General features: G+C 43.6%; 4 protein-coding genes and 1 non-coding gene across 9 annotated transcripts; 1 reads left to right on the top strand and 4 right to left on the bottom strand.

Annotated features, from left to right (window-relative positions):
- Positions 1 to 10317: 10317 nt before the first annotated feature.
- On the bottom strand, positions 10318 to 14055 carry LOC121846689. Its single transcript, XM_042323452.1, has one exon. The coding sequence runs from the start codon at positions 12288 to 12290 to the stop codon at positions 11616 to 11618; it is 675 nt and encodes a 224-aa protein (XP_042179386.1). The 5' UTR covers positions 12291 to 14055; the 3' UTR covers positions 10318 to 11615.
- A 4061-nt stretch (positions 14056 to 18116) lies between these two features.
- On the top strand, positions 18117 to 41020 carry LOC112252770 (suppressor of fused homolog). Of its 2 annotated transcripts, none has more exons than XM_024424345.1 (12): positions 18117 to 18493; positions 18924 to 19058; positions 22391 to 22527; positions 28973 to 29115; positions 29257 to 29342; positions 29455 to 29527; positions 29687 to 29840; positions 33767 to 33869; positions 34385 to 34519; positions 34766 to 34904; positions 34994 to 35062; positions 39063 to 41020. In XM_024424345.1, the coding sequence occupies exons 1-12, from the start codon at positions 18342 to 18344 to the stop codon at positions 39150 to 39152; spliced, it is 1416 nt and encodes a 471-aa protein (XP_024280113.1). In that variant the 5' UTR covers positions 18117 to 18341; the 3' UTR covers positions 39153 to 41020. The 2 variants fall into 2 exon arrangements, with proteins under 2 accessions (XP_024280113.1, XP_024280111.1); XM_024424343.1 differs by having other exon boundaries at positions 29684 to 29840.
- Positions 41021 to 63362: 22342 nt separating this feature from the next.
- LOC112252769 (protein O-GlcNAcase) lies at positions 63363 to 94579 on the bottom strand. Of its 4 annotated transcripts, XM_024424340.2 has the most exons (19): positions 94457 to 94572; positions 93915 to 94111; positions 92427 to 92478; positions 92130 to 92227; positions 89687 to 89817; positions 85746 to 85917; positions 85405 to 85503; positions 84987 to 85271; positions 84059 to 84217; positions 83625 to 83803; positions 83086 to 83340; positions 80752 to 80955; positions 77554 to 77728; positions 71729 to 71814; positions 67246 to 67350; positions 66913 to 67004; positions 66495 to 66687; positions 66004 to 66163; positions 63363 to 65633 (listed from the first exon to the last, which is right to left on the bottom strand). In XM_024424340.2, the coding sequence occupies exons 2-19, from the start codon at positions 94084 to 94086 to the stop codon at positions 65497 to 65499; spliced, it is 2754 nt and encodes a 917-aa protein (XP_024280108.2). In that variant the 5' UTR covers positions 94087 to 94111; positions 94457 to 94572; the 3' UTR covers positions 63363 to 65496. The 4 variants fall into 4 exon arrangements, with proteins under 4 accessions (XP_024280108.2, XP_024280107.2, XP_024280110.2 ...); XM_024424339.2 differs by having other exon boundaries at positions 93915 to 94565; XM_024424342.2 differs by lacking the exons at positions 93915 to 94111; positions 94457 to 94572 and having other exon boundaries at positions 89687 to 89812; positions 92427 to 92445.
- Positions 94580 to 104678: 10099 nt separating this feature from the next.
- LOC112252768 (peroxisome proliferator-activated receptor gamma coactivator-related protein 1) lies at positions 104679 to 141164 on the bottom strand. The gene is made up of 14 exons (XM_024424338.2): positions 141020 to 141164; positions 135246 to 135371; positions 134938 to 135090; positions 132716 to 132796; positions 130351 to 132517; positions 130178 to 130231; positions 123641 to 123701; positions 123278 to 123345; positions 121105 to 121816; positions 120572 to 120772; positions 106776 to 106854; positions 106474 to 106595; positions 105751 to 105902; positions 104679 to 105576 (listed from the first exon to the last, which is right to left on the bottom strand). The coding sequence occupies exons 1-14, from the start codon at positions 141098 to 141100 to the stop codon at positions 105476 to 105478; spliced, it is 4158 nt and encodes a 1385-aa protein (XP_024280106.1). The 5' UTR covers positions 141101 to 141164; the 3' UTR covers positions 104679 to 105475.
- Positions 106101 to 106242, bottom strand: LOC112253601. Its single transcript, XR_002954041.1, has one exon. It is a non-coding gene; the product is annotated as a small nucleolar RNA SNORA50 (small nucleolar RNA).
- Positions 141165 to 141429: the final 265 nt, after the last annotated feature.

The following is a 141429-nucleotide window of genomic DNA, read 5'->3' as shown; positions in this document are numbered from 1 at the left end:
TGTTTGGGAGCAAGACATCCTTGTCCACGACGGGGCTGGTTTTCTTTTTGTAATCCGTGATTGACTGTAGACCCTGCCACGTACCTCTTTTGTCTGAGCCATTGAATTGCGACTCTACTTTGTCTATACTGATGCTTAGCTTGTTTGATTGCCTTGCGGAGGGAATAGCTACACTGTTTGTATTCGGTCATATTTCCGGTCACCTTGCCCTGGTTAAAAGCAGTGGTTCGCGTTTTCAGTTTTGCGCATATGTTTCCATCAATCCACAGTTTCTGATTGGGGAATGTTTTAATAGTTGCTGTGGATACGACATCGCCAATGCACTTGCTAATGAACTCGCTCACCGAATCAGCGTATTCGTCAATGTTGTTGTTTGACGCAATGCGGAACATATCCCAATCCACGTGATCGAAGCAATCTTGAAGCGTGGAATCAGATTGGTCGGACCAGCGTTGAACAGACCTGAGAGCGGGAGCTTCCTGTTTTAGTTTCTGTCTATAGGCTGGAAGCAACAAAATGGAGTCGTGGTCAGCTTTTCCGAAAGGAGGGCGGGTGAGGGCCTTATATGCATCGCGGAAGTTATAATAACAATGATCCAGGGTTTCACCAGCCCTGGTAGCACAATTGATATGCTGATAGAATTTAGGGAGTCTTGTTTTCAGATTAGCCTTGTTAAAATCCCCAGCTGCAATGAATGCAGCCTCAGGATATGTGGTTTCCAGTTTACATAGAGTCAAATAAAGTTTGTTCAGGGCCATCGATGTGTCTGGATGTGATTATAATCGAAGAGAATTCTCTTGGTAGATAATGCGGTCGACATTTGATTGTGAGGAATTCTAAGTCAGGTGAACAGAAGGACTTGAGTTCCTGTATGTTGTTATGATCACACCATGTCTCGTTAATCCTAAGGCATATCCCCCCGCCCCTCTTCTTACCAGAAAGATGCTTGTTTCTGTCGGCGCGATGCGTGAAGAAACCTGCTGGCTGTACCGACTTGTCTCGAGTGAGCCATGTTTCCGTGAAGCAAAGAAAGTTACAGTCTCTTATGTCTCGCTGGTTTGCTACCCTTGCTCGGACTTCATCAACCATGTTGTCAAGAGACTGGACATTGGCAAGTCTCTGTCGGCGCCGGAAGTAGAATCATAGTGAAGACATAAAAACGATGAAATAACACATATGGAATCAAGTAGTGACAAAAAAAGTGTTAAACAAATCAAAATATACTTTATATTTGAGATTCTTCAAAGTAACCACCCTTTGCCTTGATGACAGCTTTGCACACTCTTGGCATTCTCTCAACCAGCTTTACCTGGAATGCTTTTCCAACAGTGTTGGAGTGCCCACATATGCTGAGCACTTGTTGGCTGCTTTTCCGGGGGGTTATTTATTCTTTAAACAAGTTATTTTATCCATTTCAGTTTCACTAAGTTGGACTATTTTGTGTATGTCCATTACATGAAATCCAAATAAAAATATATTTAAATTACAGGTTGTAATGCAACAAAATCAAAAAAACCACCAAGTGGGATGAAATCCACTTTTGCAAGGCACTGCATTCTATTTATTGTGGTGTTGAAGTCGGTATGTTTTGTTTATTGGTTGTGTGGTGCCAAAACCTGTTGGTGAAAAATGATTTTTATTATTATTTTAATTTTACACCACACAACCAATAAACAAAACATGACGACTTCAACACCACATCGTATTTACAATGACGGCCTACCCCAGACAAACCCAGATGACGCTGGGCCAATTGTGCGCCACCCAATCACGGCCGGATGTGATTCAGCTTAGATTTAAACCAAGGACTGTAGGGACACCTCTTGCACTGAAATACAGTGCCTTAGAACGCTGTGCCACTCGGAGCCCTAAGAGCAGTTCCCTGACAAGGAATCAAACCCGGGCCGCGGCAGTGGGAGTGCCAAATCCTAACCACTAGACTAGTGTTGCATATACAGTATTTTAATATAATTATAAATAAGTCATCAAAATGTTGAAAATATGATTTCCCCTAGCTGATCATGAAGTAATGAAACAGGCAGTGAGAGTGAGCTCGTCTGTGGCGGTTGGTGAACCCTCAATCTTCTTGCTACAGGCATCGACTGTGCCACAAACGCATGCTGAAGTCGATATCCAATTTTATAAACACAGGGTCGGCAGTAAATTTAGATGTGTTTGAGTTTATTATATTTTTACAGGGACAGTGCACATTAATCAACGTTTCAGTCAAATTGCCGGTTTTAGCCAGCCGGCTAATTTTCAACCGCAGTCCCTGGGCAGGTTATTAAAAACAATTACAATATAGACAATAGCAACATAGGACAAGCAAGAGGTAGCATACAGACAGAGCAACATAGGACAAGCAAGAGGTAGCATACAGACAGAGCAACATAGGACAAGCAAGAGGTAGCATACAGACAGAGCAACATAGGACAAGCAAGATGTAGCATACAGACAGAGCAACATAGGACAAGCAAGAGGTAGCATACAGACAGAGCAACATAGGACAAGCAAGAGGTAGCATACAGACAGAGCAACATAGGACAAGCAAGAGGTAGCATACAGACAGAGCAACATAGGACAAGCAAGATGTAGCATACAGACAGAGCAACATAGGACAAGCAAGAGGTAGCATACAGACAGAGCAACATAGGACAAGCAAGAGGTAGCATACAGACAGAGCAACATAGGACAAGCAAGATGTAGCATACAGACAGAGCAACATAGAACAAAAAGCAGCAAGACAAAATTGATTAAAGCAACAAAGTGTTTCCACACCTCACAAGTTACAGACAACAGACATAGAAAGCGGCAACACACAGCTAGTGACCATGTTCACAAATCTGATTGACCTTTAGCCATGTCTTCAAGCATTTTGTGAAAGTGTGATATGTGGTGCAGTTATGTGTGTCTGATGGTAGTGTATTCCAGACATGGGAAGCTCTCACAGAGAAAACTGATTTACTAAAGGTGCTTTTCCTTAAGGGAACTATACAGTCACCTCTCATGGCAGACCTTGTGGATCTGCTGCCATATGTTTGGGTTTTCTGTTTAACAAAAATACTGAGTGGAGGGGGAGACAGGCCATTTAGGATCTTGAATACAAGACATGCATTGGTGTATTGCACAAGATTTTCACAACTCAGGAGCTCATGCTTTCTGAGGATGTAACAGTGATGATGGCTATTGGGCTTCCTATCAAGCACTTTGAGAGCCTGTTTGTAAGACAGACTGAATAGGTCTTAATGTTGTACAGCAAGCTTGAGCCCAACTAGTCAAGCAGTATGTTAAGTGGGGGAGTATCATAGATTTGAAGTAAAGTTTTGCTACCTCTGTAGTCAAACAATTTTGTATACATTTGGTTGAATTTGGTTATTTGAATTACCTTTTTCACATGCTTTTTAAAAGAGAGGTTGGAATCAAGTATGATGCCATGGTACTTAAAATCAGATACCACCTGGAGCTTCTCCCCTGACACATAGACATCTGGCTCAGTAGCATCTGTTGCCCTCTTTGTGAAGAACACGAGTCACTGAGCCACATTGTAACCTGGACCATTACAGTAGTGAGTTCTTGTGCAGCTTGATGTTTGCTCTTTCCATGCACATATATCACTGTATCATCTGTATACATTTGAACTCCAGACCCAGCACAGACAGAAGGCAGATCATTAATGTACAGGCTGAACAGGAGGGGCCCCAGTATTGACCCTTGGGGCACGCCCACATCATAGCTAAGTGTGGGCGACAGATCATTGCTCACTCTGACACACTGAGTACTGCCTTCAAGGTATGATTTCATCCATCTCAAGGCATCAGGGGAAAAGTTGAACTTGGACAATTTTGTGATGAGAATCTCATGGTTAACAGTATCAAAAGCCTTCCTTAGGTCCAGAAACACAGCCCCAACAACGCCCCCTTTGTCCATCTTGGACTTCACATTTTCCAGAAGAACGCAGTTGGCCGTTTCTGTGGAGTGTTTCGCTCTGAAGCAAAACTGCATGGAGTGTAATGTGAAGGGGCTGTTGTTGAGGTGGGCAATCAGTTGTCCCTAAGGAAGTTGTTCAAAAACCTCCACATAACTTAGAATTTCCATTAATAAATCCTTCCAGGATAACTTTCTGTGAACCATAGTAAAATGTTCAGAGAACATCCGACAACCAAAACAGTTACATTCCCAGAACAGGTGGAATTTCACTTCCATTCTCAGAATGTTTAAAAAACGTTCCGTTTTACCATTCAGGAAACATCTGGCTTCGTTCCCAGAACTAATGGGAAACCAAAAAATGTACATTCCCACAACCAAGGAACCAAATGTGCTAACTGGGTTATTACAGTAACCCTATGAGTGGGGACCAACCAGGGTAGATTATGTAGAGTAAGAGAAGTCAAGCATGCTGACATACCGGTATAGCTAGAGTGGAATCCCCTTTTCAGCTTCATCACGGAAATACTGTATAAGAGACGTAGAGAAGGGAGAGAAATACAGTAAAACCAGTGGGAGAGAAAGGGGGATTTCCTAGGAAGAATAACAAACAAGGCAGAACCACCTAGCTGCTTACACCTGAGTATCTGTCAATATAACATGATGAGGAAGAAGGATTAATGTGGGTGTTCCGGTTATCATACGTGTCATGTTTCACTTACCGATTGTTTGTGTACACATTCATCTATATACTGTCTGTCACATTCATCTCTATATGACTGATCTGTTCCACTCGTTGACACTTGTACACACTACCCCTCGAGTGCCCTGTTTCATCCATGACATCATGGGTTTCGACATGCACATAGTGGAGACAATGTTCTTTTATAGGCTTCTGGCTCCTGATCACTGGTTCTCAAACCTGGTCCTGGGGACCCAAAGGGCTGCACATTTTTGTTTTTGCCCTAGCACTACACAGCTGATTCAAATGATCAACTCATCATGAGGCTTTGATGATTTGAATCAGGTTTGTAGTGCTAGAGCAATAATTAAAATGTGCACTCCCGTAGAATACCTTTTCGGTCTAATGGGAACCTTGTTGTATGCCACCTACTTTTGAAGCATGACTGTTGAAGGTTTTTAAAAAAGTGCACTTCAAAACATCACCTAATTTTCACTCAAATGCACCCACACACAGATACCAGAGCAAGAAGTGTTTCCCTGTGCCTAATCACCTACTCTCAGCAGCTGTTCTGGGGCTGAGGGGGAATTCCTGTTCTCTTCACCATTCCAAGGCTGATCATCAATACTCTAACACTGGTTCCTCCTCTCCTATCCTTGTCTCCCCTCCTTTATTACGACAGAAGAGTTGACTACACAGTCCCTCATAGGCATGCAGCATGCATTTCTTAACCTGGTCAAAGATCAGTAAAGGGAAAGAAGTGAGAGATAAAGGTGAGAGAAAAGAGGAGACAAACAGAGGAAACCACTGTCGACTATTAAACCAAACCCTTGCCTCTCCCCAGTCTTTCTGAAGAGAAGTGTGTTGGGGGAGGGGGGCTGGTCTAATGGAGTTCCTCAGAAGCAGCTCTGTTTAATCACTGTGTGTGGGTGAGAGCCTCACTCCCACTATTTCCTCCTTACTGGAAGTGACTGCCTGGCTTATCATTCAGAGAAAGAGAGAAAAGCAGAAGGAGGGGAGAGAGAGCGGGCGGCTTGTGTGGAGGGGAGTGTATTTAAGCGAGTCTCAACTCTGAATGTCAGGCAGTGAGTGGTGTGCCTGGGATAGGGAAGACAGTGAGGATCTGTCTGGACAGTACAGGTAGATGTCGGTGGAGGCTGGTGGAGAGAGAAATGCGGATGATGGGCTCAGCTCCAGTATGATTTCAGACCGAAACAGAATATCCTCAATGGTGTTTTAACTGGACATATCAGATGCCAAAATGGGAGCTATACCACTATTTGTTGGGTGAGGGCCATATCACTATTGTGAGTTTAATTTCACTATTAGCAAGAACATTACTTCTAGGAAAGCCACAACGCAGAATTTCTGAGATGTACCTAATCAATGGGACAGTGTTTAGTCTGATGTAAGTATTTGAGTTACAAATGTCTTCATCTGTGTGAGTATAATTTCTGTATTGGAATAAGAGATTACGTGGTGCTGTTTCAACGCAATATTAGGAAGGTGCCCTTAATGTTTTTGCTGAAGTACTGAAATTTCCACAGAAGAATGTTGTTGGTTGTGAGGTAGCCTAGCAGTTAGAGTGTTGGGTCACTAAACAAAAGGTTTCTGGTTTTAAGGTGAAAAATCGGTCAATGTGCCCTTGAGCAAGACCCTTAACCCTAATTTGCTCCAGGGGTGCCGTACTACTATGGTTGACCCTGTAAAACTGCACCTATCCGGTGTATGTGACAATAGAACTTCTGTTTTTTTGTTATCATTCTCTGAACATTCTGAGAACATGACTTTAAATAGAACCAGGAAGAAACCTGCAGAAAATGTTATGCTGAAGTACTGACATTCCCACGGAAGAACGATGTTTCATAACGTTCTTGGAACAATTCGATAACATTACTTTAAATAGAACCATGAGGAAACTGAAATTCCCACCCAAGAAACATATGGTTCTCAGAACGTTATGTGCTAACTGGATATTCTGCACCCTTCCCAGAAAGTTGTGGGAATGTTGTACACAAAATTACCCTAGGACAACCACGCTCTCACCAAGCTTTAACAAACATAAGGTTCTCAGAACATTAGCTAGTCTGTCTGGGTTACAGATGCTAGAGGTTGATCAGAGATTAGAGACTGTGTTGGACTTTGCCTGGTAGCCAAATCTGTCTCTGCTTTAGTCTACCCCATCTGTGTGTGATTCCTATCTTTACATTTACTTTTTTAATAACAAAAGTCCCTAGTACGTGACCGAATGTGTTTAACTGTGTTAGCCCAATGAGCTAAAGCCTAGGCATTAGCTTTGGGAGCTAACACAAGTGTCAAGGCCTTAGACAAGGTTAATCATAATGTGAGCATGGTTCACTGAACCATCTCCACTACACTGGGACTCTCTAGCCAGTTCCTCTGTATTTCAACTATTTCTTTATTCCAGTAAATACCAGGCAGTTCAACCGGTTGTTGCTCAGTTCAACTGACTGGCAGGAAGACTGGAGTTTCCTGAGCATATATTACCCAGCTAGCACATAACATTCTGAGAACCATATCATTCTTAGAGCTTGGGGAGAGCATGGTTGTCCAGAGGTTATTTTGTATACTACCTTTCTGAGAATGGTGCAGGATAGTTGCTCGGTTTTGGAACATTCTAGGCACAAAAATGTTTTTTCTTGGTATTTTATTAATTTAACAGAAAGTTTCCTAAAAGTTCAAAGATGGTTACATTTAATTTCAATTTTGGTAATGTTCTAAGAATGTTCTCCCAACTTGTTTGACATTGGGAATGTTATAAAATAGTTTAGAGAACATTAAAAAAAAGTTTTACTGTGGGTACTTTAGCGTAATGGTATTTTAGCATAACAATTCCTACAGGTTTTTTGTAATGGTTGTATTTAGCTCATTTTCCCCCACCATAGGACACTCACTAGCGATTGGAGGATTAAATCACCTCGAGCTCAACATTTAAATGGCCTGGAAAATAACAGTATGTTTTGCGACTAAAGACACACTTCTAGCTAGCTGACCACCAATTTTCATTGCAGTTTATGTAAGTGAGGTTTTGAGAGTTTCAAAAAAGTTATACATATACACATATTTAAAAATGTGAATGCGCGACAGACATAATTTAATATCCAACTTTTGACCTAAATTATTCATACTCATTTAAATGTTAGTATTAAACGTATCTACTTTCTCAAAACATAAGTTTAATCAGTAAAACAAATAATGAGACATTATTTGGTAACAACACTGAATTTTTAGGAGCCTACAGGAGGGTGCACTGAGCTACGCTAGGAAAAGTTGACAGGCAAGTTCTTTTTTTACCGGAAGGCTAGCCAACTAGTCAACCAGTAAACAGTTCGGATACGAGGTTGGTGTCTCTTTTTTTTAACAAAATTAAACAGATTTATGTTGTAATTGAACAAAATAGTAAGGTGTCAACAACTGGGGACCATATGCCGATAATACAGGACGTATTTTATTTGCTAAACTGCTTATCAAAAAGCTGATAGTAGTAGCATTTCCACTGAAATGTCAAACATGCTAATTGCTAAACCATTAGCTAACATTTCTCCAACACCAATAATCACAAAACATTGATGGCTTGATCACAAGATTACACTGTTGAAGGTAATATATTTCTTAAACACTGTTGAATATGCCGGAAATACGGGGTGCTACGCGAAAGTAATGTTCTCAAATTGTCCCGAGAAAGTTAAGAAAACCACTATAAAACTTTAGTAACATTCAGAGAACATTCTAAGAATGTTATTTAAAAACGTATACATTTCGTTCTCAGCATTAACAAAACTCTCTCTCTCTCCATCTTGTTAAGTGTGTTCAGTTGTGGTAGCCACACCTGTTTTTAATGAGTGCTTGTTTCCTTTGAAATAGGGTCTGTTTAAATAGACTAAAATGAACAGCTTTGTATGCGTAGCAAAAAACATGGTATGATCGCGCCATCCTGGTGGCCAAGTGAACTCATTCCATGGATAGAGGACAGATGATCACAGATTTTAATCTCACTGCTGCTGTGTCATAATGAAAAAATAAATGTGTTTTCTCGATTTAATACCTAAGGAAATGAATTTCTATGTGTCCTATCTGTGCGTGGAGATCCAAAACGAGCTGGCAGTGTTATTAAACGTCTTATTGAAACACACACAAGTTTTAAGGAAGTTATTCAAAAACCTCAACTTAAGCTTTTTTTCCCACAGCCAATGTGATACCAAAAACATATGTTCCCACAACTTCCAAGGAACCAAATGTGCTAGCTGGTTGAGTTGTGTTCTTCCTCACAATGTTCTGTGTGTGTGTGTGTGTGTGTGTGTGTGTGTCCACTCAGGAATACACTGTAAACCACCAGGAGAGAACGCTGAAGGCACCTCCAACCGTACTCACACTATCAATATTGACTCTAGTTATTTGAATATAATTATAATTCCTGCAATTTGTGATTGCTCAGATTTACAATCAGTGGCTAACCATGTATTTCTATTATTGAGGATTTAAAGAAATACTTAGCAACAGATATGATTGCCTTTCATTATCTGAACGTTTCACCTTCCTGAATACTCCCCTGGTTTGTGTGAAACTGTTGTATGTGACGAGTCATCTCTCGGCTTGACCAGTGCCGTGTGTGTGTGTGTGTGTGTGACTGACCAGTGCTGTACAGTATCTCTCAGTGCGATCTGAATCAGGCCCTGCATCACCCCACCACAAAATATTTCCTTTCCTCCCTGCCAACTGCCATCAGAGAAGTTGTGAAACACTTCCAGGAATCTTGTGTGCTGCAGATGGATCCTTTAAACATTCTTTAGCAAGGTTAAGCGTAGGCATAACCCTTGGGCACAGATCTCGAATCATGAACTTCATACCCCTCTAATCAACAGGCCCATGGTTCAGTCTTGAATGAAGATGGAACATGCTCAACCATATAGCGTTGTACTCTTAGGAGGAAGAGGTGCTCGTATCTACTATCACCATCTTCTCGTCGTCATCTTAGTGACTTTTTCTAGAAATAGGGAAGGTCACCACAGGGCAAAGCTGGGGGTGATAAGAGGTTGAGCAATGTCTCTACTGGTCTACTGCTTGTCGTTCCCCTGGCATTTATCAGACTCTGTGTCAATCTGAATAGGAGCCTTGGCAGTTCTGTTTACTTAGGTTTTAAAAGACGTGTCAACATGGTAGAGAGGTAGACACAGAAGTGTCTATGCTACTGAGACTAGGAAACTATGGTATTGATACAATTTTCACTACACTATTGTTCAATACCTGGGTCAAAATATTTTTTGATAGTGTTAGCAGTCTTTAAAATACTTATGGTATGCTTGATTGAAATTGCCTGATGGAACCAATTGAACAAGAGCACCTAATTTCTTTGAAAGAAAACAAATACTTTTTTGAGCCAGGTGTTACATAAGCAATTTGAATGGATTGGAACGGTGCTAAAGCCTAAATGGAGAGAGAAGAGACGGGAGTATGGGAGGAGAATGAGAGGTGTGAGAGGTGTTGTGCCCTGAGAACTGAATTCCATAGATGGTGGCTACTGGAGATGTCATCTATGGGCTCAGTTCTTCTGGCAAGGCACTGCTTATCAGCATAATAAGACATCACCTATACTTTCATATGAGGAATACGGGTTATCTGGATTTCAACGGCAAACTTGCGGTTTCAAATAAAAATCATTGTGTCCTTCAGCAGATTACATTTACTCAGCATGTTTACAATTCAGCATTGTGTGTTGTAATAAACTGTTAAAGTCAGTAATTGGGGTATGTGTTTTGTATGTATACATATCATGTAAATGAATAAACTTTTCCTATTCAGAAAATACACTTTATATCTCGTTAATATTTACAATCGCATCATCATTCATGTTTATTTACAAAGTGGTGAGGATTATAAATAACAGTCAGACATCCATGTTTTGTAAAATCATATGTGACACTTATTTATAGAGAAACGGGATGTGTGCTCAAGCACATATATATTACTGGAAATTGTGCAGTACAAGGAACATTCTAAAGTGAAGCAATCGAGTGCAGCATACCCAACCCACACACCCTGGCCACAGCTATGTCTTATCACTCTATACTGCGAGAGGTGACTCAGACCCAAACGCCTGTTCCATAGAACCTGGAGTCATGGAGACGACAGAGAGAAGAGCAGGGTCCATAAACGTGAATGACTGGTTGGACAGACAGAAACAGAATGACTAGTCATACTCGTCAGAGTTACCAGTTGACTTGAATGAGAATGTCCATTCTAGTAATTATATTTCTATGCTGATGGACAAAGTCTACTGTGACAATAGTGATGAGATACAAGAGATTGGACCGGGTTTAATACAATACGACACAGGCTTATAGTATAAGAGGTGAGACATGACTAATATGATAGACAATGGATAGAACATCAGCATGTTATGAGAGAAGTTTTAACTGCTTAACATGGGTTTTTCAGTAAGAGATGAGAGGCAAATGACAGGAGTTTATAACAAGAGTGGGAAAGCACTTTCCTGAAGCAAACTTGTTAATGCTAATGTTACAGGAACCTTGATACTGAAAATCATAGTAGTACATGATAGCACACCACCTAATGAAAACACTAGACCAGAATGACTCCAGCATTGTAGTTGCCTGAGGTAGCACCATATAATGAGATGGAGAATATTAACAAATACGTTTAATACAAAAGCAGTCAAATGCTACTTATCTGGAGTTTGCGCTTTAACTATTTGTTTCTTATCTCTTACTTTTTGCTGTTGTTGTATTTTCTTAAAACTGCATTGTTGGTTAAGGGCTTGTAAGTAAGCATTTTATAGTAAGGTCTACTAAACCTGTTGTAATTCAGCATGTGACAAATAACATTTTATGTAGAATATTTATCAATAGCATTTCTACTATATAACAGTTATACTTTTGTTCAATGCTTATGGGAAAAATCACCACATTTATGTAAATACATTTTCATATGTCAACAAAGTTGGCATTTATTAGCCATACCTCCATTACAATCATCTCATCTTTCTCCTCTTCTCTACTACCTCACTCATGCTTTCCCCCTCAGGACTCTCCTGCTGCCTCACTATCCTCCTCTCCACTCTGTACTCCTGTTCCCCGACATGGGTGTCCCCTCGCACCACGTACTCCCCTCCCTGGTAGGTGATACTAACATCCGTCCGGGGATAGGTACCGTACACTCTCCGCAGGTCCTCCCTCACAATCTCAAGCAGCTCCCTGCGGGGGCCATACACCCTCTTCAGCCTGCCCCAGCGAAGCTCTCCTCTCAGGGTGAAGCCCTCGGGCCAGGTCCCTCCCTGGTTCTGGAACCTCTGGAGCCTGGTTGGAGTAGGGGCCACAGGAGCCACTGGAGCAGAAAGATTGGCATACAGGCGCTGGTGGTAATGCCAGTAAGGGTTAGACATAAGTCTATAGTTACACCAGGGCAGGGGAGAAGTTTGATGATAGTGGTGGAACGCGCTGGGATCAGATCCCTGGAATCCCCTAGTGCTCCTGGAGACCAAGTTTAAGGGGAATTGATACTTGGTGGGGATACATGGAGGGTAGAGACTGTAGTTGTTGGGCCACTGCATAGGTGGGGTGATGACGGTGGGACACATCGATCTGTAAAAGTGGTGTGTAGATGCAGGTCGAGGTGATGTGTATGTGTAAAAGTAGTGAGAGTTCATGTTCTAAGAGACAGGTGGGTGTGGAGAGAATGGTAGAAGGTCCCCTGACCTCAGAGGCAGGTTGGGGTTGTCTTTGTCCATACAGGGATCTCACTCTGCTGAAATTAACAGCAAATACAAAACAAAGAGGTGAAAAGTACTCACATTAAAAGGCATATGAAAAGAACTTTCACAAGTCAACACTGTAGCTAGCTCCCATTTCCAATAAACACTTAACTAAACTCTGAAAAAAGAAACAGATAGGCTGACTGTCATTAAATCTAAAAAGTTGTGAAAAGACTCTGCAACTTGCACAAGATCATAAGGAAATCAACAACGTGTTGCTCACCTGAAGGAATATGAAGTGAAACTCGCAAAGCCAGTGTTGTTTGGTGTTCTCTTGTCAGAAAATTAAATGCACTTCAATTAAGTATAGAAAGGGTCTGCCATACCTCCCCTACATTCATACATAACTTGTGGCACAGAAGCCAGTCACCTGACTCTTTGTTACAGTATCTAGGCTGCAGGTAACAACAGTTATGTACATAGATCCTGATAAGATGGTGACTATATCTTCTCAATGAACTACGCTATGCTCAATGGGTAAGTAATACGGTGTCGTCGTCAGGTCATAAAAATCTAAACACCAAATTGCATTTTAGGACAGCCTACCATTGACAGTGGCACCTTTGAGTTCCCTTGCTGTTCCTCCTATACTACTTGGAGCTCAAACAGTAGTGAGTCCCATAGGCCTTGTAAAATGTGTGTTTGCATAGAGCCCCACGGTGGACGTGTCATAATACCCATAAAATCTAGCGGTCAAACTCAGAAACGGTTCCAATCGTCTTTCCACCATTCATTTTTTCACATTGTTAACTTTACAAACACTTCAAATGAAGTATATGTCTCGTGTAGGCTTACCTTGGCGTGATATTTTGTCAACCGTGTGATTATCTCTCGGACAAGGTGAGTTTTATAAAAGGGCACAAGGCGAGACCCAAATGCGGGGACACAGGAGGCAGATGGTTGAGCACCGATATTTATTGTACCAAAAGTGATAGGCAGAAAGCAGGTCGGGTACAGGCGAGTTCATAAACCAGGTCAGAGTCCAAACAGTACCAGGGGATAGTCAGGTTCGAGGTCAGGACAGGCAGGGGTTCAGTGAACAGGTCCGACTACAAACAGTACAAGGGGACAGGCAGGCTCTAGGTCAGAACAGGCAGAGTGGTCAGGCAGGCGGATTCGGCGTCAGGACAGGCAAGGGTCAAAACCAGTAGGGCTAGGAAAACCAGCAACTGGGGAAAAATAGGAGCTAGGCAAAACATTGGTCAACTTGACAAACTGGGACAGAGAGACAGGAAACACAGGAATAAATACACCAGGGACTAATGAGGAAAACAGGAGACACCTGGAGGTGGGTGGATACAATCACAAAGACATGTGAAACAGATCAGGGCGTGGCAAGTTTAATCGGTCTGTTCACCTCAATGTACTCTTGTTGTGGAAATTCTTACACAGGGACACTCGAAGAAAATCTTAAAAGAATCATTGTTCATTTTCAGCTCGCTGGAGAGGTTCCAACAAACTTTATGCACCATAGTGAACGTCTGTCAGGAGCGCTAACCAGGAAGTCCCATTTAGTCCCCTTATATACTGTTTACAGACACATTACATAGGCATAGTTCATAGCGTTGTTTCCGGCATGTGTCTGGCACTGTCTCCTATCTTAATGTAAAGAACATATTCTGGGCATTCTGCCAAATAGTCTAAAGGAGGAGGTCATGATGCCCCCTGTTTTTGCCAGACACAGGCAGGAACCAAGGATTGTTTATGACACAAAAGACGAGATGCACAAAGTAAAATGTCCTTTACATTCCATCCTTTTATCACTTGAGTGATAATAATGGTGAAATTGTAAGGTAAGCATTGTTTAACTTCTATATCAAATTGAAGTAAGGGAAATCAACACATACAACCAGACACTTCATCATTTCAAACCCATTCTGGGTTGTACAATCCAATTAGTATGGTAATACTATCATCATAGGTTATACTTCTATTAATGGGAGTGAATTTATCAAAGACTGGAGACATGTTATCCTCTACCTGTAGATCCATCAGCGGTGTTGAACAGAACCCTAGACAACGTTACAGACAAAAAAAACTCAGCTCACAGAACTGGTTGGGGCATTCATTCACCTCTATCACACGTGAGCTAGTCCCCTGACAGCTCTCGTTCACTCAATACTTTATACCTCAATTTCAATCCTCTTATTATCCATATTTCAATCTTGTTTTCCACATTTCAATCAGCTTAATATCCACATTTCACTCAATCGTATTATCCAATCAGCCTACTATTCAAATTTTGATCTTATCTTCCAAATTCCAATCTCAATAGTAATAATTTCAATCCATTTATGATCCAAATTTCAATCAGCTTAATATGTCATATCTCACAATCACACATCTTTCACATCCACATGCACTTAGTACTATTCCCAAACACACTCAGTAATCTCCCTCATTACCCCATGTGCATCTTCAAAGATTCTTGTCATTATTTGCTATGCACCATATGTATCTTGCTGTAAATATAAATAACACAAGGTATTCAAAAACACCTTGTGTTATTTGTAGTGGCTGCAGGCCACGATTATGTTTTTTTAAATAAATGCCTACAGACAGCTGTCAGCGGGGCTTCCCATGGTAGCGTTACGTCCTCGCTCAAGTCTTCATAAAACTAGTGAATAACCTTCTCTCTATAATAGTATGATTACCTTTGTGTACGTTTACTCACCTTGATTTGAGTTATCTTATTTAAAAAAAAATTTTTAAACCGATTAATTTAAATTGACTTACTGAAATCAGTTGCCATCCCTCAATTGTTCGCAGATGATGTGTCTCCTGGGCAGATAACAGAAAGGGTCTGGTCTGGGCGAGTCTCGTCGTCTTTTAGTCAGACGGGAATTTCCCTCATGCTTAATAAAATGTACCACCGGTTTTCCTTGCAGACGCTCATTTGAAAGCTCCGCAGGCAGAATCAATGATCCTGTTCATTGACGCCAAATTGTTGTGGAAATTCTTACACAGGGACACTACAAGTCAATCTTAGATTAATCATTGTTTATTGTCAGCGCGCTGGAGAGGTTCCAACAAACTTGATGCACCATAGTGAATGTCTGTCAGAAGCTGGTTACAGACACGTTACATAGGCATAGTTCATAGCGTTAGCAGAGCAGTAGATCAACAAATTGGCCTAGATAATTGTTTGTACAGTTTGCCGACTTTGGTGTCTATTTCCAGGGGCGCAACTTTGGTTGTAACTTTTTTCATCATTATTATTTTTTTTATCCGGTCGGATAAACATTCCAAACAGCCTAGCCATCCGCTCTGAGGCATCCGCATGGTCCTAAAGCACACCGTTGCCTCGTTTTGAATCACATTCCAATGCTAAAACTGGTATCGGCCATACCTAAAACTAAAACTAAAACTGGTATTGGTATCGGCCATACCAATGTGGAATGCGAATGGAGGAAGCCAGCCGGGGCCAACCACGTGCAGTCTGTGGAGGACCTGAACCTGGGAGAAGACAACAACCCTCGGTCCCAAGAGCCCACAGAGGAACATTTTCAGTGGCTAAGGAACCGTCTCCAGGGCAGATTCAGTGGAATGGCATGTCTCTTTGAGCTTGAGCCAGAACAGTCGCTACCCTCCCTGTCATCCCTGTCTGTACTGGACATTATTTAAAAAACAAGGGCACCTGGGGCTTGCAGGGATCCTGGCTGGCATGGAGCTGTCAGTGGAGCAGCAGGAAGCGATATGGCAGGCAACAGTTGAACAGTGCTCCAACCCCAACTAGCACCCAATGAGTAGAGGGAGGTTGACGGGCAGCAATTATGAAGCAGTGGTCAGGGCCAAGTGCGTTACTCTGTCGCTGCTAAAAGAGGGTCCTCAGATCACAGTCGTTAGATGGGGTGTTGTCTGTAAAGCGGGGCACATATAACAAAGAGGATGGCATGAAGGTATCCTGCGCCTTGAGCGATGACTTCAAAGCTTGCGACAGGATGTGTAGTTCTGTATGATAGCCACTTTGTGGCTAATTAGCATTTCATATTGGGGGGGGGATTACAGGCGAATATATTGATAAAAGTGACCTTGTCCGAGAGAGATTTACGCGATTATCGAAACGTCACACCAGGGTAAGCCTACACGAAACAATGATCTTACATGAAGTAGTTCTAAAATCCCCTGTGGAAAACAAATTATGCTGGAAAACTATTGGAAACATTTTTGGGTTTTACCGCCAGATTTTCTGAGTATTATGACTCATACTGTGGTACTCAATTGCACACTAGGCAGACTTTTGCAACCCTGCCCAAACATACTACTGTGACAAATTTGATATTTCATTTTGCTTGTGACAAGCATTGATTGCAGTGAGAGGTCAGATGTGTTGCTTGCAAGTTGCCGGCATCATACCACACTGCATCCCACTGCTGCCATGCCTGTGAAGCTGCAGGGTCAGTCCTGGTCAGTCCTTGGCTGGGAGACCAAATGCTGTTGGAAGTGGTGTTGGAGAGCAAGTACGGGCCACGCTTCCCTCTGGTCTATAAGGAAATCATAATGCCACAGGGCAGTAAAGGCATAATGGGCATAATGCCACAGGGCAGTATATTGGCCAGCGTAGGGTGGTGTCTTTTAGATGGGATGTTAAAACAGGTGTCCTGACTCTCTGTAGTCCCAAAAGGAAATCCCAGATGGCATCCCTAGCTGCGTCCTCAGACAAGCTAGCTATGTTTACAGACATATTCAACCTCTCCCTATCCCCGTCTGCTGTCCCCATATGCTTCAAGATGGCCACCATTGTTCCTGTACCCAAGAAAGCAAAGGAAACTGAACAAAATGACTATCATTAGTCACGATAGACTATCGTAGCACTCACTTCTATCACCTCTACCCTAGACCCACTTAAATTTGCCTACCGCCCCAATAGATCCATAGATAATGCAATCGCCATTACACTGCACACTGCCCTATCCCATTTGGACAAGAATACCTATGTCAGAATGCTGAACCCCGCCCTGTGCAACTGGGTCCTGCACTTTCCTGATGGACCGCTCCCAGGTGGTGAAGGTAGGAAACAACACCTCCAATTCACCGATCCTCAACACTGGGGCCCCACAAGGGTGTGTGCTCAGCCCCATCCAGTACTCCCTGTTCACCCATGACTGCGTGGCCAAGCACGCCTCCAACTCAATCATCAAGTTTGCAGACGACACAACAGTACTAGGCTTGATTACCAATAATGATGAGTCAGCATACAGGGAGGAGATGAGGGCTCTGGGAGTGTGGTGCCAGGGAAATAAACTCTCACTCAATGTCAACAAAACAAAGGAGATGATTGTGGACTTCAGAAAATAGCAAAGGGAGCAACCCCCTATCCACATCGATGGGACCACAGTGGAGAAGGTGGAAAGCTTCAAGTTCCTCAGCGTACACATCACTGACAAACTGAAATGGTCCACCCACACAGAAAGTGTGGTGAAGAAGGCGCAACTCTGTATTGGAAACAAATATAATATGTGGCATAGGTGAGAAAATAACTGCAACTTAATACACACACAATATGATACATTTCAATACGATCAAAAACTGGGGATAGTTTTAAATCCATCAATCTTGCTCTTAAACAGGTTCTAACATATTGATTGACAATTCTTTTGCCAAACACAACTCTGTATTTGGATCCGCCTATCAAAAACTGGCACTTTGATTGGATTGAGCAAATGGCACTCAAGCCGTTCCTCCCTTCCTTTCCACAGCTCCAACCAATGAGGAAAAGTTTTCATAGGTGGAGCGAGCAACAAGTCACGCAGTTGAGTAGGGCAAGGAATAGGGGGCCGATAGAAAAAAATATATATATTGGAAGCAATATCAACAAAAACAAAAAATACAGGGACTGTTTCATCAACCAACATTAAACCAAGGGATCCTTCCTTATCTTCGCGAAGAAAGTAATTTCTGTCGCCCTTTCAGGTATTACCACATTTAAAAAAAAAAGAAGCTGTGATGGACGAGGTGCGGCCTATCAACGGACCAGCAGCAGCCCCTGGGCTGGCGTCAATCTTCCCCCCGGGTCTGCAGGCAATCTACGGGGAATGCAGGCGCCTCTACCCCGACCAGGCCAACCCCTTACAAGTTACAGCCATTGTCAAATACTGGTGAGGAGATGGCTAACGACGTCTTATTGTGGAGACCTTTCTTTGCAACAACGTCGGATTCCTCGAAAGCTAGCTAGGCTAACTTGGATTGCAATGTTGTTAGTTACGTTAGCTAACATAATATATGTTGAAAACGCTACGGTTAGTTACCTAGCTTGCTAGCCAGAGAGAACGTATGATTTGATGTGATTGCTCTTTATTGTTGCCGAAATTACCAGTGAGGAATGGGGCTGGAGAAATGTAACGTTAACCACTAAACGCCTACAGAGTTTGTAAACAAACAATGGTGTGTAAATCGCCTCATATTTTGGGTTGTGTGATAGTTGTCCTAAGCTTATCAGACATTAAATTAAATAATCAATGGTTATATAATTATTTTAAATGGGAGTAAATATTGCAGATCGCACTTATCAGTAGTGTGTCTCTACAGGTTAGGGGGTCCTGATCCATTGGACTACATCAGTATGTACCGTAACGTGGGCTGTGCAGCGCAGGATGTACAGGAGCACTGGCACTACATCAGCTTCGGACTCAGTGACCTGTATGGAGACAACAGAGTACATGAGTAAGTATAGTACTTCAGGTTAAAGCTCCATCAGACCAGGTTACTAAGAACACACACACACATGGTTTGTGCAGCTGCTGTTAACTCATTTTCACTCCTTTGTATCATCCTGCAGAATCAACATTGAGACACTAACACACTCTCCACTTGTATTTTTCTTGTTCCTCTGAAGCAGTTATGTCATGCCAACAGCTTCCACCCCCGTTTGTAGTGTTCTTGATTAGACTTGCCAGCGCTGAACATATTCATTTACACAACTTTCCCCAGGTCTAGAATGACCTCAGGAAAGTGGTGTAATTTAAATAAAACCAGAGAGGACGAGGCGAACTTTAGGCTACTTTGGTGAATTTGCGAGGCATACAAGATGAGATACATATTACCAAGACATATGCGTACCACGGTTCTTTCTGCCTGCCCCCTCTTTCTCTCTTGTGCTGGCAGCATCACATTAGTGGAAACCAAGACTGTTCTCTGGGGCCTGGTTTTCGGGGACAATTTAGTTAACCTTCACCTAATTCTCCTGACCTAGCACGTTAATTATCCTACCCTGCTGCGTAAGTTCTCCTAACCTGCTACAAAAAGGCAACTCAAAACTGGGAGACCTGTCCTCAGAATAGTCTTGGTCTCCAGTAATGCAATACAGCCTCACGCTGGCCCACCTGCTTTCTCTCGCTAAGGATGCAGAGTGTGTGTTCAGTCTTCGGTCTATTGCGTTTAGAATTTCCTAGCCTATTCATTGATGATAGGCCCTGCTTTACTGAAGTTGCAAGACATTAAAAGCCAAGAAATTCCGATCAAATCAAATTTGCATAATTACATAAAGAAAAAATCTAAGATAGAGATGTCTGTTTTTTTGCATGGGCTGTGTCTCAATCCAAAAAAATTCAGCATAAAAAAGACATGTCCCCTTTTCAGGACCCTGTCTTTCAAAGATAATTTGTAAAAATCCAAATAACTTCACAGATCTTCATTATAAAGGGTTTAAACACTGTTTCCCATGCTTGTTCAATGAACCATAAACAATTAATGAACATGCACCTGTGGAACGGTCGTTAAGACACTAGCAGCTTATAGATGGTAGGCAATTAAGGTTATAGTTATGAAAACGTAGGACACTAGAGAGGCCTTTCTACTGACTCTGAAAAACACCAAAAGAAAGATTCCCAGGGTCCCTGCTCATCTGCTTGAACATGCCTTTGGCATGCTGCAATGAGGCATGAGGACTGCAGATGTGACCAGGGCAATAAATTGCAATGTCCGTACTGTGAGACGCCTAAGACTGCGCTACAGGGAGACAGGACATCGTCTGATCGTCCTTGCAGTGGCAGACCACATGTAGCAACACCTGCACAGGATCGGTACATCTAAACATCACACATGTGGGACAGGTACAGGATGGCAACAACAACTTCCCGAGTTACACCAGGAACGCACAATCCCTCCATCAGTGCTCAGACTGTCCACAATAGGCTAAGAGAGGCTGGACTGAGGGCTTGTAGGCGTTTTGTAATGCAGGTCCTCACCGGAAACAATGTTGCCTATGGGCACAAGCCTACCGTCGCTGGACCAGACAGGACTGGCAAAAAGTGCTCTTCGCTGATGAGTTGCGGTTTTGTCTCACCAGGGGTGATGGTCGGATTTATGTTTACCATCGATGGAATGAGCGTTTACACCGAGGCCTGTACTCTGGAGCGGGATCGATTTGGAGGTGGAGGGTCCGTCATGGTCTGGGACGGTGTGTCACAGCATCATCGGACTGAGCTTGTTGTCATTGCAGGCAATCTCAACGCTGTGCGTTACGGGGAAGACCTCCTCCCTCATGTGGTACCCTTCCTGCAGGCTCATCCTAACATGACCCTCCAGCATGACAATGCCACCAGCCATACTGCTCATTCTGTGTGTGATTTCCTGCAAGACAGGAATGTCAGTGTTCTTCCATGGCCATCGAAGAGCCCGGATCTCGGAGGGTGAGGGCTATGGCCATTCCCCCCAGAAATGTACGGGAACTTGCAGGTGCCTTTGTGGAAGAGGGGGGGTAACATCTCACAGCAAGAACTGGCAAATCGGGTGCAGTCCATGAGGAGGAGATGCACTGCATTACTTATTGCAGCTGCTGGCTACACCAGATACTGACTGTTACTTTTGATTTGGTCCCCTTTGTTCAGGGACACATTATTCCATTTCTGTAAGGCACATGTCTGTGGAACTTGTTCAGTTTATGTCTCAATTGTTGAATCTTGTTATGTTCATACAAATAGTTACACAATTGTTAAGTTTGCTAAAAATAAACGCAGTTGACAGTGAGAGGACGGCTCTTTTTTTGCCGCATTTCTAAGTTCTCATAACAAATTACCTTACAGAGAGTAGTGAGACAGACAGTTGTGAGTCAGGCTGCAATAAAGGAGGCAAAGGACATGCACAGAGAAGCATTGAAGCAGGCAGAGAGACGAGGTTAGTGGTACCCAAACTTGAGGCCCCGGAGAGACTCTTTCATCTTATCAAACACATTAGTAACTTGTTTCTCTTCAAATGGTTATAGAATGCGATATTTTAAAGTCAACTAAGGGCCTGTTACACTTCCATGTCATTGTGTTGGGACAGCCTGTGGGACCTAACATTTTGTGAAATATGAAGCCAATTTATATATAAAGACAATTTAATATTATTATAATGTACATTGAACAAAAATATAAACGCAACATGCAACAATTTCAAAGATTTTACTGAGTTACAGTTCATATAACTGATATCACTCATGTATGTAGTAAATAAGTAGTGAAACAAAACACGTATGATTGAGTAGATGAATCGCCTTCTGATGGCGACTAGAAACAATTGCATAATAGGAACTATACATATTGATGGTCCTTGAAAATAAATACTAGTGCTTGAAAAAGTCCTACGAACCCTGTAAAATGCACATGACTAGAGTTGATGTGCAAGGAATCAATTATTTTGGAGTAGACTCTGGGAAAAATGACAGAGGAAGGCAAATACTTTGAGGAGTTAAATGACAAGGAAATGCAAACTTTGTGCGGTGGAATTGATGTACAGTAATGGTAGTACAGGTGCAATGCTTAACTATTTGGAAGAGACCCAAACCATTGCTGGCAGCAGCACAGCTGCATTGTGAATTCATGTGTAATGTTATGAATATTCTTATAGTTTAAACGCTAAGAACTTTTTTTCATTTGTCATATCCCTAGTGGAGTAATGGAGTTAAGCTAAAGGGAAGGCTAATCCTTATTGGGTTTGTGTTGTCATGGGTTGTGTGGACTCATGGTCAAATAACACTTGAATTAAGTGTGTGTATTCCATATGTGTATTGTCAGGTTTACAGGTCAGGAAGGCCCCAGTGGCTTTGGCTTTGAGCTGACGTTCAGGCTGAAGAGAGAGGTGGGAGAGACCGCACCCCCTACCTGGCCGGCTGAACTCATGCAGGGCCTGGCCCGCTACGTCTTCCAATCAGGTAAGAACCCAGGCTCTGTGTGTGTGTGTGTGTGTGTGTGTGTGTGTGTGTGTGTGTGTGTGTGTGTGTGTGTGTGTGTGTAGTCTAGTGAGGAAGGGATTTAGTAATTGGAGTAAGGTTAGGAGATGGTAGTTATCTACCAATTATAAGCCAGGCGCTCGGACCGTTGTGTTACTCTCCACCACACACGGCACAGAGGGCTCCGCTACCTCCATATTGAGATTGTGCATGTCAATATTTGTAACCTTACGTCAGTGACGTTTCGGCAAAGGAGAGAATTCCAGCTTCAAATTGGTTCTTTCAACCCCTTGCTTCTCCACCGCAACTTCTTCATGTAGCCTATAAAAGAGAATGTGTTCTCAGTCAGCTTATCTGGTAGAATAACGGCTAAATAGAAGTAATTGCCGGGGACAAGTGGCCGGGTGACCTTTAATGCAGGCAAACTTAAATCAGTTTTACCTCATTTCTATCAGCATGTCACGTGCAACCAGAGGGGGAAAAAAACTCTAGACCACCTTTACTCCACACCCAGAGATGCATATAAAGCTCTCCCCCGCCCTCCATTTGGCAAATCTGACCATAATTCTATCCTGATTCCTGCTTACAAGCAAAACTAAAGCAGGAAGTACCAGTGACTCGCTCTACAGAAGTGGTCAGATGACATGGATGCTCCGCTACAGGACTGTTTTGCTAGCACAGACTGTGTTCCGTTATTCATCCAACGGCATTGGAGTATACCACCTCAGTCATCGGCTTCATCAATAAGTGCATTGACGATGTCGTCCCCTCAGTACATACCCCAACTCAGACGAACCATCAAACAGGCAAAACGTCAATACAGGATTAAGATTGAATCCTACTACAACGGCTCTGATGCTCGTCGGATATGGCAGAGCTTGAAAACTATTACGGTCTAGAAAGGGAAACCCAGCCGCGAGCTGCCCAGTGACGTGAGCCTACCAGACGAGCTAAACGCCTTTTATGCTCGCTTCGAGGCAAGCAACACTGAAGCATGCATGAGAGTGCCAGCTGTTCCGGATGACTGATAACGCTCTCGGGAGCCGATATGAGCAAGACCTTAAAACAGGTCAACATTCACAAAGCTGCGGGGCCAGACGGAATACCAGAATGTGTACTCAAAGCATGGACGGACCAACTGGCAACTGTCTTCACTGACATTTTCAACCTCTCCCTGACCGAGTCGGTAATACCTACATGTTTCAAGCAGACCACTATAGTCCCGGTGCCCAAGAAAGTCGGTAGCCATGAAGTGCTTTGAAAGGCTGGTCATGGCTCACATCAACAGCATCATCCCGGATACCCTAGACGCACTCTAATTCGCATACTGCCCCAACAGATTCACAGCTGACGCAATCCAAATCGCACTCCACACTGCTCTTTCCCACCTCGACAAACGGAACACCTATGTGAGAATGCTGTTCATAAACTACAGCTCAGCTTTCAACACCATAGCGGCCATAAAGCTCATCACTAAGTTAAGGTCCCTGGGACTAAACACCTCCCTCTGCAACTGGATCCTGGACTTCCTGGCAGGCTGCCCCAGGTGGTAAGGGTAGGAAACAACACGTCTGCCACGCTGATCCTTAACACTGGGGCCCCTTCAGGGGTGTGTGCTTAGTCCCCTCCTGTACTCCTTGTTCACCCACGACTGCGTTGCCAAACACGACTCCAACACCATCATTAAATTTGCTGACGACGAAAAAATGGTGGGCCTGATCACCGGCAACAATGAGACAGCCTATAGGGAGGAGGTCAGAGACCTAGTAGTGTGGTGCTAAGACAACAACTTCTACCTCAATGTGAGCAAGGCAAAGGAGCTGATCGTGGACTACACCAAAAGGTGGGCCACACAGGCCCCCATTAACATCGACGGGGCTGTAGTGGAGCAAGATTTTCAAGTTCCTTGGTGTCCACATCACCAACAAACTATCATGGTCCAAACACACCAAGACAGTCGTGAAGAGGGCACGACAATACCTTTTCCCCCTCAGGAGACTGAAAAGATATGGCATGAGTCCCCAGATCCTCAAAACGTTTCACTATCGAGAGCATCCTGACCGGTTGCATCACCACCTGGTATGGCAACTGCTCGGCATCTGACCATAAGGTGCTACAGTGGGTAGTGCGTAGGGACCAGTACATCACTGGGGCCAAGCTTCCTGTCATCTACTACTACATGTGGCTGAGGCCGCATCGCATTGAAACAACTAGCTCCTGCAAAGATGTTGGCAAATGGAAGATGTCTGGTGGCTAAAATGGTGAATATTCTGTTTCTTGGAATACCACCTGCAACTACACACATGTTTTTTAGAGTTTCTTTCTTACGAATCGTGAGCGAAGAAAGTATCACCAAGTAAAGTTTAGTTGAAAAATTGCTTCCAGTGCATTGTACTAGATAAAGTGTAACGGTGTATGTTAGCATTCACATATCACCGTTAAGTTCCTCTGGGCTCTGGGGAAACTGAGGAAGTCTAATTTCCATTTCTCTCTCTGATGGGAGAAGTGTGTTTAAATGTTGTAATACTTGAGAAACTTCCTCTCATCTTAATAGTATTTTCTTTACAGCTGTGAAATATGTTTCCCTCTTTTCTCTCAGACCTTTCTTGGTGTTTGTGTGTGCGTGTGCCACTTCGCTAAGTCTTTCAAATCACTTAACCATGCACAATGATTACTTTGTGGGGATTCCTCTGGCAGGATCTCTTGCTTACTCTCACTTTCTTGCTGGAAGGTGAACCTTCGCCCCAGTCTGAGGTCCTGAGCACTCTGGAGCAGGTTTTCGTCAAGGGATCTCTCTGTGTACTTTGCTCCGTTCATCTTTGCCTCGATCCCAACTGATCTCCCTGTCACTGAAAAACATCCCCACAGCATGATGCTGGCACCAACATGCTTCACCGTAGGGATGGTGTCAGGTTTCCTCTATATGTGACGCTTGGCATTCAGGCCAACGATTTCAATCTTGGTTTCCTCAGAGCAGCGAATCTTATTTCTCATGGTCTGAGTCGTTTAGGTGCCTTTTGGCAAACTCCAAGTGGGCTGTCATGTGCCTTTTACTGAGGAGTTGCTTCCATCTGGCCACTCTACCATAAAGGCCTGATTGGTGGAGTGCCACAGAAATGGTTCTCTCATCTCCACAGATGAACTCTAGAGCTCTGTAAGAGTGACCATCAGGTTCTTGATCACCTCCCTGACCAAGGCCCTTCTCCACCGATTGCTCAGTTTGGCCGGGCGGCCAGCTCTAGGAAGAGTCTTGGTGGTTCATTCTTAAATGGAAGAAGTTTGGGAGGCCACTGTGTTCTTGGGGACCTTGAATGCTGCAGAGATTTTTTAAAATACATTTTCCAGTTGTAGAAACATCTCAAGGATGATCAATGGAAACAGGATGCACCGGAGCTCAATTTCGAGTCTCATAGAAAATGGTCTGAATACTTATGTAAATAAGGTATTTCTATTTTTTTGTAAACATTTCTAAAAACCTGTTTTTGTGTCTGTGAGTATAACATAACTGATTTAGCAGGTGAAAACCTGAGAAAAATCCCTTCAGGAAGTTTTTTTTTTGTTTGTTTTTTTGAAGTTTTCTATTCAATGCCATTACAGTATCCATTGACTTAGGACTCCATTTGCAATTCCTATGCCTTCCACTAGATGTGAACAGTCTTCGTTTCAGGCTTGTATTCTTATAAATGAGGGAGTAAGACCAGTCTGAACGAGTGGATCCTAACGTGACGTAGAGTTTTTTTCAGGCGCATGTGCATTTCTTGTTTACCTTTTATATTGATGACGTTGTTGTCCGGTTGAAATATTATAGACAATTTAGGCTAAAAAACAACCTGAGGATTGAATATAAACATCGTTTGACATGTTTCTATGAATTTTATGGATATAATTTGGATTTTTTTGTCAGATTGTTTTGACTGAGTTTGAACCTGTTGATTACTGAAGACGCTAACAAAACAGAGGTTTTTGGATATAAAGAGACTTCATCAAACAAAAGGAACATTTATTGAGTAAATTAATGTCTTCTGATTGCCACCATATGAAGATCATCAAAGGTAAGGGGTTAATTTTATCTCTTTTTGAGTTTTGTAACGCTTCTGCTTGGCTGGTTACTGTTTGTAATAATTTGTCAACTGGGCTATGTTCTGGGCTAGGTATGCTTTTGCCGAAAAGCATTTTATAAATATGACACTGGTTGGTTTAATTAACAAGAAGTTAATCTTTTTTTAACCTATGTAAAATATGTTTTGTTTTCAGAATTTTTATAATGAGCATTTCTGTAATTGAATTTGGCGCTCTGCAACCTCACTGGATGTTGGCCAGATGGATGGCTACCCTAGAGAGGTTAATACATTTGAGAATACGGCTGTAATGTAACAATGTGACTTGTTTTAGGAAACTACGCATATGTCACGCGTCTACTTCACAGGAGAGCCATTTGAACGACAACTTTTTTTATTTGATCAAAATAAGTTTTTTGGCAGATGCCTTCTGGAACGTGAAGTCCCATGTGTCTTAACTTCTTATGGCTGCCACCCCGTTAATAACAAATGTATGTGTATGATCTGTGTAGTAATATTATTCGTATCAGAGCCATTTGCACTGCTAGTTATAGCCTAATGTTAGCTAGCTAACATTGAACCTTGTTGGTTAGCTACCTGCAGATTCATGCAGGGTAGTAACGTTATGAGTTGGGATTATCACATTTATTTATTTAGCCTTTCTTACATCAGCTGATATCTCAAAGTGCTGTACAGAAACCCAGCCTAAAACCCCAAACCGCAAGCAATGCAGGTGTAGAAGCACGGTGGCTAGGAAAAACTCCCTAAAAAGGCCAAAACCTAGGAAGAAACCTAGAGAGGAACCAGGCTATGAGGGGTGGCCAGTCCTCTTCTGGCTGTGCCGGGTGGAGATTATAACAGAACATGGCCAAGATGTTCAAATGTTCATAAATGACCAGCATGGTCAAATAATAATAATCAAAGTAGTTGTCGAGGGTGCAACAGGTCAGCACCTCAGGAGAAATGTCAGTTGGCTTTTCATAGCCTATCTCTACCGCTCCTGCTGTTTCTAGAGAGTTGAAAACAGCAGGTCTGGGACAGGTAGCACGTCTGGTGAACAGGTCAGGGTTCCATAGCCGCAGGCAGAACAGTTGAAACTGGAGCAACAGCACCGCCAGGTGGACTGGGGACAGCAAGGAGTCATCATGCCAGGTAGTCCTGAGGCATGGTCCTAGGGCTCAGGTCCTCTGAGAGAGAGAGAATTAGAGAGAGCATACTTAAATTCACACAGGACACTGGATAAGACAGGAGAAATACTCCAGATATAACAGACTGATCCTAGCCCCCCGACACACAAATTACTGCAGCTTAAATACTGTGCTGCTGGCATGGTTCATTAGTTAGCGAGCTAGCTAAATATCTAAACAAAGGACTCCTCTATGCAAGTAACCATTTCAATAGAATGTTCATGATGTCACTGCAACAACTGTCGATAGACGTAGCCTGAGTGAATTTACCAGCTATCTACTCCGATTTCAGAGCACTGAGCGTAGCAGAGTGCAGAATAACTTTAGAATTTATGAAAGTTCAACACCCATTGAATATGGCCAGTGTCAGTAAAAGTTGGCAAACAAAGTATAATTCAATTGTTGCCAGCAGCACAGTTGCAGTCACCAACACTCTGGATAACATGAAAACAGCCTAACCAGCTCTGCTAGTGCGAGTAAAATGGTCAGAGTGAGCTGGTCTGGCAGCAGCTAGCAAGCTAGCCAACTTTAGCAAGTTAGCTTGGGTGCTTGACTACTGCTGTTAAGTCTGAACGCGCCGAGAGTGAAGCGCTCTGAATTTACGTACGGACAATCTGACAACGCTCTTAGTTTTCGAACGCCCAGAGCACACTCTGGCGCTCCAAATTAAATTTACGAACACACCCGTAGTATAAACCAGCCTTTAGTCTTGAAACCTTTGGTTGTTTAGTAAATGGCCTCACATGTAAATACTTAGATGGGTGGGGCTAAAGCTTAAGAGGGTGTGAATGATACTCAATGGGTGTAGACAAAGAAGAGCTCTCCAGTAAGTGTACCAAAATATTCAAGGGCCATTTTCTGGAAAGTGTTCTAGCTCTGAGTCTCTACTTTTATCCAATGTAAAATAAAAACACAATTTTAAAATGTTGTACATAAGACCGAATCGAGCCAGTCAGTCACAAATCTGGAAAAAGTAAAGGGGTATGAATACTTTCCGAATGCACTGTATACATACACTCCCTTTTTCCTCGCTTTTTCTCCTATCATTCTTACCATCACTCTCTTCTTTCAGTCTGGTGGTCTTTTCTCATTTGCTGTTTGACTGGTGATGAGAACTGTAACGTATTTTCCAATATATTACAGAGTGGTCTTTCACATCCATTTCTCTCCTCTTTCCTGTAGAAAACACATTTTGCAGTGGAGACCACATATCATGGCACAGTCCCCTGGACAACAGTGAGTCTCGTATCCAACACATGCTGCTCACTGAGGACCCCCAGATATCGCCGGTCCACACACCCTTCGGCCTGGTCAACTTCTTGCAGGTGAGCTAATCTAGCCCCAGGCTCTCTGGCCTACCCCTTCAACTCCCTCTGTTGAGTCTATAATAGCCTTCTGTGTGTGTTCTTTTACCCTCTGTCTTTTTTCTTTTTTTTCGGTGTGTTAACTCTCTCTCCTTTCTGTAGATTGTGGGTGTGTGTACAGAAGAGTTGCAGGCGGCCCAACAGTGGAACGGCCAGGGAATACTGGAGCTTCTCCGAGGGGTCCATGTGTGAGTTTGAAATATGAGATACCTCACTGCCAGCCGACCAGTCTTATTTCACATTAACCCAGTGTGACCGAGTCGATGATTCTCTTTTCTCCTCTATGCTGTCTGTGTTCAGTGCCGGAGGACCCTGGTTGATAACTGACATGAGGAGAGGAGAGACCATGTTTGACATCGACCCGCATTTACAAGTAAGGCTTTGATTAGTTACTTAGCGTATTAATTCAAATTGTATTTTCATTCTAACAGTGCCACCTGCTGGTTCAGTCCACACAATGTGCTTGAGTGTGCGTTAATGTGTGTGTGGGCTAGTGTTAATGTTTGCGTGTGCGTTTGCTCATCCTAAGCAGGAGCGTGTGGACCAGGGTATAGAGACAGAGGGATCCAACCTGAGTGGCGTGAGTGCAAAGTGTGTGTGGGACGACCTCAGCCGGCCGTCCGAAGATGAAGAGGACAGCCGCTCCATCTGTATAGGATCTCAGCCACGAAGACTGTCGGAGAAAGGTAACACACACACCTCTAACTTATATACCTAGACAATTCTAATGGGCCCTCATAGATCTGACCTGTGCTGTGTTCAATAGGCACCAACATTTTTTTTATTTTTTGAAACAGGGAGGGACTATCTGGACTTGTCCAACAAGAACGGCTCATATTTGTTTTCTGTTGCAGAACTATATACATGCTTACATGCATACATACATACATACGAAGTCTGAAGTTTACATACACCTTAGCTAAATACGTTTAAACTCGGTTTTTCACAATTCCTGACATTTAGTCCTAGTAGAAATTCCCTTTCTTAGGTCAGTTAGGATCACCACTTTATTTAAAGAATGTGAAATGTCAGAATTATTTATTTAAGCTTTTATTTCTTTCATCACATTCCCAGTGGGTCAGATGTTTGCATACACTCAATTAGTGTTTGGTAGCATTGCCTTTAAATTGTTTAACTTGGGTCAAACGTTTTGGGGAGCCTTTCACAAGTGTCCCACAATAAGTTGGGTGAATTTTGGCCCATTCCTCCTGACAGAGCTGGTGTAACTGAGTCAGGTTTGTAGGCCTCCTTGCTCGCACACGCTTTTTCAGTTCTGCCCACAAATTTTCTATGGGATTGAGGTCTGGGCTTGGTGATGGCCACTCTAATACCTTGACTTTGTTGTCCTTAAGCTCTCTAGGGTATGTGGAACGCTAGCGTCCCATCTGGCCAACATCCAGTGAGATTGCAGAGCGCAAATTCAAATACAGAAATACTAATTTTAAAAATTCAGAAAAGATACAACTATTTTACATAGGTTTAAAGATTAGCTTCTTGTGAATCCAACCACGGTGTCAGATTTAAAAAATGCTTTATGGCAAAAGCATACCTTACAATTATTTGAGAACATAGCCCAGCAGACAAATCATTACAAACAGTAACCAGCCAAGTAGAAGAGTTACACAAGTCAGAAATAGAGATAAAATGAATCACTTACCTTTGATGATCTTTCATATGGTTGCACTCAGAAGACATTGTTTTATTCAATAAATGTTCCTTTTGTTCGATAAAGTCTCTTTATATCTGACAACCTCAGTTTTGTTTGCCGTTTTTCTTCAGTAATCCACAGGCTCAAACGCAGTCACAACAGGCAGACAAACAATCCAAATTGTATCCGTAAAGTTTGTAGAAACATTTCAAACGATGTTTATATTCAATCCTCAGGTTGTTTTTAGCCTAAATAATCGATAGTATTTCAACCGGACAATAACGTTGTCAATATAAAAGGTAAACAAGAAAGGCATTCTCTCGGTCGCACGCATGAAAAAGCTCTGTGACACGGCAGGGTCCACTCATTCAGACTGCTCTTACTCCCTCATTTTTCAGAATACAAGCCTGAAACCATTTCTAAAGACTGTTGACATCTAGTGGAAGGCATAGGAACTGCAATTTGAGTCCTAAGTCCATGGATACTGTAATGGCATTGAATAGAAAACTACAACAACAAAAAATCCTACTTCCTGAATGGATTTTTCTCAGGTTTTTGCCTGCCAAATCAGTTCTGTTATACTAAACTTTAGAGTGTTTTCTATCCAAATATATCAATTATATGCATATCCTATCTTCTGGGCCTGAGTAGAAGGCAGTTTAATTTGGGCACACTTTTCATCCAAAATTCCAAGTGCTGCCCCCTACCCTAGAGTAGTTATGCCATTTTGCCAGAACTTTGGAAGTATGCTTTAGGGGTCATTGTCCATTTGGAAGACCCATTTGCGACCAAGCTTTAACTTCCTGACTGATGTCTTGAGATGTTGCTTCAATATATCCACATAATTGTCCTTCCTCATGAAGCCATCTATTTTGTGAAGTGCACCAGTCCCTCCTGCAGCAAAGCACCCCCACAACATGATGCTGCCACCCCCGTGCTTCACGGTTGGGATGGTGTTCTTCGGCTTGCAAGCCTCCCCCTTTTCCTCCAAACATAACGATGGTCATTATGGCCAAACAGTTCTATTTTTGTTTCATCAGACCAGAGGACATTTCTCCAAAAGTACGATCTTTGTCACCATGTGCAATTGCAAACTGTAGTCTGGCTTTTTTATGGCGGTTTTGGAGCAGTGGCTTCTTCCTTGCTGAGCGGCCTTTCAGGTTATGTCGATATAGGACTCGTTTTACGGTGGATATAGATACTTTTCTACCTGTTTCCTCCAGCATCTTCACAAGGTCCTTTGCTGTTGTTCAGGAATTGATCTGCACTTTTCGCACTAAAGTACGTTCATCACTAGGAGATAGAACGTGTCTCCTTCCTGAGCGGTATGAAGGCTGCGTGGTCCCATGGTGTTTATACTTGCGTACTATTGTTTGTACAGATGAATGTGGTATCTTCAGGCGTTTGGAAATTGCTCCCAAGGATGAACCAGATGTGTGGAGGTCTACAATTGTTTTTCTGAGGTCTTGGCTGGTTTCTTTTGATTTTCCCATGATGTCATGCAAAGAGACACTGAGTTTGAAGGTAGGCCTTGAAATACAGGTACACCTCCAATTGACTCAAATGATGTCAATTAGCCTATCAGAAGTTTCTAAAGCCATGACACAATTTTCTGGAATTTTCCAAGCTGTTTAAAGGCACAGTTAAGTTAGTGTATGTAGACTTCTGACCCACTGGAATTGTGACACAGTGAATTATAAGTGAAATAATCTGTCTGTTAACAAGACATTTGTGGAGTGGTTGAAAAACGAGTTTTATCGACTCCAACCTAAGTGTATGTAAACATCCGACTTCAACTCAACATACATACATACAGTGCCAGTCAAACGTTTGGACACTCCTACTCAATCAATGGTTTTTCTTCAGTTTTACTATTTTCTACATTGTAGAATAATAGTGAGAAATCAAAACTATGAAATGATACATATGGAAACATGTAGTAACCAAAAAAGTATTAAACATGTCAAAATATATTTGAAGTAGCCACCCTTTTCCATGATGACAGCTTTGCACACACCTATTCAGACCATTTGCTATTAGACTCAATTGAACTCGGGTGCATCCTGTTTCTATTGATAATCCTTGAGGTTTTACTATTTTCTACATTGTAGAATAAAAGTGAAGACATCAAAACTATGAAATAACACATATGTAATCATGTAACCAAAAAAGTGTTAAACAAATCAAAATATATTTTATATTTTTGATTCTTCAAAGTGGCCACCCTTTGCCTTGATGACAGCTTTGCACACTCTTGGCAATCTCTCAACCAGCTTCACCTGGAATGCTTTTCCAACAGTCTTGAAGGATTTCCAACATATGCTGAGCACTTGTTGGCTGCTTTTCCTTCACTCTGGAGTCCAACTCATCCCAAACCATCTCAATTGGGTTGAGGTCAGGTGATTGTAGAGGCCAGGTCATCTGATGCAGCACTCCATCGCTCTCCTTGGTCAAATAGCCCTTACACAGCCTGGAGGTGTGATAGTCCCATTAAGCGCAAACCATATAGGATGTCATATCACTGCAGAATGCTGCGGTAGCTATGCTGGTTAAGTGTGCCTTAAATTCTAAATAAATCACTGACAGTGTCACCAGCAAAGAACCCCCACACCATCACTCCTCCATGCTTCACGGTGGGAACCACACATGCAAAGATCCACCGTTCACCTACTCTGCGTCTCACAAAGACACGGCATTGGAACCAAAAATCTCAAATTTGCACTCATCAGACCAAAGGACAGATTTCCACCAGTCTAATGTCCATTGCTTGTGTTTCCTGGCCCAAGCAAGTCTCGTCTTCTTTTTATTGGTGTCCTTTAGTAGTGATGGTTTCTTTGCAGCAAATCTATTGGTCACTACCCCGATAAGTGTAAGCAATATTGTGATTTAAGTCCTTGCGGTGTGATTTTGTGTCCTAATGTTACTGTATGTCCAAAAACTAACCCAATGGGTTGTCCACTGCAGATACAGAGCAGATCAGAGAAGCCCTGAGGAAAGGACTGGAGTTCAACACCAAAGCAGCACTACCCCCTATCAACTCACAGAAACAAGGACATGACAGGCCTCAGTGAGTACATACCCACACAGTGCAGCTGCTGTTCACTCTCTTTCCCACTCTAAATGTTCATTCTCAGTCAGCATTGAGGCACACACACCCCACTCTTGTTTTTCTCTTTCCTCTCAAGCGGTGATGTCACATCAACAGCTTTCGCCCCCTCCTTTGTCGTTTTCTCTAGAGTAGACTATACACATGCATGCACCTCCCCATAACCCAGCCAGAGACCACGCCATGAGACCCAAGTGTGTACACAGTATTGGGACATTGAACAACACGTGATAGGTGTGTGAAATTGTATGTGGTAGAATTCTCCCCCTGGTTTCTCCGTAGACAAACAATGGCCATTTGCAGCGCCAGCAGTATCACAGGTAAGAGAAAGACGAGATAAGTGCTTATGCACATGTCCAGTTCCATAGCAAACTCATTCACACACTTTATAGGGAGCTACACGCCACCATCGGACTTGTTTCCCCTGAACGTAAGGGGTCTTTTAAATCTCTTTCTGACTCCCCTTCTTTCTCTAGAAGTCGTAAGGACAGTCTGGAGAGTGAGAGTTCGGCGGCCATCATTCCTCACGAGCTAGTTCGTACCAGACAACTGGAAAGCGTTCATCTGAAATTCAACCAGGAGTCAGGAACACTGCTGCCTCTCTGTCTCAGGTACACACACACACACTGGAGTTGGGGGTGAGCCTGGGTCTTCCCACATACATACAGATTACATTAAAACGATACCCGGGTCATCTGAGCCCTTTGTGTGTGAAAGCGGGAGAGATGGGGAGTGGCGTGTGAGAGTGAGAGAGGGAGACGGAGGGTGAGAAGAAGCAGGCTCTCCAATCCAGCAGACTTCTTACATACAGTATGTATTCAGTGATGTTTAATGTGCTGGTCATCTTCTCTGCTTAGGGGTCGTTTGCTCCATGGTAGACACTTCACCTATAAGAGTATTAATGGAGACACGGCCATCACCTTTGTATCCACTGGAGTAGAGGGGGCCTTTGCTACTGAGGAACACCCGTACGCCGCACATGGACCCTGGCTACAGGTAAACACACACACTGGCTCCTGGTACACACACACTGCTTCAAGTGCATACTTGCTGCATGTACTTATGTTACCACATCTCCTCCTCAGATATTGCTGACTGAAGAGTTTGTTGAACAGATGCTTGGAGACCTATCGGAGCTCAACACTCGAGAGGAGGTGAGGGAAACACCTTTTACCATTCTTTACAGGGGTAATATAAAGAATGGAGTGGCTGCGGATCAGAGTTCTCTGGAACCCTCTTACCGACAGCTGACGGTACAAAGCTTCTGCGCATGTGTGGGATTCTCTACTTTACGCACACTCTGCTCTACTTGTTCGGCTGCTCAGAGAACAGGCTGTGTGATGAGTTGAGAATGGTGTTCGTTTAATAAAGTTAGATCAAAGCTGAATCAATGTCGCCGAGATCAATGATAGTATTCCACACGAGAATATAATACCATATAACATTACTGTAAGAAAAAAACACCACATTTTCTTAGGAGATTTATGGATTGTGCGAGTGGTTGCATTTTTCTTTAATGTGGCCAAAATTCAACTGTGCACGACTGTAGGCAAAATACAGTGCCTTCAGAAAGTATTCATACCCCTTGACTTATTCCACATTTTGTTGTTACAGCCTGGATTCAAAATGTATTACATTGATTTGATTTTTCCACCTATCTGCACACAATACCCTACAATGACACAGTGAAAACGTGTTTTTAGAAACTATAGCAAATGTATTGAAAATTAAATGTCAGTCAATACTTTGTAGAAGCACCTTTTGCAGTGATTACAGCTGTGAGTCTTTCTAGTAAGTCTCTAAGAGTTTTCCACATCTGGATTCTGCAACATTTGCCCATTTTATTATTTTCAAAATTCTTGAAGCTCTGTCAAATTGGTTGTTGATCATAGCTAGAAAGACATTTTCAGGTCTTGCCATAGATTTTCAAACAGTTTTAGTCAAAACTGTAAGTGGCCACTCAGGAATATTCACTGTCTTCTTGGTAAGCAACTCGAGTGTAGATTTGACCTTGTGTGTTAGGTTATTGTCCTGCTGAAAGGTAAATTGATCTCCTGGTGACTTGTGGAAAGCAGATTGAACAATGTTTTCCTCTAGGATTTTGTCTGTGCTTAGCTCCATTTTGTTTATTTTTTTATCCTGAAAAACTCCCCAGTCCTTAACATGACACAGCCACCACTATGCTTGAAAATATGGAATGTGCTACTCAGTAATGTATTGGATTTGCGCCAAACATAACACTTATTGTTCAGGACGAAAGTCCATTTCTTTGCCACATTTTTTTGCAATATTACTTTAGTGCCTTGTTGCAAACAGGATGCCTGTTTTGGAATATTTGTATTCTGTACAAGCTTCCTTCTTTTCACACTGTCAATTAGGTTAGTGTTGTGGAGTATAACTACAATGTAGTTGATCCATCCTCAATTTTCTCCTATCGCAGCCAATAAAATGTTTTAAAGTCCCCATTGGCCTGATGGTGAAATCCCTGGGCGGTTTCCTTCCTCTCAGGCAACTGAATTAGGAAGTACGCCTTTACATTTGTAGTGACTGGGTGTAATGATATACCATCCAAAGTGTAATTAACACCATTAATTACACTTTGGCGTAATTAACACCAGCACCAAGGGATATTCATTTTTTTTACCCATCTACCAATAGGTGCCCTTTGCAAGGCATTGGAAAATGTCCCTGGTCTTTGCGGTTGAATCTGTTTGAAATTCACTGCTGGACTGAGGGACGGTAACAGTTATCTGTATGTGTGGGGTACAGAGATGAGGTAGTCATTCTAAGATCATATTAAACACTATTATTGCACACAGAGTGAGTCTATGCAACGTATTATGTGACATGTTAAGCACATTTTTACTCCTGAACTTACTTAGGCTTGCCATAACAAATGAGTTGAATAATTATTGACTCAAGACATTTACGTTTTTAATTTTTAAAATTAATTTGTGAACATTTCTGAAAACATAATTCCACTTTGACATTATGGGATATTGTGTGTAGACCAGTGACGACGACAAAATCTATTTAATCAATTTTAAATTTAGGCTGTAACACAACAAAATATTGAAACTCCAGGGTTGTGAATACTTTCTGAAGGCACTGTATGTGCTTTGATTGAAACAACACAGGTATTCTACAGTTTAACACCATCACTGTACATGCATACAGTGCATTCGGAAAGTATTCAGACCCCTTGACTTTTTCCACATTTTGTTACGTTACCGCCTTCGAAAATGGCTTAAATTATACATTTTTCCTCATCAATCTACACACAATACCCCATAATGACAAAGCGAAAACAGGTTTTCAGAAATTTTAGCACATGTATTACAATTAAAAAACGACCTAATTTTACATAAGTATTCAGACCATTTGCTATTAGACTCAATTGAGCTCAGGTGCATCCTGTTTCTATTGATAATCCTTGACGTTTTACTATTTTCTACATTGTAGAATAAAAGTGAAGACATCAAAACTATGAAATAGCACATATGGAATTATGTAGTTACCAAAAAAAAATTAAATATAAAATGTATTTTGATTTGTTTTTGATTCTTCAAAGTAGCCACCCTTTGCCTTGATGACAGCTTTGCACACTCTTGGCATTCTCTCAACAAGCTTCACCTGGAATGCTTATCCAACAGTCTTGAAGGAGTTTCTACATATGCTGAGCACTTGTTGGCTGCTTTTCCATCACTCTGTGGTCCAACTCAAACCAAACCATCTCAATTGGGTTGAGGTCAGGTGATTGTGGAGGCCAGGTCATCTGATATAGCACTCCATCAATCTCCTTGGTCAAATAGCCCTTACAAAGACATGGCGGTTGGAACCAAAAATCTAAAATTTGGACTCATCAGACCAAAGGACAGATTTCCACCTGTCTAATGTCCATTGCTTGTGTTTCTTGGCCCAAGCAAGTCTCTTCTTCTTGGTGTCCTTTTAGTAGTGGTTTCTTTGCAGCAAATTGACCATGAAGGCCTGATCCACTCAGTCTCCTCTGAACAGTTGATGTTGAGATGTGTCTGTTACTTGAACTCTGAAGCATTTATTTGGGCTGCAATTTCTGAGGCTGGTAACTCTAATGAACTAATCCACTGCAGCAGAGGTAACTCAGTGTCTTCCTTTCCTGTGGCGGTCCTCATGAGAGCCAGTTTCATCATAGCGCTTGATAGTTTTTGCACTTGACTGCACTTGAAGAAACTTTCAAAGTTCTTGAAATTTCCCAGATTGACTTAAGGAAATAAATTCCCCAAATGTAACTTTTAACAAAGCACACCTGTTAATTGAAATGCATTCCAGGTGACTACCTCATGAAGCTGTTTGAGAGAATGCCAAGTGTGCAAAGCTGTCATCAAGGCAAAGGGTGGCTACTTTGAAGAATCTCAAATATGAAATATATTTTGATTTGTTTGACACTTTTTGTGTTATTTCATAGTTTTAATGTCTTCACTATAATTCTACAGTGTACAAAATAGTAAAAATAAAGAAAAACCCTGGAATGAGTAGGTGTGTCCAAACTTTTGACTGGTACTGTATATACATTTGAAAACATGTCTAGGAACCTGTTTTTGCTATGTCATTATGGGATATTGTGATTAGATTGATGAGGGAAAATAACCTATTTAATATATTTTTGAATAAGGCTGTAACATAACTAAATGTTGAAAAGGTCAAGGTCCTGAATTCTTACCGAATGCACTATAATTCAAATCAACACTCATAAATGCATATTTCCATGAAACTGATTGAGGTCAAAAGGTTTGTATGCAGATGCTGCATGGACGTTTCACCGGTAAAACTTGAAAAATTATCACTCACGGGTGACTGTGAGAAATGTGAAGGGAGGGTGACCATGAAAATGTGTGCATAAAGTATAGGTTAAGAAATGCATGCGCCGAATGTGATTAGGATCTCTGGCTCTGGGGACGGCTTCCAGGGGGGACTACCTATGGATCTGCATCCTCGGCCTATAAAGTATTACGGTTGGGAAATGACAGAAAAGTTCCTAGATTTTTCAGAAATCCTGGTTTGAGGATTACAGTAATAAGCAGGAAAGGGGGAAAAACCCTGCAAAGTTTCCAGAATTGTAACTTTGTTTTGCGTCTGTCATTAAATGTTTTTCTCCTGTTTGATTCCTCCTTCCAGACCAAGTTACCGAAGGAATATAGCTGGCCAGAGAAGAAACTGAAGATCTCGGTCCTGCCTGACTCTGTGTTTGACAACCCTCTGCAGTGAGACTGGGATCCACTCCTCTCTTCAGAGTACTCTGGACCTCCTTACACAGTCAGTTCCCATGGATGGACCTATTCACCCAGCCTTTAAATGGGTCATGTTCATTAGGACAAATTGTAGCAAAGTGTTTTGCAGCAGAATATGAAAACAAGTTTTTTTTTTGGACAAGTTCAGATAGTAGCTCTGGTAACACACATGTTTCGGATATTTATCTCTCATTTTGTGCCTACTGAGCACAACCATGCTTTTTTCCAGGAGCTCTGGTCTGCCTTGTATACCCAGGGCGAGAGAACCTGACCCAGCTACTGCAGGATGTCTATCACATCTTCCTTTGACTGTAGACTGTTACTGCCTTCTGATTTACCCACCTTTTTCTACTGGGTTTTTCAAACCTTTAGAAACTTCTGGAATTGTTCTGGAAACCTGTTTCTCCAAATAGCTGCCTTGTTAGATGAGACGTGGTTGCCATGCCTTGTGAATGGGTCAAATGTCTAGTTATAAAGAGACATCCACTAGACTCGATAAGTTTGTAACACTAGCAAAGATGCAGGGTCAGTTGATTTAGTTAAAACATATGTTTGTTTTTTAGTGGAATTTTGTTTATTTCAATGTTTTCATGAATGTCGCTAATTATAACTGATGAGGTAAAAATAATGAAAAACTATACCAAATCTATTCATTTTTAAATGTTGATCATCTCTCCCTGCCATTATCATTCACCTGATGAGATCTTATTTTTATTTTGGCAAGGAAAGTTTGAAGACCCCTGCCAACTCTGTTAAAATCAATCAAACCACATAATCCTCTCATTCTATTGTGTGTCTGTCAAATCTTAGTTGTCCCTCTTTGCCAAGAGAGCCCAATTATTTTATCTAGTAATATTTTCTGTGTATATTGTTTCCCCTTCATTTGATTTTTAGATCAAGATTACCCTATTCTGTAACTTGCTCGTGAAATGTATCTCCTAAAGCTCTACAATGACTTAACTACTATCAGTGGAAAGATTGTGTTTTGTAAGAGTTTTTATAAGGGCTAAGAGGGAGTGAAATGTGGGAGAGCGTATCAGAGAACGTCCCATGTGGCCACACAAAGTTAATCAGTGAGAAAGTTAGACCAACAGTTACTGTTGTGTGTTTTTTGTCCTTTAATTGAATCGGAGTTGATCAAACTCGCACTCATTCCTCCCATCTCTGTGTTTTGCTTTTTTAGGAGGCCAATAGAACTTGTCAAACCCTTGGTCGACTCCACGTTTCTGATCAATACTTTATTGGAAACTCATTCTTTAGTTTTGATACCAAAGCCAAAACTTGTGATACTTTGTCCTTTATCGCTGTCACAATGCGTGTCCTCAACTGTTACATTAATGTAATTGTGTTCTCGTGGATTGACTCTCGCCGCCGTTTCAGTCCACCGAGGCTTTAATGTTTAGACTCCGTGTATCGTCTAGACTCTCCACTGCCTATCGCTCCTGTGTTTTAATGTACATCGGTTTCAATCAAGGACCTCGGTCTTCATACACATACGGCATCCCAGATGTCTCTTAATGCCATGACTGCATTCCATAGCTAGGTAGTCCAGAACAGGAGCTAAGTAACTCTTCTCTTTCTACAGTGGCCTCCTGTTCGCCATATGTATTTTACTGTGTCTTTCTGGTTTTATTCCCGGGTGAAAATGTAAAAGAGCTTTTATTAGGGCATTTTTGAAAGGTAAGTTTTGTATTACTGTTATTTTATGAGTGAATTAATTACTTAACTGCCTGTTTCTATGTAATCACAAGTGCATTAAACAAGTGTACATTCAAGTCAGTGTTTTTTGGTCTAATGGTCTATTGACGTACTAAAGTGTAAATAAATGAAAGACATGCTCTGGGAGCTTTGGTGACTACAAAGTATATATATTTTTTTCAATATGAGTGAAAGCCAGCAAGATGCATCCACTGTAGAGCAATAACGTGGTGCACATATCTACACGTGATGAAGTATGCAATTTTCAGTAACCGCTTTATATATTGTTGCCATATATTGAATATATAATTAGATATGTAGAAAGGTGTATTGAATATTTTGGTATTGTTTTGACATGGGAGATTCTCAATTGGGCAAAAGTTCATCCTCTTGTTGACGACTCCGTCCTCCTTTACTTCGTGACCGGGAAACCAATAAGTGGTCTAGGAGGGTGTCAATTGGCTAGTAGGTGAATTGAGGAGTGTCCTCCTCGCCTCTTCCCGACGAGGAAGCACAAGAGAGTCCTTCGTGGAAGAGTTTTGTAATCCGCCACACCCTTTGAATCAGCTCCTGTTTTGTCCGTGGAGAAAAGCATGCATATATTTAAAATAAGTAGCATATAGTTTTTATCGATAAAATGTCTAGCACAACTAGCTACATTTATGTTTACTACTTTACACGTTTATTTTGGGATTCCACCCCTGTAAATGTCATTTGCATGATGACCCGCTAGTGAAGGAGAGTAATTTCATACAAGCGCATTTGTTTCTACATTTCCTCTCCTCGATTACCTTTGAACTTTTTCCAAAGGAGGATGGAGGAGTTGAGAAAAACCAATTGAGAATCTACCAATGATTTCCTCTGTAGTATTCTCACCTTGAAGAGACCCTCTGATACATGCATTCACTGTGGTAGGCCTACTAGACTGAAGCAGAACGATAGCTTTCATATGATTCCACCCCCCTGGGTATCATAATGAGAATCTCGGATGAGTTGTCCCAGAGCCATATATTTGCTATGATATTTTGCAGATGAGTAGTTTTAAAGGGTAATTCCCAACCCCAATTTCAGGCTTTGCCCAACACCTTCAAAACAAATGTAATGCATTCATGTGAGAAGTTGTCGGTGGGGGTAAATGGCACAACAAATACCGGCTGTTTCACTGCGAGGTGGAGCAGGTTGCTGTATGTCAGTACTGGTGCTTCTCCTGTTGCTCCTCCAGTCACGGACACGCTGTCTGCGACGTGGAGGTCAGGCACAACGACCTACGGGTAAGTCGGCAAGAGGTGGAATAAGTTGTGGTAAGCAGCAAGGAAGCAGGACTAGGCCTGTAGAAGTTGAAACTAACCATTGGTCAAGGGTCAGATACTGTATATCCTCCTCCTTATGGATAAGGTTATGATTAGGGATATAGTCTGATCCTAGAACTGTGTGGTTTGAGGCAAGCAGGCAGTCTACCTCGGTCTCTCCAGGTATAAAAATCAAATCCATTTTTTGTTGTTTTTGCTCTGCACTCCAATAAGGCACTGTCTGCCCGACTAGCGAGGTGACCTTACGGGGGTGGCAACCTTGAGCTAGGGATGGTAAGGAGTGGGCATTTTCCTCTGTGCAGGAAAACCTTTCACTATTAGAGTCAATTTTCAGGTGAGTGCATTTTCCCTTATGTTTAGTCCAATGTTGGTTTTGACATACTTTGGAACAGTACAGTGTCTCTTTACATGATGAACATTGTTTCAGGTTCTCAAATGAATCTTCTCTGGCACAATTTGCACATTTCTGGGACTTTTTGGTAGCTACGGTTAACACTCGTCCCTCAGCAGTAACCCGTTTCCGTTTAAAGGGGCCTCCCTTGACGGTCTGGCTCCCCGGATTTTACATCCAGCTTGAAAATGTTCTCCACTCCCACATCGGAAGCAGTGTGTGCAGCGTGCATCTGTTCTGGCCTGCTGGCAGACAAAACACCTCCTTGGAGCTCGTCTTTCTATCTCATTAGCACAAGCAATGTTAAGCTTCTCTAGCAAAACCTCATCTGATGTTTTGCTCTCTAGCAGGAGAGGCTGCATGTCTATCCTGATACTGTCACTCTGGAGACCCGTAAGGACTGTGTGAAAACACATGCTCTGGAATAGAGCAGGGTCATACTTAAGCCCTGATTCTGACTCCTGGAATGGAAACAGTACTTTTTGCCTCAAATCTAAAACGTGCATCAGGAAGCTTTGAGGGGTCTCCTTGCTATGCTGTGCTTTCCGAGATGCTGTTCTGCACACCACTATTGTACTGTGCCATTATTTGCCTGTTTGTGGCCTGCCTGTTAGCTTCCGCGATTCTTGCCATTCTCCTTCGACCTCTCATCAATTACATTTTTCACCCACAGGCCTGCTGCTGACTGGATGTTTTTTGTTTGTCACGCAATTCTTGGTAAACCGTGCGTGACAAACCCGGGAGCCTGCCATTTTTTTTAGATACTGGAACCGGCACCGAGGATCATACAACACACTCAAAGTCTCTTAGGTTACTAATTTTATTTATTTATTTTTATTTATCTGTTATTTTACCAGGTAAGTTGACTGAGAACACATTCTCATTTGCAGCAACGACCTGGGGAATAGTTACGGGGGAGAGGAGGGGGATTAATGAGCCAATTGTAAACTGGGGATTATTAGGTGACCGTGATGGTTTGAGGGCCAGATTGGGAATTTAGCCAGGACACCGGGGTTAACACCCCTACTCTTATGATAAGTGCCATGGGATCTTTAATGACCTCAGAGAGTCAGGACACCCGTTTAACTTCCCATCTGAAAGACGGCACCCTACACAGGGCAGTGTCCCCAATCACTGCCCTGGGGCATTGGGATATATATGTTTTGACCAGAGGAAAGAGTGCCTCCTACTGGCCCTTCAACACCACTTCCAGCAGTATCTGGTCTCCCATCCAGGGACTGACCAGGACCAACCCTGCTTTGCTTCAGAAGCAAGCCAACAGTGGTATGCAGGGTGGTATGCTGCTGGCAAATTTTGCCCATTCTAACGTTCATTCCAAGAGTAACTTGATGCCCAACTGCCTTCTTTATGTAGCACACTACAGCCACGTGACTCACTATCTGTAGGAGCGAACCGTTTTCATGAACATGGTGGTGTACTTGATGTCACAAGTTAAATCCACTTCAATCAATGTAGATGAAGGGGAGGAGACAGGTTAAAGAAGGATTTTTAAGCCTTGAGACAATTGAGACATGGAGTGTGTATGTGTGCCATTCAGAAGGTGAATAGGCAAGACAAAAGATTTAGGTGCCTTTGAACGGGGTATGGATGTAGGTGCCAGGCGCACTGGTTTGTGTAAAGAACTGCAACGCTGCTGAGTTTCATGCTCAACAGTTTCCAGTGTTCAATGACTATGTACAAAGGGGCAGCAGTCTCTAAGGTGCAGGGTAGAGTACCGGGTAGTAGCCGGGTAGTAGTAGGTTCAGGGCAGGGTATGACTGCTAAGCAGCCTGATGGCCTGATGGCCTGGGGATAAATAGCTTCTATCGGTCGGAGCTTTGATTCACCTGTACTGTCTCCGCCTTCTAGATGTTAGCGGGGTGAACAGGACGTGGCTGAAGTCTTTGATGATCTTCTTGGCCTTCCTGTGACACCAGGTGCTGTAGATGTCCTAGAAGGCAGGCAGTGTGCCCCCGGTGATGTGTTGGGCTGAACGCGCCACCCTCTGGAGAGCACTGTGGTTGTGGTCGATGCAGTTGCCGTACCAGGCGGCGATACAGCCCGACAGAATGCTCTTGCTGCTCTTGAAGTTTGCATATTTGTTATGTAAATGTCAGATCTACACCGATGCATCGAGAAATAAAGCATACTGAGTGTGTCATTATAGTACGGGTGGTTCTTGAAATTAGTCATCTGATATGTAAAGACCCATGTTGGTTCTCAAGCTTTAGCTCAGTGGGCTAACAAGGTCTAGAGAAACACGTTCAATACCAGTCGATCACATCTGTGTCTGAACAAGCATGTCTGCATGTCTGATCAAATGCACATCCTTGTCCTCATCCTGATAATGTTTATCATCATCAATTCAGAAACAGGTGACTGCTGTCTGCTCATTTGACAAATAGGCAATTTCTCTCAATCACTTAACAAGACAGTTCTTGCTAATATCTTTGTGGCATTATCTCTGGTTAGGGGGGGGGAGTTGAGACAGTCAGAGGATACAACTGGACTACCTCATGTAATTTATTCCTCTGTCTTTCCTCTTCTAAACCTTACCACCCTCCATTCTTCTGACCATAGTCCCGGTAGAAGTTGATTTAACCCAACATCCAGGTTCAGCTTTACCTTCCCCGATACTAACCTTAACCATCAGGGGGGGGAATTCAATACTGACCTTAGTTTAGAGTCTATGGAAATTTGTGAAAACTTCATCCTTTTCTTCTGAGCATTGCCCCATCACCCCAGTGTCATGAGTTACGGTTGGTGATGTCGATCAGTCAAACAGGAAGTGGTGACTGTGTGTGGGTGTAGGCCTATGTAGCAACAGGATGTTATCTGGTTCATTCATGTCTGCCCCTGAACCCTCGGGACGACTCAGACTTTATGAATAAGGAAATGGGGGAGAACAAGGTTGCACGCCCACACGTACAGACACATATTTTTAAGAAGGTGACACGTCAAGACTGCATAGCAACACTCCTCCCTCCTCTCTCTTTCTTTTCTTGGATTTCTACAGAAGGGAGTGTCAGTCATCACCCCTACATCCCCCACCCCTGTATCCATCTCTACATCCCTCTCCTTCTGGTTGAAGTCATAGGAATGTTGGCCCTGAACCTTGCCCTACATCCTTTGCCCATTCCTTTCTCCTATTCTCATTCTCTCTCTGGCCAGCAGTGTAGAACAGGGGCCAGCAGTATCTCTGAGAGGAGTCTACTCCACACACACAAACACTAGAAACCCAATTCAAACTTCAAAATGTGTAGACCGATCCGGATTAAGTTGCTTGTGTACAACTTTTTGATAAGTAGAGAGCGCTCTGCGTTTTTGCCTGACTTGTTAGGAAATTGTCAAAAAGGCAGTTGTTTCAAACAAACCAAGAGATACAACTGTTAACCGCATCAAATACATTCATTAAACTAACTACCAACTGTTGAGTTTAACAGTCATTGACACATCAGATACTTTGATCACTTAACCCAATCAATTTAGACAAAAACAGCTCTATAGTTGAGAGATCTTTTGGTCAAATGACAGTTGTGTAGCCTAAGACGGCAGGGTAGCCTAGTGGTTAGAGCGTTGGACTAGTAACCGGAAGGTTGCAAGTTCAAACCCCTGAGCTGACAAGGTACAAATCTGTCGTTCTGCCCCTGAACAGGCAGTTAACCCACTGTTCCTAGGCCGTCATTGAAAATAAGAATTTGTTCTTAACTGACTTGCCTGGTTAAATAAAGGTAAAATTAAAATAAATGAATAAAGACAGTATGTCTTTCTTTACTCCACACAAAGAATGTTTGAAATCAAAACAAAGGTGAAGCATCCAGCTGCAGATTACTTGCGCTGACAGCGTTTGATATGCGTCCCAAATTGTATTTTTGCATCTGAAATGGTATGTGCGTGCACAACCTGTAGACATTTGTTGGTTTCGTGTGCATAGCATGAGTCAGTAGCTTTGTTCCAGAGCGTCAGTGCGCTATGCACATACCAGTTGGCACACAAGCTCTGGTCCAGGGCGTTATGCTAACCAATGTTGCGTGTGCAAGTAGCTAGTACATGCTAGCTAGCAAACACTGTATCTCAGGATTCCCCAACTGGCGGACGGCTGGCCGAATTTGGTCAGCGGGGTGATTTTATTTGGCTCCACAAGATATCTGACCGTTTAAAAAAAAAAGTGTTTTATTGTTGGACATCTGGACTGACCAGGTAAATCCAGGTAAAAGCTATGATTCCTTATTGATGTCACTTGTTAAATCCACTTCAGTCAGTGTAGATGAAGGGGAGGAGACAGGTTAAAGAAGGATGTTTAAGCCTTGAGCCAAATTAAGACATGGATTGTGTGTGTGTGGCATTCAGAAGGTGAATGGGCAAGACAAACGATTTAAGTGCCTTTGACCGGGGTATGGTAGTATGTGCCAGGTACACCGGTTTGTGTCAAGAACTGCAAAGCTGCTGGGTTTTTCACACTCAACAGTTTCCCGTGTGTATCAAGAATGGTCCCACTACCCAAGGGACATCCAGCCAACTTGACACAACTGTGGGAAGTATTAGGGTCAACATGGGGCCGCATCCCCGTGGAACGCTTTCGACACCATAGAGTCCATGCCCCGACGTATTGAGGCTATTCTGAGGGCACACGGTGTGGGGGGTGCAACTCAATATTAGGAATTTGTGTATAGACAGTATATGAACAGGAAATGTGTGTACAAAAGTAGTTATATACGATGAGCCATGACTAGAATACAGTATATACTGTACATATAAAGTGGGTAAAACAGTATGTAAACATTATTAAAGTGACCAGTGTTCAATGACTATGTACATAGGGCAACAGTCTCTAAGGCGCAGGGTAGATTATCGGGTGGGAGCCGGCTAGTAACCGTGACTAAGGTTCAGGGCAGGGTACGGGGGCGGAGGCCGGCTGGTGATGACTGTTTAACAGCCTGATGGTCTGGATATAGAAGCTGTTTATCAGTCTCTCGGTCCCAGCTTTGATGTACCTGTACTGTCTCTGCCTTCTAGATGTTAGTGTGGTGAACAGGCCGTGGCTCTGGTGGCTGAGGTCTTTGATGATTGTCTTGGCTTTCCTGTGTCACTGGGTGCTGGACTTGTTGGACATAAAAGACTGTAAAAACACCTGCAAATCTGTTCCAAAGTATTCCCACACATATAGATCTCTATGTGTTTGTATACAAATGTAGGCAGGGTTTGAAATTATTGTTTTAGTCAAATATATCTGTTTGGGCTAATTGTCACACAACACAATGTCACAGATGTATCAAGTTTTTACAGAGCATACAATTAGCATGCTGACTGCAAGAATGTCCAGCAGAGCTGTTGCCAGAGAATTGAATGTTCGCTTCTCTACCATAAGCCATCTCCAACATTGTTTTAGAGAATTTGGTAGTACGTCCAACTGGCCTTGCAACCACAGACCACGTGTAATCACGCCACGTGTAAACACGCCAGCCCAGGACCTCCACATCCGGCTTCTTCACCTCCAGGATCGTTTTAGACCAGCCACCCTGATGAAACTGTGGGTGTGCTGAATCATTTCTGCACAAACTGTCAGAAACCTTTTCTGGGACGCTCATCTGCTTGGTCGTCGTCTTCACCAGGGTCTTGACCTGACTGCAGTTTGGTGTCGTAACCAAGTTCAGCGTGTAAATGCTTGACTTTGATGGGCCACTGGCAAGCTGGAGAAGTGTGCTCTTCACAGATTAATCCCGGTTTCAAATGTTTTTTTATTTTTTATTTTTTTATTTCACCTTTATTTAACCAGGTAGGCTAGTTGAGAACAAGTTCTCATTTGCAACTGCGACCTGGCCAAGATAAAGCATAGCAGTGTGAACAGACAACACAGAGTTACACATGGAGTAAACAATTAACAAGTCAATAACACAGTAGAAAAAAAAGGGGAGTCTATATACATTGTGTGCAAAAGGCATGAGGAGGTAGGCGAATAATTACAATTTTGCAGATTAATAACACTGGAGTGATAAATGATCAGATTGTCATGTACAGGTAGAGATAGTGTTGTGCAAAAGAGCAGAAAAGTAAATAAATAAAAACAGTATGGGGATGAGGTAGGTAAAAATGGGTGGGCTATTTACCGATAGACTATGTACAGCTGCAGCGATCGGTTAACTGCTCAGACAGCAGATGTTTGAAGTTGGTGAGGGAGATAAAAGTCTCCAACTTCAGCGATTTTTGCAATTCGTTCCAGTCACAGGCAGCAGAGAACTGGAATGAAAGGCGGCCAAATGAGGTGTTGGCTTTAGGGATGATCAGTGAGATACACCTGCTGGAGCGCGTGCTACGGATGGGTGTTGCCATTGTGACCAGTGAACTGAGATAAGGCGGGGCTTTACCTAGCATGGACTTGTAGATGACCTGGAGCCAGTGGGTCTGGCGACGAATATGTAGCGAGGGCCAGCCGACTAGAGCATACAAGTCGCAGTGGTGGGTGGTATAAGGTGCTTTAGTGACAAAACGGATGGCACTGTGATAAACTGCATCCAGTTTGCTGAGTAGAGTGTTGGAAGCAATTTTGTAGATGACATCGCCAAAGTCGAGGATCGGTAGGATAGTCAGTTTTACCAGGGTAAGTTTGGCGGCGTGAGTGAAGGAGGCTTTGTTGCGGAATAGAAAGCCGACTCTTGATTTGATTTTCGATTGGAGATGTTTGATATGAGTCTGGAAGGAGAGTTTACAGTCTAGCCAGACACCTAGGTACTTATAGATGTCCACATATTCAAGGTCGGAACCATCCAGGGTGGTGATGCTGGTCAGGCGTGCGGGTGCAGGCAGAGAACGGTTGAAAAGCATGCATTTGGTTTTACTAGCGTTTAAGAGCAGTTGGAGGCCACGGAAGGAGTGTTGTATGGTATTGAAGCTCGTTTGGAGGTTAGATAGCACAGTGTCCAAGGACGGGCCGGAAGTATATAGAATGGTGTCGTCTGCGTAGAGGTGGATCAGGGAATCGCCCGCAGCAAGAGCAACATCATTGATATATACAGAGAACAGAGTCGGCCCGAGGATTGAACCCTGTGGCACCCCCATAGAGACTGCCAGAGGACCGGACAGCATGCCCTCCGATTTGACACACTGAACTCTGTCTGCAAAGTAATTGGTGAACCAGGCAAGGCAGTCATCCGAAAAACCGAGGCTACTGAGTCTGCCGATAAGAATATGGCGATTGACAGAGTCAAACGCCTTGGCAAGGTCAATGAAGACGGCTGCACAGTACTGTCTTTTATCGATGGCGGTTATGATATCGTTTAGTACCTTGAGCGTGGCTGAGGTGCACCCGTGACCGGCTCGGAAACCCGATTGCACAGCGGAGAAGGTACGGTGGGATTCGAGATGGTCAGTGACCTGTTTGTTGACTTGGCTTTCGAAGACCTTAGATAGGCAGGGCAGGATGGATATAGGTCTGTATAACAGTTTGGGTCCAGGGTGTCTCCCCCTTTGAAGAGGGGGATGACTGCGGCAGCTTTCCAATCCTTGGGGATCTCAGACGATATGAAAGAGAGGTTGAACAGGCTGGTAATAGGGGTTGCGACAATGGCGGCGGATAGTTTCAGAAATAGAGGGTCCAGATTGTCAAGCCCAGCTGATTTGTACGGGTCCAGGTTTTGCAGCTCTTTCAGAACATCTGCTATCTGGATTTGGGTAAAGGAGAACCTGGAGAGGCTTGGGCAAGTAGCTGCGGGGGGTGCGGAGCTGTTGGCTGAGGTTGGAGTAGCCAGGCGGAAGGCATGGCCAGCTGTTGAGAAATGCTTGTTGAAGTTTTCGATTATCATGGATTTATCGGTGGTGACCGTGTTACCTAGCCTCAGTGCAGTGGGCAGCTGGGAGGAGGTGCTCTTGTTCTCCATGGACTTCACAGTGTCCCAGAACTTTTTGGAGTTGGAGCTACAGGATGCAAACTTCTGCCTGAAGAAGCTGGCCTTAGCTTTCCTGACTGACTGCGTGTATTGGTTCCTGACTTCCCTGAACAGTTGCATATCGCGGGGACTATTCGATGCTATTGCAGTCCGCCACAGGATATTTTTGTGCTGGTCGAGGGGAGTCAGATCTGGAGTGAACCAAGGGCTGTATCTGTTCTTAGTTCTGCATTTTTTGAACGGAGGATGCTTATCTAAAATGGTGAGGAAGTTACTTTTAAAGAATGACCAGGCATCCTCAACTGACGGGATGAGGTCAATGTCCTTCCAGGATACCCGGGCCAGGTCGATTAGAAATGTACCGGACAGATGGCAGACAGCATGTATAGTGTTGTGTGGGCGAACGGTTTACTGATGTCAATGTTGTGAATAGAGTGCCCCATGGTGGTGTTGGGGTTATGGTATGGACAGGCATAAGCTATGGACAATGAACACAATTGCCTTCTATCAATGGCAATTTGAATTCACAGAGATACCATGACAAGATCCTGAGGCCCATTGTCCTACCATTAATACGCCGCCATCCCCTCATGTTTCAGCATGGTAATGCACGGCCACATGTCGCATGGATCTGTACACAACTCCTGGAAGCTGAAAATGTCCCAGTTCTTCCATGACCTGCATACTTACCAGACATGTAACATATTGAGCATGTTTGGGATGCTCTGGATCGATGTATACGAAAGTGTGTTCCAGTTCCCACCAATATCCAGCAACTTCGCACAGCCATTGAATAGGAGTGGGACAACATTCCACAGGACACAATCAACTTGATGCGAAGGAGATGTGTCACGCTGCATGAGGCAAGTGGTGGTCTCACCAGATACTGACTGGTTTTCTGATTCATGCCCCTACTTTTCTTTTAAGGTATCTGGGACTAACAGGTTCATATCTGTATTCCCAGTCATCTGAAATTCATAGATTAGGGCCTAATGAATGAATTAACTTTATGTGGACTGTAAATCTTTTGAAACGGTTGCATGTTGCATTTATATTTTTAGGAAGACAACTGAATAATTTTGGTACAGTGTGTTAACAGTAATATTTGAGGCGCAACACTGGAATAAGACATTAGGTCATCCGTATTCTCCAGTAAAACATTGGCAGACGCTATAGTATTGGTTCTAATGCAAAGAATGAAGTGCCGTGACCAATTAATAGGTACCAAAACTGTGACTACTTTCCGGGACGTGGATATCACTACCTTAAAAAATAGTTAATGAAAGGCGTGTGAAGATCTAAACACCCTGGACACCGTCGGGAGAGGTTTCGGAATATTAACTATTGAAATTGGCGACCAGCGACCCCGATTTTCCCTGTAAAATGGGGCTAGGGGAAGAGAAGCTTAAAGCCATAGAAGCGCTGAAAGAGACATTTCTATGAGTCCTGTTTTAGGTGTGGGGCTGTTGGTCATTGGAAAAGGGAGTATAAGGTGGAAATGGAGCCTGCTGCATTCGGAGGAAATGCCGCCTTGCAAGCATTTATATATTTTTCAAAAGAGCCGCAACAAATCTTCTTGAAAGCAACGGGACAGGAAAATGTTACATAGCACTGTATGGCCTCGGTTTGATCGTTAGCGGTTCATAGAGATTACAGTTTTTAGTGAGGGGAGACGTAGGAGCTCACGTCTTACAACTTTTTAATTGATGCCAGGGATCAAATATCACAGATTCCTTATGATGAGAAATTGGCAAAAATTGCCTCAGGAAAAAGTATTTTGTCTTGAAGAATCTGTTAGAATTTATTATCTGGCCAAACACTTCTTGCCAACTCAGAAAACCTTGGGGGGGGTTTTAATCTCGTGAGACATGTTATGTTGTTTTATTATGAAATAGATTTACGTTTTATGTCTTATTCTGAAATAGATTTATAGAATGGACGAAAGGGAGAAGGGGTCAAGAGAAATTTGCATTGGGGTTCCCAAACCTAAAATGAACTAAGTTTTAGTTCATGAACATGAAGAGCAATGTGGATATGGTGGTGGATATGGAGAATCATGGGGAAAAGAGACCAGTGAATCGTTAGACACGGCGTCATTATCTCGCCACCGAGTCTAAAGGGTGGTACATGCCAAATAAGAGATACATAAACAATGGGGTGGATTAAAACAAACGTTTAATGATTGGAGTGAGGACAGTGAATTTACCATTATCGTGTTTGGTTTATAATTAATACTTTTGGATTGCTGATTAAGATGTAGTGAATGCTAACGAAATGTACACTTTCTTTTCCAGAAGAAGAGGGGGATTCATTATCTCTTTGGAATGTTTCCTTAGTGATATTAGGCAGTTTTATAAGTATAAAAGTCCCCGGATTAGTCCGTAGAAGGGGCTCCCAGATAAGTAAGGCCTGTTCGTGTGTATGTTTTTGACCTATGGTTTAACACACACACACACACACACACACACACACACACACACACACACACACACACACACCTCACCAGTTATGAATATTTGTTATTGGCGTTAATACCGTGGGATTTATTATGTGGGGTCTTTTCAATTTGGTTTTAACCTCAATCCAGAAACCAGGTCTTTTTTTAAAAATTAACGTGCACGTTTTTCCGGCGTACGACCTCCAGATGGCAGGGACGGATTTTTAGATCCCGGCTTCGAAGGACCAATTGTTGAAGGAATTTAGATTCCTCTGTTTTAATTCCCAATTACAATTAAACACTGTCAATTCATAAGAATTTGTATGACCCTTATTTTATAAGAATTGACAGAGCCCCGGTCTTAAAAGTCAAGTAACAGCCTTTAATCAAGAGAGTACTGAGTTCATACACATTTTTCCACAGGTTATAAACTGAAAATGACGTCAGCGTTTTCTAAATGTCTCTTCTTGACACTGGTAGAAAGGCTCTATAGATCAAGCCTTCCCTCCTCGCCTAGAGCCAAGGTCAGTCAGTGTAGATAAGCATTCTAGACAGTCTGGAGATAGTTCATTCATTTGTACCAAGGAACAGACCGTCATTGTTCTAAACTCTTGACTACATTATATTCAATACTGGGAGCAAGAGAGAACATTCATACATATACAGTAACATTTAGTATTCTGATTAGTACATGTATAGTAACATAATAGTATTCGGATTAGTCAGTCCTGATTGAAATGTATACATAATTAGTCATCATTGATAAAAATTCCCTTAACAGGTTATTAGAGAACACTAGATGATAGCTTGAGTCAACCATGAACAGGTTTTTGTTTTACCATGTCATCAGAATTTGTATGTTAAATCGCATCAATACATATGGATTGCTGGATGGTACGGTACAATTAATTGCATACAAGGCTCATGTTCTGTGTCTTTGCGTAAGCAAAAAGGATGAAAATTAAGGAGACGGGCATGGAGACTAGCATCCCATGGGCATAGAATGGAACAGCTGGACGGTTCTTTCCTCAGTCTTCGGCTCATCAAGGGTGGTGTGTAATTATTAAACATGCATTTTTCTCATTCCCTGTTCAAGTCAACATGTTTTTAGTTGTGGTGGAACATAAGTGTTCCAGAGGAGGGATTAATGTATATTTACTAATTGATTTGAGAATGTTTTAGTATGTTTACAACTGTAGAAGTGCATTAGGAGTAGTGACTATTGTGTTATGGGTTGGATGGAATGATGTACTTAGGTTGGAGTCATTAAAACTCGTTTTTAAACCGCTCCACAAATGTCTTGTTAACAAACTATAGTTTTGGCAAGTCGGTTAGGACATCTATTTAGTGCATGACGTAAGTTATTTTTCCAACAATTGTTTACAGACAGATTATTTCACTTATAATTCACTGTATCACAATTCCAGTGGGTCAGAAGTTTACACTAAATTGATGTCACGTTTTATCAAGGTGGGTGGAATCAGGCGCAGAGAGCAGGTTTCAGTGACTCGAACAGTTTATTCTCCGGCGCACAAAAAACATGGTCAACCCAACACAGGATCAAAATAGACCGGAGAATAAAACACAAGTGCTACACCAAATGACACGAATACAAAAACAATCCCGCACAAAACAAGGGCGGGACAACCTACTACATATAAGGACGTTAATTAAACTAAAATACACACAGGTGAAACTAATAAGACAAAACTAACAGACAAACGAAAAAGGGATCGGTAGTGGCTAGTAGGACGGTGACAACGACCGCCGAGCACCGTCCGAATAGGCAGGAGAGCCAACTTCGGCGGAAGTCGTGACAGTACCCCCCCTATGACGCGCGGCCCCAGCAGCGCACCGCCACTGTCCTCGAGGACGACCCGGAGGACGAGGTGCTGGGCGATCCGGGTGGAGGCGGTGGAAATCTCTCAGGAGAGAAGGGTCCAAAATGTCCCCCACCGGAACCCAGCATCTCTCCTCCGGACCGTACCCCTCCCAGTCCAAGAGGTACTGTAGGCCCCCCACCCGGCGTCTCGAATCCAGAATGCTCCGAACTGTGTACGCCGGGGACCCCTCGATGTCCAGAGGGGACGGAGGGACCTCAGGCACCTCACCTTCTTGCAGGGGATCAGCCACCACCGGCCTGAGGAGAGACACATGAAACGAGGGGTTAATACGGTAATACCTAGGAAGTTGTAACCTGTAACACACCTCGTTTATTCTCCTCAGGACTTTGAACGGCCCCAGCTTCCGACAGGGCAGGCGGAGGGGCAGGTTTCGGGTCGAGAGCCAGATCCTGTCCCCCGGTGCAAACACGGGGGCCTCACTGCGGTGCTGGTCAGGACTCCTCTTCTGCCGTTCTCCTGCTAACCGTAGTGACTCCTGAACGGCTTTCCAGGTGTCCTTGGAGCGCTGTACCCATTCCTCCACCGCAGGAGCTTCGGTCTGGCTCCTCCTCCATGCCATGGGGCCAGGACCGGCTGGTAACCTAACACACACTCAAAAGGGGACAAGTTAGTTGAGGAGTGGCGTAGAGAGTTCTGAGCTAGTTCAGCCCAGGGAACATACCTTGCCCACTCACCAGGCCGGTCCCGGCAATAGGACTGCAGAAACCTGCCCACATCCTGGTTTACGCGCTCCACCTGCCCATTACTCTCGGGGTGAAAATCTGAGGTTAAGCTGACCGAGACCCCCAGTCTCTCCATAAACGCCCTCCACACTCTGGACGTGAATTGGGGACCCCGATCAGAAACGATGTCCTCAGGCACCCCATAGTGCCGGAAGACATGGGTAAACAAGGCCTCCGCAGTCTGCAGGGCCGTAGGGAGACCGGGCAACGGGATGAGACGACAGGACTTAGAAAACCGATCCACAACGACCAGGATTGTAGTACTTTCCTGGGACGGGGGAAGGTCGGTAAGAAAGTCCACCGATAAGTGTGTCCACGGCCGTTGTGGAACGGGGAGGGGTTGTAATTTCCCTCTAGGCAGGTGCCGAGGAGCCTTGCTCTGAGCACACACTGAGCAGGAGGAGACATAAAATCTCACGTCTTTAGCCAGCGTGGCCCACCAGTATCTCCCTCTCAGACTCCGCACTGTCCTCTCGATGCCAGGATGACCCGAGGAGGGGAGAGTATGAGCCCACCGGATCAGCTTGTCCCGGACCCCCCTCGGCACGTACTGAGTCCCCACTGGACAGTTAGGGGGGCCGGCTCTGACCGTGAGGCCTCCTCTATCTCCGCGTCCACCTCCCATACCACTGGTGCCACGAGACATGATGGTGAAATTACGGGAGTTGGCTCAACGGACCGCTCCTCGGTATCATAGAGGCGGGACAGCGCGTCGGCTTTGGTGTTTTGGGAGCCTGGCCGGTATGAGAGGGTACACCGGAACCTGGTAAAAAACATAGCCCATCTAGCCTGACGTGGATTTAGTCTCTTCGCTGCCCGGATATACTCGAGATTACGATGGTCAGTCCAGATGAGAAAAGGGTGTTTAGCCCCCTCAAGCCAATGTCTCCACACATTCAGAGCCTTGACTACAGCTAACAACTCCCGGTCCCCCACATCATAGTTTCGCTCCGCTGGGCTGAGCTTCCTCGAAAAGAAAGCACACGGGCGGAGCTTGGGTAGCACGGCTCCGACCCCAGCCTCGGACGCATCCACCTCCACTATGAACGCTAAAGAGGGGTCCGGATGCGCCAACACGGGCGCATTGGTGAACAGCTCCTTCAAACGACTGAAGGCTCTGCCCGCCTCTGCTGACCAGCGCAAGCGCACCGGTCCTCCCTTCAGCAGTGAGGTGATGGGAGCAGCCACCTGACCAAAACCCCGGATAAACCTCCGGTAGTAATTGGCAAACCCTAAAAACCGCTGCACTTCTTTCACCGTGGTCAGAGTCGGCCAATTACGCACGGCTGTAACGCGGTCATCCTCCATCACCACCCCGCACCCCGGAGGTGGAAATACGATACCCGAGGAAGGAAACGGACTGTTTGAAAAACTCACATTTCTCCACCTTGCAATACAGGTCATGCTCCAGCAGTCGCCCAAGTACCTTACGCACCAGAGACACATGCGCCGCGCATGTGGCAAAATAGATCAAGATGTCATTGATGTACACTACCACTCCCTGCCCGAGCAGGTCTCGGAGAATCTCATCTACGAAGGATTGGAAGACGGCTGGAGATTTCTTCAACCCGTATGGCATGACGCGGTACTCATAATGACCAGATGTAGTACTAAATGCGGTTTTCCACTCATCTCCTCCCCGGATACACACCAGATTATACGCGCTCCTCAGGTCCAGTTTTGTGAAGAAGCGCGCCCCGTGAAATGATTCCACCGCCGTAGCGATGAGAGGTAGTGGGTAACTAAACCCCACTGTGATGGAATTTAGACCTCTATAATCAATGCACAGACGCAGACCTCCATCCTTCTTCTTCACAAAAAAGAAGCTCGAGGAGACGGGTGATGCGGAGGGCTGAATGTACCCCTGTCCCAGCGATTCAGCAACGTATGTTTCCATCGCTACCGTCTCCTCCTGGGACAATGGATACACGTGACTCCTAGGAAGTGCAGCGTTCTCCAGAAGGTTTATCACGCAGTCCTCTCGACGATGAGGTGGTAATTGGGTCGCCCTCTTTTTACTGAAGGCGATAGCCAAATCGGCATATTCAGAGGGAATGCGCACAGTGCGAACCTGGTCTGGACTCTCCACCGTAGTCGCACCAACGGCAACTCCTATACACCTACCTGAACACTCCTCTGACCACCCCTTAAGAGCCCCCTGTCGCCAGGAAATCACCGGGTTGTGTTGAGCTAACCAGGGAACCCCCAACACCACTGGAAACGCAGGTGAATCTGTAAGGAACAGACTAATCTGCTCCTTATGATCCCCCTGCGTTACCATGTCCAGCGGCACCGTAGCCTCCCTAATTACTCCTGACCCTAATGGTCGGCTATCTAAGGAGTGCACGGGGAAAGGTTGGTCTAACGACACAAGGGGAATCCCTAGCCTTAACGCAAGCCCACGATCCATGAAATTCCCAGCTGCGCCTGAATCGACTAGCGCCTTATGCTGTAGAGAGGGAAAAAACCCAGGGAAAGAAGTCAACACATACACATGACCGACAGGAAGCTCTGGGTGAGTCTGGTGCTTACTCACCTGGGGTGATCGAGCAGTGCTCCGCCTGCCCTCCCGACTCCCAGACAAGTTCCTCCAGCACCGGTCGGACGTGTGCCCTCGTCGACCACAACTGGTGCAGGAGGACACTCCTCCTCCGGTCCCCCTCGAAGCCGACCCTCCTAATTCCATAGGGATAGAGGCAGGAGGGCTGGGAAGTGGAAACAACAGGGCCTGATCCGAACGCCCGCGGGCAGCCAGCAGATTGTCGAGACGGATAGCCAAGTCAATGAGTTCATCCAGTGTGAATGTAGTGTCCCGACATGCCAGCTCCCTGCGAACGTCCTCCCTGAGACTGCATCTGAAATGATCGATCAAGGCCCTGTCGTTCCATCCTGCTCCTGCGGCCAAGGTCCTGAACTCCAGAGCAAAGTCCTGTACGCTCCTCGTCTCCTGACGCAGGTGGAACAGCCGTTCACCCGCCGCCCGACCCTCTGGTGGATGGTCAAAAACAGCTCGGAATTGGCGGGTGAACTCTGGGTAATTATCCCTCGCCGAGTCCGGACCATTCCACACTGCGTTAGCCCACTCGAGGGCTCGCCCAGTCAAGCAGGAGACGAGGGCGCTCACGCTCTCCTCTCCGGAGGGAGCAGGACGCACGGTAGCCAGGTATAGTTCCAGTTGAAGGAGGAAACCCTGGCACCCAGCCGCCGTTCCGTCATACTCCCGTGGGAGTGTCAGCCGAAGAGACCCGGAGCCAGATGTGGTCGCAGGAACAGGAGGTGCTGGAGAAGGGGGTGCTGGAGATGAGGTGGGAAGGCCACTCCTCTCCCATCGATCCATCCTCTCCATCATTTGGTCCATGGCAGAACCAATCCGGTGAAGCACGCTGGTGTGATGGAGGACCCTCTCTTCCATCGATGGGAGAGGAGACGCGGCTGCTCCTGCTGATTCCATGAGGGTGCGGGATTCTGTCACGTTTTATCAAGGTGGGTGGAATCAGGCGCAGAGAGCAGGTTTCAGTGATTCGAACAGTTTATTCTCCGGCGCACAAAAAACACGGTCAACCCAACACACAGGGTGAATAATCCAACACAGGATCAAAATAGACCGGAGAATAAAACACAAGTGCTACACCAAATGACACGAATACAAAAACAATCCCGCACAAAACAAGGGCGGGACAACCTACTACATATAAGGACGTTAATTAAACTAAAATACACACAGGTTAAACTAATAAGACAAAACTAACAGACAAACGAAAAAGGGATCGGTAGTGGCTAGTAGGACGGTGACAACGACCGCCGAGCACCGCCCGAATAGGCAGGAGAGCCAACTTCGGCGGAAGTCGTGACAGTACCCCCCCTATGACGCGCGGCCCCCGCAGCGCACCGCCACTGTCCTCGAGGACGACCCGGAGGACGAGGTGCTGGGCGATCCGGGTGGAGGCAGTGGAAATCTCTCAGGAGAGAAGGGTCCAAAATGTCCCCCACCAGAACCCAGCATCCGGTGAAACTAATAAGACAAAACTAACAGACAAACGAAAAAGGGATCGGTAGTGGCTAGTAGGACGGTGACGACGACCGCCGAGCACCGCCCGAATAGGCAGGAGAGCCAACTTCGGCGGAAGTCGTGACAATTGACTGTGCTTTTAAACAGCTTGGAAAATTCCAGAAACTGTCATGGCTTTAAAAGCTTCTGATAGGCTAATTGACATCATTTGACATCATTTGAGTCAATTGGAGGTGTACCTGTGGATGTATTTCAAGGCCTACCTTCAAACGCAGTGCCTCTGCTTGACATCACAGGAAAATCAAAATAAATCAGCCAAGGCCTCAGACGCCTGAAGGTACCATGTTCATCTGTACAAACAATAGTACGCAAGTATAAAAACCATGGGACCACGCAGCTGTCATACCGCTCAGGAAGGAGATGCGATCTGTCTCCTAGAGATGAACGTACTTTGGTGCGACAAGTGCAAATCAATCCAAGAACAGCAAAGGACCTTGTGAAGATGCTGGAGGAAACAGGTACAAAAGTATCTATATCCACAGTAAAACGAGTCCTATAACGACATAACCTGAAAGGCAGCTCAGCAAGGCAGAAGCCACTGATCCAAAACCGCCAGACTTCGGTTTGCAACTGCACATGGGGACAAAGATGATACTTTTTGGAGAGATGTCCTGTGGTCTGATGAAACAAAAATAGAACTGTTTGGCCATGATGACCATCGTCATGTTTGGAGGAAAAAGGGAGAGGCTTGCAAGCCGAAGAATACCATCCCAACCGTGAAGCACGGGGGTGGCAGCATCATGTTGTGGGGGTGCTTTGCTGCAGGAAGGACTGGTGCACTTCAAAAAATAGATGGCTTCATGAGGATATGTTAAAGCATGGTTCGCAAATGGGTCTTCTAAATGGAAAATGACCCCAAGCATTCTTCTTAAAGACAATGCTACCAAATAATAATTGAGTGCATGTAAACTTCTGGCCCACTGGGAATGTGATGAAAGGAGTAAAAGCTGAAATCATTCACTATTATTCTGACATTTCCCATTCTTAAACTAAAGTGGTGATCCTAACTGACCTAAGACAGGGAATTTTTACTAGGATTAAATGTAAAAGAATTGTGAAAAACTGAGTTTAAATGCATTTGGCTAAGGTGTATGTAAACTTCTGACTTCAACTGTATGTGTACATTTATTTTGCAATGCTTACGCACGTGACCTGTGTGGTCAGCATGTGACACAGCATCGCAGTGCAAGCTGTGTTGCTACAGATGCTGGTTCAAAAATCCACGCTGGCCTCGACTGGGAGACCCAGGAGATTGTAGGTTTTTGGTTTCTCTCCCTCTAAAAACATTAATAAATCATTCTAAATAACAACCTGGCTTTATTTACAAATCGGTAACAATGTCTCACCCCATGTTCAAGAAGAATGGCCTTTTGCCTCGCTCATTTTACGTTATTTGAAAACGAAATCTCCAAAATATTGTTATTTGTTAAACAAAGCGATTATTATTAATCTAGAATTATAATTTTGAAAAAAGGTTTTCAAACACTTGTAGCCCGATTAGCAGCATAATCAAAGTGAGGAAAATCGGTGATCTGCTGTATACTTAGGGTCTATACCTTTCCAATACTCCTCACGCCGCCCGAAACTCCAACCTTAACAGTTACCATTCAAAAACGAGAACAGAGAAATGGACATTGGACATTTCCATCAAGCCAGCTTCTTTATGGTGCTACCCATTCCAGGGTTAGGACCGTAACCGCGAGAGGACTTGAAAATGAGTCGGAGCTGAGATGTATTTTGGTATGTTTATTTAGTTATGATAAACTTGGATTAGCTAACACAACATGCCATTGGAACACAGGAGTGATGGCTGCTGATAATGGGCCTCTGTACGCCTATGTAGATATTCCATTAAAAAAATCAAATGTTTCCAGCTACAATACTCATTTACAACATTAACAATGTCTACACTGTATTTCTGATCAATTTATGTTATTTTAATGGACAATAACTTGTGTTTTCTTTCAAAAACAAGGGCATTTCTAAGAGATCCCACACTTTTACCAGTCAAAAGTTGGGACACACCTACTCATTTAAGGGACCTTCTTTATTTTTACATTTTTCTACATTGTAGAATAATAATTTAATAATTAAAACAAGTGTTGAAAAAAAACAAAATATATTCTTCAAAGTAGCCACCCTTAGCCTTGATGACAGCTTTGCACACTCTTGGCATTCTCTCAATCAGCTTGACCTGGAATGCTTTTCCAACAGTCTTGAAGGAGTTCCCAAATATGCTGAGCACTTGTTGGCTGCTTTTCCTTCACTCTGTGGTGCAACTCATCCCAAACCATCTCAATTGGGTTGAGGTCGGGTGATTGTGTTGGTCATCTGACAGATTTCCACCGGTCTAATGTTCATTCCTTTACAGAGTTCAAGTAACAGACATCTCAACATCAACTGTTCAGAAGGGACTGCAGGAATCAGGCCTTCGTGGTCAAAATGCTGCAAAAAAAAAACACTATGAAGGGACACCAATAAGAAGACGAGACTTGCTTGGGCCAACAAATACGAGCAATGGACATTAGACTGGTGGAAATCTGTCCTTTGGTCTGATGAGATCAAATTTGAGATTTTTGGTTCCTATCGCCATGTCTTTGTGAGATGCAGAGTAGGTGAACGGATGATCTCTGCATGTGTGGTTCCCACTGTGAAGCATGGAGGAGGTGTGTTGGTGTGGGGGTGCTTTGCTGGTGACACTATATGTGATTTATTTAGAATTCAAGGCACACTTAATGAGCATGGCTACCACAGCATTCTGCAGCGATACGCCATCCAACCTGGTTTGCGCTTAGTGGGACTATCATTTGTTTTTCAACAAGACAATGACCGAAAACACACCTCCAGGCTGTGTAAGGGCTATTTGACCAAGGAGAGTGATGGATTGCTGCATCAGATGACCTGGCCTCGAAAACCACCTGACCTCAACCCAATTCAGATGGTTAGGGATGAGTTGGACCGCAGAGTGAAGAAAAAGCAGCCAACAAGTGCTCAGCATATGTGGGAATTGAAAATCTAATCCATGAGGTCAAAAGAACTGTCCGTAGAGCTCCGAGACAGGATTGTGGCGAGGCACAGATCTGGGGAAGGGTACCAACCAATTTTTGCAGAATTGAAGGTCCCAAAGTGGCATCGTTATGCTGTGGTGATGTTTTTCAGCGGCAGGGACTGGGAGACTAGTCAGGATCGAGGGAAAGATGAACGGAGCAAAGTACAGAGAGATCCCTAATGAAAACCTGCTACAGAGTGCTCAGGATCTCAGACTGGGGCGAATGTTCACTTTCCAACAGAACAACGACCTTAGGCACACAGCCAAGACAACGCAAGCGTGGCCTCGGGGCAAGTCTCTGAATGTCCTTGAGTAGCCCAGCCAGAGCCCCGACTTAATCCCGATCGAACATCTCTGGAGACCTGAAAATAGCTGTGCAGCAACATTCCCAGTCCAACCTGACAGAGCTTGAGAGGATCAGCAACAAGACTCGAGGCTGTAATCGCTGCCAAAGGTGTTTCAACAAAGTACTGAGTAAAGAGTCTGAATATTTAAGTGAAATGTGATTTCAGGTTTTTTTTAAATATTTTTTTGCAAACATTTCTAAAAACCAGATTTTGCTTTGTCATTATGGGGTATTGTGTGTGGATTTTTAGAATAAGTCTAACGTAACAAAATGTGGAAAAAGTCAAGGGGTCTGAATAATTTGCCAGTGCACCGTTATAACTGTTACATTGTTGCAGCTGCTTCCTGATATGACTGGGTGTCGAGTTAAGTAATCATATCACCTTTCCATGAGTTAATATTTATTAACAACAATTTTCCTTTCACATACAAAGTGTACATTTTAATCAATAAACTCCTCCCACCAGAAAAAAAAACGAACAATGTAGGCCTATAATTGAAGCCCTTTCAAATTGCAGCTAAACATAAAATCAGCAGATGCAGAAAAAAAAGCAAAAGTATATATATAAACACACACACTAAAGGAAAAGTAAATCATTTAATACCAGTGGAGAACTAGGATACATGTTGCTATTCTCTCTGGGAAACGTACTTGTCCACCATAGAATACTAGTCCAGAGGGCGATGAGTTGGATGAATAAAGCAGACTAAAAGGACTGCAATCTAACTAGCTCAACGTTCAGACTCATTTATAAACATCCAGGCTGGCAGAAGACAAATCAGGTATTGACATGACGATGTAGGTAGTGTCCTAACCAGGAGAAGAGCCGCCGCTCAGTAGCTCGACATTCAAGTGCGTGCAACGTATGACGCCGCAGATGGAAATGTGGCGTACACAGCCAACATGGTTCCTCATTCTGCTTGGCATGGAATCCCACCTGTTCTACATAGTATCTTTCTACCTGAACGTTCTGTCCTCCCGGATAAGCAGCTGGTTAGTGGTACATGTTCCTCGCCGCGCCTCGTGAAGTCGAGTACGAGAGCAGCTGCATTACAGAAGGAGCGCTGAAGCGTCTAAACCGTCTCGTCCCATCTTCACGATTCGAAAACGATTTGGAGGTTAGGGCTCGTCTCTCTTGGTTAAAGGGCCAGAGCACTGGATTGGTGACAAAAAAACAAAAACAAAAATCGAGAGACGTTTTCGAGCCGATGGCCCACCTTTTGAGGCGAGGCACGTTCGTTTTAGCGTGCACCGGGAGGGTGGAGTTTGCCCATTTTAGACCATCCAAGGGCAACCGGGCAAGCTAAAATGAACGCATCCCATTCTCATGTCCCCTTATGTATTTGTCAGGTGGATTGACAGTAGATAAGAGTGCATGGTAATCATCGGCGATCTACAGTACAGTGCAATAGGCCCCTTGGAGATCTCCACAGGTACAAAAGTCCTATTGAAAGGCAATACATAAACATAAAAATAGCACTGTAAAAAAAAGCATGGCCAAAAACAAAAAGGGTTAAGGGACTAGACTGAGAACCATGTTTTTAGTGAGTGGAAACACACGTGGCCAATTCCACATCTTCCTCTCTTCGAGGTTATTAATTTGTACTCCGGTGGGTTTCCAGGAAATAACTCTCTCGTCTCCTTGAACACTCAATCGTATGCTTTCCTCTGCATGTAAGTCACTTAAGTTTAAGTAAACTATTGAGGAACCTGTAACACACCACAAAGAGACAAATGTTTTTTTCACTCGGGAGTTAAACTACAGTATAGGTGGAAGCATAAACCGCTCTTTACTCTGTAAGCTACAGGGACCACCTGCTCAAAGGCCCCTTTTCCCTAAACACCCCCCCGTCAGCTAGGCCTAAACCAAAGTGCAGTGTCAGGATATAAGGCCAAGTCTCAAATCACTCCCTATACTCTATACACTGCACTACCTTCGACCAGACAAAAATAACGTGTTATATTGAGAAGAGAGCGCAATTTGAGATGCAGCAGTATCTAAATACACCCCCCGACAGGCACAGACGCCCATTCGGCTGCTGACAGTCAGGTCACATGGTCCCGAAAGGCTAATGGGAGTAGATGGCACCTGACCAGCTCCTACTTCATGGAGCCGCATGGGGATCAGTCACTGCCACTCCACTCTGGACACCAATGACAAGAGGGAAACCGTCCACCATAAACACACGGCTTTACAGGGCTGCAGACGACTACTTTGGCTCTTACAGTTTTGGATTCTGTTTCATTCCAGCAGAGCTCTGGGCCTCTAGTGACAGCACAGTGAAATTTGTACAAGCCGCTTTGTTTCGGATCACTATCTAAAAACAGGGATGCCTCTAGCCTTGTCTAGTCCAGGTGGTTGAAGTGTAAAATCGTCAAGTACCGGTAGGTTTGTAAAAGTAACAGACAGTTATCCTTAGGCCCAGATGACTGAAGTGCTCTACACAGCTCCGTGGTTGCTTGGCTCGCCGGGCTGTCTCAGGAGCTGCGTCCCGTGATGTCGTCGTTGTCCTCAGAGGCTGCGGCCCATGATTATGATGTTTTTGGGGAAGCCCTCCATCTTGGCGACCTCGAAGCAACCCAGCTTACTGTAGAAGTCTATCATCCTCTTGTCCGCCTGACGCACCTCACAGAAGGCACCGATGGAGCCTGGGGGGGGGTAAACAACAGATTAACATAAGTAAGTAACAGTTACGGTAACACTACTTCAAACCTGCTGACATGCTTTATGTAATTTGTTATAAGCATGTGTGAGCCTTAATGTACTATTTTAAGGCTAATAATGTCACGTCTATGTATGACTCAAAACGGCTGGCACTTATAGTTAGGACCATTACGAGATGATAATACAACTTTACAATAAGTGGGTCCTACATGCTCTTGACAACCATCCTTATGCGTTAGAATTGGGATGCGGACAACTGAAGTTTCCGATAGTAGATTCATAGATGGTTGCGAGGGACCATTCATAGACTAGCAAATGTGCTTTATTGAGACAGGTTCTGTAGACACCACCTACCATTGGCCTTGAGGCAGGAAAGCAGGCATCCCATCATGCTCTTAGCCACGCTGGGATCGATGACCTTGGCATGGATGTCCATCTTAATGAGGGAAGGGAAGTTGGAGAGGAACGACTCTGGAAGGCCCTCCTCCTCCTCATGGAAACTCAACATCATCTTCTACAGGAAGGAAAGAGAAATTGTTTGACATTTTAGTCATTGAGCAGACGCTCTCGTCCAGGGTAACGTACAATAATACCCATTCCATGGGAACAATGCCCAGCTGAACCGTACTGCGCTGGCTTGGTTATTTTCCTTTCACAGGCCAGTCAGTCTAGTGCAGCTCTGATTGGCTTAGTTCAATAGTGTGAAAGGGATATTTGTGCATTTGACCAAAGTAGGCAACAGATATCGCGCTCATTGCACAGCTTATAAAAAAGAAAAAAGAATAAGTGTCAGTGTGTTAGAGTAAAAAAAAAGTGAAAGAAACAGAGTGAACCCAGTCTCCTACCTCAGCATCAGAGAGGTCCTTCTGGCAGTCAGGCTTGTTGTATTTCTCCTGCATGGAGGGGATCCAGCTCATCTTACACTTCTTGACGAAGGGCTTGACGTCCACGGTGCCCAGAGCGTAACCACAGATCCCCTCCTCGTCCTCCAGGACAAACCCATAGTCTGGACTCAGGTTCAGGAACCCTCCTACTAACCTGGAAAAACAGAGAAACATACTGTTAGTTAGGTATACGACATTGAAAAGAAACTCCAGCCCACCAATCATTTTGCTGCACAGATTTAATGTTTAAAAAAAATAATTTAACCATCGTTTAAATCTCAATAGAACCTTCATTAGGGTGAATTGTCTCCACTTCCATTTTTTTTCCTTCAAAATAATGTTGGGCGACAACTAAAATGTAAAAAAAAAAAGACCTTACCTGTCTCCTATGAGGTCTGGCTCCTCTCCACCGAAGGGCAGTTCCTCCACTCCTTCAGAGTACATCTCTCTGCAGATCTTATACACTGCATGCTGGAACACACACACAGACACACACAGATGAGCCTAGAAGCAGTATTTAAAAACGAGGATAGCTCAGATGGGAATACCAACAGCGTGCTGTTACACCCAGTATGTTCAGCTAATCACTGAGTGAATACAGGAATCAGTGATCCAGAGGGGAAATTACACTCAACCATACCCACAGACACACCCACTGATGTAGAGGGAAAATGCGGTAAAAAAAATTTTTTTTTTTTTAAACTCTCCTCACCTCATCTTTAGGATAGCAGGGCCTGATGGAATAGATTTTGGATGTTGGCAGTGCGGGGGGAGGCTGGAAGAAAAGATCGTTTGCACCGTCGATCGGCAAAAATCTCTGTCGGGGATCAAAAGAAACCGTTTCAGTCAAACTGACACCAGGCACCGGGTCTCTGCATTCACCGTTTCAGACACCTTTGCTACTGCTGGGACACTGTGGCACCAACAACAGCTGTATGTCAAAGGCAGGCTAAAACCAGCCAATGGTCCAAGACTTACTGCTGGGCTTCTGTGGTACTTTTGGCTCAACAGTGAACAGCAGCAGCAAATCATCACATCTGTTCTTATGAGAGCATAGTGTATACAGGATGTTTTCTTTTTAAAGACAGGAATATGAGTTATAGGTGTATATTGGAAGAGCAAAGGCTTGGTCTCAGAAAAGGTGCTGCTGGCTAAAGGAGATGTTGCTGATCCATTCCCCGTGGCTGGTCTAAGGCATCGCTTCGAGCTGTCGCGATGCGCAGGGCCGGGCCCGTGGCCCTCCTGTGGAGAGAAGTCATGATGCTGGGGCTGACAATGAGACAAAACTCCAGGAGCAAAACACTATTCTAACATACAATGCCTCGCGAAAGTCTACACACCCCTTACACAATGTTCACATTTTGCCGCCTTAAAATGTCATTTAAAAAAAAAAAACATATTCAATTTGATTGAAAAGGTGGAGTAGGTTGTGTACATCAGTAGGAAAACAAAGTGAAAGAAAAATTATAAAACATTTTCCAAACGAATAAAATAAAACGGAGATGTCTTGTTTGCGTATGTTTTCACCCCCCTTGGTGGAAGCACCTTATGAAACCATTTTGAATAAGACTCTACCAGCTTTGGACAAGTCCATTGGTTCTGTCAAAATTGCTCCAGGTAAGTCAACTTGGTTGGGGATCATGGATGGACAGCCATATTCAAACCTCGTCTCTGATATCAAGCAGATTTCAGTCAGGACTGAGACTGGATCATTCAGGAACACTCAACAACTATTGGAAAGTAATTCTGGTGTGTATTTGGCATTAAAATATGTGTATTTTCCCACTGAAAAATCCAGGGTTAGGTGTTCAGAAGACTGAGGCGGGGTTTCCTCTAACGTTTTAACTGAGCCATTCTCCTTTTAGATTTTTTTTTAGATTGTGACAAACTCCCCAGTCCCTGACGGTGACAAACACCATAACATGATGCCACCACCACAATACTTAGGAAACACAGACGATAAACAGCATTGCATTCACTCCACATTACAGGCATGTATGACAAAGTGAAAAGGAGGAATCCTGTGTTAATTAATACTGCAAGACAACACAGCAAACACAATAACTTCTGGTCCTAAATTTAAAGAGAAACAGGTTTGGGTCAAATGCAATACAACACAGAGTGAAACCCTATATTTGGTGGCAGCATTAAGTTATGGGTATGCTCGTCATCGTCAGGGACTGGGGGAGTTTGTCAGGATCCCAAAAAATGTGAAACGGACCAAAGCCCAGGTAAAAAGTTGGAGGAACACCCAACTCAGTCTTCTGAAAACCTAGCCCTGCGATAGATCTTCTTCAATGACACACCAGAATGGCTTTCCAAGAAGTGTTGAGTGTTCCTGAGTGGTCCAGTCTCAGTCATGACTTGCATTTGCTTGAAAATCATAGACAAGGTTTGAATATTGCTGTCCATTTTCTATAATTTTTCTTTCACTTTAAAAATGTGTAGTAGATTGCGTAGATTGGAGAAGAAAAAAAATCTTCTAATTTTATCCCTTTTCGATTGAATTTTAAGGCAGCAAAATGTGAAAACTGTGCAAGGGGTGTAGATTTTCATCAGTGACAGTATATTAAACATTAGATACAGCTAAAGACCAAGTCTGGAACCAACAGGACCCTGAACAACTTCTAGTTAACCAAACAGCTACCCGGACTTTCTGCATTGACCTTTCTTGCACAAACTTTGACTCATCACATATCCTGCTGCTATCGTTTACTATCTGTCACTTTATTCACAGCTATATGTACACACAGTGCATTCATAAAGTTAACTTTTCCCACATTTTTACATTAAAACCTTATTCTAAAATGGATAACATTCCTCCCCCCGCCCCCATATCAATCTACACACAATACCCCATAATGACAAAGGAAAAACAGGTTTTAGAATTTTTTGCACATTTCCAAAAATACAAAAACTGAAATATCACATTTACATAAGTAGTCAGACCCTTTACTCAGTACTTTGTTGAAGCACCCTCGGCAGCGATTACAGCCTTGAGTCTTCATGGGTATGACACTACAAGATTGGGACACCGGTATTTGAGAGGTTTCTCCCATTCTTCTCTGCAGATCCTCTCAAGCTCTGTCAGGTTGGATGGGGAGCGATGCTGCACAGCTATTTTCAGGTCTCTCCAGAGATGTTCGATTGGGTTCAAGTCTGGGCAAGTCAAGGACATTCAGAGAGTTGTCCCGAAGCCAGTCCTGCGTTGTCTTGGCTGTGTGCTTAGGGATGTTGTACGGTTGGAAGGTGAACCTTCGCCCCAGTCCGAGGTCCAGAGCCCCTCGAGCAGGTTTTAAATCAAGGATCTCCGTACTTTGCGCCGTTCATCTTTGCCTCAATCCTTACTAGTCTCCCAGTTACCGCTGCTGAAACACATCTCCACAGCATAATGCTGCCACCACAATGCTTCACCGTAGGGATGGTGCCAGGTTTCCTCCAGACGTGACACTTGGTATTCAGGCCAAAGAGTTCAATCTCGGTTTCATCAGACCAGAGAATCTTGTTTCTCATGGTCTGAGAGTCCTTTAGGTGTCTTTTGGCAAACTCAAAGCGGGCTGGCATGTGCCTTTTACTGAGGAGTGGCTTCCATCTGGCCACTCTACCATAAAGGCCTGATTGGTGAAGTGCTGCAGAGATGGTTGTCCTTCTGGAATGTTCTTCCATCTCCACAGAGAAAGTCTGGAGCTCTGTCAGAGTGACCATCAGGTTCTTAGTCACCACCCTGACCAAGGCCCTTCTCCCCTGATTGTTCAGTTTGGCCGGGCAGCCAGCTCTAGGAAGAGTCTTTGTGGCTCCAAACGTCTTCCATTTAAGAATGATGGAGGCCACTGTGTTCTTCAATGTTTTGGTACCCTGCCCCAGATTTGTGCCTCGACACAATCCTGTCTCGGAGCTCTACGGACAATTCCTTCAAACTCACGGATTGGTTTTTGCAATGACGTGCACTGTCAACTGTGGGACCGTATATAGACAGGTGTGTGCCTTTCCAAATCATGTCTAATCAATTGAATTTACCACAGGTGGACTCCAATCAAGTTGTAGAAACATCAAGGATGATCAATGGAAACAGGATGCACCAGAGCTCAACTGAGTCTCATAAAGGGTCTGAATACTTATGTGAATAAGTTTTCTGTTTTTTATTTTGAATACCTTTGCAAACATATTTTTTTTTAAACTGTTTTTGCTTTGTTATTATGGGGTATTGCGTGTAGATTGAGGAAAACAATTATATAATACATTTTAGAATAAGGCTGTAACATAACAAAAATGTGGGAAAAGGGACCCGTCTGAATACTTTCCGAATGCACGGTATCTACCTACATTACCTCAGACCCCTGCACATTGATCGGTACTGGTACCCACTTATCGTTAGTATTATTTTTTTAAATCTAGTATTAATAGTATTGTTACATATTTTACTTTTCTTTCTCTCTGCATGGTTGGTATGGGCCCTTAAGTAAGCATTTCACTGCTAGTCCACAACTGCTGTTTACGAAGCATGTAACAAATAACATTTGATTTTTATTTGAAGACCAACCACCGAGTCTTTTAAAGATCAACTACTACTACAAAAAAAAAAATTCCAACATGGGATATCTGATCTTAGTCTAGGAGTATCGTGTTTGCTCATGGAGTTTTTCTAGGCGGGCGGTGTCACTTGCGTTCTCGTTGGTGCTGCGATGCATACCCTTGCGTGTGCAAAAGGGTAGAATTTTGCGAGGCTTTTCCTGCAAATAAATGAGATGCCATGGAAATCTAACCCTAGCAATGCCACGCAGAGAATAGGCAGAATATGCGTGCCCCGTGGAAAAGCAGCATCTCCTTTGGGCAGTCGGCTGAGAGAAATTCAAATTTGAGAAAAACAATGCCTTGGAGGGACTCCTTCAGCTTTTTATGGTGTCAGTTCGCCCTTTTCAGACTGATCAGACCATACCGGATGCTGGTTGGACCAATGTCTTCAGAAACTTACAGGCACACTGTCCAAGACATGGACATTTTATAAAAAAATTCTCATGATTCAGAGGTATAGCCCTTCCTAGTCATGATCAGCCCACCTTAGACAGACCAAACCCTTTCACATCTGCTGTTGCGCAACAAACCACTTTCTCTTCAACACAAAACCCGTAATTCATTTTCTTTACTAGCATTACAAACAGTTTTATAATCTGTGAAGTCAGTGCGTAAGCATATACCTGGAACTCTCCTGCTAGACCGCCCCTAAAGGCCCAAGGCTCTTGGTCTCCACTAAGGAACTGTGCAGTAGCCTGACTACGGCACCCTGTTAGGAGCACACAGTGGCGGAGGGACACAGCATTACCATGGGGACCAGAGATAAAACGGGACTAACTGACAGGTCGCAGGTGGGGGGGGACTTTGTAAAATAATGATAACCTATCACTCCAAAGAAAATGCTTTTTAAATTATATTTAAAAAAAATGATATTCGTATGAAAATGGTTTGGTTGGACGTTGGGCTCGAGCAACTAAAGCTTACTTTGGTGTTTCTCAACTGGGAGGAATCATTGAGGTTATAAAGCCTGAATCAATTCGATAGTCGGATTCCGGTTCACTTGCAGTGAGAACTTCCAAGTCATTCACGCTCTAACTAGCCTAATCTGACCTTGGATCAGTGTCTAGGGGGAACTCGTCCTACCGTGTAAGCTTCAGCTGCCGTTGCCCCCCGGCACCTCATCTGAAGTCACATTCTCATCTAACCCGCCTCATCACATGACCAGGGAGCAGGACTCAAAACAGGAAGAGAGGACAACTGGGAGAGGACAGCTCTGTGCAAAGACACAAAACTAAAAGGGGTGCAAAGTTCAGTGCACCTCAAGTGCCTATACACCTACTTTGGTGTTGGCACGCCGCTCCGTTCTTACGAGAGCAACCTTGAACCTATTATTGTCAGTCACACCTTTCAAAACATATGAATGATTGCCATTGCCATCATTGGTTGCTGTGCTTGTGAAGCAGTTTGTGACAAAAAAAGGTGCTATAGAGTAAGATCAGATTGATAGACGATCCCAAACCTGGTGATGAGGTCTCCTGTCATGTGACGAGACAGACACAGCGCGAGAAGAGGACAGAAGAGTCAACGCTCCTGCTATAAACATCCAGTAGCAACCTCACCCTGACACCTAGAACACTTCCACTGGTGAGGCTGGCCCCACTCAGCATACAGATGCATCCACAGGGAGGAATTCACAGCTCGCTTTCAGGTGCTTGGGAGTAAAGCACCACCACATGCCATTTGTTGATATCAAATAATTATTGGAGACACATATCTATGTAAATAAAACAACAGTTATTTCACAGTTGTTTGTCTCAGTGTTTCACATTGCAATGCAAGTTGCTCGTCGCTTTTGTGAACAAACGACTAGTCACTTTCAAAGCAGCATTTGGAAAATACGGTGTGTACTATAGTTAGTACACACCAGACTGGGAGGGACAGTAGAGAAACTAACATTCTGAAAGCCAGATGTGAACTCCAGTGTGTAGGTGCATCCAGTGCTGGTTTAAGCCTCTTCCATGAAAAGGCCTACTTGTAAAAACAAACATGTTAGAGAGAAATGAATGGCGCCAGAGAAAAGAAGATCTAAAACATTAACGTTTATCTCTCCGCTCCTCAAGTTCGCTGCGCAAAATGTGACTGTCATTCCATCACCCATATCAAAACATCCAGATCTGATATGAAAATCAAAAAAACAATTAAAAACAATAACCAAATCAGAAAAGGTGGCCTGCGCAGACATTGGCCAGTGGTGATCCACTAGCAGTAGAAACTGGTACTGAGGATTTGTCCATCTGCACACGGTGAAGGGAGAGAACAGTAAAAGATAGTCGTTAGTAAATGTGTCTCAGTCACAACACCAGGGGGGGAGGAGGTAAGACTGACTGCCGGCTGCACAGCTACAGACCAATAAGGGGACAGATACTTAGAACATAAGCTCTTTGATCGGGCCTCGAGCGCAGTTTAGTTATAATAGAGAAGCGCGACAAGTCGTCTACATACCGACTGGTTCACCGGATGTGGGAAAGCCTTTAGATTGCTTTATGTTCTGGTCTAGCTAGCCCACAGCTGGTCACGCTTTAGAAAGACCTACAAAATGGTTCTCTAGCGTCTAAATTGTTCTACTGGTTTAAGGCTTCATAACGCCGTTATAGCTTCGAATTAGCTGTAGTTCTGCCAGTGTGGGTTTGCTGCCTGCTGTGTACTGTATAGGTTAGAGCTCTCAGCTCTGGACAAAAACCTGTGAATGAAACATGGTTATTGTGTAACATACAGGCCATGCTGGTGCTTCAGGGTTGATCAAAATAGCTTCCAATGGCTACAGAAGATCACTCACAGAAATGTTGTTCTGACTCTTATCAAGACATGTTACATGCAGGTGAAGTGTGTCTGTGCGCACATGTGCGTTCATGCATCCGTGAGTAGTGTGTGAGTTGGAGTGATTTTAATTTCAAGGAGTATGTGCTTTGATACAGCTAGAAGAAAGTATTCAGTGGAGGCTAAGCACTCTGAGCCATCAATAACACTGGTACATAGAGCATGTGCTGAGAATAGGCTCGGCACAGACTTTGCTGACCTCTGCATTACTCAGTGAGGGCATTTTATGAAATGAATCGTTTCAATGCGGATCGATAATAAAATTGGCTCAGATATTCGATCACTATCTTTGTTCATGCACCAGAATGGCCTTTCACTGTCAGTCACCTCGCTCTCCAAGCTCACAGAGCGGGGTGGAAGTGGGGGGGTTACCCTTGCGTCCCACCCCCCAGACACAGGCTGGCAGCAGGTTCTGTCTGTGTGTGTGTGTGTGTGTGTGTGTGAACGCAGCAGCCACCACACACAGCAAGCAGCAGTACCCCATCTCTGGACCTGTCACTACTGATACTGACAATTCACTTAGGGGTGGTGGACCAATTCATTTAGGGTTACTGTAGAGGGTGACTAGCAGTGCAAGCGGCATTCAGTTAGTCAAAGTAAAAATCAACAAATCAAAAAGTGCACTAAAACGGAATAAAAACAACAATTGAAAAGCAATGTAGCGGATGTCGATGTCTGTCGCTGATGGATATATATAAGTGAAGCCGAAGTGATCCTAAAACTAACTGGGAGAGCTGACAATAAGAGTGAGTCTATCTGAGTGAGTCTGTCTGCTCTAGACTCACCTTGAACACAGGTGAAAGGCGACAGAGATTAAAATGTTGCATTACCAAGTCCACAAACATGCTTAATCATCTGTTAAGCAGACTGGGGAGTGGGCACTATAGATACAGTACATGTTCAGATGATTCATTAATATTTATATTTTTTTATTTTACCTTTATTTAACCAGGCAAGTCAGTTAAAGAACAAATTCTTATTTTCAATGACTGCCTAGGAACAGTGGGTTAACTGCCTGTTCAGGGGCAGAACGACAGATTTGTACCTCGTCAGCTCGGGGGTTTGAACTTGCAACCTTCTGGTTACTAGTCCAACGCTCTAACCACTAGGCTACCCTGCCGCCCCTATGTACATGACTAAACTACCAAAGACTGGATGGCAGATGAAAGATCATACTGTGGCACTATCAATCTTATCATGGAGAAACTGCAATGTGGCCAAACACATATCTTTAATGCTCATACAGAAGCTTACCAAAATGATATTCACCTTTGTGTATGTATTGAGCTTATCTAAACTAACCATGAGACTTCACCATGAAGCTTAAAGACTTGACATATTTTTCCCATACCTACATCACCAGTCAGAAGTCTGGACACACCTACTCATTCATGGGTTTTTCTTTATTTTGACTAGTTTCTACATTGTAGAATAATAATGAAGACATCAAAACGGTGAAATAAACACATATGGAATCACGTAGTAACCAAAAAAAGTGTATTTCAGATTTTTCAGTGTAGCCACCCTTTGCCTTGATGACAGCTTTGCACCCTCTTGGCATTCTCTCAACCAGCTCAAATCAAATCGTATTTGTCACATACACATGGTTAGCAGATATTAATGAGAGTGTAGCGAGATGCTTGTGCTTCTTGTTTCTCGTTCTCAAATAAAATATATTTTGATTTGTTTAACACTTTTTTGGTTACTATAAGATTCCATGTGTTATTATATACACTGCTCAAAAAAATAAAGGGAACACTAAAATAACACATCCTAGATCTGAATGAATGAAATATTCTTATTAAATACTTTTTTCTTTACATAGTTGAATGTGCTGACAACAAAAATCACACAAAAATGATCAATAGAAATCAAATTTATCAACCCATGGAGGTCTGGATTTGGAGTCACACTCAAAATGAAAGTGGAAAACCACACTACAGGCTGATCTAACTTTGATGTAATGTCCTTAAAACAATTCTAAATGAGGCTCAGTAGTGTGTGTGGCCTCCACGTGCCTGTACGACCTCCCTATAATGCCTGGGCATGCTCCTGATGAGGTGGCGGATGGTCTCCTGAGGGATCTCCTCCCAGATCTGGACTAAAGCATCCGCCAACTCCTGGACAGTCTGTGGTGCAACGTGGTGTTGGTGGATGGAGCGAGACATGATATCCCAGATGTGCTCAATTGGATTCAGGTCTGGGGAATGGGCGGGCCAGTCCATAGCATCAATGCCTTCCTCTTGCAGGAACTGCTGACACACTCCAGCCACATGAGGTCTAGCATTGTCTGGCATTCGGAGGAACCCAGGGCCAACCGCACCAGCATATGGTCTCACAAGGGGTCTGAGGATCTCATCTCGGTACCTAATGGCAGTCAGGCTACCTCTGGCGAGCACATGGAGGGCTGTGCGCCCCCCTCCAAAGAAATGCCACCCCACACCATGACTGACCCACCGCCAAACCGGTCATGCTGGAGGATGTTGCAGGCAGCAGAACGTTCTCCACGGCGTCTCCAGACTCTGTCACGTCTGTCACGTGCTCAGTGTGAACCTGCTTTCATCTGTGAAGAGCACAGGGTGCCAGTGGCGAATTTTCCATTCTTGGTGTTCTCTGGCAAATGCCAAACATCCTGCACGGTGTTGGGCTGTAAGCACAACCCCCACATGTGGACATCGGGCCCTCATACCACCCTCATGGAGTCTGTTTCTGACCGTTTGCGCAGACATGCACATTTGTGGCCTGCTGGGGGTCATTTTGCAGGGCTCTGGCAGTGCTCCTCCTGCTCCTCCTTGCACAAAGGTAGAGGTAGCGGTCCTGCTGCTGGGTTGTTGCCCTCCTACGGCCTCCTCCACGTCTCCTGATGTACTGGCCTGTCTCCTGGTAGCGCCTCCATGCTCTGGACACTACGCTGACAGACACAGCAAACCTTCTTGCCACAGCTCGCATTGATGTTCCATCCTGGAGCTGCACTACCTGAGCCACTTGTGTGGGTTATAGACTCCGTCTCATGAGTGAAAGCACCGCCAGCATTCAAAAGTGACCAAAACATCAGCCAGGAAGCATAGGAACTGAGAAGTGGTCTGTGGTCACCACCTGCAGAAGCACTCCTTTATTGGGGTTGTCTTGCTAATTGCCTATAATTTTCACCTGTTGTCTATTCCATTTGCACAACAGCATGTGAAATTTATTGTCAATCAGTGCTGCTTCCTAAGTGGACAGTTTGATTTCACAGAAGTGTGATTGACTTGGAGTTACATTGTGTTGTTTAAGTGTTCCCTTTATTTTTTTGAGCAGTGTAGTTTTGACGTCTTCACTATTATGATACAATGTAGAAAAAAAAGAAAAAATAATGATAAATATTATATATATATATATATATATATATAATATGCTCGTATATATATATATAGTAAAAATAAAGACAAACCCAGGAATGAGTAGGTGTGTCCAAATTTTTTGACAAGTACTGTATGTGTGTTTCATGTCCTACACTTACTGTTTGAGGCTCTGAGAAGTCGGAGTCAAGCTGTACCGTTTCAGGTGTCCATACCGTATGTACCTGTTCAGTGTGTGTGTGTGTGTGTGTGTGTGTGTGTGTTTGTGAGAGAGTGTGTGTGTCCATGCATACCTAGCCACTGGACAAAGGACTTGACCATGGACATGATGCTCTTGATGTCCCAGATGTAGGGGTAGAGGTCATAGAGGATGGTGCGGTTGGCTGAGTTAGACAGCCTGGTGAACATCTGGATGACCGAGCAACACATCTCCTCAAACCTCTCCGCCCGGGACTGCCACTCTACTACCTGGAGGACAGGAAACAGGGTGGTGTTCATTAGGGCACATAACAGAAGGGGCTATGATGATTTTTGTTTAACTGTGTAATCGACGACTATGGATGAAGACCGTAATGAAAATAATAGAACCTTCAATTTAATTTCAAAGTCGATAAACTTGACCCAAAAGCAGCAAAGTAAGCCTGGTTTAGGTATAACAGCCGATATAGACAATATGAGGAAAAACCAGGAAGTTTTAGAATTTTGTGTTGTGGAACAAACAGCTGACTGAAAACAGGACCGCCGGGCTTTAAAAAATATGACACATGCAGTTGCCTCCAGTCCAGAGTGGAGATGATTTTTTTTTAAGTGGGCTATTTGAAAAATGATAACTGTGACCTTGATCACATGACCACCATTAGTCCTACTAATGAACATGGGCCAGTTGAGACTCTTTTAAAAGACATATCCAATGGTAACATGGTCACTGACAGAACTCATCCACAGCCTTGGACAGAACTAAATGTATCGACTTTCCAGTGTGTGTGCCACTGCATGGATCAAGTTTCGGTGTTTTAGACAAACATCTCAATGGCTGCTTAGAGACACTACACAACCACCTGTGGTAAACTGTGGGGTGTTGGGTTGAGGGTGCAGAGATTAACACAGAGACCGGGAGGTTTTAGTCAGCAAACAACTTTACTAGGCCATAAAATAAACATAACAAAGAAAAGCACATAGGTTTGGCTCAGTCCTTCTTCTCAGCTTTGGTTCTGTGTCGGTCTCTCCGGCGGTGTGCCACAGTGCTCCTTTTATGAGTCCTCCACAGCTGGTTGGCACTTCCCCTAATTACCTCCACTTAGAGCTATCTATGTCGGGGTGCCCAGCTCGTGTACTCCCAGCAGAGGGAGCCAACGTTGCAGCACGTACCTCCCTTCTATTACCACCCCCCGGGGTAGACCTCTCAGGATACCACACACACCATTTTGTACCGCAGTCGTCACCACCATCAACCCTGAATATTTTTCAGCTCTGAATATCAGAAAAGATGTAATGACTAACACAATTAACATAAATAGAATCTCCCTCCTCTCTACCAATACCTGGGTGGCCTGGAGGTTAAAAGCGTTGGGTTAGTAATTGGAAGGGCGCTGGTTCGAATCCCAGAGCCGGTGGAAGATGGAACAATCTGCCATTCTGCGCACCCACTGAAATCTAATCAGCATAATAATAATAATCCCCATAAAAATTTTAGTTAAAGCTAGAGATATGTTTTTTGGCATCTGCGGGAAAAAGGTGACAGAGCTAGAGAGCGGTGTTTGTCAGACCATTGGACATCCTTAAAAATCAGTATTCTCACAAAATCGCCTGTAGCGTCTGAACAGTTGGGCCTACAAACTATTATGACACCTCTATGGAAAGGTGACCCCTCTCACAAATATGTTGGTTGTTTTTCTCTAGGACACCCACAGGCCTCACAAGACTCGTCTGAAGGTCCCCCGGCCAATGATGCCTCAGTTTTTCCGACACTGAGCAAATTTCAGGTCTGCTGAGCACAAAATACGTGCAACTTCCGGTGTGCGTTTACCCTGAACACTGAGGCTGTACTCGCTTTAAGTTCAAACTAACAGTGATCAAGTAGGCTACTGTGGCTATTTGTTCATAATAGGCCTACCAGGAGGGGCCTACCATCAAAAACAATGGAGAAAATGCATCCCATAACATTTTAACATGGAAATGCCTGAACGATAGAAAAGCTGACAGTAGCTGCCAATGTGTGGTGTTCAATGTAGGCCTACATTCCATGATAATTTTGAAAAAAACATTAACCAGTTTATCCACTGAAGGACAAGGAGGAGACTGAAAATGTTGTGTTGTTCAAAGCAATAAATGACTTTAAAAAAGAGACAGGATTGTGTCAAGGCACAGATCTGGGGCAGGGTACCAAAACATCGAAGGTCCACAAGAACACAGTAAAGGGAAGAAGTTTGGAACCACCAAGACTATTCCTAGAGCCACCCAGCCAAATTGAGCAATCGGGGGATAAGGATCTTGTTCAGGGAGGTGACAGCACTGCACCAATCAGGCCTCATATATATATATATCAGGCCAGACGGAAGCCACTCCTCAGTAAAAGGTACGACAGCCTGCTTGGAGTTTGCCAAAAGACACCTAAAGACCTTCAGACCATTAGAAACAAGATGCTCTAGTTACCTTGGTGTTCTTGGGCACAGGGACTATAACGGTCTGCTTAAAACATGTTGGTATTACAGACTCTGAGAGGGTGAAAATGTCAGTGAAGACACGTTCCAGTTGGTCGGCGCATACTCGCAGTACATGTCCTGGTAATCCGTCTGGCTCTTGTGAATGTTGACCTGTTTAGAAGGTCCCCTTCATGCCTTTCAATGCAAAATAATCCTACTCCTATGCATTCTGTCTACATCAAAACCTTGTTTAGGTATGTTGCATTGAAAGTCGCTAATATTGCATTGGTTCGATCACAATTTCCACAGTAAAGGGAAACATTGATAGAGTGAACTTCAATACTGTTATTTAAATCTCGTGCTTCTCTGCGCAGGCTGACATTACTTCTGCGCAGCTCCCCCTGGACTACCACGCAGAGGGAACCATTGCCCCCAGTACCAAACAAATTATAGATAAATAAATAAGATACTGTTTAGAGCCCAAAAAATGTCATAAATAACAAATGTTTCCTGATCTTTCTTATAGGACAGTTCAAACTTCCACAAACTGATTTTCCATGTAGCTAATCTGTTATTCAATGCGTTTGTACTGGCTAATAGCAGTAAGGTCAAAAATAATATAAATTAAAAAATATATATATATTTTGATACTTCAAGGGGTTTTAAAATTCAAAATCAAACCACAAAATGATGCTTGGTATGACACTCTTAAAGCAATTCCATATAGCTTAGTAGAACCCCTCCCTCGGCTTAGACAGAGGGCTTAAGACTTTTATGGGTTAAATGCGGAAGACACATTTCGGTTGAATGCACTCAGTTGTGGAACTGACTAGGTATCCCCCCACCTACCTTTTCTGGCTCCTTGCCCTTGCAGTCGACACCGACGGTGCTGCAGTTAGCCCGGAGCCAATTGAACTCCTTGAGCATGTGTAGGGCCTTGGGTCCGTACTCATAGGGCAGGTAGAAGAGCTCAGCCAGCAGGATCAGGTCCTCCAAAGAAAGAGACTCTGCAGTGTACAATACCTTCTCATTGGGACCAAGCACAAAAACATCCTGAAAGACAAACAAAATGTAATTGTTTGAACATATGTAATTTAATTGTAAGTCCCTTTGGATAATCTGAGTAGCTTTGTATGTAATTGTCAGACACACACACACACACACACACACACACACACACACCTGGGTTCAAATACAATTATGGGTATTTCAATTACTTTCAAAGACATTTGTATGTAACAGTGCCCTCGGAAAGTATTCAGACTGATTGACTTTTCCCACATTTTGTTCCTTCACAGCCTTATTACAAAATGTATTAAATAAAAATCCTGAGCAAACAGGTTTTTAGAAATGTTTGCAAATTATTTAAAAAAACAACAGAAATACCTTATTTGCACAAGTATTCAGGCACTTTGCAATGAGACATGAAATTGAGGACAGATGCATCCTGTTTCAATTGATCATCATTGAGATGTTTCTACAACTTGATTGGAGGCCACCTGTGGTAAATTCATTTGATTGGACATGATTTGGAAAGGCACATACCTGTCTATATAATATCCTACAGTTGACAGTGCATGTCAGAGCAAAAACCAAGCCATGAAGTCGAAGGAATTGTCCGTAGAGCTCCGAGACAGGATTGTGTTGAGGCACAGATCTGGGGAAGGATACCAAAACATTTCTACAGCATTGAAGGTCCCCAAGAACACAGTGGCCTCCATCATTCTTAAATGGTAGAAGTTTGCAACCACCAAGACTCTTCCAAGAGCGGCTGCCCGGCCAAACTGAACAATCGGGGGAGAAAGGCTTTGGTCAGGGAGGTGACCAAGAATGCGATGGTCACTCTGACAGAGCTCCAGAGTTCCTCTGTGGAGATGGGAGAACCATCCAGAAGCAATCTCTGCAGCACTCTGCCAATCAGGCCTTTATGGCCTTCAGGTAGAGTAGCCAGACGGAAGCAACTCCTCAGTACAAAGCACATGACAGCCCGCTTGGAGTTTGCCAAAAAGCACCTAAAGGACTCTCAGACAATGAGAAACAAGATTCTCTGGTCTGATGAAACTAATATTCAACTCTTTGGCCTGAATGCCAAGCGTCACGTCTGGAGGAAACCTGGCACCATCCCTACGGTGAAGCATGGTGGTGGCAGTATCATGTTGTGGGGATACTAGTCAGGATCGAGGCAAAGAGGAACGGAGAAAAGTGCTGAGAGATCCTTGATGAAAACCTGCTACAGAGCACTCAGGATCTCAGACTGGGGGTGAAGGTTCACCTTCCAACAGGACAACAACCCCAAGCACACAGCCAAGACAATGCAGGAGTGGTTTCTCTGAATGTCCTTGAGTGGCCCAGCCAGAGCCCGGACTTGAACCCGATCAAACATCTCTGGAGAGACCTGAAAATAGCTGTGCAGCGACAGTCCTCATCCAACCTGACAGAGCTTGAGAGGATCTGCAGAGAAGAATGGGAGAAACTCCCCAAATACAGGTGTGCCAAGCATGTAGTGTCTTAACCATGAAGACTTGTGGCTGTAATCGCTGCCAAAGGTGCTTGAAGAAAATACTGAGTAAAGGGTCTGAATACTTATGTAAATGTGATATCTTTTTAAAATTAGCAAACATGTATATTGTGTGTAGATTGATGAGGGGAAAAAAAACAAATGTAAATCAATTTTAAAGTAAGGCTGTAACCTAATAAAATGTGGAAAAAGTCAAGAGGTCTGAATACTTTCCAAAGGCACTGTATATCCCTTCCTCCCATTCCTCCAACCAAATCATAGGTAGGCCTTCGCAAATATGCCATTATACGCAGCATTGTATTACACACTGAACCATGTGAAGTTAAATTAAAATGTGTTGAATTGAGTAGAAGTGTGAATTTCAGTGACAGATTTTTGCATAGCACATGCGCAGAACTTTTTTTCCCCCCTCCGTGGTATCGTTAGTAAAATGTTGGTGTCGTGACAACACTACTCCCATAATGGATTTGGAAATAAATAGATTATTTATTGTTTTGAAAACACTTAAATACTTTTCAAATTCCAATAGAAGTAGTTGATTAGGGCCACATTATTTGAAAATAATAATTGAAAATATTAAAATACACAGAACATAAGAATAACAAATAATCAATCAAATACACACGTATACGAACCCAGGTCTGAGACACACACAAACATCTTACCTGTTTGAGCTGTTCGTCTGTCTGCATGGGGGCCATGTCAATGTCCTCCTCTGGAGACTTGGAATCAGGAACTAGGACCTCCCGGTCTGTGTCCATGGGCTTCAGATCCTCCACCATCTTGTCTAAAAGGACCAGGCTGTTCTTGGTCTCAGTTTCAGCCTCCGCTACAGGATCTGGCTCTGGCTCAGTCTCATATGGTTTCTCCACAACCATCTCCATGGGCTCTTCATCAGACTCCTTCTTCTCAACATCCACCTGAACAACAGAAGTGTTTGGGAAACAAGTTATCGCCTCACTATCTCCGTGATCCCACGGGGATCTTTTCATTCTATTGCGTGTTTATTGTCGATCGGTTGTAATGAAAATCCGTTTTTTTTGTTGTCATATGTAGACTAATGTGAGACTTCAGTGACAACACAGACAAACAAGGGAAATGAGCTCAAAGCCATTGGATGTGCATTGCATACTTTACGTACGATCTATCTAATATTAAAATGATCTAAAATAATCTAAGTTAAATCGGTAACTAACTACCCCACCTCTTGTTGTTGCAGACTCTTGGCCATGGGGTGGTTATTGGGGTCGGGGGCACCTGTGGGGGCCATGATGGGCTGTCGGAACACTGTAGTGACTGTAGTACCAGCGCAGAGGGAGGAGGCGCCTAGTGATGACACGTTAATAGCTGAACTCTTAGCTCCGCTATGGGTTACCTGGCGACCTGGAGAGGAGACGAGAACAGAGAATGTCAACATGCTATACACAACAAATATATAAAGGCTTAAATAACAAATATCAACATACTATGAAAAATATATCATGTCTAGCTTTAATGGATGATTGACGAGTGTTTAAAATTCAGTGGTGGATTTGAGAGACATTTAACATTGCTCCAAATGATACAGTATGAAGTAAGGCAACGGAAATACATACACAGGTGTTATATGCGAGATGATAGGTAGGTCACGGTGCTTACTGTTGTACTGGTGAGGCACTAAAAACTCCCCCAGCCACTCTGTGAGGGCCAGTTTCAGGGCGAGCTGAGGGCTGTACAACATGTCCGTCTCCAACTCCTCATCACTGCCCTCATTTTCCAGCTTGATCTGGATAGACACAGTACTGTCCTCTCCATCCGCTGAGAGAGGGATAGAGGAGGATGGAGAGAGAGGGAGGAAGGGAGAGAGAGGGAGGAAGGGAGAGAAGGGGAAGGAAGGACAGGGATAGATACAGATACCATAAGAAGGTGCAATGTACAGGCCGGTTTGAATACTGTGAAAGTGCCTCCTTCCCTTCCTCTATTGGAGAAACCACTCATGTGACTGGATGGAACTGAAAGCCATGTAATCTGAACGGACAGAATGCTGTGCTCTTTCGAGAACATATCTTTTTGTGTCATTCTAAAAACCTACAGACATGAGACTTGGGGACAGCCATTCTGTGACCCTACTCTACTCTATAAACACCAAAACAAACATTCACTTGGCCTCCAAATAGACACGTGGATTAACCATGCATAAAAGTGCTAAAAGACCCTACACCTTTAAGACCGGGGTGATTACAAGGGTTACTTCTATCCTACTACTCTTGGTTTCTCTGTGGCGCTTCATCGATCAATTATTGTCATTAATTGTTAATAACACACCAGTTCAGGACAACAATAAAAAACCAACACACACAGCAGTCCTTGAGGACCAAAGCTGTACAACCCTGCTTTAAGACGTTTGCCTTTTAGGTTAAATCTGGCAAATTGCAGAACATAATGTCGCTGAAAAAAATACATCTATTAAAGTGAATAAATAAATAAAGTCCATCCCAGTCAGACTAATTTCACTGTACCCGAGAGTGCCAGAACGGACAAATTCAATCTATTGTGGGATTAAAACTAAAGTCTAAATCAGACTTACTCATGGCGACATCCTTGCGCACTCCGTTCATGTTGGACTTGTACCAGGTGGCCAGGGTGTGGATGGCTACAAAGTTGGACTCGAACTCACAGTTGGGGTTGGTGAGAACCCCCTTTAGGCGGGGGATGAGCTCCGTGGAGCGCCCCTTGTACGGCCCCAGGAACAGACGCTTCTGGTCGTAGTCGTTGGCATGGATGTTGTCCCAGATTACCGGAGCTCTCTTCAGGATCTTAGAGACCTCCTCTATTGATTCCACTGTGATGTCTTTCGATACCACCTTAGGACCTGGAAACATAATTTCAGATACATCTAGGAGTCATAAAAGTTATAAAGTATGTTACAAGATCTGTTGGTGTTTAAGGTTAATCTAATGAGTGCCAAAACATGTGGAATTTGAATTTGTTCGGATCTACTGTACCTGTCCACAGCACTTCAATGCCAGGTAGCAGCTTCTCTCCCACTGTGTGCAGGTAGGGGGACTGGGCAACATTGGGGTAGCAGAACGTTCCACAGTACTCTGGTTTAGTAAGACACAAAGAAAAACATACATAGAATCTATATCTTCCATCAACTATGAATCCGGACCAAATTTCAGTTACATACATAAACACAGGGCACGTCGATACACAGATACAGGTTATCCAGGGTCGTGTTCAGTAGGCACAAAACTGAAGAAAACATCCCGAAAAGGAGGGAAACCGGGAGATACCATATAAACTAAGAAATGCTTGTGTGTGTGTGTGTGTGTGTGTGTGTTACCTGTGGGGCAGAAGAGAAAGGTCTCAGGCTCTCCCAGGTACTGGAAGATCTCATTGGTGATGGACACCTGGGCATGGGCGAAGGAGCTGAACACTTCCTTGTCGGCGGGGCACATGTTGTGGTCAATGTCGTCAAACAGTAAGGCAAATGACTTGCAGCCAAAGTGAGTCACCTGAGCGAGAGTATTAATTATGAGACGATGTGTTAAGACTCCAGTAAATCAGTAAGTGCAGACAGTCAAGGATGTAGAGGCCATAGAATTAGGAATTAGAATGGACATGAACCGTATGATGATATAAAAAGGTCAGACATTTTTGGTTAAGGAGTGGGTCAATCATGGTTTGCCAGTGCTGTGATAAGATAGTGTAAAATAATGAATATATTTGCACTGTATGTTTGTTAGCTAGCTAGCCAGTCAGTTGAAATAATTCAAAAAATGTTTCTAATTAACTGCCAATATGCTAACATTCCACTCAAACAAACCAAAAACTGGACAAAATCAGTTGATGACAGGACTTTGACAAGTTGTACATTTGCACTCACCTCTTTCCAAGAAAACTCAAATGTAGAAATGTATGATTGGTTAACATATTTTAGAGGCAATATATACATAAAATGTGCTATAAAACCTGTATTGATAATTATATATTACGCCGCAGGCTGCTGTTTTACAGGTTCCTAACCATCTTTTCTAATTTGTTAGTTTTTTCCGCATTGTTTGTAACTTATTTGTACATAAAGTTACTGAGTCCTACGCGAAGGATATACTTCTTTCCGGAGACCAGGCCCAAATCTCTGTCATTAGCGTGAAGAAAATGCGGAGATACAGAGGGAGAAGGTCGGGTACTGTTTTTGCTAGAACAGACTGGAATATGTTCCGGAATTCATCCAATGGGATTGAGGATTTTAGCTCCTCAGTCACCGGCTTTATCAGTAAGTGTATTGACGAAGTCGTCACCACAGTGACCATAAGTACATATCCCAACCAGAAGCCATAGATTACAGGCAACATCTGCACTGAGAAAAAGGCTAGAATTGCCGCTTTCAGGGAGCGGGACACTAACCGGACACTTATTAGAAATCCTACAATTCCCTCAGTTCAACAAACAACCAAGCAAAGTGTCAATACAGAACTAAAATTGAATCAAAAGGGAAAACCAGCCGCGAGCTGCCCAGTGACGCAAGCCTACCAGACAAGCTAAATGCCTTCTATGCTCGCTTCGGGGCAAGCAACACTGAAGCATGCATGAGAGCACCAGCTGTTGCGGACAACTGAGTGATCACACTCTCCGTAGCCGATGTAAGCAAGACCTTTAAACAGGTCAACATTCACAAGGCTGCAGACCAGACTGATTACCAGGGAGTGTACTCAGAACATGCGCAGACCAACTGGCAAGTGCCTTCACTGATATTTTCAACCGCTCCCTGACTGAGTCTGTAAACCTAGATGTTTCAAGCAGACCACCATAGTCCCTGTGCGCAAGAATGCGAAGGTAACCTGCCAGAATGACTACCGCCCAGTAGCACTCACGTCGGAAGCCATGAAGTGCGTTGAAAGGCTGGTCATGGCTCACATCAACACCATCATCCCAGAAACCCCAGACCCACTCCAATTCGCATACCGCCCCAACAGATCCACAGATGATGCAATCTCTCTTGCACTCCACACTGCCCTTTCACACCTGGACAAAAGAAACACCTACGTGAGAATTCTGTTCATTGACCAAGGCTCAGCATTCAACACCATAGCACCCACAAAGCTCATTACTAAGGTAAGGACCCTGGGACTAAACACCTCCCTCTGCAACTGGATCCTGGACTTCCTGACGGGCCGCCCCCAGGTGGTAAGGGTAGACAACAACACATCTGCCACGCTGATCCTCAAAACCGGGGCCCCTCAGGGGTGCGTGCTTAGTCCCCTCCTGCACTCCCTGCTCACCCACGACTCCGTGGCTAAGCACGACTCCAACACCATCATTAAGTTTGCTGAGGACAACAGTGATAGGCCTGATCATAGACAACAATGAGACAGCCTATAGGAAGGAGGTCAGAGACCTGGCAGTGCCAGGACAACAACCTCTCCCTCAATGCGAGCAAGACAAAGGAGATGATCGTGGACTACAGGAAGAGGGTCGAACAGACTCCCATTAACATTGACGGGGCTGTAGGATTTGGTCGAGAGATAAGTTCCTTGGTGTCCACATCCCCAACAAACTATCATGGTCCAAACACACCAAGACAGTCGTGAAGAGGGCACGACAACAGCTTTTCCCCCTCAGGAGACTGAAAAGATTTGGCATGGGTCCCCAGATCCTCAAAAAGTTAGTTATACAGCTGCACCATCAAGAGCATCCTGACCGGTTGCATCACCGCCTGGTATGGCACTACTTGGCATCCGACAGTAAGGTACTACAGAGGGTAGTAGGTAGGCTAGTTGAGAACAAGCTCTCATTTGCAACTGCGACCTAGCCAAGATAAAGCATAGCAGTGTGAACAGACAACACAGAGTTACACATGGAGTAAACAACAAACAAGCCAATAACATAGTAGGAAAAAATAATCTATATACATTGTGTGCAAAAGGCATGAGGAGGTAGGTAATAAATAGGCCATAGGAGTGAATAATTACAATTTAGCAGATTAACACTGGAGTGATAAATGATCAGATGAACATGTACAGGTAGAGATACTGGTGTGCAAAAGTAAATAAAATAAAAACAGTACGGGGATGAGGTAGGTAAATTGGGTGGGCTATATAGCGATGGACTATGTACAGCTGCAGCGATCGGTTAGCTGCTCAGATAGCAGATGTTTAAAATTGGTGCAGGAGATAAAAGTCTCCAACTTCCGAGATTTTTGCAGTTCGTTCCAGTCGCAGGCAGCAGAGAACTGGAAGGAAAGGCGGCCAAATTAGGTTTTGGCTTTAGGGATGATCAGTGAGATACACCTGCTGGAGCATACATCACTGGGGCCAAGCTTCCTGCCATCCAGGACATATATAGCTATAAGACTGCTGAACAATTAATCATTTGGACACCCGGACTATTTACATTGGAGCCCCCCCCCCTTTGCTTTTACACTGCTACTACTCTCTGTTTATTATCTATGCATAGCACTTTACCTCTACCTACACATACAAATTACCTTGACTAACCTATACCCCTACACATTGACTTGGTACCCCCTTCATTTTGCCTCATTATTTAGTAAATGTTTTCTTAACACTATTTCTTGAACTCCATTGTTGGTTAGGGACTTGTAAGTAGGTAAAATCATTATACCTCTACAGCCATTCATTACAATTTAAACTGGTTAGAATTTCTCTCTGACCAATGTGGCTGGAATTGTCATCCCTTTATGGAACTTGGAAGGTTTATAACATAGTCTATCATATTAAATTACTAGAGGGGCTATGTACTCAGTCAAGGATGTAAGACTATAGACGATGAATAGATGATGAAAGATTATCGTTATTAGCATTAGTGCATTGTCTGAAAGGGAAGGAGGGATGCATTTTTTAAAATGTGATTATTATTTATTTTTTTAACCTCCTTTCTCCCCAATTTCATGGTATCCAATTGTTAGTAGTTACTATCTTGTCTCATCGCTACAACTCCCGTACAGGCTCGGGAGAGACGAAGGTCAAAAGCCATGCGTCCTCTGAAACACAACCCGTACTGCTTCTTAACACAGCGCATGTCCAACCCGGAAGCCAGCCGCACCAATGTGTCGGAGGAAACACCGTGCACCTGGCGACCTGGTTAGCGTGCACTGCACCTGGCCCGCCACAGGGCCAATTGTGCGTCGCCCCATGGCACTCCAGGTCGGCTGTGATAGAGCCCGGGCTCGAACCCAGAGTCTCTGCTGGCACAGCTAGCACTGCGATGCAGTGCCCTAGACCACTGCGCCACCCGGGAGGCCTTGGGATGCATTTTTGTTACCTGGTCGAGTTTCCTTTTGAGTGTGGACACTTCTTTCTGGTTAGAGAAGGTGATGTCGAGGCCCGGGGAGATGGCATAGATGAACTCAATCCCATACTCCTTTGCAGCACTGATCAGGGTAATCAGCTGTTCTATGAGAGAGAGATGCATTAGTTGTTATAGATACTATTTCACAACTATTTCACAGCAATGTCTTTTTAAATTTTACTATTCAACGTGCCACTCACTCGCACACACTTTGTATTGATGTGAAATATGTGAGACAGTTTGTTTATTGCATAGCTGTATTATAACTAATATTTAAAATATGTTATGAATTGCTGAAGGGATGCTCAGACCTAGAAATGTAAAACTGAAATGCTATGAGAATGTTCAAGGAGGCAACTTAATTCCCTTTAAAAAAAATGTAAGCGAAGATTGCAGAATTAGTTTACTGTTAAAAACATTCTGATTTGTTTCATCCAAATAAAAGTCCCAAAATGACATATCACTTCACCTTTGTATTTTGGGAGAAATGTATACTTAATCTGAATTTGACTGAAGTCGTGATGGAAAGCGTTCGGAAAAGTGACGTCAAGAGAAGGACAAACGAGTGAATATCAGCAGGAGTGAAGCAATTGTCCACATAAGACAGTGAAGACCAACATCATACCTAGTCCTCCGGCTGTTTTAGAAAAATAGATTTTGCACTATGAATAAAGCCAACTTATCATCCGATCATATCCTGTGTTTTTCTTAATTCTGTATCAGCAAAAAATTCTATGATAAATATACACACACACCCAGTCAAAAGTTGACATGCCAACTAAGTCAAGGCTTTTTCTTAATTTTTTACTATTTTCTACATTGTATTATGAAATAACACATATGGAATCATGTAGTAACCAAAAAAGTGTTAAACAATCATTGTCCTGCTGGAAGGTGAACCTCCATCCCAGTCTCAAATCTCTGGAAGACAAACAGGTTTCCCTCAAGAATTTCCCTGTATTTAGCTCCATCCATCATTCCTTCAATTCTGACCAGTTTCACAGTCCTAATGATGAAAAACATCCGCACAGCATGATGCTGCCACCACCATGCTTCACTGTGGGGATGGTGTTCGGGGTGATAAGAGGTGTTGGGTTTGCGCCAGACATAGCTTTTTCCTTGATGGCCAAAAAGCTCAATTTTAATCTGACCAGAGTACCTTCTTCCATATGTTTGGGGAGTCTCCCACATGCCTTTTGGCGAACACCAAACGTGTTTGCTTATTTTTTTTCTTTAAGCAATGGCTTTTTTCGGGTCACTCTTCCGTGAAGCCCATTTCAGTGGAGTGTACGGCTTAAAGTGGTCCTATGGACAGATACTGCAATCTCCACTGTGGAGCTTTGCAGCTCCTTCAGGGTTATCTTTGGTCTCTTTGTTGCCTGTCTGATTAATGCCCTCCTTGCCTGCTTTACACCCCCTCCAGCCAATGCTTAGCATTGCGCTTGGTGATCTTAGGCTTATGTGCGGCTGCTCGGCCATGAAAATCCATTTCATGAAGCTCCCGAACAGTTCTTGTGCTGATGTTGCTTCCAGAGGCAGCTTGGAACGCGGTAGTGTGTGTTGCAACCAAGGACAGACAATTTTTACGTCCTAAGCACTTTTGCGGTCCCGTTCCTGTGTGGCCTACCAATTTGCGGCCGAGCCTTCGTTGCGCTTAGACGATTATACTTCAGAAAAACAGCACTTACAGATGACTGGGCAGCTTTAGCAGGGCAGAAATTCTGTTGGAATTGTTGTTGTAGCTAGCTTATTCCATCCCAAAACCCCACGCTAGATCCGTGTGAGGCAAGTTAGTTTTGCATGGCCCGGTGCACTTAGCTAGCTTGCTATCATCATCTTCTCACAACGTAACATGCCAAAACTCTTTTGGCACTTTAGTACCTACTTACTCGATTCACATCCAGCATCGAAACCGCCCACCGTGGTGCTGTAAGTAACACAGGTGGTGTCAGTGGACTTGGAGCCTACATTGAGTGTGGCCAAAGAGCGGTTTCTTAGCATCAGCTTCATGTTGAATCTACTCTTCCACTGTTGTTAGTCTGCCCGAAGAGGTAGGACTGTCTTCCCATCTAGCGCATTTTGATCAAAATGAATGCAGGTAAACAGTGCACGGCCACCCCTACCAGTTCTTCTCATGGCGTCAAAGCTGCCATGTATTTTTGGTATATGAGTATATTATTGTTAAAATACACTTTTGCGTAAAGACTGTTTTGATGGGATATCAATCTAAGTTGCTAGATTTGTGAAAATATATTGTGCAACCTTCCCTTTAATGCTGATGCATTTCAGAGTAAGCTCATTCATTCCAAAATAAATCTAGTGCAACAAGCACAAACAGCAACACCTGTGCACGTTTATATGTAGGTATATGTGACAGGAATCATTTCAACCCATGGCCATGATGAGACAAGCTCACCTGCTTCTTCTACTGAGTACATCTCTCTCCAGAACATCCTGTGCTTGTAGTCATCTTTAGGAGCGTAGAGGTATGTGTTCAAGCCCCATTTCTGCTGTCTGGGGAACACAACACATATTGTGATTAACACAGACTTTGTGTGACACGGTTTGCTTTGTTTATCACAGAACATATTGACAACGTTCATTGAAAACATTTCCAATGACATTAAAAATTACTGTACATTCACCGATTCCATTATGATAGAGCACTAGTCAACACCATACGCCAGCCTGCTGTACACAGCCATTATATTACCTCCTGAACAGCTCTTTCCTTTGTTCCATTGTCCATGGCCGGCCGTAGAAGCCTGTTGAAAACAAAAGTCAAACAGTCAGTTTTAACACACATAGCAAACATTTCAGGTCTGCAGACATCCACCCCCATCTATTACCCTGGCTTTGTACGTTCAGCTGCCACGCGTTTGCCATGAAGACAGTTCCGTTGGTCCTTTTGGAGGTAGCAATGTGAGACAATATATCCACAGGAAAGTATTATTACATCAACTTTTCAAAGCGCTGGTAATGCGTTCACCGGAAGCATGCGCAGAACCATGTCAACACGTGCACGAGCTCAGCAAGTATGCATGTATTTGTATCTAGTGCACATGATTCAGGTGATAGAAATCTGAAGTAACTACCGGCGCTTTGAAAAGTTTACAATTATATACTCAACAAAAATATAAATGCAACCTGTAAAGTGTTGGTCCCATGTTTTATGTGCTGAAATAAAAAATCCCAGAAATGTTCTATATGCACAAAAAATGCAAACAAATTTGTTCACAGAATTTGAGACACATCCCTGTACGTGAGCATTTATCCTTTGCCAAGATAATCCATCAACCAGAAAGGTGTGGCATATGAAGAAGCTGATTAAACAGCATGACCACTACACAGGTGGAGACAACAAAAGGCCATGCTAAAGTGTGCTGTTTTGTCACAACACAATGCCACAGACGTCTCAGGTTTTATGGGAGTGTGCCATTGACATGCTTGTGAGAGGAGTCTTTCCTGATTCAAACGCTCATTTCTGCCCCACATAGAATTCAGCTATGCTGATCGGTTTAAACATAACGACATCCATAATTTATTTTTATTTATTTATTTTACCTTTATTTAACCAGGTAGGCAAGTTGAGAACAAGTTCTCATTTACAATTGCGACCTGGCCAACATAAAGCAAAGCAGTTCGACAGATACAACGACACAGAGTTACACATGGAGTAAAACAAACATACAGTCAATAATACAGTATAAACAAGTCTATATACAATGTGAGCAAATGAGGTGAGAAGGGAGGTAAAGGCAAAAAAGGCCATGGTGGCAAAGTAAATACAATATAGCAAGTAAAACACTGGAATGGTAGTTTTGCAATGGAAGAATGTGCAAAGTAGAAATAAAAATAATGGGGTGCAAAGGAGCAAAATAAATAAATAAATTAAAATGAAATACAGTTGGGAAAGAGGTAGTTGTTTGGGCTAAATTATAGGTGGGCTATGTACAGGTAATACAGATGGGTCATCGAAATTGAACAATTGTTAATAGTACAATACAGAGTTAATGACACGTTGTCCTGAATAATCACAATTATTCTCTAAAACGTATCAAGCTCAGCTGTAAAAGTAATAGTTAGCTGGCAAATGAGTCTGCCACTCTCATCTGACTAGTCTGCAAATCCTGTATGCATCAAAGACAGGACCTATAACAAAACAACGTCATTTATCAATAACGTTATATGTTCTGCTCACCCTCCACGACTCCACTGATGAATTTCCTGCGGCCCGACAGCTCCACCTCTATGTTTATCGGTTCTTCCACGAGGCCAGATGCTTCGGAACCAGCCTTAGATGGCCCCGAACATGGGCTCGTTTCAGTCTCCGCTTGAGACGTATCCACCACCGGCTTGTCTTTCTGAACCATTTCTACAGACGGTCTGTTCTCGTAGCTAGCACCAGACAGGGTTGAGAGAGAAAACAATATGTTTGAACAAGATCTTGAAACTCCGGTGATAGCGAGGAATTGGAGGATATGCTCACAGGCCGCAGAACACAACAAATATTGCTCGGCTTGTCTGTTCAAATTAGATTCACGCAAACACGTTTCTAGTAAAACGAAACGACAGCTAGATGTCAGCTAGCTTCAGTTAAGAATCTGTCAAAATATGAATAGGTAGCGTTGGCTAACGTTGCTAGCAATTCTGCCTTCCGCTGTGCAAAAAATACTTAATTTAGAATAATATTATGTCATATTGTATATCTGTTGACATACTTGTGCGCAACAAAAAACATACATTTACGATTAATAAAGTATATATTTGTTCCTGTGAATATCTCGACTCGTCTTTTTAGATTAGCCCTAGTTTCCGCAGATTCTTCCTGTTTACACCGACTGCGCATGTTCAGGAGACTGGATCAAACTAGTCGCCACCAGACAGTGGCAAAACACTATTCGCCTTGGAACATCAGTGGCTCGCGGCGAGTTACATGCCATTTGTGTTTCTATTCTTTTGGCCAAATTTCATATACACAACACACATTGTCATATTCTACAAAAAGAAATTGAACTGTATTTTAAGACAATTAAATACTCTCCTAACAAAAAAGCTGTTAGAATTATAAGTGCATGTATGTCCCTTAAGGTCCTTGTGTAATTGTAATGTGATATTGTACCCCCTAGCTCGATTGTCCATTGTATATAATCTATATATACTTGTGTTCCCTCATGTACTTTCTGTATTGATTTGTTGTTAAAAATAATAATAATAAAGAAAGAAAATAAATGTGTTTCTATTTCTGGAAACATTCGCGCGACGCTAGCGCATGCTAGTGGCGGGAGGCAATAATTGGAGGTAGTTTTTACAACAAACAATCTTTTGAAAACCAACCTCTACGACGTCGATCTGAATGTACCTGTGGTAGGCTGGACATATGACATTTTTAACAATGTTTTTGTTCTGATAAAAACGAGTTCACTGCATCTGCCATGGAGCCCAGTTTCATAATAGCACCATATGTCCCAGCTGCCTGCCATAGTCTTGAAGGCATTTTTCACCCTGCCAGCTCCTCTTAGTTCTATTGAGCACCGTGGCACCAACTCACCCTCACCACAACTCAACGTTCTATTCCCAGGTTACTGTTCAACGTCACAATGCCTACTTTGCTATTATTGGCAATGGAGACCTGCCCGCTTGCTAATAGTTCAAATGTTTTTTATTTCACCTTTATTTAACCAGGTAGGCTAGTTGAGAACAAGTTCTCATTTACAACTGCGACCTGGCCAAGATAAAGCAAAGCAGTTCAACACATGCAACAACACAGAGTTACACATGGAATAAACAAACATACAGTCAATAATACAGTGGGGGAAAAAGTATATATACGTGTGTGCAATGAGGTAAGGCAATAAAATAGGCCATAGTGGCGAGGTCATTACGATATAGCAATTAAACACTGGAGTGATAGATGTGCAGAAGATGAATGTGCAAGTAGAGATACTGGGGTGCAAAGGAGCTAAATAAATAAATACAGTATGGGGATGAGGTAGTTGGATGGGCTATGTACAGGTGCAATGATCTGTGTGCTGGTGCTTGAAGTTAGTGAGGGAGATAAGAGGCTTCAACGATTTTTGCAGTTCATTCCAGTCATTGGCGACGAGTATGAAGCGAGGGCAAGCCAACGAGAGCGTACAGGTCGCAGTGGTGGGTAGTATGTGGGGCTTTGGTGATAAAATGGATTGCACTGTGTGATAGACTGCATCCAATTTGTTGAGTAGAGTGTTGGAGTCTATTTTGTAAATGACATCGCCGAAGTCGAGGATCGGTAGGATAGTCAGTTTTACGAGGGTATGTTTGGCAGCATGAGTGAAGGATGCTTTGTTGCGAAATAGGAAGCCGATTCTAGATTTAATTTTGGATTGGAGATGCTTAATGTGGGTCTGGAAAGGAGAGTTTACAGTCTAACCAGACACCTAGATATTTGTAGTTGTCCAAATATTCTAGGTCAGAACCGTCCAGAGTAGTGATGCTGGACCGGCGGGCAGGTGTGGGCAGCGATCGGTTGAAGATCATGCATTTAGTTTTACTTGCATTTAAGAGCAGTTCGAGGCCAAGGAAGGAGAGTTGTATGGCATTGAAGCTTGTCTGGAGGTTAGTTAGCACAGTGTCCAGAGAAGGGCCAGAAGTGTACAGAATGGTGTTGTCTGAGTAGAGGTGGATCAGAGAATCACCAGCAGCAAGAGCGACATCATTGATGTATACAGAGAAGAGAGTCGGTCCGAGAATTGAACCCCCATAGAGACTGCCAGAGGTCCGGACAACAGGCCGTCCGATTTGACACACTGAACTCTATCAGAGAAGTAGTTGGTGAACCAGACGAGGCAGTCATTTGAGAAACCAAGGCTGTTGAGTCTGCCGATTAAAATGTGGTGATTGACAGAGTCGAAACCCTTGCCCAGGTCGATGAATACGGCTGCACAGTATTGTCTCTTATCGATGGTAGTTATGATATCATTTAGGACTTTGAGCGTGGCTGAGGCGCAGCCATGACCAGCTCGGAAGCCAGATTGCATAGCGGAGAAGGTACGGTGGAATTCGAAATGGTCGTGATCTGTTTGTTAACTTGGCTTTCGAAGACCTTAGAAGAAGACCTTTTACTGCTGCTCTTTAATTATTTGTTATTTCAATTTTTTATTTAACACGTATTTTTCTTTAAACTGCATTGTTGGTTAAGGGCTTGTAAGTAAGCATTTCACTGTAAGGATTCGGCGCATGTGAAAAATACAATTTGATTTGATCTCAATTGGGCAAAGGTCCGTCCTCTCCTCCATTCTTCCATCGTCCTCCGTGGCCCGGGAACAGATAAGTGGTCGAGTGTGTCCGCAGAGACGGAAGAGCACGTGAGACACCTCTGGCTTTTTTCCCCCTGGTACAACGAAAGTCAATGAACTTAGCAGACCAGACCCAGCTGCTATTGCATTGGTTTCTATGAGAGAGCCACCCCGTACATACATTTTTCAAAGCCTCGAGGTGGCAGGGTAGCCTAGTGGTTAGAGCGTTGGACCAGTAACCAAAAGGTTGCAAGTTCAAATCCCCCAGCTGACAAGGTACAAATCTGTCGTTCTGCCCCTGAACAGGCAGTTAACCCGCTGTCATTGAAAATAAGAATTTGTTCTTTAACTGACCTGCCTAGTTAAATAAAGGTAAAAAAAAGGTAAACGGCTTTCATTTATCCACCATCTTTGGTGTCAATTCGTTAGTAGCCAAACCTGGGGGGTGAACGTTATTTATAATAAATACGGGTTACATAGAGAAAATGGGACCTCTGAAATGAAAATGGATGCCCCTCCCTTCAGTAACATCTATTTTTCCTAACCCCCCTCCCCCTAAACCAAAAACAATAATGAAAACAAAGTGGGTAGCAGAGAACATACTACTGTTTACCCTCACTTTGTAGATAGACCAGAGACTTAGATATGTAGTTTTAGAAACTGTTATTAATCTTGTAAGCATTACATGGCAACGCAGGAATTTTGTTAGCACACTGGGCAGCGGGCCAGAAAGTTGTGGGTTCGCAGATCACCGTGGACAAGAGCAGGGGTGGAAAGATGTCCTTTATAGTAAAAGCATCGCATGAATCTATCATCGCATTTGCAGATCCGAGAAAAAATTGCCTTTAATAAACATTTGATGCAATTCTACATAATTTTAGCAGAATATTTCTTAACCGAAATTACAGGCTAAGAATGGACAAAGAAATAGGCCTGTGTTCACCTTATCACATTTCTCCAATGCCCAATCAGTGTGTCTTGTTTGCAACAAAACTGTCCCTGTTTGCAAATAATTAAATCTGAGACGTAAATAGGAATCTGAGCATTGTACTTACAAATGTTATGCCTAACTTTCCACCCCAGACAGAGGCATTACGACGCAGAAAAACTTCAGCTTTAACTGCTGGCTAACTCTTCTTGCGTGGCATAACCCAACGAGAGGTCACAAGTGTTTCCCTAAAAGCTGTCTGGGTTTAAACATCTTCTATTGTACAGAATGTGAATAGCTTAACCAATTGATCGTGACATTATTATATTACTTCCCACGCAAAGTGTATTTCTTTGTCTCCTCAGCTATAGGTGGTAGCTCAGCCTCTGAATGTCAAAGAAACAAAACAAAGATATCCCCATATGTCTTAGCTATAAATTATAGATCACTTTATAAACAGGGTGGTTCAGCCCTGAATGCTGATTGGCTGACAGCCGTGGTATATCAGACCTAAGGGCTGTATCCAGGCAATCTGAGTTACGTCATGCATAAGAACAGCCCTTAGCCATGATTTATTGGCCATATACCACACCGCCGAGGGCCTTATTGCTTAATTATATTATATAATATGATCCAATATGTACCTTTAAGAGAGACCAGGCCAAATGCACGTAGAAATGTGTGTTATAGATATGTAATTATCATTGAAAGCTAGTCTAAGAAGTGGTAGTTCTGTTCTATGTGCTCTATTTCTATGCTTCCCGTTCTTAAGTTAATTTTTTGCATCTTTTACTTTTGTACACCAGCGGTTTTGTACACCAGCTTCAAACAGCTGAAAATACAATATTTTTGGTTATGGAAAATATATTTCCCAGCGGTTTAAATGGTACAATGATTCTCTGTACTTGCTTTGTCACATGAACTGATATCGAATTTTAGCAACCAGGAAATGACAGAACGATTTCTGCATAGTGCATCATTAAGCTAACAAGGGGTAGAACTGTGCTTTTTGACATTTTCTTGAATAAAAGGTAGGTCTCACCCTTCAATTCAAGTCTTGGTTCTAACTGAAAAGCCCTTCACTGACATTGAGATGGGTAATTTAAAGAGTGCATGGAGGGTGGAGGAATTGACTGACAAATATATGGATATAGCAGCGTATAGCCTAATTTCGTCTGTCAAACAGGTAGGCCTACCTCTTATTTATTAAATAGGAACAAATATGCTACAAAACAAAGCCATCTTGTTGTTAGTGAAGTCTAATTAAAAGGAAGATGGTTGGAGTCAATTATGCCTACTCGAATTTGCTTACTTTCAGCACCATGAGCTGTCCATTTCCGAATGATTGTGCCGCCGCTGCTGCTTCAAGTTTCAGCACCACAATGTAAATTACTCAAATCTGGCTTATTGTGAGGTCAATAACTCTGTTGACCTCTTGTCCTCCTTATCAGCTTTGCGCTCTCCTTCTCCAATTGAACAGAACATAGGCTATAGGCTAGTCCGTGTGGAAGATAGTGATTTTTGGGGGACTAGGCCTAATAAAAAAGTATTTTCGGAAGCCTTTGACTCTCTTCCTGAATTGACACCAGGCCTACGCAGCACAGCCATTAGTTAGGCAGCACACAAAAAAGTTTGGGATCAGCAAGAGCAGAGCAGGCCGGGGCTCAGGGTTGGAATATCCATTGCGGTGTGTAATGTAGCCTAGTTTTATTTACATCATCCCAGCATTTATTGGGGTGGCAGGTAGCCTAGCGGTTAGAGTTTTGGGCCAGTAACCGAAAGGTTGCTGGATCAAATCCAAGAGCTGACAAGGTAAAAATCTGTCGTTCTGCCACTGAACAAGGCAGTTAACCCACTGTTCCCTGGTAGGCCGTCATTGTAAATAATAATTTGTTCTTAACTGACTTGCCTAGTTAAATAAATATATTTTTTAGATATATAACTTTGCTCAGTTCTTCTCCGAGTATGCACTTCGTAACCTATAGCATATAGGTTACGGATCATTTGATTGAACCACACTAAATAGGCTATTGGCGCACGTGATGGGGGGCGGCATTGGGCACACATCGATCAGTGGGGGCTCCTCAGAGGAGGAAATGGAGGACCATCCTCTTCAGTGAATTTCGGAAAAATAAAAATAGTGAAACATTAAAAAAGTTATCCTTTTTAGATAAAACTGTACTAAATATCATTGATATATAGCCTAATAAACAACTAATTCTAAAACACAGAAATATTTAAATGTCATCAATACCAAATTATATGACCCTCCCCTGGACTAAAATTTAAAAAGCATGAACCTCCTCCATTTTCCTCCAGGTAACCATTCTGTAAATTTCGATCCATCCCTAAGTTAGTTGTGCAAGACAATTTATAGATCAGGGATGGGCAACTCCAGTCCTCGGGGGCAGAGTGCTGTCACACTTTTTCCCCATCCCTAGCAAAAACAAACTGAAGATCACAATTAGTTGAATGGAGTCAAGTGTGTTAGCTGGGGCTGGGGAAAAAGTGGGACACCAAATCAGGCACCCAAGGATTGAAGTTGCCAATCCCTGTCATAGATCAAAGGAAAAGTAGCATGCACACGTTTTTTTAAACGTGTGCAGGCTTTTCTACTCCGACCATAGAACAGCTGATTCAAAGGGGGCATGGCAGATATCAAAACTCTTCCGAGGTAGGATACACTTGTGCTTCCTCGCCAAAAGGACATATTGAGGAGCGGAGGACCGTCTTCCATTTGCCTACTAACAAATTGACACACTCCTCGACCGCACGCCACTGTGTAGCAAGTTAGGAGAACTTACGCAACAGGTTAGGATAATTAACATAGTAGGTTATGAAAATCACTTATAATCGAAGTGGAGTGAAAAGTGTCCCCCCTCCTTGACCATTCGACCACTTATTGGTTTCTGGGTCACGGAGGGGAGGACAGACTTTTGCCCAAAAGAGAAAACCCCTCTGAGTAATTCTCCCCTCCTCGATAACCTACTTCAGCAGAGGACGCATGAGAATATCCTCTCAGCAGCTAGCTTGGAAATGTTTTAAAGAGCAACTGCTCCTAAAAAACAACTTCTCATTTAGAAAACAGCCTATGTGCCATCAATTTGAGTCAAACATTTATTCTACTGGCAAAATTGAGTACAAAGTGTAAATAGGATCATTTTTGTCATAAAGTCAGTCTTTATTGAGTTTTGTGAGACTGGTGGTCGTGACAGCATCACAATGTAAATTAGTGTTTTTTCCCCTCCTGCACACAGCTGGCAGGACACAAGTAGTCTAATCATCAATTTGGAGTGCAGCTGCATGTGACCCAATCTCTAATGCTCGTGGTCAATTTGGGTTTACTTTGGATATCCGTATGGGGTTGTTGGGATAATGTTAAAATTCCAGTAGCTCCACATTTCATTGACTGTAAAAGCTCAAACCAACAATAAATTGTAGAAATGTATATAAACATATTGAAAAGTATTCAATGAGAACTAAAAGGTGTGCAACAGACAATATTTTTTATAACTTAGATTGTGAAATGTATTGACAGTCCCTAACTAGCCCCGTAGATAGGCTATCCAAAGTCAAACAAACAGTTGCACACCAGCAGGCTAAAGCGAATCTTCAAAATAATTTGGCTAATTTTTCCCACCTGCCAACACACGACACCCACATCAAACCACACTCTGAAGCAAACTCATGTTTGAATTCAGTCACGGCCGCTAGCATTTCTTAACATCTTTGATGTAAAGTCCCCTGTTTAGGGGACCTGTGTGGTTCTGGTACCGGTTCCAACCTAGGTTTTTTTTTTAATCGATCTGTTGACACCGTAGAACGAAATGGCTTGCATTGAGCGGCAGCCCTGATTCACAAGGACACTGAAGTATTAGTCTTCTGCCTGTGTGAAGCAAGATGTCTGACACCACTTGAAGCTGGGATATCCTTCCTACCGCTCTTCCGACTGTCCATCAACTCCTGGCTGAATCCAACATCACAGCCACTGACAACACATATGCCTGGAATCCTTACATCGTAACGCAGCAGGAGAGTAGTTTCGTTCCTGTAACACACTCTGAGATCGATTTATAGCCAGTAGCCAAAAATAATTCATAGATTTTAAACAAAAACACTTTGTTTGTCATAGACAGACAAGATTAATATGAGATGAAAGGCGTGTTCCTAATGAGTTCAGGGCTAGAGCTCTGTGAGATGTTCAAGTTTTAATGTCACATGCATAGGTACAGTGAAGTGCCTTTCTTGGTAAGCAAAGTTGGGTCGGAGCTTGCAATATGGCAAGCATTCCAGGACGCAAGCATCTTCACAGCGAAGGGGGCAGATGTTTTGATCAAGAGATTCCTTTGGAAAACATGCACATTTTTTCTAACACTAAATATACAAATGTATTTTACAGTTAAGGTGAAATCTTTGTCATTTTATACATTTAGAAAAATGTAATTTCAAGCCTTATTCATACTTGTTGAATAGGAAATATTTTTTTGCATATTTATACTGTGTACTTCAGCTTGCACCTTTTGTTTTTACCAGAAATGTGAGATTTTAACCTTTCTTGGAGTCTGTAGCATTACTACACTGAACAAAAATATAAAACGCAACATGCAACAATTTCAACGATTTTACCGAGTTACAGTTCATATAAGAAAATCAGTCAATTGAAATAAATAAATTAGGCCCTAATCTATGGATTTCACAACTGGGCAAGGGTGCAGCCATCAGCCAGCCAATCAGAATACGTTTTCCCCCACAAAAGGACATAGTGGCAGTGGTGGGATGGCGCACCACAAATCAGTGAATTCCAAAAAGAGATGTAAAGGATCACACACAGGGTTGTGTTCTCAGCAGCAGCAACAACTTTCAGAAAAGGTACCTAAAATGGAAACGGGGTGGAATACCATGGTATCGTCCGGTGAAGAGGTAAATTATGAGAAACTAGGAGCCCGACCAAGGAGCTAAACAGAACAACTGCTCGAGCTGCCAACACCAGGACGACGGAGGATCGACGCAGCAGGGACTTCAACTCCACAGCAGGGTCCCCAAGCAGTGATGAGGCCAGCCCCAGCACCAAGAGACCAGTCCAGCAGTGTTAACGTCCACCCTCCACCATTCCTGAGGAAGGAGCAGAAGATGCCTTCATACCAGCAGGGGGAGGACATTAAACTACCTGCTGAGGTTTGAGCGAATGGCCAAGATGTGGCGATGGCCAGAGGTAGTGGGCCTGCAGGCTAGTCCCATTGCTCACAGGCCTTAGTTTACACAGCAATGGATGAGGGGCTGTCCAACGTCAACAAGGACCTGAAGGAAGAGCTGCTGGTGAAGTTTGACATCTCCCAAGAGACCTGCCATCGGGTGAGTCAATGGGCTTATGGCGGGTTTAGCTGGCACTGCAGTACCTTAATGCACAAAAAGGGGAGCCAGGAGAAGAGCTCTTGGTGCTGGGACTGCTGTACCGGAGTCAGAAGCTCTTGACCAGAGAAACCAAGTATTCGCCAATTGAGACGGAGTGCCTGGCTATAAAGTGGGCACAAGAGAATTTGACCTGCACACAGACCCCTGACGTGGATCCAGACCATGAAGGACAGGCATGCTTGCATGACCAGGTGGTATCTGGAGCTCCAGCCCTTCCGGTTCTGTGTCCGTCACAAAGCAGGTAAAGAAAATGTCACAGCAGGCTGCCTATCCGGGCTTCCGAAACCTGGTCGCTTAGGGAGAGGTAGGTAATGTGATGGAGAAGTCCGTCAATGGCACCATTTGGTAAGCTAACACACTCACCTACCCCTCCCTGCTACGTTAGCAATGTGGGTCGACACAACTTAACGATCTCAGTTCATACATTACCTTCCTTCGGTAAGTTTGGTATGGTATAAAGGAATACACAGACAAGCTTTCATGTTCAATTTGACATTGCACTTAATGTTCTGGATGAGTGCTCTGTTTCTGTTCGTCTGTAGGTTCTGGGTATGCTGGAATAAAGACCCGAGCTACGGCAATTGGGCTGGCTTTGTATTGCCTGTCCCGAATGGCGCGTTAATGTGAATAGGTATATTGGAAGAGACCATGTCAGTAATGATGGGATTCTGTAAATGTGTTACATACCGATTGAAAAAAGGTTCAATTAAGATTATGTTTAGCTAAGTGGAAAATGGAAGCTGATATTTGGTATGGGGACAGCTTTTTGATTGTGCTGTTGATGGGGCAGCACTGTTTAGCTGCCCTCATGTATACTTTGAGTTTGTGATTCCAAAAGAGAAATGGTACTATGTAAATGAACACCCTTGCACAGAAGTACTTTTGTGGCTTCGCCATAGTTTTATTTGGTAGAGGCTAAGGTTTTTCTGGTTTAGCCTCCTGGCCAACTCAGAGGCAGTTTCATTTAGGCGTTAATGAACAAAATCTAGAAGATTCTTCACACCCCCTTTGAAAATCAGCAGTTTTCTGAGAAACGCATGCACACTTTAAAAATATGCTTCTCATCCTAATCTGTAAAATGTCTTACAACTAATTTAAATGTATTATCACTTTACACTCATTCTCCTGATGACAGGCAAGTGGAGAAGTCATTAAATACAAGCACATTAGTTTCACAAAATGAGGGGAAGACAGGACAGGTGAGCAAAACCAATTGAGTCCTCTGGTTTCCCAGCTCTGAAATCAGTCTGAAGAATGAATGAAAAGCAACAGACTGGAGCCATGTTCAAAACCAATATTGACTCAGTTAAGTCAGTGATATGCTCTAGACAAAAATCAAAATGTCAACCAGTTTTAAAAGTTTGGTTTATTTAGGTTTGCGGTACATTTCAGCAATGTAGTTCCACCTTCTCCCAAATATCAGGGAATATTCACTTTAGTATCCCCATTTCTAAAACGTATTTTTCCCCCCATATATTGTGGAAAATCTGATTACACATTTAAATAAATTCTTTCCGGTTAAAAAGTTTTCCATTTCATTTCTTTTTTTGCTTTTAATCTTTTCATACAAATCTTCACTTCAATAGAAGGTGTAAGCTTGCAGAAACAAAAACACACAAAAAAAAAACCTACCTAAATAAAGACCGGTAGCTGTCACAATGCAGGACAACACGTTAGCCAGCTGTCACTTCAAATGATTCAGAAATAACATTTCAGAGTTCATGAAGACAAGCTTAAAACAAACATGGCATAAATGATTTAACACTTAAAACAATCCATATAAAAAGCTAGACTTCCTGCCATCCAACCATTTTCAATTAATGACAGATTCTGATGTATTTGATTAAATTAATGACTGATTCCATCGACTTGAACGTAACTTAAATGCCCTATAAGCTTCTTACAATGCCTTACTCTTATAACCCAAAATCTAAGGTTATTTTCCAGATTGCAGCTTTAAACTGTAGCTTTTATGAACCAGAAAAGAGCTACATCTGTATGTTTATCGATGTCAGCTGGCTAACGTTTTGACCATTGGTTGCGATCCACCCCTAGGTCAAGGCGAAGGCAGAGTTAAAGGTGGGAGGAGCCTGCCGCGGCTCTGAGGTAAGTCTTAGCATGGCGCCCCCAGTGGGCTGACCTCTGTTACCTCTTCAGACCTCTCTGGGCCTGCTTCAGTAAAGTGTCAAAGTCAAGTACATCAAACTTGCCCTTTGCAGGCGACGGGTCATACTCGCGGTTAGAATCTGGAGGGAAGAGAGAAAGAACATTAGTGTCACTGTTAACTCTCCTTGCGTCACTGCAATCAATGTAGGTGCATATCAAGAAAGTTGCCAGAACTATCATAAATCTATGATCATTTTATCTGAAAACTGACAAGTTGTACCAGTGTTGACCATCCCCAAAAAAGTATGTTCTACCTAGATCAGCGTAGCTGGCCTTGCAGAACTGTCTCCTTCCCCCAAAGCAAAGGTCAAAGGGGAGTTCGTCAGGCTTTCGGAGCTTGCCACCATTCTCGATGGCTGTGAACGCATCCTTCGTATCATAGTACGTCACAAACCCATAGTTATCCCTATCACAGAGATGGAAAGCAAATATTAAAACACATGCGTAAGTCAACAAGGGCTGTATTGATTCATTAGGGCACACAATTGATAATATTTAAATAAAACGCAGAGACTACAATAAACGTTATAGTCCAGGTAGTCCTGCTGGCTGGTTTTCTTCCATTTGGTGACATGAACACTACCAATGACTACTGTGTGTGCTGAGGTGTGAGTTGTTCTTAAAAGAGCCACCTGGTGGTTTAGCCACGAGGCCCCAGTTATAAACAAGCCAGGTTGTTGCTGTAGCAGCTGTAGATTGGCCTGAGAGACCACAGAAAGGGTCAACGAGGTTCAAAGACAGTGCACTGGGGGGGGGTTCATGTAACTGACAGGGTAAAGCCTAGGTGTTAGCACTGGGATAAAATCTGGGCCAGTAAGCGTAAAACCGAAGAAAATATTCTGTGATGAGGCAGTAAGACAGACTTGTTCTCCAGACAATGTTTTTCATTTCTAAATATTTTCCATAATTGTGCCTACTGAACATGAGGAATTACTCGTTGTTGAAACAAAACATGACCTGTGTTTGTGAGTACTTACCCATGGTCTCTAAAGTGTAGAGTGCACTCCTCAATCTCTCCATACAAAGAGAAGCGTTCCTTCAGCTCTTTCAGAGTCATTGTCCCCCGGATTCGCCCTACATAAACAACCCTACGCTCCTCCTGAGGGTGAGTGAGAATGACAGTCAGATGACATTTCTTATCCTGCGCCACAATTGTCTTAAAAGCACGATTTGTCATCGTGTATCAATGAAGAATCTCTTATGGAGGTTACAAATGGGTTACAATTATTTAAAAAAAAGGCACAAACCACCAACTTCACTTGGATAGAAATGTACTCACGATCGCTTTTTCTTTGAGTCTCTTCACCTCCTGGCTGTTTTCTCTAGATTCAGGCCGGTAGCCTGGTCTGAGAGAGGGGCTGTGGGAAGAAACAGAATGAGAGCGAGGTGGTCAATGTTGTATAATTTAAAAAAATCTGTATCCATAAAACCAAGTACATTACCCCAAGTAGTCAGGAGAACATCGTGCCTTCAGAAAGTATTCATACCCCTTGACATTTCACATTTTGTTGTTAGACACTGTTCCGACCAGCAAAATAAAGTTCTGAACCGGTTTCAAACCCCCCAAAAACAGTTTATCGTTCCTTTCTCTGTAAACCTGAAATATTTTTTAAATTTAGCTAGACAAATTTAAACAAATCAGTGAGGATAGAGCAGCTTGCTGTGGAGCGGGTAAGCGATTTAATCTGTATAGAGAAATGCATTTTGCCATAACAGCATGGTTTAATGATAATGAAAAAGACACTGTGCTGCCAGTCAGTGTAGGGCATGAGATTCAGAAATGGAGGGTGAAAAAGCTTTCCTTGAAGGGCAGCATCTGAATTAGGCCCACAGAATTATACCTACGGAGAAGCAGCGTTTACAGAGGAACTTTGAATGTCTTTGAACTTCCGAGTTGGTTTAGCATTGGACCAGAACAAACATTACCTGGCTAAAACACTTGTGTGCAGAGCAGCACTAGAATTAACATCTTACCTTTCTGTAGTTAATAAATCCAACATGAAACCTATAGTATCCTTAACATCACTCCCTAATTTTGTCAGAGGGGGAGGGGCAGGTAGCCTACAATGCACATTACCCACTGGTAAAGACTTCCAGCTGGCAGGCAGACACTGGAATAAGTTTGAGTGATAGTAGGGGCTTTGCATTTGCTCTTTGATTTGTGGGACTGGAAAATAACTCCTGAAAATGTAAAGAACGTTATTAACCGGTTCCAATGCTTTTAAAATACATGGTTCTGTTCCAGAAACTATAGATCACTTTTGGTTCATGGTTGTTTCCCAAATAGTTTAGAAATTCCACAGTTTTCAGTTCTGTCACTGAAACAGTTTTAACCCTTGATTTGCACATTTTTAAAATTCAAGTTGGTTGATCATTGCAAGACACCCATATAGTTAAGTCAAAACTCACTATGCCACTCAAGAACTCAGTGTATATTTCACATTGTGTTTTAAGTTATTGTACTGCTGAAAGGTGAAGTCATCTCAGTGTGTTGGAAAGCAGACAACCAGGTTTTCCACTAGAATTTTGCCTGTGCTTAGCTATAATCCGTTTCTAATTTGTAGCGACTGGGTGTATTGATACACCATCCGAAGCGATTTTTTTTTTACCCACCTACCAACAGGTGCCCTTTGCGAGGCATTGGAAAACCTCCCTGGTCTTTGTGGTTGGAAATCACTGCTGACCTGAGGGACCTAACAGAGTTGTATGTGTGGGGTAAAGAGATGTAGCAAAATCCTGCAGAGCCTTCACCGTGCACTGCCACTTTAAGAGCGCATCAGCAGTCAGGAGGAAATAAAAGATAGCTCTCTGTTGGCGGGGCAACTTGAACCTGTCCAACGCTGCAGACGTCGTTTATGTTCCGCGTGCTTAGTTGTAAAGTGTTTAAGGCAAGTCAATCGCCAGTGTTACCACTCTAGGTCATGGTTGTAATCTTTTTGGACTGCTCCTGTCAATGTTCGCATGGAGTAGTAGCAACATTGTTCCGAAGCTTTGAAAAACAAACAATCAGCTGTTGACTTCTGGCCTGAAGTTGCACTAAGACCCCTCTTTCCCTCATGTCCCCTCTATCGCTCCAGTGCTTTTCACTGCAGACTTTGTCCTACTTGCTCCTTTTGATGTTCAGCGTCGTTGGACTATTAGCTGCCGGCCAGTCGTATTTGGTGTGACATTTTAAAGTAAAGGGAGTTTGCTTGAGGAGTTATTGTTAGAACTGTATTGATTTTGTGGGGGACTATTTACATTTGGCAGAGAAGATTGATATTAAGGCCTTTTGTTTTGTCTATGAACACACTACTGGGAAGTCATACAGAATATTGAAAATCCTCTAATGTTGATGACTGGGTTCTTTGTATATTGTTTCTATGAAACCTTTAAAATTCCTCTGCCATTATTATTGTATGAGGTGATATTGGTTGTGATGTGTTTTATATGGTGTGCCTTAGCCAGTGGAGAGAAAAGTTAACTGGCAGGCAGCCTTCTGCTAGTGGTACTCCATCCTACTCTTCCTTTTGGCAGGGTTAATACCTGCCTAGCACCCCAACAAAATCTTCATCCCTCTAACACTACTTTTACAGAATTGGCACCCAAACAGACTTGAAGAGAAAAGCACCCATGACACCACCCCACAAAAAGCTGAATCGTGTATTTTGTTGGAACCCCATACGGTCTTTTTGTGGACACCTACTGGAAATTATGACCGGGATTCTTTCATTGTGTAAGGACTAAATTGTTTAATGGTGTTGGAGCACTGGCCCTTATCCCCAGGCTCAACTATACAAGAGGTGTCTGTGCTCCATGGAACAATGGACACACACCAACCATAGTTTGACAATGCCATTCGCAAACCCAGTGAAAGTGTGGAGGCTCATAAGATATGCAGGTTGGCTCACCTATTCAGATAAATATTTGCACGATTCTCTGAAGCAGGATGTTCAAGGGGAAATGGAAAGTTCAACAATCCATCTAGTCATGATGACCAAAAACGGAGCAGAGGAAGGAGTCGGCCTCTTGTGGAGTGTTCCTACCTGAAAAACATTATCCTCTACAGGATCGATGCCACCCCATGGGACGGTTGAGCTAACGTAGGCTAAAGTGATTAGCATGTGGTTGTAAGTAACCCAAAAATTCTAACGGCACTGTGCAATTTACAGTATTTATTACAGTGAGAGAAATCCATGCTATTGTTTGAGTGCACAGATATGAATTTTAAGATGTACTAACATTTTGAACAGAAATGGTTCATTGGATCAGTCTAAAACTGTGCACATACACTTCTTCCATCTATTATCCAAACCTAATTTGCACCTAGATTCCTAAGTCATATTGGCCTCTTGCATTTCAAAAAATAAAATATACTTTATCCCCCTTTGCATCATCTTGTACCAGCACACTCTGCTAACCCTGATGTCCTTGCCGTGTCTGAATCCTGGCTCAGGAAGGCCACCAAAAATTCGGAGATTTCCATACCCAACTATAACATTTTCGTCAAGATAGAACTGCCAAAGGGGGAGGAGTTGCAGTCTACTGCAGAGATAGCCTGCAAAGTAATGTCATACTTTCCAGGTCCATACCCAAACAGTTTGAACTTCTAATTTTGAAAATTACTCTCTCCAGAAATAAGTCTCTCACTGTTGCCGCCTGCTACCGACCCCCCTCAGCTCCCAGTTGTGCCCTGGACACCATTTGCAAATTGATCGCCCCCCATCTAGCTTCAGAGTTTGTTCTGTTAGGTAACCTAAACTGGGATATGCTGAACACCCCGGCAGTCCTACAATCTAAGCTAGATGCCCTCAATCTCACACAAATCATCAAGGAACCCACCAGGTACAACCCTAAATCTGTAAACAAGGGCACCCTCAGACGTCATCCTGACCAACTGGCCCTCCAAAAATACACCTCCGCTGTCTTCAACCAGGATCTCAGCGATCACTGCCTCATTGCCTGTATCCGCTACGGAGCCGCAGTCAAACGACCCCCCCCTCATCACTGTCAAACGCTCCCTAAAACTCTTCTGTGAGCAGGCCTATCTAATCGACCTGGCCCGGGTATCCTGGAAGGACATTGACCTCATCCCGTCAGTTGAGGATGCCTGGTCATTCTTTAAAAGTAACTTCCTCACCATTTTAGATATGCATGCTCCGTTCAAAAAAAGCAGAACTAAGAACAGATATAGCCCTTGGTTCACTCCAGACCTGACTGCCCTCGACCAGCACAAAAACATCCTGTGGCGGACTGCAATAGCATCGAATAGTCCCCGCGATATGCAACTGTTCAGGGAAGTCAGGAACCAATACACGCAGTCAGTCAGGAAAGCTAAGGCCAGCTTCTTCAGGCAGAAATTTGCATCCTGTAGCTCCAACTCCAAAAAGTTCTGGGACACTATGAAGTCCATGGAGAACAAGAGCACCTCCTCCCAGCTGCCCACTGCACTGAGGCTAGGTAACACCGTCACCACCAATAAATCCATGATTATCAAAAACTTCAACAAGCATCTCTCAATGGCTGGCCATGCCTTCCGCCTGGCTACTCCAACCTCGACCAACAGCTCCGCCCCCCCCGCAGCTACTCGCCCAAGCCTCTCCAGGTTCTCCTTTACCCAAATCCAGATAGCAGATGTTCTGAAAGAACTGCAAAACCTGGACCCGTACAAATCAGCTGGGCTTGACAATCTGGACCCTCTATTTCTGAAACTATCCACCGCCATTGTCGCAACCCTTATTACCAGCCTGTTCAACCTCTCATATCGTCTGAGATCCCCAAGGATTGGAAAGCTGCCGCAGTCATCCCCCTCTTCAAAGGGGGAGACACCCTGGACCCAAACTGTTACAGACCTATATCCATCCTGCCCTGCCTATCTAAGGTCTTCGAAAGCCAAGTCACTGACCATCTCGAATCCCACCGTACCTTCTCCGCTGTGCAATCTGGTTTCCGAGCCGGTCACGGGTGCACCTCAGCCACGCTCAAGGTACTAAACGATATCCTAACCGCCATCGATAAAAGACAGTACTGTGCAGCCGTCTTCATCGACCTTGCCAAGGCTTGACTCTGTCAATCACCATATTCTTATCGGCAGACTCAGTAGCCTCGGTTTTTCGGATGACTGCCTTGCCTGGTTCACCAATTACTTTGCAGACAGAGTTCAGTGTGTCAAATCGGAGGGCATGCTGTCCGGTCCTCTGGCAGTCTATGGGGGTGCCACAGGGTTCAATCCTCGGGCCGACTCTTTTCTCTGTATATATCAATGATGTTGCTCTTGCTGCGGGCGATTCCCTGATCCACCTCTACGCAGACGACACCTTTCTATATACTTCCGGCCCGTCCTTGGACACTGAGCTATCTAACCTCCAAACGAGCTTCAATGCCATACAACACTCCTTCCGTGGCCACCAACTGCTCTTAAACGCTAGTAAAACCATATGCATGCTTTTCAACCGTTCGCTGCCTGCACCCGCACGCCTGACCAGCATCACCACCCTGGATGGTTCAGACCTTGAATATGTGGACATCTATAAGTACCTAGGTGTCTGGCTAGACTGCAAACTCCCCTTCCAGACTCATATCAAACATCTCCAATCGAAAATCAAATCAAGAGTCGGCTTTCTATTCCGCAACAAAGCCTCCTTCACTCACACCGCCAAACTTACCCTAGTAAAACTGACTATCCTACCGATCCTCGACTTCGGCGATGTCATCTACAAAATTGCTTCCAACACTCTACTCAGCAAACTGGATGCAGTTTATCACAGTGCCATCCGTTTTGTCACTAAAGCACCTTATACCACCCACCACTGCGACTTGTATGCTCTAGTCGGCTACATATTCGTCGCCAGACCCACTGGCTCCAGGTCATCTACAAGTCCATGCTAGGTAAAGCTCCGCCTTATCTCAGTTCACTGGTCACGATGGCAACACCCATCCGTAGCACGCGCTCCAGCAGGTGTATCTCACTGATCATCCCTAAAGCCAACACCTCATTTGGCCACCTTTCGTTCCAGTTCTCTGCTGCCTGTGACTGGAGCGAATTGCAAAAATCGCTGAAGTTGGAGACTTTTATCTCCCTCACCAACTTCAAACATCTGCTGTCTGAGCAGTTAACCGATCGCTGCAGCTGTACATAGTCTATTGGTAAATAGCCCACCCATTTTACCTACCTCACCCCCATACTGTTTTCATTTATTTACTTTTCTGCTCACCAATATCTCTACCTGTACATGACCATCTGATAATTTATCACTCCAGTGTTTATCTGCAAAACTGTAATTATTCGCCTACCTCATACCTTTTGCACACAATGTATATAGACTCCCCCTTTTTTTTCCTACTGTGTTATTGACTTGTTAATTGTTTACTCCATGTGTAAATCTGTGTTGTCTGTTCACACTGCTATGCTTTATCTTGGCCAGGTCGCAGTTGCAAATGAGAACTTGTTCTCAACTAGCCTACCTGGTTAAATAAAAAAATAAAATAAAAATCTGGTGTTATATTCAACTACATTAATATCACATTTCCAAACTTCAAAGTGTTTACGTTCAAATGGTATCAAGAATATGCATATCCTTTCTTTAGGTCCTGAGATACATGCCGTTTTGATTTGGGTGTCATTTTCAGCGAAAATTTTACAAAAAAGGTCTGACCCTTAGGATTTATGGAGGACATGAAGAACTCCCAATGAAACTACGACTTTTGATGGAACAGACTAAAAAAGGAGACCTCTAATGAGATGGAAAAAGCACAGAAGGCCACAGACCTTCAACTGGGGGAACTGCACCAGGAGGTAATGCCGTTCTTTCCCTTTCTATACAAATCCTCTGCCGCTGGCTCTGCCATTAAGGGCCTGTCAGGGCGATGAGATTGAGACTAATCATATCTTGGAATTTTAAATTGACGACTGCCTCTTAAAATTGCATATTCAACATTCGAAATTGAAGCTGAAGTTGGGATTTTATTTTAGGAATAAGGCACGTTTTTCTTTTGAAGCCAGGAGGCGAGTATCAGCTACATTTATGCCTTTACTAGATTGGGATATTTTAAAGGATTGCTTCCGCTCAGTGTTTGATTTTTTTATATTTTAAACTGCAAAACCCTTACACACCACTGCACTTTATATACCAGGGTTAGCTGGCTTTCTCTCCTCACTGGTATAATTGTATTTACAAAAGCCATTTCTGTGTTTACTACCATTTTATTTGGCCATTTTTATTGTTCAGAAATGTGGCGGGTACTCTTCGTTCGCAGGATTTTATCCTGCTTACTGTTCCAAATGTCCAACCTGAATTTGGTAAAAGGGCTTATGTACTCTGCGCCGTCGGCTTGGAACACCTTCCAAAATATACTTTTAAAACTGGAAGAACTTGTCCCGATTGGTGTTTTTAAATCACTGATGAAGGATTGAGACCGATTCCCTGACCTGTCAATGTTTTTAATTTGCTGTTTTATGATTGTTATACTTTGTGAATTCTATGGTTTTTACTAGATTACTTGTAGTTTTTCATGTTGTCTGTAATTGTGTAATTACTTGGTGCTGCCCATCTTGGCCACGACGCTCTTGAAAAATAGATTTCAACTCTCAAAGAGCCCTTCCTGGTTAAATAAATAGGGAATATGAACAGGTAGCAGTACAAAAAACCCTATGAAGATACTGTTAAACAGAACTCCTGTTTTCCCAAGACCCCCTGCCACAGTTAGAGCTCCCCCCATCAAACTACTTTCCCCCCACTTTTGGCAGCCCAGACGATGTTGAGCTGCTGTTTTTCCTAAGTGAAATTTATACTTTCTATCCGGTCCCTTAACTGACTTAAAAGGTTCTTGCCACCCTCCGCAGTGTTTTCCATGGTACAGCAAGAGACTGGTAGGAGATAGCCCATGAACGCGTCAACCTGGAAGGAGTTTGAAAACTATTCCACTCAGAGGACTAGGAGGATGAACTGGTGGAATGGATTCAGAGTTCAGGGTGAAGCAGAGACAATATGGGACGTTGCCAAAACCTATCGAGTTCTAGTCAGGAGATAGAAGGCTGACATTACTGAGCAGGAGATGGTCAAACTCATTCTTAAGAACATGGTTCCCCACCTTGCCAGTCAACGTTGGGAACATGCGCATAATGTACATGAGCGGGTGCATCTTGGTGCTTCCAGCCCGTCTCAAACTCAAAACCCTGTTCCCTCATGGCAGTATGCAAACAACTCTCCTGGGGCTAACCCGTCTCAGCCGTACATGCCCACGATCCAAGACAAACGTCCAGTGACATGCTGGAGGTGTAAAGTCACACACCCTCCAGGTTCTTGCCCCCTCTATGGCCAGCATCAGAATTTTAAAAAATGTCAGAAAGGATTGAAGACAATTGGGTCAGTCTCAATGTCCACCATGAAGCCTTTAGACAGAAAACAGACAGCTAGTTGTGCTATTTCGCAACTATTGGTTACTCTGACTGTTAGGAACTGGAGAGGGAAGGCCATAATCGACACAATACAACTTACACCTTGATGCAGGTGGTCCCTGTAGCAAAATATGGCATTACCCCATGAGGAGCTTCAAACCTTGAAGGACCATTGTACTTGGCCAATGGAGAACCTACCACTCCCTCAGTCTGGATTAAATTAAAATAAAACTGCATGATAGTAACCTTCCTGTGGCTATTCTTGCAGATACGAGCCTTGCATTTGCTGTAGTCCTTGGCCTGGACTTCAGTGGACTGACCATCTCGATGTCCGAACCTTCATATCAGCTGCGCTCTGACCACTCCTGGCCTCAGGAGCTGGAGCCTGCTACCTTATCCAGAGTACTGGCTAGTTCAAGACAGACAAAAACAAAGTTCTACCAGTGAAGCAAGAGAACCAGGCTATCACCCAGTTTACAGCCATACCCCTCTTATCCGAGCTAAAGCAAACTTGATGCTGATTTCTACATCAAACAAGCATGTCTGTCAGATAACGAGAGTTGGCAGCTCTCCCAGATGTTGGAGGGGAACAATGAGGTCTGTGCTCTTACACCCAGACATGGTCTCCAAACAAAATCAATACCCAGCACGAAGTCCATAAAGCAGCGTCCCTACAGGCTAGCCTCTGCCAATCTGGCAAATCTCAGAAAGCATGTGGGATAATTGAGTTGTGGAACCTTTTTATGGATGGGCTTCATTGGTTGTCCTGATTCCAAAGAAAGATAGTGGATATCGATTCTGTGTAGACAGGAACCCGAATGCCATAAAGCGATACCTACCCTCTACCGAGCATTAATGACATACTGGAATCTCTGGTAGGAGCAGCCATCTTCAATTACCTGGATCTGAACAGCGGATATTGGCAGTTGGCAATGGATCCCGCCAGTCAGGACAAGACTGCCTTTGTCACCCCTCCTTCAAAATCATGCCTTTTGGTTTGAAGAACGCTACAGCCACCTTCTAAAGGCCGATGGACTGTTTAAACGCCACTAAGTGTGTACATGACACTGCAACAAAATTTCCCCATGGGGACAATAAATTGAGTAAGTAAATCCTGAGGGATCTGAGAGGAAAGTCTTGTGTATCTAGATGGAATCATAATCTACTCCTGTCACTGACCATCTGCAGGTCAGTCAGTCTTCGACAGACTAGTGTTATTTCTGCTTGCCAGAACTCAAGTTCCTTGGTCATGTGATTAATGCTGAGGGTATCCAAGTAATCCAGCCAAAGTTGCAGCAGTTCCCAATACCCAGATCCTTCAAGACTTTTCAGCACTTCCTGGGTATGGCACCACGCATTTGTGACTGACTTTTCAAAAGGCAGCCGAAACATGCAACCACCTTAAGGGAGTGAAATTGCACTAAGTGTCTGGATGATGTGTGTAGAGAGCACAGCAGAATGAGGCCACCATCACGGCGATCCACAAGAGTGTATAACGAAGACTGTCTCGCTTCAATGAAGTTCAATACTTTATCCTGAATTATGCCGAAAAACTCCAAGGGGAGAGGAAAAGCAGGGCACCCATTAGCGTGTCATCATCCCCTCTACATTGACTGACCAGATATCCAAGCTTATCATGCCAACCCAAATGAGTAGCCATCTTGGCGTTTAATAAGACCTACGGAAAACTACAGGAGGCGGCTTACTGGCCAGGCACGTGGGTTGATACCAAGAAGTTTGTATAGCAGTGTGAAGTCTGCAGTTTCACATTCCTGGCAGCAGACTGAGGTGAACCATCCAATGAAATGCTGGGAATTGACCTCATGGGACCTTCTCCCAGCCAGGGGACCCAGAATGAATGTTAATTGGTGGTAGTAGACATCTACACACTGTGTGGAGTTGTTTCCCCCCCACAAAGCCACTGCCATTGCTCCAATTCTGTGAAGGGAGGTCTTTACCAGAGTCAGGATTCCAGACCAAAATCTGACCGAGGTCCACAGTTAACCTTTTTGGGATAGGGGGCAGCATTTTACTTTTAGATGAATAGCGTGCCCAGAGTGAACTGCCTTCGACTCTGTCCCAGATGCTAATATATGCATATAATTAGTCGTTTTGGATAGCAAACACTCTGAAGTTTCTAAAACTGTTTGAATGATGTCTGAGTAAAACAGAACTCTTATGGCAATAGAAAACCTGAGAAATCCAACCAGGAAGTGAGACATCTGATGTTTGTAGTTTTTCAAAGCTTTGCCTACCGAGTACACATTGAGATATGGATGAGGTTGCACTTCCTAGGGCTTCCACTAGATGTCAACTGTCTTGAAAGTTGAAGATTCTACTATAAAGGAGGGGCTCATGAGACCCCTTTGAGTCAGTGGTCTGGCATAGTGCCTCGGTCTCATGACGCGCGCTCCCGACAGTTCTCACGTTCCCGTGCTTTTTCTGAAGACAGGAATTCTCTGGTTAGAACATTGATGCTTTATGTTAAAAACATCCTAACGATTGATTCCATACATCGTTTGACATGTTTCTAAAGGACGGTAACGGAACTGAGTTTTTGTCTGGATGAAGTGCCTGCGCCTCATGAAGATGGATTACTGGGCTGAACACGCTAACAACAAGTGGCTATTTGGACATAAATTATGGAACTTTATGGAACCAAGTAATTTGTCGAACTGGGATTCCTCGGAGTGCCTTCTGATGATCATCAAATGTAAGTGAATATTTATGTTGTTTCTAACTTTGTTGATTCCTAAACGGTGGCTTTTCCTCTGGCTGTTTTGGGTTCTGAGCGCCGTTCTCAGATTATGCTTTTTCTGTAAAGTCTGTTTGAAATCTGACACAGCGGTTGCATTAAGGAGAAGTCTCTTTAATTCTGTGAATAACACTAGTATATTTTATCAATGTTTATTATGAGTATTTCTGCTAAAATCACAAGATGTTTTGGAATCAAAACATTCCTGCACGTAAGGCGCCAATGTAAACAGATTTTTGGATATAAATATGCACATTATCGAACAAAACATGATGTCCTATGAGTGTCATTGGATGAAGATCAAAGGTTAGTGATTAATGTTATCTATATTTCTGCTTTTTGTGACCATCTTTGGCAGGAAAAATGGCTGTGTTTCTCCGAACTGGTCGAAATGTTTTATTTAAAAAAAAATAAAAAATCGGACACGATGGGTGGATTAACAAGATGTTTATCTTTAATTTGCTGTATTGCACTTGTTAATGTGTGAAAGTTACATATTTCTAAAAAAGTATTTTTGAATTTTGCGCGCCGCTAGCGGAACCCCTGCGCTAGAAAGGCTAATCTCAGGAATCTACAAAGAGCTCAGTACCTACTGGGCTATAGCTGCCATGCTGACCACTGCCTACCATCCGCAGACAAACCTGACGAGAGGGTAAACAGCACCCTGAAGGGGATGATTGCTTTGTGGAGGACCAGCACACAAGATGGGATCAGCATCTTCCTGAGTTTTGCTTTTCTGACTGACCAGCGTTTGATGCAGTACAACACCACCACACCTTGCTAGCCAGAGTGGCCAGCAGAATCAAAGCCAAACAACAACAGCTCAGAAACTATGACAAATTTAAGACGAGACGTGTTTCCCACCTCAGTCTCGTGTCAGAGTCCATTCTAAACTGTCAAAGGCATCCAAGCAGTTAACTGCCAAGCTAGCATAGCAATGGAAAGGTCAATACGGTGTGGTGCAGCAATTGGGGCCGGTGAACTACTTGGTATGTTTGTAGGACACTTGGGAAGGTGTCTGGATAGTGCATGTTGTTTACCTAAAGCCCTGCTACCCTACGGCAGAAGAGCTGGCTCGCAGGCACAATCAACACCCACAGGAACTCTTCTTCGATGACTGAGGACTTCCCTGGTGTAGCAGGAACATGAACCTGCCAAAGCCTGTATCCTCTGTTTCTACACTGTTTCTTCGTGGGGGAGGAGTGTGGCGAAAATCTGCACGGACATCACCGTGCGCTGCCACTAAGAGCACATCACTATTGCAAAGCTTTGAAAAACAAACCAATCGGATGTATCAGACAGACAGCAACTGCAGGCCAGAAGTCAACAGTCAAGAACAGCAATTCATTCTTAAATCCTATTAACCTGTTGATCCTACCCCCTACTTTTTCGAACATTCTGTAAAAAAAATCGCGCAACATTTCGGCGTCCTGCTACTCATGCCAGGAATATAGTATATGCATATGATTAGTATGTGTGGATAGAAAACTCACGTTTCTAAAACTGGTTAAATCACCGCTGTGACTATAACAGAGCGTCTGTTTCATCGAAAAGCGCAAGAAAAACTGATCACTGAAAAAAATATCCATGCGCCACTTGCATGTATTGTTCAAGGGGCACGAAATTAAATAGGGCCGAGATTGCAAGTCCTACAGCTTCCACACGATGTCACCACTCTTGTCAATTGCCTTCTCGTTGTTTCTTGGTCAAGCGAGGAAGAGAGACCACTTTCCATCCGGTCTCCAACAGGACGTTATGGAAGAGAGATTTTGGAAGATGATTTGAAGACGTGGAGCTATTGAATACACATCGCCCCGTGATCAATTTGATAGATTAACGTTAACTAATACCTGAATTTGGATTACAAAAGTATTTCGAAGTGTTTTGTGAAAGTTTATCGTCGACTTTTTTAATTTAAAAAAATGACGTAGCGTTTTGAAACTGTCTTTTTTTCTGAATCACAGTTTCCATAGATGGATATTTTGGGTATATATGGACCGATTTAATCGAAAAAAAGACCCAATAGTGATGTTTATGGGACATATAGGAGTGCCAACAAAGAAGCTCGTCCAAGGTAATGAAAGTTTTATATTTTATTTCTGCTATTTGTGTAGCACCGGCTACGCTAATTCTTTTGTTTACGTCGCCTTCAGGTATTTCGGGGTGTTGCATGCTATCAGATAATAGCTTCTCATGCTTCTCATGCTTTCGCCGAAAAGCATTTTAATAATCTGACTTGTTGGCTAGATTCACAACGAGTGTAGCTTTAATTCAATGCCCTGCATGTGTGTTTTGATGAACGTTTGAGTTTTAACGAGTGCTATTAGCATTTGGCGTAGCGCATTTGCATTTCCAGATGCCTAGATGGGACGTCTGCGTCTCAGGTCGACGTAAGAGGTTTTAAACACAGAATTAGTCCATGCAACTTATGTGAAAGCAAATATTTACTCTTGCCATAACAGAGTTGAATAATCAAGACATTTATGATTTTCGTTATTAAATCATTTCTCTAAAACAAAATTCTGACATGTTCTGACAAAATAATCTGAAACAAAAAAAAATTGTGTCAGGGAGAAACATTGTACTTTCTATTCAGACCACTTCCAACAAGAGGGCAGGAAAATCAAAGGACAGGTTGCTTGATGTCATAAGTGTGAAGGTGCATTTTTGTAGACTGCTAATGTTATATTTCCAGCACACACAAAAAAAAGAGGATAAACTGAATATTAAAACATTTTAGAAAGGACATATACAGGTTATAAACATCAGTGACAGGAGTATCAAACCCAGTGACATGTTAAATTCAGGCTGTAGCAACAAAATGTGGAAATGATCGAGGGGGCGAATAATTTCTGAAGGCAATGTACACAGACCACACGCGGTTCATTTCCAGATCGGTGTTTTTTTACCCCATGGCTATTTACAAGGAAAGTGCTTTAATTACCTGCGTGGACTACTGCCTCTGCGCCATGCCCGTCTGTGGGGAGAGCGGGAACGGGACCTACTCCAGGATCCAGATCGGGAAGAGTAGGAATACCGCCGCCTGGGAGGAGAACGGGACACGGAAGGAGAGGAGGAACGAGAGGAGCAACGAGAGGAGCAAGACGAGGAACTGGAGCTGCTCTTAGAGTGACGAGGCCTGTACCTGGAGGAGAGGGGGGAATCTGTCAGTGATGTCAGATTAGGATGGACTAGATATCACCATTAGTCACATGTAAACCAATGACATCACCTTTTTGAGTGCTACATTAATATCAGATGGGGGAGGACAGATTGAGAACTCATACTATGTTTTCAAAACTGACATCTGTGCCCATAGCATGAACCAGCCGTTTCCCCCTCACTGACCAGAGAGGAATATGGACATTCTCATCCCGTCAGACTTAAGACTCAGTGCCATTAGAGGACACTGCCTTGCCTCGTGACAGGTGACAAATAGATTTTAAGACAGAAACAAAGAGTGGATGAGCATCTCACCTCTTCCTGGGTGGAGAGCAAGATCTAGACTGAGAGGAGGAGGAGTGAAAGTCAGACTCCGAGTCAGTAGAACAAGGGCTGGAGGAATGGTGGATTCTCCTTTTCCTCTCGCGTCCTCCCTTTTCTTCCCTGGGGCTGGGGGAGCAGGTAATGTTGTGGCCCCGGTAGGATCTCCCTTTCTTGGGACTCATCTCCAGGGGACCAACCTGTTGCTCCAGCCTGGTGGGAGAAGCTTCAGGGGTACCCAGCACAGAGCTAGTCCTATCAGTCCTTACATCCAGGGATAGGGGAGCCTGCTGGGTCTTCGTACACAGGGCAGGAATGAGGGTCTGGAGGGAGGGGGCAGGGATCCTCTGGGGTGCCCTGGTAGTGGTGCTGCCAAGCGGCTCGATGGTCCTGATGGTGATGGCTGCTTGCTGTTTGACATTCCAGCGCTTGCCTGGCTCTTCAGCAATAGCCACAGGCTCCTTCTGAGGGAGGCAGTAGTCGTGGTCTGAGAAAGCCAGAGTGAGAGCCACCGTGTTGGTGGGAGTTATAGGGGGGCTGGGAGGCTTGCTTCGGAGCTTGTTGGCAGGCAGGGGCCTCGCGTTGATCTGGATGGCCTTGGAGGGCGATGGTTTAGGAGTCTCAGCCACTCGGTTCTTCCCAAGGAGTGCCACAGGGACCAAGGGCTTCCACATCTGGTGAGGAGGAGTAGCTGGAGGGGTCAGACCTAGAAGGAGACGGGGCCAGAGAGTAGTCCACTACTGTTAAATCTGAAGCAGAACGCCCCTGGTTGTCATTTAAAGGTAGATTTTAGACCACAATAATGGATGTCAAGCATTTTACCAGGAGATACAGACAGGTGTTCCAATTACTCCATGAGTGACAGCAATTTATGTTTAGGGTGTAAACCTCTGACATGTCTTTAGTATATTAGTGTATAGGGCGGCAGGTGAACTAGCAGTTAGTGTTTGACCTACAACCGAAAGGTAGCTGGTTCGAGGACCAGAGCAGGGCACGTAAACCCAATTTGCTCCAGGGGCACCATACTACTATGACTGATGCTGTAAAACATTTCATTGCGCCTATCCATTGTGTGACAAAACATGTTTTTTATTTTATTATTAGCATTAGCATCGTACAGGCTGAATAGTTTATGATTAGCATTAGTAGCGTACAGGGCCCAGTTTCCCCATAGCAATGGAACTTAGGCTTCCGAGTGTTTTAACAACGCATTGTTCCTACAACGGCCGAAGACGTAGCATGCATTTCCCAAAACCATGGGAAAATAAAGTTAGTTAAGTGGGGTCGTTGGAGCCTGCATCAATACCGATAGGCTCAAAAGGCAGCGCCTGCTCTCTGATCAGCTTTATCCATTCTAATCTTACCTTAATATTAGAATTGACCCACAATACTAATGACGGATCAGTTCCTAGAGATATCGCCTATGGCAACAAATATCAACTTCGTAGTTATCAGCAGTCAGACAGATCATCTTGATTCTATGTTTAGTGGAGATTTGTGCATGAAGTGACGCGGTAGGGGGAAGAAAAAAAAAGATACCTAACGACGCACTTAGCCGTTCTACGAGTGGTCGAAAGCAGTCGGTAAATAGTAACTGTTTTCAAGTGCAACTTTCCTAATGATTGTTAAATCTCCCAAAAGTTTGCAAAACTATGTTCCTACGAAGGTTTGAATTATGAACTTAGCCTTAAGATTTTTTGGGAAACTAGGCCCCAGCTGATTGGCGTGCGATGAGCATTAGCAGTGTACAGGGAGATTAATACACTTAAAATCCTGGCGTTGCATAAATCATGCTCTACCAACTGAGCCATGCATGACCATTGGTGTATGACTAGCATTAGCAATGTACAATCAGCATTACAGTGTACAGACTGATTGGTGTGTGATTAGCATTGTACTGGGCGATTGGGATTCCACTAGATTTCAGACAAAGCCAAAATTGTCTATATGGGGGAGAAAAAAATGAAAAAGGCTTTGGTCACAATTTAAGGTTAGTCATAAAGTTAGCAGTGTGGTTAGGTTTAAAACTGATTTTGACAGGTTACATTTTAGAACTAGACAGGGTTTATGACCGTGGCAACTAGTGACGACCAGGTGATTGGTTTATGATTAGCAGAATACAGTTAGCATTAGCAGCTGACAGGGTGCTTAGTACCGTAGCTTTTACCTGCAGTGCTTGCCAGGTCATGTGCGCCGACCCTCTCCACAACTGTCCTGTCACATGGCCGCTCCACACTACAATAGAAACAAAAACACACACCTTGAACACTGCATCATTGAACAGGTACACTTCTAAGATGAAGTGTAAGGCTATGCTCAGAAGCCACACAGACTAGGACAGTAGAACAATTGGGTTGCTGGGGGGGGAAGATTATTATTTTTTTAATCCAAAAACTAACTAAATGCTGGATCCCTTGGCCCATTGTGTGGTCAGACAAAGGTCTTCAGTGTGCGGTAGGTCTCAAGATAACACATACATACAAAGTGCCCACACGCACCCAGAGCAGCATGGGGCTGTAGGGTAACTCACCTAGAGTTTCCTACAGCTGCTGCTCTACCAGAGACCTCCAGAACATACTGCTCCTCTTTAGCTAGAGAGAGGGAATAGAAGGAATGAGTAAAATCAAGGGAAGGAGGAGAGGTCAGTAAAGTAACATGCTCACCTTTCACCAACACATTCATAGGCATTCGTTTCCATGATAACATTTGGATTTTGGGCTAGATCTACACGTTTCAGCCATTATGCTAGGTAGGCCAGGACTAGTCAGTGGCAGTGCCAACACACACACATCTGGCCAGTTGTTCTAGCTGGGGCCTGTACATCCAGCCGGACAAAGGCAGTGGTCAAAGTTAAATGGATCTGCGGACAGGGCAGAATTCCAGCTCAGTGGACATGTCCGCATAGCAGCCACCCTGACTATGCAGCACCTTATTTTAAAGGCACAGTAGCAATAGTATCAAATGTGAACCCAATTCCCCCCCCCCTGTAGGGCTGGACAAAATGGCCAAAATATAATATATTCAAAGTTATCTATGACTATATTTTTCATAGTAAGACAGTAACAGGTTTTTGAATCATTAGAAAGGCAAACCACCCATTTAACTTGCAAAATGCATCATGAGATGGCAAACTTTTGTATTTTGAAAGTTACATGCGATCTTGAAAACTAGATTGCTGACATGCAAAACATTTGGGGAATATCAACAATTGACTAATGAAAACATAACAATTTAGGTGGACTTTTCCTTTAAGTTCAAAATAGCAGTAGTTCAGGACCCTGGGGTGGCAACAATTTCAATGGGGCGTTCGCCCCGCTGAACAGTATAAAATAAATCTAACTTCAACCAAAAATCAACATTTCTGTTATAACTTGCACTGTCCCGACATAGGGCTGCATGATAGATATGGGCAAACAATCTAGACCGAGTTTATTGGTGAACTGCTGTAAATCATGGAAACGTAATTGTAAAACCAGAAGGAAAATTGGCAGCACTTTGGCTATATTGTTGTTTGACATGCCAGAGAGGAATTGTGCCAGGGTAGCAAGCAAAATCTTGGTCAGTGTTTAACAGGGGACCACACACACACACGAGATTACTGCTACCAAGGATTCCTTTTTCCAAGCTATATGGAGGGTGCTCTAGCAAACAAACAGCAAAGACCTGAGGACACCATCCAACCTGGAACTGAGTGAGTAGTGCTGTCTAATGCTATTTTGAAATCAAAGAAGATAAAAACATTACGATATACACTGCTCAAAAAAAATAAAGGGAACACCCCCCACAATAAAGGAGTGGGTCTGCAGGTGATGACCAGACCACTTCTCAGTTCCTATGCTTCCTGGCTGATGTTTTGGTCACTTTTGAATGCTGGCGGTGCTTTCACTCTAGTGGTAGCATGAGACGGAGTCTTACAACCCACACAAGTGGCTCAAGTAGTGCAGCTCATCCAGGATGGCACATCAATGCGAGCTGTGGCAGGAAGGTTTGCTGTGTCTGTCAGCGTAGTGTCCAGAACATGGAGGCACTACCAGGAGACAGGCCAGTACATCAGGAGGATCACCCAGATAGGCCAGTCGTGTGAGAATCTCGTCATCATGCAAGCGGTCAGACAAATAAATGGTCTGTAAAGAAAACTAAGCTTGTCTCTGAATTTTAAAAAACGTGTCAATACTTTGCCCCTTGATAACCAGCGCACTTCTGTATGTTGTAAAAGCGTTACATGGTCGCTGCCCAAATCATTGCATAGTGCAGAAAATACACACGAGTTCAGGGGCCTTGCTTTAAAAGTTAACCATTTTCACTGTAGTGTCCAAACGTCTTTCAAGTTGTCAGGCATTCTTTTAGCAGCAAGAGCCTCTCGGGGGATGCTGCAATGTACCCAAGTGGCGTCGGGAGCAACTGCTTGCCCGCACATTACCACTCCACCATGTCTTCCTGTCATGGCTTTTTCACCATCAGTACAGATACTAACACATCTTGACCACCAAAGTCCAGTTGATGTCACAAAGAGTTTTGGGAATACCAGCGGTAGACCATTCCATTCTTGGAGTATTGCTGTCTGAGGGGTCTTTGGCCTGGTTTGCTAACTACCCATCTCAAAAGAGTGCAGTGTACAAAGTCAGAACATCCGTCTCCGCCACTACCTGTCACCAAGGGAGTACCCCCAAGGCTCGATCCTCAGCCCCACGCTTTTCTCAATGTACTTCAACATAGCTCAAGCAGTAGGAACATTTATACGCAGTGTGTCTTATACTCAGCTGGCCCCTCCCCGGATTTTGTGTTAAACACTCAAAGCTTTGTGTCCAACAAGCTTTCTCTGCCCTTAACCTTGTTCTGAACACCTCCAAAACAGAAGGCCATGTGGTTTGGTAAGAAGAACAAACCCTCAGGAGGTAGTAGTCACACCTTTGGGGAGAGGGGCGGAGCTTGTGGTAGTCACCTCATACAAGTACTTGGGGGTATGGTACACTGTCCTCTCAGCACAAAGCTGCAGGCTAAAGTTAAATCTAGACCTGGTTTCCTCTTTCGGAATCGCTCCTTTCACCCCAGTTGCCAAAACCAACCCTGATTCAGATGACCATCATACCCATGCTAGATTATGGAGACAATTCATAGATTGGCAGGTAAGGGTGCTCGAGTGCCTAGATGGGCTTTACCATTCAGCCATCAGATTCGCAACCAGTTCTCCTTATAGGAGAACCTGGCTGCCTGGTGAGTATGCTGCCATGGAAGAACTGGACTGCACTCTATACTCTTCTGTAAACTGGTCATCTCCATATACCCATCGCAAAACCCACAGGTGTATGCTTATTTATAAAACCCTCTTAGGCCTCACTTCCCCCCTATCCGAGATGCCTACTGCAGCCCCATCATCCACCTGCCAGTCACATTCTGTTAAAAGTTCCCCACAGCACACATCCCTGGGTCACTCTTCTCAGTTCGCTGCAGCTAGAGACTGGAACAAGCTGCAAACAGTCAAACTGGACAGTTCTCCCTCTTCATTTAAATTTTTACCTTGTCAGCTCGGGGATTTGATGTTGCAACCTTTCGGTTACTAGTCCAACGTGCTAACCACTAGGCTACCTACTGACAGTTGTGGCTGCTTTGCGTGATGTATTGTCTTTACCTTCTTACCCTTTGTACCCAACGTTTGTACCATGTTGTCATCTTGTGTTGCTACCATGCTGTGTCATCTTTAGGTCAATGTAGCGTTGTCTCGTGGTGGTGCGTTGTGTCCTATATTCTTTACTTTTAATCCCAGCCAGTCCCCGCAGAAAGCCTTTTGGTTGGCCGTTATTGTAAAAAATAATTTAACCGACTTTCCTAGTTAAAATAATAAAAGACGTTGCTTGCTAGCTCTTTAACTAAACATTCATGCTTGGGCTATTCCGCTGATTGTGCAATGGTATCTTCTAAATCATGCTGCTCTAGGCCTACACCAGCACTTAAAATCACACTATTAGTTAGCTATGTTTACATTTGGCTAACAATATTTACTTTAGCCACAACATGCTAAGAAAAGAAAGCCTTCTGCAGACTTAAGAGCTACACAAACTACTTTGAACAAAAAAGGCAATATGAAACAATTCAAAGATTTATGAGTCACAGTTCATAAGGAAATATGTCAATTGAAATAAATTCATTAGGCTGTAATCTATGGATTTCACATGACTGGGAATAGAGATATGCATCTGTTGGTCACACATGCTTAAAAACAAGTTAGCGGCGTGGATCAGAAAACCAGTCAGTGTATGGTGACCACCATTTGCCTCATGTAGCGCTACACGTCTCCTTTATGCATCGAGTGAATCAGGCTGTTGATTGTGTCCTGTGGAATGTTGTCCCACTCTTCAATGGCTGTGCGAATATGCTGGATATTGGTGGGAACTGGAACACGCTGCCGTACACATTGAGCCAGAGCATCCCAAACATGCTAAATGGGGACATGCCTGGTGAGTATGCTGCCATGGAAGAACTGGGCCATTTTTCAGCTTCCAGGAATTTTGAACAAATCCTTGCGACACTGGGCCATTCATTGTCATGCTAAACCATGAGGTGATGGCGGCAGATGAATGGCTCGACAACAGGCTTCTGGATCGCATCACAGAATCTGAGTATTCAAATTCATCCATAAAATCTAGTACAGTTGAAACAGACTCCTATGTGAAGAGCACACTTCCCCCAGCGTGCCAGTGGCCATCTAAGGTGAGCATTTGCCTGGCAAGACGAGCATGCAGAGGAGCTTCAGTTTGTGCAGAAATTCTTTGGTTGTGCAAACCCAGTTTCATCAGCTGTCCGGGTGGCTGGTCTCACACCAACCATCCCGCAGGTAGAGCCAGATGGAGGTTCTGGGCTGGCGTGGTTACACATGGTTTAAGGTTGAGGCCAGTTGGACATACTGCCAAATTCCTTAAAATGATATTGGAAGCAACTTGTGGTAGAGAAATTAACAGTACATTCTCTGCCAACAGCTCGGGTGTCAGCATGCCAAATGCACGCTCCCTCAACTTGAGACATCAATGGCATTGTTTTGTGTGACAAGTGTACATTTTAGTGGCCTTTTTATTATCCCCAGCACAAGGTGCACCTGCGTCATGATCATGCCATTTAATTAGCTCCTTGATATGCCACACCTGTCAAATGGATGTATTATATTGGCAAAGAAGAAATGCTCACTCACATATGCTTGTGCATATGGAAAAATTGTAGTGTTATATCAGTTCATGAAACCAACACTTAACATGTTGCATTTATGTTTTTTCTGCAGTGTAATCGTTTAATTATACAATGCTTGGAAGCAGCATCGGTGTCACCGACAACTCGTTTCTTCTGACCATGCAGACTGAATGGCAAGTGAAGTGCTCGTGACTCCGTAGTTGAGCAACATGCTCCCCTTGAGTGATGGGGCAGGGCTACGACATGCAGGAGAAGAGGGTGAGACTCGACTTGCAGGAAGCAAACAGTAAACTATAAAAATTGACATATGCGATGGAGTTGGGCATCACATTTCACAGACCATATGTTGAAATACCATTATAGAAGACACGGTAAAACCCAAACCGGTCAGCGCATCAATAAGGTTATATAGTTAAATAGGTAGGTAGGTATAACGCCTAGCCCTACCCGCTTGGGGGAAATAAATGACAGCCTCATTAAAAGGTTAGAACATCAAAACCAATCTCCTGAAACAGCCATGGCCCATGTTAACAACTTTCACCTCAATGTTTGAACTTGAATACCAATGCTTTAACACGAAGTGGGCACTTAACTAGATAAGACTTACCATGTTCATTATTCACATGCAGAATACATCACAAATCATGTAACCAAACATGAACTCAGAACTAGGGATGGGCGTTTGAAAGAAAAGTAATACTCAAATAATAGGGGGGGGGGACTGATATCCAGAATACATTATTTTATTTTTTACTTCTGTTTTTAACCTGCGCACAAAGGGAGAGACTCCAGCTCTGCTGCTGCGGGGGAAGGACCGGATGGGTGTGTGAGAAATGCGAGTGGAGCTGACAGGAGGGATGCCAGCTCATCAAAGACTAGTTAAACGGGCTAACTTGCAGCAGCCACAATGTTATTCATCATCCCATTTGACAGTGCCCACCTTGACTGCGTCAAGTCGGCGTAACCTCAAGAAGTTAGCTAGCTAAACTAGCCAGGCTATATATTGCTGTGCTTTCTCCTTAACTCATATCACAGCCTACCTGCTGGTTGCTTGTTGTTGTAGCTACATTTTTATTCCATCATTTAAATTCCACCTTGCATTGTAGTAGTGATCACTTCTTTTGAAACAGGCTACATGCATGAAGGCTGAGGCGCACATTATAGGCTAATACATTCTAAAGTCGTTTTATTTAATAAAACAAGTCATGGTATATCCTAATATGTAACATCAAATGGATATATTAAATCAAAGAAAATGAGTGTCAATCCACAATGAAGACCCATCTAGATAAGCAAAAACGTTGAAAACGCTGCTCCGCCAAGCTACTTACCTGCACCAAAACACACAAGACATTGAGCACATTGCAGATGGACCTGCAAAGTCTAATGTTTGTCAGCCGTCAACTTCGTAAGGTGCCCGTTCTTAACTGCAGGAGTCTTGCCAAGCAAATCCTCCCCCCACCCCATACAGGGCCAGAGATAGCCCTGCAACCCTACACGCCACTTCCCTCCACTATACAGTCCAGTGAAAGTGATCCTGGTGACAGATTTAGTCTAGTACTACTGAACTGGCGGACCCACTGAGCTGTTAGCCAACAGCAAGTCAGATGTTAGCTAACACCAAAACCATTAGGCCCACTAGCATGCTCGAGGAGTAAGGGCAACGTGGATTATATTTTCAGCGAGGAAGAATCAACCATTAACGCAAAATTCCCAACTTTTCTAACAGACTGTCTTGTTCAATAAACAGTGGGTTATTAGTTATAGATTAACTAATACCAAAGAAAATGTGAAAGAAATGTAGACTGAAGAAATTTGGCAGTCATTTTTGATAACTGTGTCCCCTACAGCCAGAGAGAACGCATGTGTTAATATCAGTATCACTCACCTTGAGTCTCTTCAAACTGCTCCAGCAGGCTGTTGAAGTCAGCAGCTTCAATACCTGTGAGATAACAGAACCACTCAGCACTATACCAATAAACCACAAACTGTGGCAAGGCTAAACACATTTAAGCAACCAGAGGATCAGTACAGTAGTATATGTCCAGTATGTCCACTCACCAATTTCACTGGTGAATGCCTCTATCAGTTCCTGAGTAGGGCTCTTGGCTTTGGGGGCCTCCTGGGCTGTAGTACACCTCACTGCAGGTTTGGAGGACTGGGTAGTGGAGGGTTTGGCTGGGGTAGACCCAGGAGTGACTGTAAGCAGGTCAGGCATCTTAGGCCGGGGCAGAGTAACTACTCCCTTCTGGAGAGTAGTAGCCACCTTCAAAGGAGCCGCAGGGGTAGGCTTCTGAACAGAAACAGCAGCAGCGTTGGTGGTGCAGTTGAACATTTTCTCAAGTAGAGCACCAGCGACAGGGGTGGGTTTTTGGGCTATAGTAGCAATTAGGGCGGGCCTGTCGGCAGCTGTAGTGGTTTTAGTAGAGGCTCCACTGGAGCTCTGAGATTTGATAAGGACCACAGTCTTGGAGGGTAGTTGGGACTGGAGCAGGGGGTTGAGTGCAGGATGGGGGGCCTGGGGTATATTACGCTTCACAAAAGGGTTCTGGGGTGGTGGGGGTACTACACTCACAGTACTCGATGAAGGCACAACGGAGATGGGGGATTGGCGAGCTTTAGCTGGCTGTTGAATAGGAACAGTCGCTTGCTGGGGAGGGGTTATAGGGGATGCATTTGCACTAGAAGCCTTGCTTGGGGAAGATGATTTGGAGGCCAGCATGTAAGCAGGAGGCACAAGCAGAGCTTCAGGTGTAGGAGGTGCTCCTGGTCCCATGGGCTGCCAGGCCACTTTCACCTCCACCTCAGTTTTCCCTGGGGAGGGGTGGGGGCGACGAGGGTCTTTGGAAGAGGGGATGGGGAGGCAGGGGATAGGGGGCAACTCTGTAGGGGCATCAGGGAGGCTGGGCCACTTGGTGCTCTGGTCCTCTGGTCTCTCTAAGGGGGCCGGTTTCTTCTGCTGTCGCAGCAGCCGGTACTGCTGGAGGGACAGGGGCTTAGGCTTGGGCTCAATAGCCTGGGAGGCCTTAATGGGCTTGGGGATCACCTGGGGGGCCGCTAGAGAGGCACTGTTGGACTGCATTATTGCCTGGGGGGCCACTGACACAGGTCGTTCACTTGGGGTAAGCGCCTGGGGTGCTGCAGGGTTGATTGTCATTGCCTGGGGGGCTGTTGGGTTAGCTGCAGAAGCTAGAAGGCTTTGAGGCTTCTCGCAGCCTGTGGTTGTTTGGAGTTTCTTTGGGGTCATAGTCACTGGCAACAGGTCAGAGGCCATGACCTTCAACACATGGTCTGAGGCGGGGATGACCTTAACGCTGGGGTGTGTGGATAGTGTTAAGGTTGTGACTTCCACATGGCTCTGTCGCTGTATGTGTTGTGTTTCGCCAGTATGTGTTGCTCTCGTCTTCTGTTTTGGGGCTTCGGGGGCGGCCATAGATATGGCAGAAGAAAACGTCTCTTTGTCCTTTTTCTCTGGTCTGGTCGTCTCTTTGATGGGCTTCCGGGGCGAGGAGACCTGGGCGGCGCCCCTATGGGACGCGCTCCTCAGGACCCTCCCCTCTGCCTGGGCAGGTTCGGGGGTGACCTCAGCAGGTGAACGCTTCACTTTGTTTTTCCGTTTCTTTTTCCTTCGAGACAGACATCTTTCTACAGTCTCCTCCTTTGGTCTCCTGTAGATAACATTCTCACCACTTGCTTTTGCTCTCAGGGTCTCGGCAGGGTCAGAAGGGCCAGCCACCTTTGCTGCGTCATCGTCAACTACGACATTCGCCGACTCAGACTCTGGCGTCTCCAACATATCCGCTCCAATTTCATCTGGAACCCTCTGCTCCGCTTTGAATGAGTCTTCTACTCCCGGCAAGGAGAGAGAGAGATGAGCATAAGGGATGCCCATATCTGGGATGGCAAATATAGTCTCGCCATGCTCTCCATGTTCGACCACTTCCAGCAGTATCCCTTCCTCCGCCAGCAGCCGTTCTTCCCCTTCATCCTCCACGCACACTGCCATGCAATAGGGGTGCATGTGTCTGACCAGCTCTCCTAGACTCACTGACATGCTCTCTCCATCCATGTGCTGCTCCAGAGGCAGGGACAGGCCACCCCAGGTCAGGAGCTCTTGCTCTGGGGACGAGGGTTGTCTGTCTGGGCTCAGGGAGGGAGAACAAGCCTCTGCGTCCTCTTCCTCCTCTCCATCACTCCTCTGGACAGACTCCTGTGTCCTGGGGAGACTCTAGATAAAGAGAGGGGAAACATCGGGTTAATGTCTGGAGCATTCCTCTGTCCAGCTTGAAGGTTTAAAACATCAGCTGGACCACCTGCATCTGCAGACTTTCACACCAGTTAGACTTTTTGGTGTGTCATGATTTCTCTGAAGACTTATGCACACGTCAATATGAAAATGGAGCTAACGCTAGAAACTGGGTGCTACCTTCCCAGTGGAGAACTGTCGTGTGTTGCAGGGTGTCTCACTCTCTGGAGACGAGTGGGACAAGCAAAGCAGTCTCCTCAGCTACAATAACAGAAGAAAAACACAGGACGAAAGAGTTAGGCATTTAAAATGTTTAAAAAAAGGCCATTGGAACACAGTCACCAGTTTCTTATTTGTTTAGACAGCCCTGCTTCCTAGAGCTGGGTACATCCGAGCCCTACGAAGTACACCATCGTGTATACAGTTATATCTAGGGGTGTAACGGTTCACCAAACCATTGGTACGCATTACAGTTGAGGGTCATGGTTTGGTTTCGGTACAGTGAGAAAATGAAATAACAGTTCTTGTAGTTTGTTTATTCAAAGGCCTATTGCAGTCAAGTGATTTTCCTGTGTTTCATATGCACTTCCACATTAGGTTGGAATACTTCAATTGTGAAAAAGACAATGCCCTTTTAGTGTATGAGCCATTTGAAAAGAGTTGTGCGTATATCTGTGGTTATAAATCGCTCCTGTCATTTCTTTGGCCCGGTCAGAGGCAGCTAAGAAAGGCTGCTTGGAGACGAAGTGGTGTAATTTTCCATTTCCGTCTTGCGCCAGTGGAAGAAATACCGGGCATGATGACGGCGTAAAAGTGTCAAGATGTTTGTAGTGGCATATGTTATTCTCGTTGAGCATTGGCGACATACTGTTAACTTCTCTAGGATAGAGAATTGTGTGCCCAAATTGAACTACCTGCTACTCATGCCCAGAAGCTAAGATTCGCACATTATTAGTAGATTTGGATGGAAAAAACACTGAAGTTTCTAAAACTGTTTGAATCATGTCTGACTAACAGAACTTATTTGGCAGGCGAGGACAAACCCAAGGACAAACCATTCAGATTTTTCTTTTTTAGGTCACTCTTTTCAATGGTTTTTCATTCCAGATTTCTAAGGGACCTTCCTGCAGTTCCTATCGCTTCCACTGGATGTCAACAGTCTTTAAAAATTGGTTGAGGTTTTTCCTTTGAGAAATGTAGAAGTAACTGTTCAGAATGAGGGTAGAGGGAGGTGTACTCTTTGTTAGAGGCGTGTGACCTGAAAGCTAGCTACACTTGGTTTTCCTCCAGTATTGAACACAGTATACCCAGTCTTCAATTTGATCTATTATTTACGTTAACAAATACCTAAAGTTGTAATACAAAAGTAGTTCGAAATGTTTGGACAATGCTTACAGGTAACTTTTGAGATATTTTGTAGTCACGTTGGAACCGGTCATTTTCTGGATCAAACACTCCAAATAAATGGACATTTTGGATATGGATATATATATCAATGGAATTAATCGAAACAAAAGGACCATTTGTGATGTTTATGGGACATATTGGAGTGCCAACAGAAGCAGCTCGTCAAAGGCATGAATTATTTATTTCTGCGTTTTGTGTCACGCCTGGAGGGTTGAAATATGATGGTCTGTGTGTTTGCTTGGGTGCTATCCTCAGAAAATAGCATCGAAACAAAAGGACCATTTGTGATGTTTTGGGACATATTTCAGCTCAAAGGCATGAATTATTTAAGCATGGTCTGTGTGTTTGCTTGGGTTTTTATTTATTTTTATTTTTTTTAAAAATCTGACACGTTGGCTGGATTCACAACAAGTGTAGCTTTAATTTGGCATATTGAATGTGTGATTTCAAAGTTCAATTTTTATAGTAATTTATTACAATTTGGCGCTCTGCATTTTCACTGGATGTTAGCCAGTTGGGACGCTAACGTCCCACATATCCCAGAGAGGTTAATATTCTACCCAAAACTGTCCATCTGCGTTGTAATCTACTGGGAAGCCAAAATGTTCCAAACTGGAGTTTTAAACGATGGAGAATCCTCATTCATTGGCCCCACCACAGGCCATTGTAAAGTACAAGTTCCTGGCTGCACCTCAAAAAATGAGTTTGAAATGCGGAATACGACGTGTTTGTAGCGCTCCTGTCAATGTTGAGTAAGGACGCTCACCTGACTATACATAAGTAGTCTTAGGCTACTTGGCGTCATGAAAATGTAGGCTTATAAATGTGCCTATTTGGGGGATATGATAGTATTTGATTGAAAAGTTCAATAGTGGTGGTGAGTTAAGTAATTTGTTCTTCACCTCAAACCGCAAGTTAACAAAGTCTGTCTTTACATTTTCAGAGTTGTGCAGCATGTCAAATAGGGATAAGTTCAGTTTGTATGTGGGACTCACCGGAGAGTGTTCCCGGCCTTTCTGGCCAGTCAGTAAATCAGAGTCTGGCAGTGTGTCGAAGGGGGACAGGTTCTCGTTGTCCACGTTATCCAGGATCTCAGTCAGAGCTGTGAGCAGCGTCGCCTCGTTATCCTCATCAAGTCCAACTTTATTCTGAGAAAAATATATTTTAAATACATTTTCACAATTCAGTTAAATTTGAACTATTATACAGTTAGCAAAAAGTTACATTACATAAGTGGCTCTGGTCAGAAGTAGAGCACTATATAGGAAACAGGAAGTGATTTGAACTATGTTCTGAGCCTTACCTCTCCTGTGGTTGTGTCCTCAAATATGGACAGTATGGAGGGGTCCAGACAGCACAGGGCCTCCAGTGTTTCTCCTGTCTCCAGCCCCAGACTGTCACTAGACAGGCCACCATGGAGGATCACCGCCTGATGGGGAGAAACAGGGAGAGTATGGGTCAGTAAGCCTGAAGAACCAGAACCCAACAAGTCAAAGCGATCCGAAATCGACCACTCGCACAAACACCCGTGCAAGTTGCAACTCATATTTGATGCATTGTTTAACTTCTTATGGCTGGGGGCAGTATTGAGTAGCTTGGATGAATAAAGTGAGAGTCACTAGAGTAACTACTCAGTCTCAGAAGCTAAAATATGCATATTATTAGTAGATTTGGATAGAAAACACTGACATTTCTAAAACTGTTCGAATGATGTCTGAGTATAACAGAACTCAAATGGCAGGCAAAAACCCAAGAAACATTTCCCACTTCCTGGTCGGATTTTAAGGTTTGTTGGTTCTCATGTCGTTGCCTATCCAAGTGTCTATGGGGTCATATTGCACTTCCTAAGGCTTCCACTAGATGTCAACAGCATTTAGAACCTTGTTTCAGGCACCCGTGAGAGGTAGCTGCGTTCCTTTTCCTTTCTAAAGACAAAGGAATTCTCTGGTTGAAATATTATTGAAGATTAATTTTAAGAACATCCTAAAGATTGATTCTATACATCGTTTGTCATGTTTCTACGAACTGTAACGCAATTAGACTTTGACTGGCCTGCGCTCGTGAATTTGGATTTTTGAACTAAACGCATGGACAAAGGAGGTATTTGGACATAAATTAACTTTATCAAACACTTGTGGAACTGGGATTCCTGGGAGTGCATTCTGAAGATCAAAGTTCAGTGAATATGTAATGCCATTTCTGACTTCAGTTGACTCCACAACATGGCATGTTTTGGTCTCAGCTCTGTACTCAGATTATAGCATGGTGTGCTTTTTCGGTAAAGCTTTTTTGTAATCTGACAGCAGTTGCATTAAGGAGAAATTGACCTAAAATTCCACGCATAACACTCGTATCTTTTATCAATGTTTATGATTATTTCTGTAAATTGATGTGGCTCTCTGCAAAATCACCGGATGTTTCGGAAGCAAAACATTACTGAACGCGCCAATGTAAACTCGGATTTTTGGATATAAATATTAACTTTATATCAAACAAAACACCCATATCTTGTGTAACATGAAGTCCTATGAGTGTCATCTGATGAAGTTCAAAGGTTAGTGATTAATTCTCTATTGGTGCTTTTTGTGACTCCTCTTTGGCTGGAAAAATGGCTGTTTATCTGTGGCTTGGTGATGACCTAACAATCGTTTGTGGACACTGGTGGGATTAACAAGACTACCTTTAAAACTGTATAAAATACATGCATGTTTGAGGAATTTTAATCATGAGATTTCTGTTTTGAATCTGGCTCCCTGCACCGTCACTGGCTGTTGTCATATCATCCCATTAAGCAATATATCCAGTAGTGATCGATAGCTTCAACTTGCCCTTTGATCGGCTGGGAATGTATTACTTTAACCCTGCTCCATTCCTCTCAAACCTACACATGGAGAGCAGGCCTACCACTAATGGCTAAGTATAAAAACATTTACTTAAGTTGACAAAATTTAGGATCCACGTTTTATACCAATTGAGATATAGCCCATATTACGGATGTGAATCTCATTAACCTGTTATGGCTGCATCCCTTTGTCATCAATTTCCGCCTGAAGACATACCCAAATCTAACTGCCTGTAGCTCAGCCCGAGGCAAGGATATGCATATTCTTGGTATCATTTGAATGGAAACATTCTGAAGTTTGTGGAAATGTTAATTGAATGTAGGAGAATATAACACAGTAGATCTGGTGGAAGAAAAGAGAAAAGAACATACGTCTTCTGTTTTTTATTGTTGTAGTATCATCTTTCACATGTACTAGAATAGCCACACAGTGAGATAGGATGCGGGAGATCATTTTGATGGATAACACAAGAGGGCAACTGTAGGTGTGCAAAGTTTCAGGAATGGGTGAGCTACATGACATTTACCATGAAATCACCCAGGTGTCCCACACAAGTTGCCCAAATGTACCCAAGTGGCCAAATTGGTGAAATTACCTATAACTATATACAGCAGTGCAAATAACTATATACAACATATCAAAAAGCAATTCTAACACACACACAAAAAATGTCTAAAAAAATATTAGAAAAATAAAATAATAACGGTTCACCCCTTGGAAGTCCTCGTCACAATATTTTGCTGCCTGTGCCATGTCCCATAGCAGTCTCTTTCTGATGTAAAGCAGAGGCAAACTGAACAAGTGGTGCATTTCAAGCGACACAGAACACAACGACGCCTCCATGCTGTGCCCTTTTGGCCCTGAGGCAGCCATGCCTGCAGTAATGTACTGTGGCATATGAACACCACTGGGGGCACAGGCAGAGCGGGCAGCTTGGCACAAGGGGCTCCCAGTTGGAGTCGCTATCAATGTGAAAGAAAACATAAAAATTATTTGTATTGTATGAGCCTTTTATCACTTAAAATAAACAGATATGTATTGTATAGAGCAGAGGGAACAGTCACTAAGGTGAAGTGCTGTTCCATTCAACTCCGGCCATTGTTGTATATATACACACACCCAAACAAACCAACACCCCCCTTGGAAGTCCATTGCAAAAAAAAAGTATAATATATATATATTTTTTAATATATTTCATAAAATGGCATTAGCACTTACCCATCCAGAAGTACATCCTGTCCTTGCAGAAACAGCTCCTCAGTTCATTTGAATCATAACACTCCAAGATTCCTCAAACAAAAAATCTGTCTCACTTCCACTTTAGAGTTGGACTTCGCTTTACCTGATCTATTCGCCATGATATCTTCAATGAAATCGTTGAAACTACAACTTCCCGAAATACAGTGCCGTTTAGGACTTCAAGCCTATCAACTCCCGAGATGAGGCTGGTGTAACCGAAGTGAAATGGCTAGCTAACAGCGTTTCAAACATCACTCGCTCAGAGCCTTCTAGTAGTTGTTCCTTGCTCTGCATGGGTAACGCTGCTTCGAGGGTGGCTGTAGTCGACGTGTTGCTGATTCGAGCCCAGGGAGGAGCGAGGAGAAGGAAAAAAGCTATACTGTTACACTGGCAATACTAACGTGCCTATAAGAACATCCAATAGTCAAAGGTTAATGGAATACAAATGGTAGAGAGAGAAATAGTCCTATAATAAGTACAACCTTTAAAAATGTTTTTTAAACTTAAAACCTAAAACTTCTTACCTGGGAATATAAGACAAGTTCAGCAGGTATCATGAGTCATACCTTTTGAACTAATTGGACCAGAAACCAGTTTTCGCTGGCGCATTCTACAAAGTTACAAATATATGCTCAGTTCTCTGTCATTCAGAAACAGTACAGTGAAGCTTAATCATAAACAAATGTTTAGGCACAATGCTCTTAACTTAGAATTCCAGGTGGCACAGCAAAATATTTAGGAGCATATGCGACAAATAGTCACACCCTGGGACTACCTACCACACTAGCACAACAAGGTAATGTTACGCAACAGGACAATGAAGCAGGTTAGGGCTGATTTGATATGAGCAGGACAAACACGACACAAGGATAGGAGCCCCGGGGAGAGCATTCCGATGCTCCAGAATCTGAAGCTAAAGTCCGGATGGTGTGTGCAAGAGGGGTACCTGTGTATCTTTAGAACTAGGCCTGGGTGGGAAGTGTGTCTTCTACAGTGAGGCACTCTGACATGGAATCCACCTCAGGCAGGGGGTTCACAACATCACATAGCCCAGATGTCAGAATTGCATGTAATCATAAAATCAAACCCACAAACTAAATACCACACAGCACCCAATACTCAGTCCTTTCAAATCAGAAGGCAGTGAGTCACTTATGAAGATCAGTCTCCATCTGAGCTTACCCTGCAGCAGCACAGCCCTAAAGAGGAGAAATCTTTGGAAGCTTTCCAACATACATAATGTTACATTGGGCCAGGCCATCATAGCACTGTAGAGATAAATGTAGCCTAGTATCTAGGCCCCGGTCCAAGTGTGATGTCCCAAGGAAGAAGGGAAAAAAATAAACATGTTTATCATGGTGAAAAGTATGCTGTTCATGTTGGGAGGACAGTGAAGTCTTCAGCAGCAAACAAGATGGATTATATTAATTTAAAAAGGTATTCTTATGGCAGGACCTAAACAGTTGTGTTCACTACCGTCCACTTACACAAGACCCACCATCACGTAATGGGTGCCTGGGACAGACTTGGGCACTTTGCATTCCATTTGTGGGGAGAAATCAAATAGATACAAGTACAACTGCAATAAAATCCCTGAAGAGCACATATACCTCATTCCTAATCTACAAAGCTGTCGAGTATTTAGGAAGAGATCATGTTTGGGCAAACTACCATCTGCAACCCACGTGTCGTTCAGTCCATGCACAATTAACTGACCCTGCGCAGTAGGAAATGTTGCTACCACGCATCTCGCCCAAATGGGATCTCCTTCCTCATTACCACGTGTTGCACTACAACAAACGCGGCTCCACTGTAGGAAAGACCGTTGCTACCCTCGTGGATTTCAAACAGGCAGTATTTTATACACATCTGTGCTAATAATACCTCAAATACAACTGAAATATACAGACTGGTATGCAAGTTTCATGGTTGACCAAGAAAACGTAGCTAGTGCTGTTGGTTTGAGTGAGTCAACAAGAGAAAACACCACGCGTTGCTCATGTTAATGAACATGGTAGTGGGAATAATTTTACAATCTCATATACAACCTCGGGTTAAAAGAGAAGTGTTGCCAATCGCCCAAAGGTGTGCCATTACGGTCTAAAACAAGGTTGCACGTGTAGCCAGGGGTTCACCCATTACAAACCATTTCTCAAGCCAACTTACCTGCAGCCAATTTAACTGTAAAACGAGGTTAACGATCATGTCCAATTTTGTACATTACACTGACAATCTATATACTTCAATTCACGATTTTGCAGTTTCATTGAAAGGTTTACGTCATACATTTACAACCACGTGGGAATGAATCATCTTGAGACAGAAGTTAAAACTAGGCCCAAAATAACATCCGTTAACATGACGCATATAGATTGCCTTTACACGTTTATTCAATCAACACGTTTGGTTATACGATGTTCAAATTGCCAAACATCGACTTGTCACGATTTTATAAGGATATCCAGCTAGTTGTCAATGGCCTCATCTTAGCCAAACAATCTGGACAACTCCCTATTAGTCATCCATGTGGTTTTACGTTAACTAAATTCGTACGTTCATAAATGGCCTTAGGATAACTACACTAGGTTCATTGCCTTGTTTGGCCGATGTAGTAAACAATGAAATCAAATACTAAATTCAACACATTTAAAGCCAACATTAAAAACACGTTGTCTACAGCTAACCACACATCCGGGCATTATCCCGGCTAGCAATGCGTTACTTAGCTAGCCGGCTACTTCAGAAGGTTTGTATACTAACTAATGCAGCAGTTAACAAAACACCCATGAAAACATTCTACGTATAAATGGATCTTAGTTGTAACCTTACCATCTGCTAATAACCATGCCATGATTCGTCTGTGCAGCAGTGATTTTATCCACGTGTCACTTTTTCCCAGGGCATTATTCCCAGCACACGAGACATTCACATACAGCAGAAACACACGCGTGATACAAAATAAGAAACACATAAGTGTCAAATCATTGTACTTTACCTCGTCCAGTGTATTTGTAGAGAAAAAATCCATGTTGCAGGCAGTTAACATCGCCTCGCCTGCTCCCCACCGCGCCGCCATCTTAGCAACAACTCTTGCTCTTTGCGGGGATTTTTTTTATTTTTTTTATGTGAATCGTGCACTGATGGAACGAGACTGGGCGGGGACACGTGGTATTTGGATTCCCGGCTAAATGATCTATAGGGTCAGAGTTGAACTCCGCCCTCACCGAAGTCTGGACCAATCTATGGCCTGGACCAAAGACAGTTGGCATAAATCACAAAATGTTCCATACCCAGATGTGCAACATCGTGAGACTTTCGCGAACGCTTGCGTGGCAGACCAGACCAGATCGGGGTTAGGGGGCTATGATATTATTCCTTAGTTGTTCATATTTTAGAAATCCAAAG

This window comes from Oncorhynchus tshawytscha, linkage group LG06 (genome assembly GCF_018296145.1).
Source record: "Oncorhynchus tshawytscha isolate Ot180627B linkage group LG06, Otsh_v2.0, whole genome shotgun sequence".
Lineage (NCBI taxonomy): Eukaryota > Metazoa > Chordata > Actinopteri > Salmoniformes > Salmonidae > Oncorhynchus > Oncorhynchus tshawytscha.
The sequence above is the reverse complement of the archived record's forward strand: the minus strand, read 5'-3'. Positions and strand labels throughout refer to the sequence as shown.

What these genes read in the sequence shown, in the direction of transcription:
- LOC121846689 (XM_042323452.1), bottom strand. Translation starts at nt 12,290, where the DNA reads ATGAACTCTCACTACTTTTACACATACACATCACCTCGACCTGCATCT.
- LOC112252770 (XM_024424343.1), top strand. Translation starts at nt 18,342, where the DNA reads ATGGACGAGGTGCGGCCTATCAACGGACCAGCAGCAGCCCCTGGGCTG. An exon ending in ACATCGACCCGCATTTACAA is followed by an intron (nt 29,528 to 29,683) that starts GTAAGGCTTTGA and finishes GCTCATCCTAAG; the next exon opens with CAGGAGCGTGTGGACCAGGG. An exon ending in ACGAAGACTGTCGGAGAAAG is followed by an intron (nt 29,841 to 33,766) that starts GTAACACACACA and finishes TGTCCACTGCAG; the next exon opens with ATACAGAGCAGATCAGAGAA.
- LOC112252769 (XM_024424340.2), bottom strand. Translation starts at nt 94,086, where the DNA reads ATGGTTCAGAAAGACAAGCCGGTGGTGGATACGTCTCAAGCGGAGACT. An exon ending in CATCAGTGGAGTCGTGGAGG is followed by an intron (nt 92,479 to 93,914) that starts GTGAGCAGAACA and finishes TGTTTTCAACAG; the next exon opens with GCTTCTACGGCCGGCCATGG. An exon ending in AGGAAAGAGCTGTTCAGGAG is followed by an intron (nt 92,228 to 92,426) that starts GTAATATAATGG and finishes TGTGTTCCCCAG; the next exon opens with ACAGCAGAAATGGGGCTTGA.
- LOC112252768 (XM_024424338.2), bottom strand. Translation starts at nt 141,100, where the DNA reads ATGGCGGCGCGGTGGGGAGCAGGCGAGGCGATGTTAACTGCCTGCAAC. An exon ending in AAGGCCGGGAACACTCTCCG is followed by an intron (nt 132,797 to 134,937) that starts GTGAGTCCCACA and finishes CTGTTATTGTAG; the next exon opens with CTGAGGAGACTGCTTTGCTT. An exon ending in GGCCAGCTACGCTGATCTAG is followed by an intron (nt 105,577 to 105,750) that starts GTAGAACATACT and finishes TCTTCCCTCCAG; the next exon opens with ATTCTAACCGCGAGTATGAC.